Here is a 144,179-nt window from a genome sequence, read left to right as displayed (position 1 = left end):
TGGAGCCAGGAAGCCAGGGTTCAAGCTTTGGTTTTATTCCTTACTCTCTATATGATACCAGACAAGCACAGAACCTCCTTGAACCTTAGTTTCCTTGGTATAAAATGAGGGATACTAGTATTACCTACCTCACAAAAATGTTGTAAAGATTTAGTGAAATGTAAGCTGTACAAATGACCAATGCCTTTTAAAAAATACTCAACTTGTGTTTTTTTTTTTAAGTTTGGAAATCTTGAACACTTAATAGAAAAAAATTTGTAAGTGATGACTGAAATGAACCAAACTTTTTCTACAAACTTTAGCCTACAAAGCTCCCAGCACACACCTTAGCACAATCCTGCTCCTTCTGAATAGGTAACACTGAACACACCAAGAAGAAAGTCAGATGTCAAAGCCCTTTACCTTGTTCTTTCCTCTTCTCCCACCTTGGCCTCGCAGGTAATTTATTACAGAGATCTGGCAAGGCTTCACAGTGAATGAAGTCTGGTGGTGCTGCAGGGGGTGACAAAGGCAAACAGGATCCTGTATTTAAACAAAACTGAAGGAAGTGCAGAGAGCCTGCGTTTGGCTCCATGCGAGGTCTCCATATGCCGGCCCTCTCAGGCACACACTGGGGAGCATTGTTCACAGAGTTTCGCTGCAGCCTGCACTGAGTCTCCACCATCAGCTAAGAGGAACACTGGTCTTCCATACAGGAGCCAAGTCCAAGATCAATGCTTCCCAGCGAGCACTAGAAACCAAACATAACAACAACAAGAAATGACTTTCCAAACAGTCTTTACAGAGAAAAATAGAGAGTACAAACAATATTTTCATCATTAGAAGTTATAAAATATTCATGATGATCTAGGGAGATAAAAGGTAAGAACATCTCACCCCTCACCCATCCCTACCTACCTTGACCCATCCTTCCCAACCTCACCTGTAAGAGTTCAAATTGGACTTGTATAAATTCCCCCAAAGAGTGTACCTACTTCTGAAATACAGAGGAAGGAATGTTCTTCATTCTTGCCTTCTATTAAGGAGTTAAGAGAAGGTAGTTATATTTACTGAGTTCCTGGCATATGTCAAGACTTTTTCTTTTTTTCTGGTTGTTGTTGTTGTTGTTGTTGTTGAGAAAGGGTCTCCCTCTGTCACCCAGGCTGGAGTGCTGTGATGCAATCATAGCTCATTGCAGCCTACAACTCCTGGGCTCAAGTGATCTTCCTGCCTCAGCCTCCCATGCAGCTGGGACTACAGGTGCACCACCATGCCCAGCTAATTTTTTTTTTTTTTTTTTTGTAGAGACAAGATCATGCTATGTTGCCCAGGCTGCTCTCAATCTCCTGGCCTCAAGTGATCCTCCTGATTTGGCCTCCCAAAGTGCTGGGATTACAGACATGACACATTTTCACAGACAGTATTTAATCTTTATTATAACACACTGAGATAGGTATTCTTAGGCCTGTCGATGTGGAAACTGAGGGTCAGAAAGATTAAGAAACTTGTTCAGGGTCACATAGAAAACAACTGGTAAAAACAGCATTCTAACCCAAATCTGCCTCTTACTCTCTATTATCTTCTAAAACACAATGGAGAGAAGTATTAGTAGAAACTATCACTGCAGTTCTTTGCTTGGTGAAATAGCAAAACTATTGAGCTTATTTTAAAATAAATAATAAATAAATCCTGGGTATTTTCTCCTAAAAGGCAATGTTTACTAGTGGAAAAACCCTAAAACATGACGCCCTACTGATATTTGAAAATGACCAAGTTTATTCAATAGGTCTCAATGGGTCAAATTCTGATAGTCCATTGAAATCCTGGAGAAGGCAAGAAAACACTACCAAATCATGAGACCCATCAAGGGAGAAAGAAGAGGCTTTCATTATAAAGTGAACATTCTATCATTCTTGGCTCACAAACATGTAGGAAACTGTCGTGACCTGTGTCTTAAGCAATTTATTACCAATAACTGGAGCTAGGAAGTGATTATTCAAATATGATTGAGTGCTCAGTACATTTTCTACTCTTTTGTAAGTTTGAAAACTTTCATAATAAAAAGATTTTGATTTTGTTTATTTTTAATTTTCCTTATTTTTATTGAAGTATAATTTTTATATATTGAAATGACAGGTCTTTTTTTTTTTTTTTTTTTTTTAGGAGACAGAGTTTTGCTCTTGTTGACCAGGCTGGAGTGCAATAGCGTGATCTCAGCTCACTGCAACCTCCACCTCCCAGGTTCAAGCGATTCTTCTGCCTCAGCTCCCAAAGTAGATGGGATTACAGGCATGCGCCACCACACCCAGCTAATTTTTTGTATTTTATTAGAGAGGGGGGTTTCTCCATGTTGGTCAGGCTGGTCCTGAACTCCCAACCTCAGATGACCCACCCACCTCAGCCTCCCAAAGTGCTGGGGTTATAGGCGTGAACCACTGCATCCAGCCAACAGGTCTTAAATATACAGTTGGACGAGTTTCAACAGTTGCATACATCTGTATAACCCATGCCGCATTAAGATGTAGAATATTGCCATAACTCCCAAAATTTCCTTTGGGCCATCTCAGTCAATCTCTGTCCACTCCCTACCCCACTGGAAACCACTGTCTTGACTTCTTTTGCAATAGATTGGATATGCCTGTTTCAGAACTTCATACAAATGGAATCTTATGGTATGTACCCTTTTGTGCCCGGCTTACTTTCACTCAGTACAGCAATATTGAGGCCCATCCATGTTTTGTGTGTATCAGGAGCTACTGTATTTCTGTTATTGTTGAGCAGAACTCTGCAGCATGTAAATATTCATGTTATTTATTCATTCTCCTGATGGATGTTTGGGTTGTTTCTAGTTTGTTGCTATTTTTGTTGAGGCCAAGGCTAGGAAAAGAGACAAGAACAGTTTTTTGAAATCTGATTTTCTTCCTGGAGTATTCAGTATTATGAATAAAGCTGCTATGGACATTCATGTACAAGCCTTCTCTGTGTCCAAATGTTTTCATTTCTCCTGAGTAAATACCTAGAAGTGCCTTTGCCAGGTCATAGAGGAGGTGCATGTTTAACTTTATGAAAAACTGCCAGACCAATTTTCAAAGTGCTTGCACACTTCTGCATCCCCACCAGTAATGGATGAGAATGCTCATTGCTCCACAGCCTTGCCCGTATTTGTTGCTATGAGTAGTGATACCTCATTGTGCTTTAATTTTCATTTCCTTGATGTCTAGTGATGTTGAATGCTTTTCCATGTGTTTATTGGCACATCTTCCTTTGCAAAGTGCCTGTTCAACTCTTTTGCCCACTTTGTTTTTTAACTTAAAAATCATATAATCTCAACGTCCAGCAATAACCCTCATTAATGTTTTGGATTTTTTTTCCTGTGCATTTACTTATTTATGTAAATATATTTATTACAAAAAAGGGTTTATTTTCTAACTCTTTTTATTTAACAATTCAATTGATCATGAGCATCTTTCCCTATCAATAAATATTCTTCTATGCCATCATTTTTTAAAATATGAGTGTTCATTGCAGCTTTATCACAGTCACCCAAACTGTAAACAACCCAAATGCCTTTCGCTTGGTGAGTGGATAAAGAAAATGTAGTGTCTAGCTGCTGTACAATGGAATGCTACTTAGCAATGAAACGGAAACAAACTACTGATAAATGCAACATACATGCAAAACCATTCTGTCAAGTGAAAAAAGCCAGACATAAAAATATAAGTACAAATTATAGTAAGAATGCAAATACAGTCACAAAAAGCTTGGGGTTGAGGGTAGAGGGAGGGATGGACCAAGGACAGGCAAGATACTTTTGAGGTTGATGAAAATATTCATATATTGGTGGTAGCTGTAGTTTCACTTGCATTGCATGCCTTAGAACTCATGAAATTGTATATTTTGTTGTGTTTGGCTTTTTACATTAAAAAATGTATTACTAATATTACCTTTGATTGACAAATCCTAATTGTATACACTTACAGAGTGCAATATGATGTTTTGATGTATGTATACAACGTGGAATGATTAAATCAAGCCAAATAGGATATCCCTCACCGGCTGGGCACAGTGCCTCATATGTATAATCCCAGTACATTGGGAGGCCGAGGTGGGCAGATCACCTGAGGTCAGGAGTTCAAGACCAGCATGGCCAACATGGCAAAACCCCATCTCTACTAAAAATTACAAAAATTAGCTGCATGTGGTGGTGGATTCCTGTAATCCCAGCTACTCGGGAGGCTGAGGCAGGGTGAATCACTTGAACCCGGGAGGTGGAGGTTACAGTGAGCCGAGATTATGCCACTGTACTCCAGTCTGGGTGACAGGGCAAGACTCCGTCTCAAAAAAAAAAAAAAATATATATATATATATATATATATGTCCCTCACCTTGCTTACCTATCATTTTTTATGATGTAACATTTGAACAAATTATACATTTTAAGGGGCTGCATAATGCAAGCAAATTATAGTTCAATAAAAGTCATTTAAACAAAAAGCATCATTGAGGTGATACAATATAGGATACGGGTTGGGCACTAAAGTAAGTGAGGCAAGCATGGCTGATGCAATTAAAGACAAGACAAGAATCAAGTACTCAGAAGCATGGCAGGATAGAAAGTTCAGATAAGACAGTACATAGAGTTTAGATCTTAGAAAAAAGAGTTTTAAGTTGAATTAGAGCTCTCAGTTAAATCTAGTTAAAGTTATTTAGGCCAAAAAGGTGATTCATCAACTCATAGCAGGTTTTCTAAAAGGTTGAACAACTGAAATCAGAGAGTCAAGTAAGCCAGGACTTTTCCCCCAGCTCTCTGTTTTCTGACACTACCTTATGTGGGGATGGAGGAAGGGAAGATGGGTAGGGTGCCTCGTTATAACCTCACAAGGGTAGGATGTAGGGTCCCCAGCTGGTCTTTAGCAGGCGGGGATGGGGGTGAGGTCCAGATTATTCTGTGGTTTTTAGCTGGAGTAGAATCATTATTGTCTAACAGCTTTCTGTCTCCCTAGGCTGTTCCTTTCTGATTCTTTGGCAGGAGTGAGCAGGCTTTTTCTAGGCGATTGCGTGTGTGTGTGTGTACACGCCCATTGATATTTCCAGGTTGCTGGCTTCTCAAGCACCCAGTCTGGGATATATGAAGCAAAAAAGAAAGCCCAGGGAGCTCACCCCCTTGTTCCTTTGATCCTGAGGTCTACTGCTGGTCTACCTTCTTTTCACCTTTCAGTCTTCTTTTCTTTGTTTTATATAAAAGGTACAAGAGTTTTTTAGCTGTCCTTGGCAGAAAGAATAAGAGAAAAGTACATCTACTCAATTTTTCTGAAAGCAGAAATCTCCTTGATGGCTTTTTAAAAATTAGGTTGTTTGTCTTTTTGATTCTTGAGTCACAGGAGCTGTTTTATTCTGGATACAAGTCCTTTGTCAAATATATATGCTGTGAATATTTTTTCCCATCTGTAGCTTGCTTATTCAATTTTTAACAGTGTCTTTTGATGAACAGAAGTGTTAAATTTTGATGGAAGTTCATTTCTTCAATTTATTATAAAATTAGTGCTTTGTGTGTCCTGAAGAAGAAACATTTGCCTACCTGTAAGTTGTAAAAATAATCTCCTGTGTTTTTTTTTCTAGAAGCTTCATCGTTCTAGCTTTCATGTTTAGCACTGTGATTCGTCTCAAATCAATTTTTGTGTTTAGCGTGAGGTATTTCAAGTGTTTTCTTCTGTATAGACAGCTTGTGTTCCAACACCATTTGATAGAAGTGTTTCCTTTCCCCTTTTAGTTCATTTGATACCTTGGTCAAAAATCAATATATGTGGGACTATTCTTACATTGTATTCTTATCCAGTGATCGATTTGGTTGTCTTTACGTCAATACCACATTGTCTTGATTACCATGGCATTATAGCAATTTTGAAATTAATAAGAGTATACATTCTCCAACTTTAGTTTTTTGCTTTTGATTTTTTGTTTTTTGTCTTTTTTTGGAATTGCTTTACCTCTTTTAGGGCCTTCATATTTCTAGAAAAATGTTACAGTCCATTTGCCAATTTCTACAGAAAAGCCTTCTGCGATTCTACTTGGGTTTGTGTTCAATCTGTAGGCCAATTTTGGGACAACTGACATCTTAACAATAAATCATATGTCTTTCCTTTTGTTTTCTTTCTTTGATTGTTAGCAATATTTTATAGTTTTTCAAGTTATATGTCCTAGACAAATATTATTAAATGCATTCCTAATGTTTTGGGTTTTTAGTGTTATTCTAAATGGTGTTAAGTTCCAGTCTTCAAATATTCATTTGCTAACATATAGAAATACAGCTGAACTTTATATATTAACTTTATATCCTGCAATCTTCCTAAATTTACTTGTTAGCTCCAGTAGCTTATATTATTTAGAATTTTCTGTGTATATAATCATATCATCTTCAAATACAGTTTTACTCCTCTTTTATGATTTTGTGCCTCTTATTTATTTTTCTTGTCTTTTCGTGCTGTTGAAGACATCTTCACAGAGGTGTCTAAGACCTCTAATAGAAGTGGTGAAAGTGGAAATACAGGCCTTGATCTTAATCAAGGCTGGTACTTAGTGGGAAAACGTTTAAATCTTTCACCATTAATAGGTTGTCAGCTACAAATTTTTCATCGATGTTGTTTATCACAGAGCTCCAACCCCTAGGGCATGGGCTGGTACTGGTCCATGGCCTGTTAGGAACTGGGCCACACAGCAGGAGGTGAGTGGCAGGCAAGCAAGCCTCACTATCTGAACTCTGCTACCCATCAGATCAGCAGTGGCATTAGATTCTCATAGGAGTGGGAACCCTATTGTGAACTGCGCATGAGAGGGATCTAGGTTGCATGCTCTTTATGAGAATCTAACTAATGCTTGATGAAACCACCACTCCCTACGCCCCACCCCCGCCATGTCTGTGGAAATATTGTTTTCCATGAAACCACTCCCTGGTGCCAAAAAGGTTGGGACCACTGCTTTATCAGGTTGAGGAAGTTTTCTTCTGTGTTTGTTGACAGGTTTTTATCATCAATGATTGTTGAATTTTGTCAAAAGCTTTTCTACATCTATTGAGATGATCATATGATTTTTCTTCTTTATTCTATTAAATTGCATCAGTTTGTATTCAAACATTAATCTAACATTGCATTCCAGGTATAACCTCCATTTGACCATGATGAATTATTCTTTTTCTATATCACTGGGTTCAATTTGCTGAAATTTTAAAGGCTTTTGCATCTATGTCCATGACAATATTGGTCAGTTTTCTGTAATGTCTTTTTCTTGTTTTGATATCAAAATAGTTTTGGACTCATAAAATGATTTGTTGGCTGGATGCAACAGTTCATCCCTATAATCCCAACATTATGGGAGGCTGAGACAGGAGGATCACTTGAGACCAGGAGTTTAAGACCAGTTTGGGCAACATAGTGAGACCCTATCTGTACACACACAAAAACAAAATCAGCCAGGTGCAGTGACACCTGCCTGTAGTCCTAGCTGCTTGCTAGGATTGCTATTTGGAAGATTGCTTGAGCCCAGGAATTGGAGGTTACAGCAAGCCATGATTGTGTCAGTGTACTTCAGGCTGTATGACCAAGTGAGACTCTGTCTCAATTATTTTTAAGCTTTTAAGTGTTTTTAAAATCAGTGTTGTAGAATTATTATTTTTTTCCTTAAATGTTTGAGATAATTCATCGGTGAAGCCATTTTTTATGTATAGCTTACCTATTTCCTTTCTTTAAGAAATCACAGTCCTCCTTGACTGCCGTCCAGTGTCTTACCATAGTTATTTTATATATTATGTGTGGTTTTGTGGTTGTTGAGAGTGGAGGGATGTCGGGTACTAGTTACTCCACCATGGCTAGTCCAGAAGTCTCTAGTAAAACGTTTGTTTAAATTGATGTTATTTTTAGGGTAATTTTAGATTCAACAGATTCAATATTATCTCAATATTGAAACCACCTTAATAATTTATACTAATTGCATTTCTATTAAATCTACCCCCAAATTAAACATTGGTATAATTATATAATTCAGTATTAGCAAAGACTAGTACAATGAACTAGTCTTATACCTACCACTGAGATTCAAGTATTAATAAATAACATTACTTTTACTCATTTCAATTTTGATATGCTTTTTTGTATGGAATAAAAAGTAGTAAAGTTACAGATAGAGTTACTTTGTGTAACCCTGACATGCCCCAGGAGTACATTTTGCATCTCATCCACTATGCTTATTAACAACAGAGAAAACATTTGAAAGCCATTATTTAGAGACTTCATGTTTCAGAAAGGTTATCATTTAAATATACAAAACTTTTCTAACAAAAAACATGTGTATATATGATTCTGGCATTTTATCAGAAAAAAAGGTGTTTCTCAGTAGAGTGCACAAGAACTTTGCAATTACACTTGAATCTTCTGCATGGCTTTGTCCCTGCTGCTTCTCGTCATGGGATTAGACCCTATAGAAAACAATCGTTTTCTAAAATGATATATAATATTCAGGTTAAAGGGGAATTATTAGGCTCAAGACTCTCTGCATAAGGAACCATGCTGGAAATCTAATATTTTGCTTATCAGGCCTCCTCTGGGCCTAAATCTACTTTCTTAGACAAACAATGAAATACATTGCTTCAACTTCCTTTTTGGAATTAAGTGGGAATGTTAAACAAATGATAAAGTAAAATTTTAAACCACTGGACAGTTGTAGTTCTTGCCTTCACTTAAGTGAAACAATTTAGCCTCTACTCACTAAAGTACCCTGCCTCACCATTTGGACCACTTACGGTCTGAAGGCTGCATCCTACTCCTGGGTCCAAAAAGACAGGGGTCACAGCTAGGGTCTACCATGGTATACCAGTGGGAACTTTGAAGTAGGAGTAAACTTTAAAAGAAGGGCCTTACAGATTGTTATACTGACAGTCATTAAGGATAATGTTACATCCTCTGAAAAACCTTACAATACGGAGAATATGAGGGAACACAAAGAGTATGAGGGAACACGCTGCCTGAACAGCTAGTTCTAGGGAAACTTGTTTGTAAAAAATACATTAGAATATAATGTAACAATTAATATTTTCCTCTGTTGATGGCACTGGTGAATTCTGGCTTTTAGCTAGGATTGCTCCAGTCCTTTTCTTGCTGTCTGTCCCCAGTCAAAATTAACCACTAGTGCAACAGGAGTCAAAAGTCATGTTATGGTGAAACCCCGTCTCTACTAAAAATACAAAAAATTAGCTGGGCATGGTGGCGCGTGCCTGTAAACCCAGCTACTCAGGAGGCTGAGGCAGGAGAATTGCTTGAACCCAGGAGGCAGAGGTTGCGGTGAGCCGAGATCGCGCCATTGCATTCCAGCCTGGGTAACAAGAGCGAAACTCCGTCTCAAAAAAAAAAAAAAAAAAAAAAAAAAAGTCATGTTAATCTCTGCCAACAAATACACAGTCAAAACAGGTTAACAGTTTATTGCAAGCCCATGGTGTTTCAAAATCACCAGGAAGCCATAAAAACTTTAAGTGTCCACCCTCATTCCCAGATATCTGAATTTGATTGATCTGAGTGGAGACTAGGCATCAAAATTTTTTCATAGAATTTTCTTTTAATTTCACAGAATCTTGTTATGTTTTCTTCTAACAGTTTTATAGTTTTACCACTTAACATTTATGTCTCAGTGTATTTTGGGATAATTTTTATATATGGTATAAGGTCTAGGTCTAACTTTATTCTTTTGCATCTAGATCCTTTAATAGCCCCAATACTATTTGCTAAAAGGCTATTCTTTTCCTATTGAAGTGTCTTGAGACCCTTGTCAAAAATCAGTTGACCATAGACACATGGGCTTATTTCTGGACTCTTGATTCTATTCCATTGATCTATCTTTATCCTTATGCCAGAACCACACAGTCTAGATTATTGTAGCTTTGTAGTAAGCTCCAAATTGGGAAATGTGAGACTTACAACTTTGCTTTTTTTTTTGTTTTGTTTTGAGAGGAGTCTCCCTCTGTAGCCCAGGCTGGAGTGCAATGGCGTGATCTCAGCTCACTGCAACCTCCGCCTCCTCGGTTCAAGTGATTCTCCTGCCTCAGCCTCCTAAGTAGCTGGGGATTATAGGCATATGCCACCATGCCTCGCTAATTTTTGTATTTTTAGTAGAGACAGGGTTTCACCATGTTGGCCAGGCTGATCTTGAACACCTGACCTCCGGTGATTCACCCGTTTTGATCTCCCAAAGTGCTGGGATTACAGGCATGAGCCACCACGTCCGACCTGTTGTTCTTTTTCAAGATTATTTTGATTATTCTGGGCCACTGCATTTCCATATGAATTTTAGGATCAGGTTGTAAATTTCTACCGAAAAAAAAAAAATCCAGCCTGGAGTACAGAATTGTGTTGAATCTGTATATCAGTTTGGAAAGTATTGCCATTTTAACAATATTAAGCCTTCCAATTCATTAACATGACATGTTTCCATTTATTTAGGCCTTCTTTATTTTCTCTCAGTGATGTTTTATGGTTTTCAGTGCATAAGTCTTGCAGCATCAATTTTTTTCAAGCTTTTCAGGTGATTATCATATGCGGTCATTGTTGAGGATTATTGCTTAAGTTCCCAAAGATGAGGAGCCTTTCTCATTGTCCCCCAAAATCACAAATCTTTGGTAGTCTGTCCATGTGTGGTCCTGCTAAGGACAGGGAAATAGGGTTTATTTTGATTAGGAAGACCTACTTCTGAGAGATGTCCATTTCATGACATTTCATTAGAAAACTCTGGTACTAGTATTTAATTATACCCTGCAGATAATCCTGGAGTCACAAAATCTTGAGAGGCCTAAGAATTTATTTATTCTGCTCCAGAGAGGTGAGAGTCCACCTTATACTAATATCTGCTAAGAGCAAATGTTCTTTGAACAATCTCCATCTATAACCCATTCCCGTATTAACTAACTCTCCTCTGAAAATATCTTCACCCACCTTCCCCAACTCACTACCTCTGCTTTCCTACTTATAACTAGATTTTCAACCCCTGGGCTCTCCACTCCATCTGTACCAAATCCATGATCTTTCTAAATTCCTGTTATCGTAACTTCAGGCCATTTCTCAGTGAATCTAAGGAACATCTATTCACCATTTTGAGTATGAAGACTAGAAAGCTCCTGTTGTTTGTTTTGTTGTTGTTTGGTTGGTGGGTTTGATTTGGTTTCGATTGATTTTTTTTCCTCTGGCTCTTGATTTTTGCCTTTCTGACACATACTATTTTCTAGGTTTGGCAAAACTACTATGACATCTAAATGGAATGAAATGACCTCTCACCTTAATACCATGTTTTATGATCACATTAATGGCTAAGGTACACCATGAGTAGCTGGAGGTGTTGACTTAGGATGCTATCCTGACAAATTGCCAGTCTGTCTTCCAATAAGCTTTGATTAACGTCAACACATTGATCCATCTGTGGCCATAGTCTGCCCCTGATTCCACAGCTCTCCCTTTGAGACAGAGTCTTGCTCTGTCACCCAGGCTGGAGTGCAGTGGGGTAATCTCAACTCACTGCAACCTCTGCCTTCTGGGTTCAAGCAATTCTCATGCCTCAGCCTCTCGAGTAGTTGGGATTACGGGTGCACACCACCATGCCCAGCTAATTTTGTATTTTTAGTAAAGACAGGGTTTCACCATGTTGGCCAGGCTGGTCTCAAACTCCTGACCTCAAGTGATCAGCCCACCTCAGCCTCCCAAAATGCTGGCATTACAGGTATGAGTCACTGTGCCTAACCTCCCTTTCCATTCTTGACCTCCGGGCCTCTCTAGGTCTTGACATCATCAGCAACTCTGCAATTCTAGTCCATGTAAACTACCTGGAGCTGGAGATGCAGACTGGATTTCCTGAATATTGATGAAGAAATTACCTTTTCAGACGGGACTGAAAAATAGGCCTGAGGTGCTTGTCTTTTTCCTCCTCCAAATGCAAATGATGAATGATGCCACAAGCAACATGACATTCTTTCATGACCTATCCAGATACTGAAAACAATCTAGAAATGTTTTATAGAAAAAACAAGAAAATAGTACCCCAGATCTTTTCTCTTGATTTGGTGTTCATAAAAGCATTTTATCCATCATATCTGTCATTTAGAATTTCAAAAATTGCAAAACCAGGGTAAAACAAAGCGCCTGTCTAATTTTAAACTTTATTTAAAAATCACGACTAGTTGTTTTTCAGTACATTTCTCCACAGGTATATTAATCAGGCAAGGAAGTATTATGATTGAAGAATAAGTTTAGGTAAAACTTAATTTAATTATTTTAATGTGCCATCTGTTGAATTTTTAAGTAGTAGCAATAACATAATTAGCATTAGTGCAAATTTCATGTATATCATTGCTTTGGTTTACTAATAATGTGTATTGTTATTATTAATATAAGTGTTCACAGCATCATTCTTATTAATTAACCACTTATGTATCTTTTGCCTACTCCTTCATTCCTGCTATACATCTATCTACATTTCTCATTTAAAAGAAATGAGAAACTACAATGCATTACAATGATTTTCAATTTTTAAAATTATTAACAGTATCTCAATTTTTAAAATTATTAACAGTGAGGTCTTATTTGGGGCTTTGGAGAAAATTGGCCAAGATTCATGCTTATATTTTCCACTGAAGAAAGCAGACAAGCTATGTAAGAAGTGACAGTGATTCTATCAAAGGGATAATCTTGGATCTGCTCTGATTGTTTAAGATCCTAAACTGATACAGCATTTCCCTATTATCAATAAAATATTAATTACAACATGCTTCATAGTTAAAGGCTGAGGTTGAGATCCTCTGGTCTACACTAATGGTCTCCAATTTGTTCTTTATGTACCTCCATCATTTAAAAAAAATGCAAGCATACAAAAATGACATGTAGTTATTTTTAAAGTATATAGATGTATCATTGTTCTGATATATTCTGTACACAGAGAGAATAGAAAACATTAAGGGGTGACATAAAAATAAATATAAATTAAACTCTAAAATCTTGTTCCATCCATATGGATTGTATTGTACAGAGGTTGGTAAGTTTATTTTTTCCCCTCTAACTTCCAGCAAAAATGAAGCAGGGAGTTGTTTCAAGGTCTACCAGGGAATACAAAGTTTCTGCTCTCATATTTTGCTCTTTGGTAAGGAACTCAAAACTATTAAAGACCAGGTTAGTTGTTTGCTTATGCATGTAATCTATGTTACATGGGTGTTAGAGGGATTTTGGGTTCCCTCCAGAAGATCCCAGATTGGATTAATTTTGACCTCTCCTATGAACTCCAGAAAGAAGATAAAAATGAGTTGTTATAGAAGCTTCAGCTTTTTCTTTTATCTCCCCACTCTCTTTCCATGGACGAAATAGCACAGAATTTTATGCAGCTTTCATGGTCTTTTCCTTTTGACAAAAAACATCATAGTGACGGGCCTTTATGAATTGTCTATAAAAAAAGGTGTGTCATGAGATTCTTCATAGAAGTACCCATTAGACTTTTGATCTCTTCGGTGTTTTGTTGTTTCCTTTATTTTAGTCTCCAGAGTAAATTGTACGGAAATTGCAGTCAACCATGGAAAGGCTTTTATTTCATTCTCAAAGGAACTGAACCAATGGTGATTCATTTACGTTTTCCTTCCTTGCTTTTTTTTAAAAAACTGTTTTCTTCTAATTATAAAAGAAATACCTGTGATTATTAAAATTTTTGAAAAATACATAAAAGAACAAAATTAAAGCTATAATGCCATTAATTTAAGATAATACCAAGATAGTAAATTTTTCTATGAAAAATAAATGTTTTTCAAAATTAGGATCACATTCAATTTACCATTTTATTTCATCATTATTTGTTAATACCTAACCATAATGAGTATTTTTTCATGTCATAAATTTTTCAAAATACTAATTTCTATTTCATTTTTAAGTTCAGGGGTACATGTGCAAGTTTGTTATATAGGTAAACTTGTGTAATGGGGGGTTTGTTGTACAGATTATTTTGTCACCCAGGTATTAAGACTAGTGCCCATTAGTTATTTTTCCTGATCTTCTCCCTTATCCCACCCTCTGCCCTCAAGTAGACCGCAGCATTTGTTTTCCCTCTCTGTATGTCCATATGTTGGCTTATCATTTAGCTCCCGCTTAAGTGAGAACATGCAGTATTTGGTTTTCTGTTCCTGTGTTAGCTTGTTAAGGACAATGGCCTCCAGCTCCATCCATGTTCTTGCAAAGGACATGATCTTGTTATTTTTTGTGGCTGCATAGTATTCCACAGTATATATGTATGACATTATCTTTATCCAGTTTACCATTGATGGGCATTTATGTTGATTCCACATCTTTGCTATTGTGAATAGTGCTCCAGTGAACATATGCATGCGTCTTTATGATAGACCCATTTATATTTCTTTGGGCATATAATCAGTAATGGGATTTCTGGGTTGAATGGTAGTTCTGTTTTTAGGTCTTTGAGAAATCACCACCCTGCTTTCCAAAATGGCTGAACTAACTTACATTCCCACCAATAATGTATAAATGTTCCTTTTTCTTTGCAATCTCACCAGCATCTTTTATTTTTTGACTTCTTAATAATAGCCATTCTGACTGGTGTGCGATGGTATCTCATGTAGTTTTGATTTGCATTTCTCTAATGATTAGCAATGTTGAGCTTTTCTTCATATGTTTGTTGGTCACACGTATGTCTTCTTTTGAATAGTGCCTGTTTGTGTTCTTTGCCCACTTTTTAATTTTTTTTCCTGTAAATTTGCTTAAGTTCCTTATAGATGCTGGATATTAGACCTTTGTCAGATGCATAGTATGCAAATATTTTCTCCCATTCTGTAGGTCATCTGTTTGCTCTCTTGATAGTTTCTTTTGCTGTGCAGAAGCCCTTTAATTAATCCCATTGGTCAATTTTTGCTTTCATTGCAATTGCTTTTGGTGTCTTTGTCATGAAATCTTTGCCTATTCCTAAGTTCATAATGGTATTGCCTAGGTTGTCTTCCAGGGTGTTTATAGTTTTGGGTTTTACAATTAAGTCTTTAATCCATCTTGAATTAATTTTTGTCTATGTTAAAAGGATCCAGTTTCAATCTTCTGCATATGGCTGGCCAGTTATACCAACACCATTTATTAATGGGAGTTCTTTCTACATTGCTTGTTTTTAGCAAAAGCCTAATTTTTAATGACTGCAAACTATTTCATCAAATGACTTTTTTTTCTTTCTTTTTTTTTTTTGAAATAGAGTCTTGCTCTGTCTCCCAGGCTGTAGTGCAGAGATACAATCTCAGCTCACTGCAACCTCTGCCTCCCTGCCTCAGCCTCCTGAGTAGCTGGGATTACAGGCACATGCCATTGTACCTGGCTAACTTTTGTGTTTTTTGTAGAGATGAGTTTTCACCATGTTGGCCAGGCTAGTCTCGAACTCCTGACCTCAAGTGATCCACCTGCCTCAGCCTCCCAAAGTGCTAGGATTACAGGCACATGCCACTGTACCTGGCTAACTTTTGTATTTTTTGTAGAGATGAGTTTTCACCATGTTGGCCAGGCTAGTCTCGAACTCCTGACCTCAAGTGATCCACCTGCCTCAGCCTCCCAAAGTGCTGGGATTACAGGTGTGAGCCACTGCACCTGGCCAAGTGAATATATTTTAATCTAGGCATTCCCTCATGATAAATACTTAGGCTATTTCTAATTTTTTGGTACTGTTTTTGTGGTGGTAGGCATGCTTATATGTATATATTTTATTGCATCTCTGATTATTTGTTTAGGGTATATCCCAAGAAGTTTAATTCCTTAGTAAAGAATTTTTGTATAATTAATACTCTTAAAAATATTATTAAGTTGCTTTCCTGAAAGCTTCCACTAATTACACGTCAATTAATGATGTATGAAAAGTGCATGTCAAACAAATACTTAATATTTGACTGGAAAGGGGAATCAGAAATAATTCTACAGTCTTAGAAGTTTGGTTTCACTGTATTTGTGTGTATGTGTGTGAAAATTTATTGAATATTACATTTATTATTTTTGCCTTTTACTGTATGTGTACTATTTCTCAATATTTTTATATTTTAATTTTTGTATTTACCACTTTGATAGATGGGATTACTATAGCTTTTTTTTCCTTTCATCTTACCAACTGAGTCACTATGCCTAAGACAGAGATCACCAAATTTCTTTATTTGACCATCCATATATACATTTTTTAACAATTGGAATTTTGTACACTGATCATTGAGGGAAAGCCTTATTTGTTCTGTATCTATAAAACAACATTAAATCTCCTTGGTGGATATTATTTTTGAAAGGTGTAACTTATCTCCTCTCATCTTATTCATTGTTCACATGTTTTGTTATATTCTCCAGATAATGTATATTAAATAATTTTTAAGAGTATATGGCCAGGCACAGTGGCTCACGCCTATAATCCCAGCACTTTGGGAGGCCAAGGCAGGTGGATCATCAGGTCAAGAGATCAAGACCACCCTGGTCAACATGGTGAAACCCCGTTTCTACTAAAAATACAAAAAATTAGCTGGGCATGGTGGCACACGCTTGTAGTCCCAGCTACTCGGGAGGCTGAGGCAGGAGAATTGCTTAAACCCAGCAGGCGGAGGTTGTGGTGAGCCGAGATCAAGCCATTGCACTCCAGCCTGGGTAACAAGAGTAAAACTCCATCTCAAAAAATAAAAAAGTATATAAGCTCTGAAACTCTAAGTATCAAAGTTATTAGCATCTCAAACTTGAGTGCATGTACAAATCCTCCTAGGGTTCTTTCCTCTGTGTGTGGTAAAAAACACATGACATAAAAATTACCATCTTAATTGTTTTTATGAGTATAGTTCAGTGGTATTAAATACATTTACAGTGTTGTGCAACATATCACTAGAACTTTTTCATCTTGCAAAACCAAACTTCTATACTCCTTGAACAACAACTCTATATTTTCCCTTTCTGCAACCCCTGGCAACCACCATTTTACTTTCTGTTTCTATGGATTTGACAACTCCAGGTACCTCATATAAGTGGAATCATATCATATTTGTCTTTTTGTGACTGGTTTATTTCACTTAGCCTGTAGCATGAAGAAATATTTCCTTCTTTTGAAAGGCTGAATAATTTTCCATTGTAGGTATAGATCACTTTGTGTTTATCCATTCACTCTTTGATGGATATTTGGGTTGCTTTCACTTCTAGGGTATTGTGAATAATGCTGTGATGAACTTGGGTGTGCAAATATCTCTTTGAAATCCTCCTTGAAATTATTTTGGGTATACATACAGAAGCAGGATTGCTGAATCAGGCAGTAATTCTATTTTGAATTTTTTGAAGAACCTCCATACTGTTTTCCATAGCAGGTATACAATTTACAATCTTGCCAACAGCGCACAAAGGTTCCAACTTCTTCGCATCCTCACCAACACTTGTTATTTTGTTTTGTTTTGTTTGATAGTGGCCATCCTAATGGATGTCAGATATTAAGTTGATGCAAAATTAATTACGGTTTTTACCATTACTTTTAGTGGCAAAAACTGCAATTACTTTTGCAACAACCTAATAATATTTCACATGGTTTTGATTTGCATTTCTCTAATGATTAATGATGTTGAGTGTCTTATCATGTTTGTTGGCCATTTGTATATCTTCTTTGGAGAAGTATCTACTCAAGTACTTTGCCTATTTTAAAAAATGGATTATTTATTTTGTTACTGTTGAGTTACAGGAGTTCTTTATATCTTCTGGATATTAACCCCTTATCAGATACATGATTTACAAATATTTTCTTCTCTTCTGTAGGTTGCTTTTTCACTATGCTTATTGTTTCTTTTGATGCACAATAGTTTTCATGTTTGATATAGTCCTGTTTGTCTATTTTTGTTTTTGTTCCCTGTGTTTTGGGCATCATATTCAAGAAATGATTGCCAAATTCAACATTATTAAGTTTTCCCCTTATACTTTCTTCTAAGTATTTTACAGTTTTAAGTCTTTGAACAATTTTGACTTAATTTTTGTATATGGTATAAGGTAAGAGTCCAACTTCACTCTTTTGCAGGTGGCTATCCAATTTTCCCAACACCATTAGTTGAAAAGGCTGTTCTTTTCCCATTGTGTGATCTTGGCACCCTTGTCAAACATCACTTCGTCTCATATTCATGAGGGCTTACTTCTAGGTTCTCCATCCTGTTCTATTGGTCTAGATGTCTGTGTTTATGGCAGTATCACAATATTTCATAGTATACCACCACCTCCTATAGTATTTTTGGACGATAAATAAGATCAAACACTTTATTTTTAGAGACAAGGTCTCACCCTGTCAGCCAGGCTGGAATGCAATGGCATGATTATAGTTCACTGCAGCCTCCAACTCTTGGGCACAAGCCGTCCTCCAGCCTTAGCCCCTGGAGTAGCTAGGAGTACAGACACACATCAACGTCAGCTTTTTTTTTTTTTTTTTAATTTTTGAGACAGGATCTAACTATATCACCTAGGCTGTTCTCCAACTCCTGGCCTCAAGCAATCTTCCCGCATTGGGAGGCCCCATAAAAAGGCCTCCCAAGGTGCTGAGATTGCAGGCATGAGCCACCATTCCCAGCCTACTTTTTAAAATGTATTGAATAATTGTATTTCCTTTTTGGCAAATTATCTGTTCCTATCTTTTTCAATTTTAAGTTAGGGTTTGGCATTTTTAAAAATTGGACTGAAAGAGTTAATTTTATGTTGTAGTAGATGCCTACTGGCCTACCTGCCTAATATCCCTTATTAGGAATTGCCCTCCCCTCTATGGATGGTTGTAGCAGGGCAGCCATACGATCACAGTGAAATTCCCACCCCCCCCACCTTTGCCCTGACCAAAGTCAAGTGCTCCTGGATGGGCATCAGGCCAGACTGAGTCATTCACAGCCTCCCCAGGGACTTGGAGTGAGAATCAACAGAATTAGGTTATTCTTCCCCTGGGTAACTGGACCAGTTATGGTAAAGCTTGAATGCTGCTAGAGCCCTTTGTTCACCATGTGCTCTGAGAAACAGAGATGGGGTTCTATGTAGAGAGGCAAGTATGAAGCAGAAAACAGAGAAAGAGAACAACCTCAGGTGCTTATAACACTCCGGTCCTTGGTTTTATGGTCCAGCTCCCTCCCCACCCTGAGCCAATTTTAACTTTAGTTCAAATGGTACTCTGTTACTTGCAATAAAAGTACTAATTAATAAGTATATTTATTCAATCATTTAACAATAAATACTGAATACCATATGCAGGCACTGCCCTAGATGCTGGAAATATAGGAGTGATCAAAGTAGACTCTGTCCCAAACTTACATTCCAGAGTCAGGGAGACAGAAAACAGAGGAATGAGCAAACATATAGTGTCAGTGGCGATCAGCAGTATGAGGAAAAACAAAGCAAGTGCCAGGGGAGGGGCAGCGCTGCTGAAACAGCACCAGAGAGGGCTGAAGAAAGTGAAGAGAGCCTTGAGGCAGAAGGAGCAGCAAAAGCAAAGGCCCAGGAACAGGAGTGTGATGGGTTGCAGGTACAATGGCCAGCGTGGCTGCAGTGGAGTTGTTAAGAGAAAGTGTAGGAAGAGACGAGGTCGGAGAGGTAGCCATAAGGCTTTGAGGCCACTAGAAGGACTTCGGCTTCTACTTGGAGTGTGATGAAAGTCACTGAAAGGATCTGAATAGGGGAGGGAAATAATCTGCTGTGTGATAAATAACCACTCTGTCTGAATCTGTCATGTCTGATGAGGAAGAGCCTCTATTTAATTGGGATGATGCTGGGTTTTGATATACAGAAGCAAGACCTCATGTGGGGCTATGCCATTCTTCCCCTGCAATTGTATAACTCAGAAACCCTGTGAATGAGTTTTACTTTTCTCCATGCTCAAAATATAATCTTTTGGCCGGGTGCGGTGGCTCACGCCTGTAATCCCAGCACTTTGGGAGGCCGAGGCGGGTGGATCACGAGGTCAAGAGATTGAGACCATCCTGGTTAAAATGGTGAAACCCCGTCTCTACTAAAAATACAAAAAATTAGCTGGGCATGGTGGCGCATGCCTGTAATCCCAGCTACTCAGGCGGCTGAGGCAGGAGAATTGCCTGAACCCAGGAGGCGGAGGTTGCGGTGAGCCAAGATCGCGCCATTGCACTCCAGCCTGGGTAACAAGAGCGAAACTCTGTCTCAAAAAAAAAAAAAAATCTTTTCTTTTATGACCTCTTTCTTTGTTTATGCTTAGAATATTCCTCTCTATAAAAATTAACAATGTCTTAATCTACATTTGCAAATAAAACGTATATCTTAGGGCTGGGCGTGGTGGCTCACGCCTGTATCCCAGCACTTGGGAGGCTGAGGTGGGTGGATCACGAGGTCAAGAGATCAAGACCATTCTGGCCAACATGGTGAAACCCCGTCTCTACTAAAAATACAAAAATTAGCTGGGCGTGGTGACATCCACCTGTAGTCCCAGCTACTTGAGAGGCTGAGGCAGGAGAATTGCTTGAACCCGGGAGGTGGAGGTTGCAGTGAGCCGAGATCACGCCACTGCACTCCAGCCTGGCGCCTGGCGACAGAGCAAGACTTTGTCTCAAAAAAAAAAAAAAAAAAAGTATATCTTATGGTTATATGGAAATTTTTTTCTGAACTTCAATGGATACAAAGATGTCTGGAATTTGCGAAGTCAAAACACTGAAATTAAGTTTGGTTTAGTTGTTGTTTTACATAATCTTTTGTTTAAAAATATCATCTGTTGATAAACCTTTATTCCATCATTGGATTGTGATATTTTGTTCACATATAGAGAGATAGGTATACAGATAATGTTTTAGACTGTTTTATTCTTTTACATTAATTCCTGTTTTGACTCTCATATCGATACCACAAAATTTTTAAAATTGAGGCTGTGTGCTTCAATTTTATATACAGTTGTTCATTTTAACATATAGTGGAATAAGAAAAAAAATCTTAATTTTTCTCTTCAGTCTCTTCTTCCAAGTGAATTAGAATCATATTCTCAAATTCTAATAATGAAACAACACTTCACTGGAATTTTTGATTGGGATGGACTTAATTTATAAAATTAATTTATAAAATTAATTTGGAAATGATTTGTTTATCCTTTACAACAATTCGTTTTCTTACCAAGGAATATACACTCTCCATTAATCTCAATCTTCTTTTATATTTCTTAATAAAGTTGTGGTCATATAGATCCTGTACGTTCTGGGATGTTTCATTTTTCCGCTGTTATTAAAAACGTAGTTGTTTTCATCAAAGTCTTCTAATCAATAATTGCTTAGATATTGGAAAACTGGGCATAACTCCAGCCGGATATTTTACTCCACTTCATTTGAGGGGTGTCCTCTTATTTACTTTTTAATTATACTCATTAAGTACTTCCTAATAATAAAGCTTTTCATAAGAAAGTCTTCACAGTTTCATTTGGTTATCTGTTTTATAGTCTCAAAACATTAACAATGGAAGTTCTTCCTTGAGAAGTCAAAATTTCCTCTTTGAGATTTGTTTTCTCTTATATGAATCTGGCACATATCGAGGTGGGATCCTCATATTAGTAACCACGACACCTCTTTTTCTCAAGTTGTTACTACTATCTATTTGATAATTATTACTAATTTATAATTATGCAACTAATGCTTGAATACATCTCCTTGTAAAAACAATTGATACTTTGATATTTGATTTTTTGATATTGTCAAACTACATAATGTCCTGCAATTTACTTTTTTTACTCAAATGGATGATAAGACGAGCTGTCCATCTGGGTACTTATTAGTACCCATTAGTACTTCCTTTTTCTTGTTGCGTGATATTCTACAATATGACTACACTAGCTTATTAGCCATTCCCCATAAATTGAGGTTGTTTTCAATTTTTCCTGACCCCATGCAATGTTGTAGTAAACATTTGCATATTTGCTCCTTTGATCTAGATCGTAAGATGATAGAATAGAAATTCTCATTTTTCATTGAGTTCCTAACCTATTTTCAAGGTCGTAGACTTTAGATCTTCATTATTTTTTGCACTTTAAAATAGTATTGAGACCCAGAGTTATACTCTCAGATGTGAATGGGTTAACATGCAGATCTGGGCAGTTGTTTTCATTATTGGGCAGGGTGATTCCTGGAAACATCATGCGAGCAAGCTCTTGCTTGCTGTTTGTTTTTTACCCTGTGCCGTTTGTCTTGGAACATTTCTGAAGTTGTTCAGTTTCTGCACATCTAAATAAATGACTGTTTCTGGGTACAGGTCGGTTGGTGGTTTTAAAAATCTGGACATGGGCCTCTGTTTTTGGAGGACTCAGTTCTGTGTACTTGGTCAAACCATACAAGAGAGCCTTATGTAAGGAACCATTCATTACACCTCTCAAATGGGCCGTAGGAAAGAAGCAATTTCACTCCAACCCACTGGTTATTACTATAGGGCTTGGATTGAAGTTGAAGTTAGTGAGAGAAGCATTAGTCCTACTTATTTTGCATGGTTTAAATTCTGCTCTCCAATGTCTCAGCAATACAAATCACCCTAAAATACCTGGAGTATTCCTCCTTGATTTATTTCTTTATCCAGTGCTATGTGTATTTGTTTATACCTCCCACCCCGACAGAGTAGAGTAGCCTATACACCTAGAGTTAGGAGAAATGATGATGGAAGGGAGAGATCCTAAAATATTTCTGATTAATATAGAGTACATTTTAACTAAGCAATACCTTAAAATTATTTTTACTTTGAAGTCAGGCAGATCTAAGCTTAAGTCCCAGTTTTACTTGTTCATAATGAGCAAATATTTATAAACAATCTTAAGACCTCAAGGCAATCACATAATTGTTTGAGACTGGGTTTTCAAATCTGGAGAATGGGTATACTAATATATAACTCACATAAGTTAATATAAGAGCTTGTAGTGAGCATTCAACCAGTGGTACCTATTATTTTTAAGGCAAGAATTTGGTATGAAATACCACCAGGGGCCAGGTGTGGTGGCTCGCACCTGTAATCCCAGCACTTTGGGAGGCCAAGGCGGGTGGATCACGAGATCAGGAGCTCAAGACCAGCCTGGCCAATATAGCGAAACCCCATCTCTACTAAAAATACAAAAATTAACTGGGCATGGTGGTGCACGCCTGTAGTCCCAGCTACTCAGGAGGCTGAGGCAGGAGAATTGCTTGAACTCAAGAGGCAGAGCTGTAGTGAGCTAAGATCACGCCACTGACTCCAGCCTGGGCGACAGAGCTAGACTCTGTCTCAAAAAAAAGAAGTACCACTTACCACTAGGGGATATATTTATCATATGTTGATTTAGGCAAATCCTCCATACCATTCTTCTAAGACCCTACAAAAGCCTGAATTCTCAAAGAATGATTCAGTTGCATTTCTCATACTTTCAAGACTAATGCAGGGAAACTGCAGACATCTTAAGATCATTAATAATGATCCTGAAAAGCAAGGCTTTACTTTACTTTCCAAAACATCAATTCCTTGCCTCTTCATTTATCTGACAAACATTTATTAAACACATATTATATGTTGGGTACAGTGTGGATATTATGAGGCATGGATTAGCAAACTACTGCCTGTGGGTCAGCTCTGGCCATTATCTCTTTTTGTAAATAAGTTTTATCAGAACATGCCCATTTGTTTATCTATTTTCTATGGCTATGACAGAGACCACATGTGGCTTACAAAATTTAAATTTAACATTCACTCTCTAGCCCTTTACAGAAAAAAATTTGCTGGCTCCTGTAAAAAGATGTACGGAGATGGCTTCTATCTTAACATGATTTACAATTTTGTTGCAGATGTAAGTCATGCACACAAAGTTGGATGTCAATACAAGCCTCCATATGATTAATAGTTAGATGGCATTAGGAAAAAACAAAAATTGATGACTGTATGCTGGAGTGGTTAAAAGAGGCTTGATAGAGAATGTGACACTTGAACTGGAGATTGACAAGTGGGATAGATTTGTGTAAATGATGAGAAAAGAAAAAAGATTGACAGATATAGCAGTGATTTTCAGGACCAGGGTATGGTATTTGTTAGATGACAGCCAAATGTGGTCATGACACTCTGCTGCTCCAAACACCTTAGCCTTGCTTATGAGACCTTGAATGATGTGGCCTTGCTTCTCTCTTCAGCCTCTCCTCCTGAAATTGCCCTACCCTACACACACACATGCACACACACATGCACAGACACGGATACACACATGCCCACTCTTGTATTCCACATTCCATTCTGATTCAGATTTTTTCAGTTACTCCAATCCATTAGGTTCTCATCACCAGGCCATTAAATACACTGTTTTATTTTTTGGACTGGTACACAACTTGTTGCCTAACCCTACTCAATCTTTGTGTCTCACATGAGATATGAGATATCACTTTCTCTAAGAAAGTCCTCTAACTTCTCCAAGGCTGGATTAGGTGCAGTTTTATGGGTTCCTATCACATCTGTGCTTCATTACATCCAGTGTTTCTTCTGCCTTTGCCATGCTCAAGTCACTTGTCTGCATCTTTGAGTAAACAATAAGCTCTTTGAGTACAGAAACCATATACTATATTTTATCACAGCACCACCACATAGAAGGCATCCACTACATTCTTTTCTTTTCTTTCTTACTTTTTTTTTTTTTTTCTGAGACATAGTCTCACTCTGTTGCCCAGGCTGGAGTGCAGTGGCCCAATCTCGCCTCACTGCAACCTCTGCCTCCCAGGTTCAAGTGATTCTCATGCCTCAGTGTCCCAAATAGCTGGGATTACAGGTACATGCCACCATGCACCTGACTTATTTTTGTATTTTTAGTAGAGATGGGGTTTCACCATGTTGGCCAGGCTGGTCTTGAACTCCTGACCTCAAGTGATCTGCCCACCTCGGCCTCCCAAAGTGCTGGGATTATAGGCCTGAGCTACCATGCCCAGCCTCCAGTACCTTCCTGAATATACAAATGGACTGGAGTACAAAAAATGGAGGTGTATTTTTAGTGTAGTAATCTGACCAATTGGTCCAGGCAGAAAATTTATAATGGGGATTTACGGAAAGTAAATTCAGGAAATAAGGCTATTTCAGATTTTAGAAACTCTTGAACATTCAGGTTAAGAGATTGATCTTGATCCTGTGAGCAGTGAAGAGCTATTGAACATTTTAACTCCATGAAATGACATAATTAAAATGTTTGCTTCAGAATATTAGTTTGTCAGTAGAGTGCTTGATAGAGAAAATTAATAAGAGATTGCAGGAGGGAGATTACACTTGAAACTTCACTTTCTCCGGTGTGAGGAAAAAAACTTGAGAATAGAGCTGATAATTATGACACTGAGAGCTTTGCAAGCTTCCTAATTGGGAGACCAAGTCTTCTTACTCTTATTTCTATCCATTGCAACCAATATAATGGCTTGCATTTCACTGATGCTCTGTAGTAGTCACTAGGTGACTAAATGAGGTACATAAAAAAGGACAGATGCACAGAGTTTGAAAAGGAAAACTTGGTAAGACTTGACTGGTTGCCTTTGTAAGGTTGTCAAGTAGAAAATGTTTCTATTGCCAGAAATAAGGGAGATAGGAAGAGGATCCAATTTAGGAAAAAGGTAAGTCTAGGAATCCACATTTTACAATGTATCTTTTTTCTAAGAGGGGTGGACCAAAAGCAATTCATTCTCATAACGTCCATAAGGCTGAGAAGCAACTCATAATGTTACCCCTGTCCTTCTCACCTTTAATGGCTAGAGGAAAGTTGCCAGATAAAAACCAGGAAGGACTGTCCTAAGAACAGTAGTCTAAATCCCTTCTGGCATGATTATCCAAGACTAAGAACACACCGTCTCTATACTTGCACTAAAAAGCAAATCCTGTCTTTGAATAAGAGCATCATGACACTCTGGATGTATTACTCACTCTTCAACTTTTCAACTAGGTTGAAGGAGATGAAACTCTAATTGCCTGCCATCTAGGTAAACAGCAATAGTAAAAGGAAATAAAAACCATGCTGCTCTTAATAGAATTCTCAGGTTGGTTGTTTCCAAAGAATGCTTACTTGGGTAAAGAAGTGAAATGTGGCACAAATGGTTAGATGACACCAAAATAAAGGGGCTCCAGTGAAGCCTAGTGATATGTGTAGTACAACTTGGGGTTAAGTGAATAGTAATTATTATTACAGGTCACCTGTGGGTGCATTTGTGAGAGAAAGGAATTCTGGCAGACAGTCTGGCTGTGTAATGCCTGAGGCGAGTGCCATGGTTATTCATTCATACACAAATATTTATAGCGTGCCTACTCTCTGTATGACATCGTGCTAAATATTCTGGAGATAGGAAAAGATAATAAATACCAATATGAGTAAAGCATTTCCAGAGCTCAAAAAGAGCTTGCAATCTACCCTGGCAGACAAAGCACATCACTGGAGAAGGAAAACAATGTAAAATTGTAATGAAACATGCATCATAAGAAGTATCGCAAGATACTATACTACTATTTAACAGGATATGGAAAAATCCGGAGGTGATCTGAATTTGTAAGACAGAGAGAGCTCACTCTTTGTTGGAAGAAAGTTCTTATGAAGGAGAAGAGAGCTAGGCTGGATTATTTTGCTATTATCTAAACATGCCTTGAAGCTAAGCAAAAAGATGCCAAATGGTCACCAAGAGATAAAAGAATTAAACAACAGACTGCCTGGCTTGTACAACCCAACATCCAGTCTGAACTCTTTTCCTCTGAGTGGCCCAGTTGTTTTGATCGTGCATACCCTCAGTCTACCATTGTATCCTTTATAGTTTTAGGACCGTAAATTTACTGAATTTACTGTTTAACGACTGGTGTGGGCTGCACGATGGCTCACGCCTGCAATCCCAACATTTGGGCAAGAGAATCACTTAAGTTCAGGAGCTCAAGACCAATCTGGGCAACTTAGTGAGCTCTCGCCTCTATTTAAATAAAATTAAAAATAAAAAAAAATAAGGACTGGTGTGAACCTTTAGTTCATCATGACGAAGGGTTAGCTAAATCCCTGGATAATTAATCAGCAAATGAAAGCCATTTTACCTTAGAATTCTGGATTGTCAAATTACATCAGGCAGGATCCAACAGACAAACAAAACATGCTAGACCTGATGTGTGACCTCAGGGCTAAGACTCAGAGATCAGATAAGAGGTCAAAGGCTGCCAATTCCTCATCTGTGCAGAGCTCTGGTAGGCAGGAAGTACACTAGGGTAGGATACAGGGAAGTGTTCTCACCCCTTCCTTCCTGTAAGTGAAGAAAGACAATTTTGGGCACAGAACCACATAAAGTTGCTCATTTTCTATTCCAATCCAGAAACTATGAGAAATTTAAAATCCAATACAAGCTTTCTAACATCATGGTTCTTATAAAATCTAGGTGAGCAATTTTGAGGTTTTTCTACTTAAAGCATAGGAGAGTTAGCTGGGTGTGGTGGCTTATGCCTGTAATCCCAGCACTTTGAGAGGCGAAGGCTGGTGGATCACCTGAGGACAGGAGTTCAAGACCAGCCTGGTCAACATAATGAAACCCCCATCTCTACTAAAAGTACAAAAATTAGCCAGGCAGTCTGGTGGACTCCTGTAATCCCAGCTTATTGGGAGAGTAAGGCAGGAGAATCTCTCAACCTAGGAGGCGGAGATTGTAATGAGTGGAGTTCTCACCAATGGACTCCAGAAAGGGCTCCAGAAAGCCATCTAGACAATGTGATCTGAAATGAGCAGAGTAACAGGAGGAATTTGAGATGCAAAGGAAAAATCCTCAAAGACGGGCACCACCACGCCTCTCGTTCAAGCCTCCTCTGCTTGCAACGTCTTCCTGTGTCCCTTTAAACCACACTACCGTTCCCTGCTCAAACCTCTGTAATTGCACATCACCTTATAAGCAGTGAGTCATAACAGCAGAGTCCTTATGGGCTTATCACCTCTTAGAGGCCCCAATACTGTTACAATGGCAATTAAGTTTCCAACACAGACACTTCTGGGGGACACATTCACACCCCAGCATTCACTTACCCATGTGAAACCCTCCTTAGACAGTGAGTTCACAGAGGGGTAGAGACTGTTTTAATCACCTTTGTATTCTCAGTGCCTATTTCATCCCTGACACATCATAAGGATTAAATACAAGTTATGAAATGAATGAGTCATTGAGAACAACCATTGGCAATGTTGTGGCCTACAGATATGCCTCTCGAATGTGAATTTGCAGAGTCCTGGCGCTCCAGTGGGGTATCTTGGGGACCACCATAGGAATGTGAGGGAACAAGTTCCCGAGTGCCCTTCTCCTCCTGTAACTTTCGGATCCAAGTGGCTCTGCTTTAATCTGTTTTATATATTAGGGGTATATCACATCTAGCTTTGTTTGAAAACTGTTTGAAAAATACTATATGTAGAAGGAAGAACTGGCCATGCTATAATACTATGCCACATGGGATCAACTGGTACAATATCAGCAGGACACTGTTACAGGACGAAGAGGAGTCAGGAAGGTCCAAGCATGGTCACAGCCTCAAGACAGGCAGTCAGTCCAGTGGCCAGTGGAGAGAAGAACTGCAGGACAAGGAGAAAGCTGGCCAAGGGGGACTTCTATGTCACCTTTCAAGGCTTCCCTGTGGTCTAGACTCTGGGCCACACTCCTTAACATAGCAGCAAATAAGCCCCACTTCCTCTCTTGTTCTTCCCACTCTCAAACTCTATATTCCAGCAACTCTTCTGCCAAATACAGCATGATCTTGCCTCAGGATTCCCTCTGCTTGTCAAGCCAGTCCTTCTTCAAGTCTCCACTGAAATTTTCCTGACCCACATCTTATCTTCCTCAACCTGGACAATGATGGGGGTCTTTTACTCCCTGTATTTATTTAGCATGCTTATCACAATTGCAATAATCTATTTAATGTATCTCCCCCAGCTTTCTTGCAGCTTCTCATAAGAGCGGGATGTTTATCGCTATAGTCCCAACAGCCAGCAGTGTAAGGCAGCTAGGAGATGCCCAATAAATTCTTAACCCATGTGGCTGGCAACCTCTAGGATGACTCCCAGTAATCCCCAGCCTCTAGTCTGCATAGCCTTGTGTAATCGTCTTACCTTAAGCAACTTGCTTCTCAATGATAGAATATGATGATGTTGAGGGTATGCCACTTGCATTATTGGGTTACAAAAGATTGTAACTTCCATCCTGCTAGTTACCGTCTTGGCTTACATGCTTCAATGAGGCAAGCTGCTGTGTCGGCAAAACTTACTCGGCAAGAAACTGAGGGTGCCTTCAGGAGAAGCTGAAGCTCTCAGTCCAACCACCTGTAAGGAACTGAATTCTGCCAACAATCACATGAGCTTGGGAGCAGATCCTTTCCCAGTAAGCCTTCTGATGAGATCCCAACATGTTTATTACAACCTTGTAAGAGATCCCAAAGCAGAGGACTCAACTAAGCTGTTCCCAGATTCTTGACCCTCAGAAACTGAGAGGTAATAAATATGTGCAGTCAAGACAAGGTTGCCCTCTCTTACCACTCCTATTCAACATACTATTGGAAGTTCTGACAGGGCAAGCAGGCAAGAGAAAGATATAAGGGGTATTCAAATAGGAAGACAAGAAGCCAAACTGTCTCTGTTTGCAGATGACATGATTTCATATCTAGAAAACCCCATTGTCTCAGCCCAAAAGTTTTTTAAGCTGATAAGAAACTTCAACAAGTCTCAGGATACAAAATCAATGTGCAAAAATCACAAGCATTCTTTTATACAAATAATAAACAAGCAGAGAGCCAAATCACGAATGAACTCCCATTTACAATTGCTGCAAAAAGAATAAAATACCTAGAAATACAGCTAACAAGAGAAGTGAAGGGCCTCTTCAAGAGGAACTATAAGTGATTGTTCAAGGAAATCAGAGACGACAAAAACAAATGGAAAAAGATTCTCATGGATAGGAAGAATCAATATTATAAAAACGGTCATACTACCCAAAGTAATTTATAGATTCAATGTTATTCTCATTTAACTACCATTGACATTCTTCACAGAATTAGAAAAAACTACTTTAAAATTCATATGGATCTAAAAAAGAGCCTGTATACCCAAGACAACCCTAAGTCAAAAGAACAAAGCTGGAGGTATCATGCTACCAGAGTTCAAAGTATATTACAAGCTACAGTAACCAAAATAGCATGGTACTGGTACAAAAACAGACACATAGACCAATGGAACAGAATAGAGAACTCGAAGTAAGCTCATACATCTACAACCATCTGATCTTTGACAAACCTGACAAAATCAAGCAATGGGAGAAGAATTCCCTATTTAATAAATGGTGCTGAGAAAACTGGATAGCCATATGCAGAAAATTGAAACTGGACCCCTTCCTGATACCTTATACAAAAATTAACTCAAGATGAATTAAAGACTTAAATAAAACTCAAAACTATAAAAACTCTAGAAGAAAATCTAGGCAATATCATTCAGGACCTAGGCACAGGCAAAGATATCATGATGAAAACATCAAAAGCAATTGCAACAAAAGCAAAAATTGACAAATGGGATCTAATTAAACTAAAGAGCTTCTGCACAGCCAAGGAAACTGTCATCAGAGTGAAGAGACATCCTACAGAATGGGAGAAATTTTTGCAATCTATCCATCTGACAAAGGTCTAATATTCAGAATCTACAAGGAACTTAAACAAATTTACAAGAAACAAACAACCCCATTAAAAAGTACACAAAGGAAATGAAAAGAGATTTTCAAAAGAAGACATTTATGCAGCCAACAAACGTATGAAAAAAAGCTCATCATCACTGGTCATTACAGAACTGCAAATCAAAACCACGATGAGATACCATCTCATGCCAGTCTGAATGGTGATTATTAAAAAGTCAAAAGATAACAGATGCTGGCAAGATTGTGAAGAAAAAGAAATGCTTTCACACTGTTGGTGGGACTGTAAATTAGTTCAACCATTGTGAAAGACAGTGTGGGGTTCCTTCAAAGACCTAGGGACAGAAATGCCATTCGACCTGGCAATCTCATTACTGGTTATATACCCAAAGAAATATAAATCACTCTATTATAAAGATACATGCACGTGTGTATGCATTACATCACTATTCACAATAACGAAGACATGGAATCAACCCAAATGCCCATCAATGACAGACTGGATAAAGAAAATGTGGTACATATACACCATGGAATACTATGCAGCCATAAAAATGAATGAGATCATGTTCTTTGCAGGGATGCAGATGGATCTGGAAGCCATTATCCTCAGCAAACTAGCAGGAACAGAAACCCCAAATACCACATGCTCTCACTTGTAAGTGTGAGCTGAATAGTGAGAACACATGGACACATGGAAGGGAACAACATAAATGGGGGGCGGAGGAAGGGAGAGCATCAAGATAAATAGCTAATGCATGTGGGGCTTAATACTTAACTCGATGGGTTGATAGGTGCAGCAAACCACTATGGCACATATTTACCTATGTAACAAATCTGCAGGTCCTGGCACATGTGTCCTGGAATTTAAAATTAAATTAAAATGTAAAAATAAATAAATAGTAAAAACATTTTTAAACAAATAAATAAATAAATATATGCAGTTTTAAGCCCCTAAATCTTGGGGATAATTTGTTATATAGCAACAAATAAATAATACAATATACAAATGCATGTATCTATAAATGAATGAATAAAATGGAAGACCTCACTAAAAGAAGGGGAAATTAAGCCCTGGGGGAAATAAATAGAGGTGCTAAGACAAAGACAATTGTTAATTCTTCCTGTTTGAATATGTTTTCTCCAGCTATAGAATCTGAAGGTGGGATTTTAGAGAAAACTCTGTCACAGTTTTAGGAGTCAGAAATCCATCAGGTCCACGGACATTTTATATACCTGGGCAATGTCTGACTTTGCTATAAGAATTTATGTTTGCAGATGAATATCAAAGCTGTATCTCTTGAATCTTAAATTCAGCTGATTAGTTTTAAAAAGTATGTCCTTGATGATGCCACTTTAGATCCAATTCATAACTTGTCAAAATGCATATTTCTGGCTTGGCTGACCTTTATTTTAAATGATCTGTATTTTAAATCTTGATCTGAGTGACCCTCTCAGTGTGACTCTGTCTCACATGTATTTGGCTGCAAGAAGAGTCTCATGATATTTTAATCTATGACTCTGAGGATGGAAAAGCATTAGTAAATTGAAATAGGTTTGTGAGCTCTGACTGTGTTTATAGGCCAGATGTAAATATAAAAATCCTTGTAGAGCTATAAATACCAGCTTTGTCAATACCTCTCATAATTTACAATTTCTCAGTGCATTTCAAAATGCCAGCTCTCTCTTGCATTTTCCCTAGATTGATTTTCTTGCTTCAGAGTGATAAAAGGGTACAGAAAAATAATGATATACTAAAGGGTGCATTCATGTTCCAACATTCCATTTTAATGGATGTGTACAAAGAAGTTTCTTTTCTGCTTTCTTAGGTCTCATCTTTTTTCTGCCCAGTTACACATGGGAAATATAATTGCTGATGGAGTTTCTCTTGTTTGTTTCAATATGAACTACTAATTACTTTATCACCATGACATTGTAACCTGTCCTAACATTTAAAGTTTGTTTATTCCCAGATAAAGAGTATTTGTTCTTCCTGCTATTTATAAGCACTTTCTTAATCTTCTCCTGGCAGTAAAATTTCATTCTGATTGCTCATCATTAAAAGCTCATGTTTGCGTATGGAAATGCATAAACACATCTAACAGCCTAATGTACCTTTATGCGTACCCAAAAAGAAAGAGAAGAGACCCATTTGAAGTATGAAGAGTGACACTTTGGGAGGCTAAGGAGGGTGGACTGCTTGAGCTCAGGAGTTGGAAACCAGCTTGACCAACATGGCAAAACCCTCTCTCTCCTAAAAGTAGAAAAATTAGCCAGGCATGGTGGCACATGCCTGTAATCCCAGCTACTTGGGAAGCTGAGACATGAGAATCACTTGAGCCTGAGAGGTAGAGGTTGCAGTGAGCCGAGATTGCACCACTGTATTCCAGCCTTGGCAACAGATAGAGAGAAGGGAAGGAAAGGGAAGGGAGAAGGGAGAAGGGGGAGGAGAAGGGAAGGATGAAGGGTGAAATCCTGACCTGAAAGGTGAGTTATGGAATGCCTACTTTAGTTAGAAAACTTTTCTAAATCACTATTTGGAGAGGTATATATGCATTGCACTACTTCTTAAAATTTCCAGCTCTCACAGAAATTGCTAGACCAAAATTCTTATAGCTACACTATTAGGAGGCACTGTCAAGAGATAATAGCTCAGAAATTAAGGTAAAAAGTAGCTGTGAAGTTGTAATGAGACAATAGTGGGGCTATTAATTTACTCACATTATGCTCAAGAAGGCTGAGAAAACACAGCTCCTTTGGCCTGACTTTCTCACACGCCCTGGCCCACTGAATCATTTTAGTCTGCCGCAATAATATAAGCAGTACTTGAGGTAAGATGCTTAGTCTTCCCAATCTTACTACCTTCTCCTTTGCTTCCATAAAATGGGATTGGGGGAGAGGGGCGTGTTAACTAAATTATCGTAAGACTAAAGAGCTTCTGGAACCCAAGAAGTATCCAAGGATGCTCTAGTCCATCCCTCCCACAACCTACCGTGCCCCTGCCCACTGATCCCCAGCAGCTAGACTGGGCACTGCTCTTCCTGCTGACCCAGCTAAGTCAGTTGTAGGTTTGCTTCAACATCTGGTCTCTCAGCCAGGGTTTGGGGGTAGTTCATGGCTTCCTGGGTCTTCCTGGCCTCTTGCCAGGATTTAGTGTGAACTCCCTCTCAACCTTGGTCTTGGTCTAGTACCTGGTCTAGGGGGTTAGCCCATGTTCTCTGTTGCAGAGGCATCTCCGCTTGTCACAGTGGGCCACTCTCAACCCAGCTACTTTCTCTCCTCCCACTTCATGAGGGCACTGCTGGGCCCCCTCCATACCACATGGGAGCTGAGATAGTCACTGTGTCACCAAATTTACTTAGAAATGGCCATGTCCTAGGTTTGGTGCAAGGCAGGTTACAAGGCAATCTCTTCAAAGAGTGCAAGCCATAAATTGGAAAAACAAACAAAATGCCCCTACTTTTGGCATTTTTCTCCATGCCTACCCAGTTTCTCCCAAAATGGAGAGATGGAGAGCCACATTATTCACTTCATCATGTGACTCTAGCTCCTTTTCCCTCTGTCCATGCAGGTAAGAAGGGGAATGTTTCTTCCCCCCTCTTTTGAATAGCTGAGATTTTCATGCTGTCCTATCCTCCCCCTTACCAACTTTAGCCCTCAGGGTTGAGACTTAATGACTGACAGATAGCCACAGCATATGAGGAAGACACACCCATAAAGAAATGAAATCAGAGGTCATTCCAAAAATATTATACCTCTTTAGTACGTCCACAAAAAAATGTATAATCTGATTTAGGGTAAAAAATTCTACTTGATTCTCTAAATGCATTTAGAAATTTATTGGATACCAAATATAAGCCAGCCTTTAAACATGATGAGCTTTCTGCTAGGTACTGTATGGTTCCATTTATATGATATTCTGAAAAAGACAGAACTACAGGGTTAGAAAACAGATCTGTGGTTACCCAGGGCTAAGGGTGGGGAGAGGGTTTGATGACAAAGTGGCACCAAGGAGTTTTTTGAGACAATAGAACTGTTCTGTATCTTGATTGTGATGGTCACACGATTGTGTTTGTTAAAATTCACAGGGCTGTACACTAAAGGAAATGCATTTTATTTTACATAAAATGGACCTTCATAAACCTGACTTTTATTTTTAAAAAATGATGGGCTTTCACATATCCAACATTATACATGACACTTATTGAACACTTATGAAATAATGCACTGTTCTAACCACGCTGATGACATAATTTAATCCTCACAATAATTTTCTTTAGAAGGGACTATTATCATCACCTCTATCTTTTAGGTAAGAGAACTGAGGTCCGGAGAAGTTAAGCAAGTTGTCAAAGTCCACACAGCAAGTGCAGCTGGAATCTGAACCCAGATCTGTCTGATGCTAAAGCCTGTGAATTTAACCACTATATTATAAGACCTCTCAAGATAGGTAAACTGGTAACATTGGTGTTTGCATGTAACTTACCCTTCTGGGGTCTTTTTTAATTGGATTACGTCTACTCTCAGATCAGAAAATAAGTGGTACATTCTATCCCCCAAACATACACACCCCAGAACATATTTCTCCAATTGCCCCAATCTAACATCCTCGGTTAAGTTCAGAGACTCCTTCTTGTCAGCAGTCTTAAGTGGACTGCATCAGAGCTGGATGACTGTTGGTTTGGAAGGTCCCCTGAAGAGTTCTGGGGAGTATGTGACCCACCTTAGCTCAAGCTCCTGACAAGGTATCCAACCTGTACTCTAAACTGGGGTCTTGCCATGCTGACCCAGATACCCCTGCAGCCTAGCAAACCAAAGATGCCAGATTCTTCCCCTCAGTACAGAGGGCTCGCTTCTCGAGTTCATGCTGGCTTGACCTGGGTCTGAGAACTCCAGCTCATGCTGCTCTGACAGCAAATGAATGAAACATTGTTTTTATTAGCTGCTGATCCTAGCACACCCCAGAAGTCAGGATGTCCTGGAGTCTTCCCAGTTGCTTTTCTCTATGGCAGACTGTTTTCCATGATCAATCACAGAGTTTCACTGAAGGACAGTAGTAAGGCATGGTGGGCTTGTGGAGAACTCAGGGCTGGTTCTTGCCAAGGGAAATGGGTGTCTGAGCCCCACATCTGGTGTTCTGGTTCTTCCATATGATGCAGAGCCCCATTCCATTAGCAACGTGCTCAGGAAATGTACTTCATGATGACTGAGGCTTTGGAAATGTGCTAAATCAGCTACAGGGGAAATTTAATTGGTCAAGCCTCAGTTTACCCCGCCAGGGACCTTAGATCAGAAGGGGCCAATGCAAATCTGCCTAAATGCCAATGATCCACCTAGGCAAACATCACCTTGTGATTTCATCTTATCTGATTTAGTTTTGGAGCATTTTGACCCTCCCAAACTGCCAGTAAGTCACTGGCACCTTCAAGGCCTGAGGAAGGTGCACTGGAATGGAGGGATGCTCAACACTAGGCCACAGCCCAACTCATCTGCCATCAGCCTTTATCTGGCCCCTGGACAAAAGGGCAGGTCCACTTGCATTCAATTATTTAAAGGTGTCTTGTCTCAAAAATGTACTTACCACTGATCTCACTATTAAGGGGACTTATTGGTACATTTATGACAAAGATACTGAAAGCTGGGACGAGTTTGGAAGGTTTTGTTGGGATGGTGAGAGTGGGAGAGGTATGGTGGTTAGGGCAAGGTTGCAAATAGGGAGCCCTTCCCTAGTGAATAGAGAGCCTTGCGGGGTACTCCTAGACCCAGAGACATCCTACCACTGTAAACAAAGGATCAAAACCAGGCAAGGAGATACTTAGAAGAAAAATTTTGTCTGCTAGTTTGGCCTGAAACAGAACTTATCTATGCTACCCTAAACTGTTATCAGTTGTTTGTACCTCTGTATAAAGGAATTTCTCCTTTTTTTCTAAGAGGAAGCGGTGGAAATATTGAACACTGCGGGGAAGGGTCATGGTCGAGGGAATATAGGACCTAGAAGAATGAAGCCTGGAGACGAAGACAGCAAATGTTGCTTATATCTATTTTTGCAGCCCAGAGCATGAAGGACAAAGGTTACTCAAAACTAAGCAGGACAAGCAAAAAGGCAGCGGCAGACAGATCAGCTAAGATGGTAACAGAAGGTCAGTCTTCATTCCTGAACAGCAGGTAGAGGGACCTAAGAAGGAGTTTTATTTCCTCAAATTTTAGGAATTTTTATTTCTTCAAATATGAAAAGTCAGATGCTTGAAACCAGGACAGTCATCTTATGTGCATAAATATAAAAGCATACTGCCACTCCTGCAGTTGTCCCTTTTCTCCTGTTCCTTGTAGTCTGTTTTGTTATTTCAGTCCTCCGGAATCTTGTCACTTCAGTGTTCTTTTTTTTTTTCTTTTCAGTTTTACTTTAAGTTCTGGGATACATGAGCTGAACATGCAGGTTTGTTACATAAGTATACATGTGCCATGGTGGTTTGCTGCACCTATCAACCCGTCATCCAGGTTTTAAGCCCCGTATGCATTAGGTGTTTGTCCTAATGCTCTTCCTCCCCTTGCCTGCCACTGCCCAACAGGCCCCAGTGTGTGATGTTCTGCTCCCTGTGTCCACGTGTTCTAATGTTTCAACTCTCACTTATGAGTAAGAACACGTAGTGTTTAGTTTTCTGTTCCTGTGTTAGTTTGCTAAGGATGATGGTTTCTAGCTTCATCCATGTCCCTGCAAATAACATGAACTCATTCTTTTTTATGGCTGCATAGTATTCCATGGTACATATGTGCCACATTTTCTTTATCCAGTCTATCATTGATGGGCATTTGGTTGGTTCCAAGTCTTTGCTATGGTACATAGTGCTGCAATAAACAGACATCTGCGTGTGTCTTTATAATAGAATGATTTATAACCCTTTGGTTATATGCCCAGTAATAAAATTGCTGAGTCAAATGGTATTTCTGGTCCTAGATCCTTGAGGAATTGCCACACTGTCTTCTACAATAGTTGAACTAATTTATACTCCCACCAACAATGTAAAAGCATTCCTATTTCTCCACATCCTCTCCAGCATCTGTTTCCAGACTTTTTAATGATCATCATTCTAACCGGCGTGAGATGGTATCTTACTGTGGTTTTGATTTGTATTTCTCTAATAACCAGTGATGATGAGCTTTTCTTCATCTATTTATTGGCTGCATAAATTTCTTCTTTTGAGAAGTGTTTGTCCATATCCTTTGCCCACTTTTTTCTTTTCCTGTAAATTTCTTTAAGTTCCTTGTAGATTCTGGATATTAGATCTTTGTCAGATGGATACATGGCAAAAATTTTCTCCCATTCTGTAGGTTGCCTATTCACTCTGATAATAGTTTCTTTTGCTGAGCAGAAGCTCTTTAATTTAATTAGATCCCATTTGTCAATTTTTGCTTTTGTTTCAATTGCTTTTGGTGTTTTTAGCCATGAAGTCTTTGCCCATGCCTATGACCTGAATGGTATTGCCTAGGTTTTCTTTCAAATCTTGTTACTTCAATGTTCTTTTATCTTATCTAACAAATAGTTCCTGGGTGACTGGATATGCAAAGCCTACAGCTACTATGGGAAAGAGTGGTGATTTCCTAAAATTGCTCTGTGCTGTATGATCAGACTATCATAGAAAAAAAAGTATTCAAAAATTATATTTTCTAAATATTAAACATTGAGTACCTATTGTATGCAAAGCAATGTGCTGATAAGAGAGAACTGTGTTTACCCAAAGTTATACTGCACTACTGATTCTGAAGATTGGGAATCCCTTATTTAAATAAATAAATAAAAAATGCCATGGGATGGAAACTTGAGTTATGAAGATCTCATTTCCGTAATTAACACCAGCCTCCCCAGCCTCTTTCTTCCAACTTGCCTTTTCTCATCTATAAAATGCACAGATCACAGTTCATTGATTTAGGCAGTCTGCTCATTGATTTGTAAACATGGATCAAGATGCCAGACCATCAGTCATGCAAATTGGCCTTGTTCACAGACATAGAAACTAAAATAAATTAGACTTGGGCCAGCAAGCAGTCAGCATGACCTCAGGAGGCAGAGACTACGTGTCCCTCGCAGGCCTTCCCTGGCCTTCCTTCAGTGCCAAACAGTGATTCAACATGGTCCCGAGCTGACTAAGCTTGGAATCCTCAACATCAGAAGATTCTGAGTCTCCCCACACCTGCAAAAGTTCAGACATCTGCCCTTAGAAATGTTAAACATTCCATTCTGGTCTAGCTAGCACCAGGGAAAGAAAGGCCTTAAAACATACAAAATGTTTAAAGTTTAGCCTTCAAAAAATATAAAAACAATATAGGTTTATTTGTAGAAAGTTTGGGAAATGTAGAAAAACACAAAGAAATGAAAACATTTGCTATAACCACGCTTTCTAGTGATTTTTATGTACATCAGTCAAAGTCACTTTTAAGAATAAATTTCTAGACCAGGCACAGTGGCTCACGCCTGCAATCCCAGCACTTTGGGGGGCCAGGGCAGGAGGATCACTTGAGGTCAGGAGTTCAAGACCAGCCTGGCCAACATAATGAAACCCCGTCTCAGCTAAAAATACAAAAAAATTAGCTGTGTGTGGTGGCATAGGCCTGTAATCCTAGCTACTTGGGAGGCTGAAGCAGAAGAATCGCTTGCATCTGGGAGGCATAAGTTGTGGTGAGCTGAGATCATGCCACTGCACTCTGGCCTGGGCAAAAAAGCGAGACTTCATCTCAAAAAAAAAAAAAAAGTAAAAGGAATAAACTTATGAGCAAGAAAAGAGTTTTAATTGGTATTATGTAAGACACTTCCAGGGAATGCAATGTTCCTATTTCTGTTTTATTTTATGTTTTTGGTGGGGGGAGGTGAGTGTGGGTGCTAAGAAATGCACAGGACTATTTCTTAGTCCAGAGCTGTCTTCCTGTGGCAGAAGCATGTTGGAAACATAGACTGTGGGCCCGACTCCACACCTACTCATTCAGAATCTGCACTTTACAAGATTCCCACCCCTCGCCATTCAGTGCTTCCAAGCTGTGTACCTTAAGTTTGTGAAGCACTGGCCCAATGCAGCCTCTTTCTCACCTTCCTCAGGTGGTATTGATCGTCAGGATTTGTACGTAACTTTCACATCTACTTGATGTTGAAACTAGCAGTAAAAATCCCACCTCCATGGGAGTAAACACCTTTTGCTCAAGCCACAGTCGCACATGTTTTCGGAAAACCTCTAAATGTGTTACCTTCTAAATCCCCTGAGAGTTGTGGGGTGCTCCAAAGGGAAGTCCAAGAAAGAGGGCAACTCTTCCTTTTGCCTCCCTCTCAAAGTCCATTCCAGGGTGAGAGCTGTTGTGTGTGTGGCCCCTTCAGTCATAGTAAATCATTCACATAGTGGGGGACGACAGAGAGATTCACAAAAGACCTCTTCAAAGTCTGTGGGTAAAGATCCCCAATCCACTCCAGTACCATCCCAGCTCTTTCCTGCCTCAAACCATCCCTTTATCCTTTGATCATCCACCAGGGGGCGCCAGGAAGCACAGGCAGGGTGCACGAATTGGTGACGACCCCTAATCAGGCGAGCTGTGATCAAGGACTTCAGCGCCTGGAGGAAGAAAAAAGAAATGACAAAAGCCAAAACAGTCGTGCCTGTCTGAGCTGCCAGCCACAACCATGTGCGAGCATTGGAACGTATGTCAAGAGTCAGGCCGGCTGGTGCAAAGCCTGCCAAAGAGCTGCTTCGATTAGATCTTCACTTGAAATATTAAACCAGGCAGATGTTCCCAGGTAGCCATCTGAAGCCATCTAGGAGCGGCAGCATTCCCTTGTCCAGGAGTGGCTGCCTTTAGGTGGAGTGTCATTCGTCTCTCCCTTTGTTTTCTTTTTCCAAACTTGATAGCTGTTGCAAAGCCTGTGTGCCCAGGCGCCATGGCTCCCGCCGCATCCTGGCATTTGGTCCTCTACCTCTTTGACACCATCAAGTAAAGCTGCTGGTGCCAATTCTTGCCCAGGCCATCAAGAGTTCATCTGGTTCCTCTCCACTACTGAGCCTGGCTTCTTAAGCTCTCGGAACCTGATTTGCAAATCCTTCCATGGGAGCCTCTGGACCATCTATGGAGGTCCAGTGCCTGATGCACGGGAGAAGGATGAAGGCTGGATAAGAAGGGCTCTGACTGACCTTGGGGAACTTACAAAAATCACTCAATTTGTCCCAGCAAATGTTTATAAAGTAAACAACCATGGTGGTGTTTTTCTATCCAGTGGTTATAGAATATAAGTGGTTGAAAACATAGGTCCTGGGGTTGCAGAGATCTGCATTCAGAATCTGGCCTTCCCTGTCACTAGCCAGCTTTGCTTTCTGAATTTTCAGTCCTTAATTTGTCTCTTTTTAAACTGGGGAAAACAACACCTGCCTCACAGATTATTATGAGGATTAAATGAGATATAGTATGTAAAGCACTTAGTGAGTGCTCAGTAAAAGGTAGTGTTATTGTCATTATTATTATTATCACATAAAAATGGACAAGTCCATTTAGGTTATTCCTGATGACCTAATGAGTCAGTGTTGTAACCCAGGTGGCCTGTGTTTCAGTTCTGGATCTGCCATGAATTAGTCTTGTGATAGCCTGTGAGCCTCAGTTTCTTCATCTATAAAATCTAGATAACACTATCTGGACTTTTGTTCCTGTTTTAACTAATATTTATCAAACGCTAACTGTGTGGCAGGCATCACTGTAAATGTTTTTTATGTTAAATTGATTTAATCCCCTCATGGCCCTGTTTTGCAGATGAGGAAAGTGAGCCACAAGGATGATGTGCCCAAGGTCAAGCAGCTAGCCACAGATGGAGCTAGGATTCCAACCCAGGCAGTCTGACGCTAGAGCCTGTGTTCCTGATCTTATTTTGAAAAATCAAATGGCATAATGATTATGAAAGTGCTTTGGGAGTGGGAAGCATTATACAAACATGAGATTGTTACTATTCATCCAAATTTTTTGGTGTTTGGTCTTCGGCTGGGATCCTTAACCTTTCCTGGCAAGGCATGGAATGGGGAATATCTTTAGACTTTCCTGAAGTCTAAGGAATCACTAAATTTAATCACTAAACTAATGATTAAACTAAATCATTAGTTTAATCACTAAGCTGTTACAAGTTGAAGGGAGCTAAGTTTCCAGCATCCGTTCACCAGTGAATAACAAAAGTGGGACTGGTAATCAGGTTTTCTGACTCTTAGCCCTGTGATACTGTTCTCCAGCCTCACCAATCCTGAGGCTTATTTTTGCTTGGCACATACTCATACTTCCTGTGCCCCTAATTTCAAAACATTACATTCTGCTTTTTCTTTTTTTTTTTTTTTCTGAGACTTTTGACTGAAATACAGCATATACATACAGAAACGTGCACAGATCATAAATGGACAGCCCAGTATGTCCACATTGTGTAAGCAGCACCCAGACAAAGAATTAGTGCATTACCAGCACTCCTGGAGCCCTCCAGCCCCTCCCAACCACAACTGCCAACAAAGGGACCACTATCCTGACTTCTAACATCACAGATTGGTCTTGCCTGTTTTTGAGCTTGACATAACTGGGATTTCACAGTACTCTTTTGTGTCTGGCTTCTTTTGCTCCACATTATGTTTGTGAGATTTGTCTGTGTTTTGCATATTGAGTAGTTAATTATCACTGCAATAGAGTATTCCATAGTACTGGCCTTCTGAACCAAATCAAGAGGCACACACAGAGAGAGGTGTCCTGAAATACTTTGAGCTAGTCCAAAAAAAAAAAAAAAAAAAAAAAGTTAAAGCACTGAAATTGCTGAAACACCAAAAAATAAATAAATAAAAGTAATCTTTAAATATTAGATCAAATGTATTGGCCATCTATTAAAAGCCACTTTCCCAGATCAATCCCCTATCCCTCTCACCTCTTCTTTTCCCCTAGATGCCCATAGCCCCACATAGCTGTATCACCCAGCCTGAATGGAGAATAGGGGATGGAGGTTAACTAGCTGTGTTCTACTTGGGTGAACCCACCTTGAACTTAGAATAACTCAGAGCCTGGACTGTCTCCAAGTTGGCTAGTAGGGCTTCTGCATCTTCAGCAGCATCACAGCCACACTCACCCACAGTAAGAAAAACTGCCTCTCGTGTTTAAAATTTGGGAGCTATTCCCCTGGACCCCTATTAAACTGGCCTGAGTCTGCCTCAGGATACAGCTCCTGCAGCCCCAGGCGGGTGAGAGGCAGGATGGAGTCTGCAGAAAGGGGCCTGTCCTCTGCTGTAACCTTCCCTCCCTCTGCAACCACTCTTAGAATCCCTCCCACAGTTTTCTCAGGCTCCAGACTTCATTCCGAAGCACAGCTCGGCTGCACCCTCCTTCTCTTATCTTTGCCTTACCAAACCACAATTGGTCCTGATTTCTTCATTCTGACAACCTCTCCAGGGTCTCCCTTTTCTAGAAACAATGACCTAATCTCAAGATGCAATTTTAGGGGAGTCCTGATGCAAATCAGCGGGATCGTCTGTCCTGAGCTCGAGTCCATATATGGTATAATCCCTGAACCACGACAAGGATAGTGCTGACTGTAATGCAACACAGCTGATTCACCAGCTGTCCTTCTCTCCCTAAGCTGAGCCTGCCCACTCCAGTTTCCATTAAGATCAGCACTGCACCCAAAACAAAAGGTTAAGATCGCTGAAATGCAGGACTTCCACTCCTTTGGGAGGACGCAATTTAGTTTTTACTTCTTTCTAGGCTCTCTACTTCCTGGGAGGCTGTCCTTTCTGGAATGTAATAGAATAATATGACTGGTGCTTTTTCTTCAGTACTTCTCTTGTTATGGGTGTGGTCAGGAAGAGGCGAGGAGAGAAGACAGTTATAGCTCAGAGGCTTGCTCAAGCCCAATTGTAGAGGACGTTTTTCAACTGCAAGCGGTCATTGGGCCCCACCCTGACCCTGGGCAGAGTTCAATATTCAGGGCCCTTAGTTGGAGCTTTGGTTCTTCTTTGGTCTCCACCCTCAACTATTTTTTTTTAATTTGTTTGACCTGCTAAGTGAGAGAGGTAGAACTAAGAAAGTCTCAGATGTAGGAAAGAATACTGAAATCTTGGTTATCAGCTGCATTCAAAGCTCCTAAGTGGAGAATCATGTTCTTTTTATTAGCATCCTTACCACCATTCCACATCTATTAAAAGCAAAGTATTATGATAGACTGTAGCAGTGGTGAGCTGGAGCTGGCTCAAACCAGTTCATGAGTCTAACTGTTAAAGTTTTAGAAAATTTGTAAGCTGATTGTTAAATGTAATGATTATTAAAAATTAAACTAAATCACTGTTGAATAAATCAGATTTAAAACAAAGGTAATAAAGATACCAACTCATCATTTCTTATTTCCTTACATTTTACTGTTACCTATGTTCTCAAGGCTGCTCAGATGAATGATGTCTGTGTGGTGGAAATACCCTCTCAGGTGTGCTACCTTAAATCTCTTCCCTACCCCTTGTTCAATGACAGGTGTCATACTAGTAGCTCAGACTCAGCCAGATGGGAGTATTTACTCCACAGGACTAAGAAAACCTCTTGTAAATTAGAGCATCCCTCACGCTCTCCTCCAAGAGTCGATTGTTAACCATCTACAAGCACACCACTGACTCTAGTGGTCAATAATCAGACCTGCCCCCAGGGTGCTTATAATGCACTGAGGGAAATAAGTCCTTCAAGTCTTGGGTTATCTTATCTTTAAAATGCCAAACATGGGAATGAAAGGAAGTGAGTTTTGAAGTAAGAGATAGCTGCGTTACCATCCCAGTCTGGTCTGCCACTCTGTAACTGTATGACCCTAACTAAGTTAGCTAGTTTCTTTTAATCATCTGCAAAATGGAAATAATAGCACCTCCTCACAAGATTGTCATAAGGATTTAGTGGTAAAGATATGAATCTAGAAAGTGCATTTCTGGGCCGGGCGCGGTGGCTCACACCTGTAATCCCAGCACTTTGGGAGGCCGAGGTGGGTAGATCACAAGGTCAAGAGATTGAGACCATCCTGGTCAACATGGTGAAACCCTGTCTCTACTAAAAATATAAAAAATTAGCTGGGCATGGTGGCGCGTGCCTGTAACCCCAGCTACTCAGGAGGCTGAGGCAGGAGAATTGCCTGAACTCAGGAGGCGGAGGTTGCGGTGAGCCGAGATCGTGCCGTTGCACTCCAGCCTGGGTAACAAGAGCGAAACTCTGTCTCAACAAAAAAAAAAAAAAAAAAAAAAAGAAAGAAAGAAAGAAAGTGCATTTCTGATTGCAGGGCCAGCATGAGAAGTGGAGTAAAAGCATAGAAGTGAAAAGACTAGTCAAAGAATGGCCAATGGTATAGTATACCTGGATATTAAGACAGATCACTTGAGCCCATGAGTTTGAGACCAGCCTGGGCAATACAGTGAAACCCCATCTCTACAAAAAATGCCAGGCATGGTGGTGCATGCCTGTGGTCCCAGCTACTCAGGAGGCTTAGGCAGGAGAATTCACTTAAGCCTGGTAGGTTGAGGCTCCAGTGAGCCAAGATTGGGCCAGTATACTCCAGTCTGGGTGACAAACTGAGACCCTGTCTCAAAAAAAAAAAAAAAAAAAAAAAGGAGAGACAACAGAGATATCAAGATAAACAGAGTGTATTAGGATGTGATCCTGGAAACGCAGGATTAAACAGTGAAACTTGATGGGTCAGGGTTGGGGAGATGAAGCCACTGTGAAGCCACAGTCAGTTTTCCAAGTAATCATGTTTTAAAGGCAGCAAGATCAGGTATAATTCATACAATCATCTCAACTAGCAGGTACGATCTACAGGCAGTGTCATGAGCTGGGGAGATCTGTTCATCCAAGCCTAACCCCCAGCCATAATTGGAAATACAGGGGCCTTGCCTAGCCTCTAAAGAGGGTGCCAGGAGAAACTAGGCAGGAGGCCTCATGCCTGTAATCCCAGCTCTTTGGGAGACGGGTGGATCACTTGAGGTTAGGAGTTCAAGACAAGCCTAGCCAACATGGTGAATTCCTGTCTCTACTAAAAATACAAAAATTAGCCAGGTATGGTGTAACCTTAGCTACTCCAGAGGTTTAGGGAGGAGGTGGGTAGTATCAGCACTATAGTAGGACCAAGGTACTATTAATAGGTAGGACAAAGAAACTGCTAAGTAATAAATCAAGGTATTACTGAAATGGACCAATAATAAGGGTGTTAAATTTTATCTGGGATGACTTTAGCTACAAGTAACAGACTATTGGGATGATTTTAGCTGTAAGTAACAGAATATTTATCTAATAGTGGCTTAAGCAGTAAAGATAACAAAGTATCTCACAAGACCTCTGGAAGTAGGTGTTCTAGGATTGCTGGTGGCTAAACATTGTTTCAAAAGGCCAAGCTCTTTCTACTTTTTCACTTTGATACTCTTACTGCTGTTCTCAGTGTGTCTGCTTTTATTCTTGGCATTAGGGCCTTATGGTCATTAGATAGCTGCCACAGCTTACACCACCTCCATCAAAGTAGATAGGTGTGTGGCAGACCTACTTTATATCTCTATTCTTAATCAGACAGCAAAATCCTCCCTGCAAGCCTCAGCAGATTTCTCTCTACATTTCATTGGCAAGGACGGTTTACATACTGTAAGAGGCAGAATAATGCTGTCAAAGATGTTCAAATTCTAGTCCCCTGGAACCTGTGGCTACGTCACCTTACATGGCAAAAGGGACTTTGCAGATACGATTAAGGGCATGAATCTTGAGATGGGGAGGCTATGCCGGATTACGGGTGTGCCCCATCTAATCACATAAGCCCAGTGAAGTAAGGGAGATGGGAGGGTGGGAAGGATTTGGTTCTGAGATGTAGGAGGCAATGTGTAAGAACAGGAGAGAGATCCCTTAAATATGTAGAAATATGACTGGGTGCAGTGGCTCACGCCTGTAATCCCAGCATTTTGAGAGGCCAGGGCAGGCAGATTACCTGAGGTCAGGAGTTCGAGACCAGCCTGGCCAACATGGCAAAACCCCATCTCTACTAAAAATACAAAAAAGTTAGCCAGGTGTCATGGTCACTTGTAATCCCAGCTACTTAAGGGGCTGAGGCAAGAGAATCACTTGAACTCATGAGTCAGAGTTTGCAGTGAGCCGAGATTGCACCATTGCACTCCAGCCTGGGTGACAGAGCGGGACTCCATCCCCTACTCCAAAAAAGTACAAATGTAATTAATATAGCAATAAAAACAAACAAGTGCCACCAGTAACTACTGCTAATAGGAATGTATACTCAGGGCAACTTGTATCTATGTCCTTGGGTGGCCATCCTCAAGCTTTAGCCTCAAAAAAAACTCTATACTTAATCATAAAAAAAAAAAAAAAAGAGAGGCTGCTAAGAGCTAATAAAGACCCCCAGATGACAGCCAGAAAGGAAACAGGGACCTCAGTCCTGCAGCTGCAAGGAACTAAAATCAGCCAACAGCTGAGAGAGCAAGGAAACAGATTCTACCCCTAAGCCTCCAGAAAGGAACACAGCCCTGTGGACAACTTGATTTTCGCCCAGTGACACCTGAACCAGACTTCTGGCCTTTATCACTGTAAGAAAATAAATGTGTGTTGTTTCATAGTAATCTGTTACAACAACAATAGAAAACTAGTACACACACCCTCCCCTAAAGGAGCCTGGGGTAACCGTGCTTGACTCAGCTTGATTAGGGAATGTCTCCTGGGATTGGGTGACAGGCTGTGTGCCTTGAGTGTGTTGTCAAGTATCCATAAAATAAGGAACAAGCAAAGTTGAGAACCAACAAGTAAGGAGCATGGTAGTAGGCCTGCGGTTCAGCAGGTAAGATTCAGGATACACAAGCCAGTTGTTTTTGGTTGTCTTTTCTTCTAAGTGGTATGGTCATTTTTTTTTTTTTTTTTTTTTTAGACAGAGTCTCACTCTGTCACCCAGGCTGGAGCGTGGTAGCACAATCTCGGCTCACTGCAACCTCTACCTCCCACATTCAAGTGAGTCTCCTGCCTCAGCCTCCCGCGTAGCTGGGATTACAGGAACCTGCCACAATGCCTGGCTAATTTTTGTATTTTTAGCAGAGACAGAGTTTTACCATGTTGGCCGGGCTGGTCTTGAACTCATGACCTCAAATGATCTCCCTGCCTTGGCCTCTCAAAGTGTTGGGATTACAAGTGTGAGCCACTGCACCTGGCCTGGTATGATCATTAAACACTTTGAATATTACCCTTGGTTACAACTAGGGAGCCATGTAGGTTCCCAGAGATCACCCCAATACAGCAGGATCCAGTCCTAACTGGGAAAACAAACTTAAGAGTATAGGCACACAGGTTCTCGTTTTCTGGCTGAGCTTCTGGAGCTCAAATACTGTATGGAGAATGCTACTTCCAGTATTTCAGCAAATCCAAAAGGCCTTCTAGTCACGATGCACCATTATTTTACAAACCACTAAGAAAGAAAAAGTACCACAAAACGACATGTCATTGATTGTAACATCAAAGTTAAATGAGTAAGAAGTTAAAATGAGAAAAAGCATCCATCTTAGAGTCAACCAAATATGATGATACAAAACTTTTACCAATGCTAAGGGTTAACCCTTGACATGCTGCTGGCTGAGTCAAAATTGGTGGGGGAATGAGGGGGATGTGTACTCATGAGTGTTTAGGGAAGGCAGAGACCAAATGGGAAGGCGAGAGTTGCTCCTGGAGCTCCTTGAAGCCAAGCTAAGGGACATGGACTTCCTCTAGCAGGCAGTCACTGAACGTTTCCTGGCATGACAGTATGATGCTGGCGTCTCTGACTGTATGTTCCCTGGTATCTGAAACAGTATTTATGACTCCATCTCATGTCAAAGCATGAAGAATCACTCCCCTCTTGCCTAAGACAGTTGGAATGGAGCAGCTGTTGAGGTCATTTTTAACTAGCACGGGTCAGTGCATTTACCCCTGTCACAAGTGAGGAACACTCAAAAGACAGCTTTATTTTAGTAAGGAGCTCAGGTTTACTCATCCTGATGTGCAGGGCACGTGTGTCCTCTGCATCCTCAGGTTGATGGACAAGCCCTCTTTGCACCCTCCCCAAGACTTTGCCCTGAGGTCCCCAGAAGGCAGCAGGGATTACAAGGCTTATTCTGGACAGAGGAAAAGGTTGTACAGATAGAGCCTTTAGGTGTTACCAAAGATCAATGTTGCCCCCTACTTCTTCCCTTTGCTTAGGGCTGGCCCTGAGTCTAGAAAATTTGAAAAGCTTCCTGCATAGTTTTATCATTAGGAAAAAAAATGTCAGCATCATCATATGGAAATGGCTCTAAGAAATCACCTCAAATCCCATAATTTTTCTGATTAGAAAACAGAGACTTGGGAAATGAATGTGTCAGCCCTGAGGTAATCCACCTCAAAACAGCAGAGCTGGGCCGGGATCCAGGTTTCCTGCCATCCCCAGGGCATGCCAGGAAAGGCAGTGGGATGAGTACAGAAATCCCTTCCCCAGGCACACTCAGGGTCTGTCCCTTGCTAACCTGGAGCCTTGGAAGTCACTTAACATCTCTAGACTTCCATTTTCCTTTTCTTTTTTGAGATGGAGTCTGGCTCTTGTTGCCCAGGCTGGAGTGCAGTGGTACAATCTCAGCTGACTGCAACCTCCACCTCCCAGGTTCAAGCGATTCTCTCACCTCAGCCTCCCAAGTAGCTGGGATTACCAGCACCCACCACCACACCTGGCTAATTTTTGTATTTTTGGTAGAGACAGGTTTCACCATATTGGTCAGGCTGGTCTTGAACTCCTGACCTCAGGTGATCTGCCCACCTTGGCCTCCCAAAGTGCTGGGATTACAGGTGTAAGCCACCTTGCCAGGTCTTTTTTCTTTCTTCTTCTTCTTTTTTTTTTTTTTGAGATAGAGTCTTGCTCTGTTGCCCAGGCTGGAGTGCAGCGGTGCAATCTTGGCTCACTGCAACATCCGCCTCCTAGGTTCCAGTGATTCTTGTGCCTCAACCTCTGGAGTAGCTAGGGTTACACCACACCCGGCTAATTTTTGTATTTTTACTAGAGACAGGATTTCACCATGTTGGCTAGGCTGGTCTTGAACTCTTGACCTCAAGTGATCCACCCATCTCCAAAAGAACTGGAATTACAGGCATAAGGCACAGCACCCGGCCTTCCATTTTCTTGGCTACAAAATAGGGCTAGTAATAGTACCTACTTCAAAGCCTTGTTGGAAAGATTAAGGCTTAGCCCTTAGACCTGCCAGGGAGTAATTGCCTCCTACAGTGTCCTCGTCGTGCTGTTACTGTTTTATGAAATCCCAGGCTGCCTCCATCACCTTGTTCCTGCTATCAAGAGGAAGGTCTGCACTTTGAGACTTAGGGGCAGAGGCATCTATGGAATTTGCTCCCTTTGCTAATCTGCAAAGTCAACAAATCATGTCTGTTCAACCTGAGGGGAGCCTCTGGAGATGTTAGGTCATGGCATGGAGCAGTTTCATGTGAGAGGCATAGAGTGCTGGATGGAGGGAGAGTCAACAGCCCAGCTGGGGAAAGGAAGAGGCTTTCTAAGGGCTAGGAGAGGCCAGTTGAGTGTAGAAAGCAAGGGAAAGGGGTGCATGAGCCATAAGGGGGCATGGGTGAGTACACTTGGCATAGGACCAGAGTGTAGAAGGCCAGGAAGGGGGATGTGATGTGGGCATTTATGGCTAGAAAAAAAGGGGACTCAGTGCCTATGAAAAGAATCATTTTCTGTGGGGCTCAGGAAGGGCCTCTCACAGGGGATTTCCTATATGGGACTCCAGGACTTGGCCATCTTCCCAGGGAAAGGTGGTGTTTGCCATGGGGAACTTGCACACTGCATGGCTTCATTCAGAGACGAATGGCGCCCACTCCTGTCTCTGGCACCGATGGTCTCCCTGAGCCTTGTTCAGCTGGGAACAAACATGCTCTTTCCTTGAACCATACTCTTCGAATGTCTCAATGCAAGACATTGAGATCAGAAGTGGAATGGAGGGGCATGATAGCTATGAATAATGTTGGAGTAAGGGGAAGTGAGAGCCATGAGGGAACTATTTCAAAGGAATGGGCCCTTGGCACTGGGCTTTGGTGTGGCCCTGGGACTGCTGGCCAGCTCCAGACCACTGGTCGTGCAGACACGGCTACTCAACAAAGCTGGACGTAGTCTAAGGCAAGGCCCCCTTGGAGAGAAGACTTTCCAAATTAAAAACAAAACCAAAAGAAAGCACAATCAAACCTCTCTCCTCTTTTTCCCACCCCTCATCAATTAGTACAGTCTACACTGTTGAAAAATCACATCTTAGGAACAGCACACACTTTCTGACAGCATCTGCCAAGATTTCCGAGGAGGCTGATAGAAACATGTTCCATTTTCATGTTGGATAATGAGTAGATGGGAGTCCTTGCACATCTGTTCAGGCAAGATAATGATAATATTATTACCAGAGGCATTCTGCTGCAAATACAATCTATTTTTTGTCTCTCCCACCCCCGCCTATATCCTTCTCTTTCCTCTCTTCTCTTCTTACTGTTGTGTCTCCCTTTTTCTCAAATTTCCTTTCTTGCTCTCACCTTTCCCCTTCTCTTTTTACTTTTGTCCTCACCTAGGTGTCCTGCTCAGCTTGCAGTAACCCCAGGGACAAAGGGAGGAATTCCTTTCAAATCAGGAGCAGGGCTGCCAAGAAGGCACCGTGGGCAGGGGTTGGCTGCTGAGATCATGAGAGAGGGGAGACTTTGAGTCCTTCCTTGCAGGCTTGGTGATTCCTACTGTAAAGGACCCGCTCCTACTTGTCAGCAAAAGTCTTTCAGCCCAGTCTGAGAAACCAGACCTGCCCCATTCCCAACATCATCAGCAAAGAATCAAGAGACAGCAATGCAACCAACTAATTCCTGACAACAGATGCAAAGGGTTTAACGTTTTTAACACCTAAGACTGTTTTGCATAATAACAGAATACTTCTGGATACCTAACCAATTTATAAAGAAATATAATTTTAAAACTGTATAAGCACGAAGAATCAGAATGTGGGGTTGAACTTCAAGATCAGGGAGAGTCATCCTTTTGTTTCCCAAATCATTCATTCATTCATTTATTCATGTTCGTCAACAAATATTTACTCAGTACCTACTATGTGGCAGGCAATGATGGTTACTGTCTCATAGATGGAAAGCTATGGTCCCTGCCTTTCAGGGCCTTAAAGTCTACCCCAAGGTTAACTTCTACCAAATCTAAACATAACTTTGGCCCTGAATATATCTTTTACGTGGAAGCAGAATCCACTTGGGGCCTCTTCACTATGGAATTACCTTGGATATGAACATAAAGATGGAATGGTACAATTTTCTGTACTTCAGTCCACTAATCCATGCACCCAATCACCTTTCTATATAACCAACCATCCATTCAGCCATTAATCCATCTACCTTCCACCAATTGATCCACTCATCCACCCATACATCCATCCACCTACACATCCATCACTCATCCATTTGCCTATCCATCCATCTATCCTCTACTCACTCATCCATCATCCTCCCAAGCACATGGTAGGAGGTCATTTATTACTCAATCAGGGAACAGGGCATACATAACCAATTACTGTGGTAGAGAGCTGTGCAAAGACAGAATGCTGGTAGTTGCATGCAGTGTCTGTGCCTGATAATTCACAAGCGAATGGTTTCTGAACACTGGGCTGTAATCTGAGGAGCAGAGATGGGATGAATAGCAAGAACCAGTAACAAGGTTCATAGAGAGATCCCTAAATTTAATCAAGATAGTTTCTGAGTTTCTCTACAGCCTAGGAGATAGCTGCTCAAAGAAGGCAGGCATGGCAGTTGAGTAACAGGGGTTCATGAGTTGTGTTTTGGCTCATGAAAGTCTTCTTTCCACAGAGTTCTTTCTGTTGAACTTTTCCTCAGTATGACAGCATACTGCATCATAACAGTGTCCCTCTGATAATTATTGCTTTCTCTGTGTACATAGAAAAACTAAGGGCCAGTGCAGTGGCTGACACCTCTAACTCCAGCACTTTGGGAGGCTGAGGTGGGAGAATCGCTTGAGCCCGGGAGTTTGAGACCAGCCTGAGCAACATAGTGAGATCTGGTCTCTACGAAAATTTTTTAAAACTTAGCTGGGCATGGTGGCATGCACCTGTGGCTCCAGCTACTGGGAAGGCTGAGGTGGGAGAAACACTTGAGCCGGGGAGGTCAAGGCTGCAGTGAATCGTGATTGTGCCACTGCACTACAGCCTGCTCAACAGAGTTAGACACCATCTCAAAAAAAAAAAAAAAGAAAGAAAGAAAAGAAAAGAAAAGAAAAACTAAGGATAAACATATTCGTGGGCACCTTAAGTTTCTAACATTCTTTCCATCTAAACATGCCTCCCAAAGTAGGCTGGGCACAGTGGCTCGCACCTGTAATCCTAGCACTTTGGGAAGCTGAGGAGGGCAGGTCACCTGAGGTCAGGAAGTCAAGATCAGCCTTACCAACACGGCGAAACCCTGGCTCTACTAAAAAAATAAAAATTAGCTGAGCATGGTGCCAGATGCTTGTAATCTAGCTACTCAGGAGACTGAGACAGGAGAATCCCTTGAACCCGGGAGGCGGAGGCTGCAGTGAGTGAGATCGCACCACTGCACTCCAGCCTAGGTGACAGAGTTAGACTCTGTCTCAAACAAAACAAAACAAAAAACAAAGATGCCTTCCAAATTGGAGAAAAACAGTGCCTGAAATTGTTCCCTTGCTTCCCAAATGTTATATCCCAGTATTTTTCTGGTGGTGAGAATTCTGGCTGAAGTTTACTCATTTCTAGTGTCAAGTTGTTTCTCTCTCTTTTTCAAGTCTGTTTTTAATAATGCTCCCCTCTTCCCATCTGAAAGTCAGGTGGCACATTCATTAGTTGCCTGGAATTGATTTGTCTGTAGTTGAATGAGAGCTGCAAAGGGGAAACTTGGCGCAGCGGTCAGAGCCCTGGAGCTGTCAGGAGTCCTGGTTCCCATGCCTTACTCTGCCACTGAGTCACTAGTGGCCACTGGACCAGGAACTTGGTTTTTCTGAGTTATCGCCTGTCTGCTAAAGGAGAACAGGCATAGGGTTCAGAGGCAGTGCTGGGAGCAACAGACTGGGAGGGAAGAGGGCCTGTCCCTTAACCCTGCTCACAAAACCCTTACTAATGGCAGCAAGTTCTGAGCCTTCCTTTTTTTGCTTCTAAAGTTGGGAAGTGGACCTATAATGTTTAAGGTAATTTCTTATTTATATACATATTTTTTGAGAGATGAGGTCTCACTCTGTCACCCAGGCTGGAGTGCAGTGGCAAGATGTTGGCTCCCTGCACATCAACCTCCCAGATTCAAGCAATTCTCCTGCCTAAGCTTCCCAGGTAGCTGAGACTACAGGTGTGCACCACCATGCCCAGCTACTTTTTGTATTTTTAGTAGAGACTATATGTTGGCCAGGCTGGTCTTGAACCTCAGGTGATTTGCCTGCCTTGGCCTCCCAAAATGCTGAGATTACAGGTGTGAGTTACCACATTCGACCCTAAGACAGTTTCTAATACCTCGAAGCTTAATTCTACTCACTCTTTTTTTTTTTTTTTTTTTTTTTAAGACAGGGTTTCACCATGTTGGTTAGGCTGGTCTTGAACTCCCGACCTCAGGTGATCTGCACACCTTGGCCTCCAAAGTGCTTGGATTATAGGAGTGAGCCATCATGCCCAGCCTAATTCTACTCACTCTTAACACTGAGCATGTTTGATACCTGCAGCAGATCTTTTTTTCTTAAAAAAAAATTTTTTTTTATAGAGATGGGGGTTCCCCTATGTTGCCCAGGTGGGTCTCAAACTCCTGGGCTCAAGTGACCCTCCTTCCTTGGCCTTCCAAAGTGCTGGGATTACAGGCATAAGCCAATGCGCCCAGCCCTGGAGCAGATCACTTTTAACCCCTTGCTCCTCTCAATGAAAATGAAAAGAATTCCAGAAAAAATAATGCCGTGAAACAAATGATAGTATTGGCATTGTGCCCTCTATTTCACTATTTTAAGCTTTAAACACAAATAAAAGGTTCAAATGGTCATGTAGAATGACAGAATTAAAGTAACCAGTCCTGTTTCTTTGTCTTTAGAATCACCAAGCTATCACTTTTTCAAATTTTTAGTTGAAACACAAGAATCTGTAGTAACAGATTGGAGATATGAACTGTGCCCCAAACAAACTCAGATGATTCCAGTAGGGTATGAACAAATATATGCACCTGAGATGCACATATCAGGGACTGGTTGGGTTTATGAGTTTCTAGGATTCACTTGCATGCAGAATGCAATGTTTAATTTTTTTTTTAGTCTTTTGAGAAAGAGTCTCACTTTGTCACCCTGACTGGAGTGCAGTGATGCAGTGATGGCTCACTGTAGCCTCAACCACCTGGGTCAAGACATCCTCCTGCCTCAGCCCCCGAGTAGCTGGGACTACAGGTGCATGCCACTATGCCCAGCTAATTTTTTGTCTTTTTTTTTTTTTTAGTAGAGACGAGGTCTTGCTATGTTGCCCAGGTTGGTCTTGAATTCTTGAGCTCAAGCAAACCTCTGTCCTTGGTCTCCCAAAGTGCTGGGATTACAGGCATGACCCACTGCACTAAGCCTGCAAAGTTCAGTAAAAAATAATAAAAATACGCTAAGTTGAAATTTACATATATATTATTAATATTCAGCCGTATCTACAGCAATTGTTTAGATCTTAGACCAAAAGATTCGGAGGAGAGGAAGAAGTATTTTATTCCTAACATTGTTTAGCATGTGCAGCACATAGTAATAATAAAAAAGCAGGTCAATTCTCAGTCAATTTTAACATTAAATCTTTTTATTTTGAAATAATTTTAGATTTACAGGAGTTGCAGAAACAGTAGAGAGATTTCCCACATATCTTTCATCCTGCTTACATAACCATGATACATTTATCAAAACACAGAAATTAACATTGGTACAATACTATTAACCAAACTACAGAGTTCATTTGAATTTTACCAGTTTTTCCACTAATATCTTTTTTCTCTTTCAGGGCCAAGCCCAGGATAGTACCTTGCACTTAGAGCTGTATCATTGCTTTAAAATTCTTCACAGTTCACAATCCCTCATTGCCTTCCCCGGGGCTGACCACTCCCGGCTCCCTGACTCCACTTGCCTTGATATACCACTGATTCCACTGAACTTTTGTGGTATTGGGGTAAGAAGATTTAATGGCCTCAAGTTAGCAATAGTGTGTTAAATTAAAAAAAAAACAAAAAACAAAAGAAGATCTAATGGCTGTGAAGTCTCATGCTTTGGCGAAAGGAGCTGTTGAGCCTGATACAATATATTCAACTGCCAGAGCACCAACATTTGTACTTTGTCTGGCTGGAGATTCTTTAGCCAGATACTCCTTGATGGTGACTGTTAGGTAAGTGACATTTACAAGGCTTGTCTAGTGCATAGAAATCAGAAAGCAAGGCTTGTTTTAGGCAAATGTGCCACATATCTTGTGAGATAAAGAGACAAAAATATAACTGGTGAAATGCGCTGAAAAAAATCCTGGCTTAGACACTCCAGATGCCTGCTCCACATGAATTCTCCCTTTTTCTTGTCATCAGAATTCTTGTTTTGTTCAGGTAAAAGGTAGCCAGGCTCTTCAAAGGAGGTTGGACTTTTTCTCAGCCTCTCTGAGGATGCATTCTTCATGAAGCTAATCTAATCACATAAATTCCTCTCACTTTGCCAATGACTGGTTTAGGAATGGGCATGGAAACAATCTGGCCAGTAAGGCATGAGGAGAAGTCTGAGGTTTCTGGGAAAGTTTTCTTCGCTCTTCAAAAGTCCCTTTCCTTCTTGTCTGAATTTTGGGTCTTGTTGTTTGAGTTATTCTGTGTTAAAGGATAGAATGCCTGGAGCTGTTGCAGCCACTTTGTAACCATGAGGGGTAAGCTTGTGACAAAAGCAAACAAGTTTCAAAGTGAGAGGATAGTGAGATCCTGGTCTTGGATGCATTACTTATCTCCAGGAATGAACTAACTCTGGACTTCTTGTTATGTGAGAAAATACATTTTTCACTTTGAGGAAAGGATAGTTACTGGAAAGAATTCATCAACACAAAAGCATGCTGTGCTCCATGTAGTTGAGGCTGATGATAGTGGTCATTCTTACACAGGTTACAGCAACAACATCTCTCATTCAATCATGCATTCAACCAATAACTGATGAGAACATAAGATCTGAGACTCCTGTGCTTTATGCTGTTAGAATATGACATTATTCCATGGCAGGATTCATGCCATGAATCCTGAAGGATCGCACCATGTAATGAGGGGTAAAACTCACAGACAAACATACTGATTGCAGGACGACCTGGCGTTACCTGAGAGTTACACACACAAATTGCCGTGTTGATGCTACCAGACTAATGCCATGAAGCTTAGTGACAGAAGAGGTGCACACTCTTTATCTTGAAAGATGGTTAACATTGAGAGGTAAACAAAAAAAAACACAAAGACACAGAGATGGGAAACCACAAGTTCTGTTTTGTAAAGAGGGAGTAATCTAATTTAGTTAAGAGTTGAGGCCAATTGCAGTGGCCCATGCCTATAATCCCAGCACTTTGGGAGGCTGAGGCGGGCAGATCCCTTGATGCCAGGAATTCAAGACCAGCCTGGCCAACATGGCAAAACCCTGTCTCCATTAAAAATACAAAAATTAGCCAGGCATGGTGGCACATGCCTGTAATCCCAGGTACTTTTGAGAGACTTGAACCCAGGAGGCAGAGGCTGCAGTGAGCTGAGATTACTGCACTCCAGCCTGGGTGACAGAGCAAGGCTCTGTCTCAAAAAAAAAAAAAAAAATACTGATACAGTTGAATTCTTGGCAGCTATGGCTACAGAGGTAGAGAGGGACAGGAGGTAGTGCCTGCCTGACCTGACAGTTGTGTGCTTTAGGAAGCCTGAGTGGGCTGAAGTATGGTCGAGCAAAAGGAACCCTGTGCTGATAGCATGACTGGCGGGTCTGAGTCCAGCTTCAGCTACCCACTCATTATGTGGCCCTTGGTCATTCATGTCTCAGAACAGCTACAACAAAGGGTTGGTAATAACTGTCTTGCCTCCCTCACAGGGTGACTGGAAAGCGCAATATAAATGTAAGGGGTTATTTCCTCCACATCCAGATATAACTATATTCACCTACTTTTAGGTCCCTGACTCCATCTGAGGACAGTTTTCCCTTTTGTTCCTATTGCTGGAGCCACCCTCCAGTCTCCCGCCTTGGTTTCATCAATGATCTCCCATATCTCAAGTATTTTCAGTATTTCCCTAACTCTCTCCTGGGTTTTTCTTCTCTGTCTGTAATCTCAAAAATTAAATATAATTTAAAGGTCCTTCTGTAGATCTTCCACAGCACTCCAAACACCATTGATTTCTCTTTCTCTCACAAAACATTTTTTTAAAAAATAGAGCTTTTTCCCACCTCCTTTTCTCAAATTCTACCTACTGTTAAGCCCACTCCAATGTTCAATTAAGTGGTCTCTAAAAGCCATGACAGCTGAATCTGGGGGTTTCATCCCATTCTCGTCCTGCCTGATTTAACCTGTCCTTAATCAAATTCTTACCTCACGGCTTCTTCTACCCCACCTTTCCTTTTCCTCATCTTCCCCATTCTGAGTGTTGGGGTTCACTAGGATTCTGCCGACCTCAGACTTTTTCTTATGCTCTCAGGAACACTTATGTAACCTGATGACTTCAACAGTCCTACTGAAGACGAGCTGAAAATACTTTAGTTGTGATTTTCCCTCCCCAAATTCAATCCAAAAGTTTCCAACCAAGCTGTCAAAGTGTTCTGTGGCTCCTCAACCTCAGCTTGTTCAAAGTGGAGGCCATCTTCTCCTCCTCCCTTAAACATGCTATTTATCTGTTATTCCAAATAATTTTTTTTTGAGATGTTGTCTCACTCTGTCACCAGGCTGGAGTGCAATGGCGTGATCTCAGCTCACTGCAACCTCCACCTCCTGGGTTCAAGTAGCTGGGACTACAGGCACATGCCACCATGCCCAGCTAATTTTGCATTTTTAGTAGAGACAGGGTTTTACCATGTTGGCCAGGATGGTCTCAATCTCTTGACCTCGTGATCCGCCTGCCTCAGCCTCCCAAAGTGTTGGGATTACAGGCGTGAGCCACTGCACCGGACACCAAATACATTTTTTAATGGTCCCACCATCATTTATGTTATCCCAGATGCAAGTTCTGACTCATTCAACACCCATACATAATCTTATATTTAGGCAGTCACCAAACCTAACTAATCTTTGAAATGTTTCTGAAATAGTTCACCTCCCTTTTATTCTTATTGCTACTGTTCTTTGAGAAGTGCTGGCCAGACGCAGTGGATCATGCCTGTAATCCTAGCACTTTGGGAGGTAGAGGTGAGAGGATCACTTGAGCCCAGGAGTTCAAGATCAGCCTGGGCAACAAAGGGAGACCCTGTCTCTACAAGAAGTAAAAAAAAAAAATAGCGATGCACGGTGGTGTGCGCTTATAGTCCCAGCTACTTGGGAAGCTAAGGCAGGAAGATCACTTAAGTCCAGGAGGTTGGGGTTGCAGTGAGCCATGATTGCACCACTGCACTCCAGTCTGGGTGACAGAGACCCTGTCTCAGAAGAGAGAGAAGTATTCATTTCTTTACTGGACTGTTATAACAGTTTCCAAAGTGGTCTTCCTGTTTAAGTTAGGATGGTCTTCCATATTCCTGATAGTTCTCTTCTAAAGACAGATCTGGTCATGCTTAAAAACTTTCCATTCCTTCGCATTGTTTGTAGAATAAAGTTGCAATTCTTTATCACGGTATGCAAAACCTGCTACAATCCAGCTCCATCTTAATTCTCCAAATTTATCTCACACTTCTTTTCTGCATTCTCTATCAGTACAATCTGCCAGCTAAAGGTCCAGCCCAAATGACCTCCTCTTTATATCCCAGACAGAATTAAGTTACCTTTTCCTTGTACTCAGAGTGTGCCTATCTCAGGTTGTTCTTAGAGTCACCATCATCCCACTGAATTGTAATGATGTCTCCGTCTATTCTAAAAGATTGCAAGTTTTAGCAGTGTGTATTAGCTACCCCTTGCTGTATAACAAATTACAAAAAATTTAGTGGTTTAAAACAGAAAATATTTTTTCTCTCCCAGGTGCAGTGGGTCAGGAATTCATGAGGGGCTTACCTGGCTAGTTCTGTCTCATGGTCTCTCATGGGGTTGCAGTCAAGAGATCAGCGGGGGCTGACATCATCTGAAGGCTTGACTGGGGCTGGAAAATCTGCTTCCAGGGTGGCACAATCATATAGCTGGCAAGTCAGTGCTGGTTGCTGGCAGCAGGCCTCAGCCATATGGAGGATTTCCCTCCACAGGACTATGAGTATCTTCACAATGTGGCAGCTGGCTTCCTCCCGAGGGAGTGACCCTAGGGAAGGAATGCAGAAACCCCGAGTGCCTCTTATGGCCTATTCTTGGAAGTCACACACACTAACCCTAACCCTAACCTTAAGTCCAGCCCACACTCAAGGGGAGGGGAATGAATTGCCTCCTACCAAAGGGAGGAATGTCAAAAAACTAGAGGACAGATACTCATATACCATGTAATGATGTTCTGGTCAATGATAAACAACGAATATGAAAGTTGTTCCATAAGATTGTAATAGAGTTGAAAACTTCTATCAGCTAGTGATGTCAGAGCCACTGATACACTGTAGTGCAATGCCTTAACCATGTGTTTCTGGTGATACCGGTGTAAATAAACGTACTGTGCTGCCCCACAGTATAGTACAGTACAAAAGCATAGCACAAGGCTGGATGCAGTGGCCTGTAATCCCAGCACTTTGGGAGGCCAAGATGGGCAGATAACTGAAGGTCAGGAGTTTGGGACTAGCCTGGCCAACATGGTGAAACCCCATCTCTACTAAAATATAAAAATTAGCCAGGGGTGCTGGCGGGCACCTGTAATCTCAGCTACTGGGGATGCTGAGGCAGGAGAACTGCTTGAACCTGGGAGGAAGAGGTTGCAGTAAGCCAAGATGGCACCGCTGCACTCCAGCCTGGGCAACAGAAAATCCGTCTCAAAAAACGGCGGATCACTTGAGCTCAGGAGTTCAAGACCAGCCTGGCCAACATGGTGAAACCCTGTCTCTACTAAAAAATACAAAAATTAGCCTGGTGTGGTGGCACACACCTGTAGTCCCAGCTATGGGCTGAGGCATGAGAATCACTTGAACCCGGGAGGTGGAGGTCGCAGTGAGCCAAGATCTCTCCACTGCACTCCTGCCGAGTGACAGTTAGACTCTGTCTCAAAATAATAATAATAGTAGTGGAGATAACTGTTAAATTGAACCATCTGAAACACCGGTATTCCACAGGTTTTACCTATAAAGAAACAAGTTGTATAAAGTTCAACCTCAGAGATGTGGCTGCAAGTTGAAAAACTCAACACATCTTCACGGATGGAAAATCGAGGTGCTTCAGAGTTCTTGATCTTTCTGTTCCTCACAAGACTAAGGTTCAACTTTGAGACGGGTTAGTCATGAAGCGAAATGAGGTCTAGTCCAATCTAGGCGTGACTTTTTCATTTCCTTGAGAGTCAGATAAGGGAGTTACAGACCCAATACTAAGCCAGGGGTGCCGGCGGGCACCTGTAATCTTAGTATGCTAAGTAAGGTGGAGTGTAAATTGAGGAAGTAAAATTTCTCTAGGAACTCCATCCTGTCTCAATTTACATTTCACCCTCTGCCACTTTTAAGAAATCATATTTACTTAGAAGTGAAATAACCATGGACCTATTAAAAAATGGAATAGGAATAGCTCCTTGTTCATTATGTATTTCTGTACGTCTAGAAAGTAATTGACTCCTTCATTACTAGTAGGATTAAAACCAATATTTGCAAATGCAAATTAATTTATTTAAAACACCTTTTGTCCTTCCAGGAGTACTTATAAGACTTAAACAGAAATTTTCAATGAGAAAGTTCCTTTTTTGCTTTTTCTATTTTTCCACTTCTTCTGATTAATATTTAAGGTAGACTTTGGGTGAGATGTGTCTAATTAATTAATGATGGCGGGAGGGTCCCAAAAGTTATTAGGGCAAAACTGCATTCATCCACCCTCTCCCCGCATTGGAACGAAAGCTCCCCTCGGGCAGGGTCTTCCGGTTGTTGATCTGCGCATTCATACAACCTGAACCGTACCTAGCCCACTGCGAGTTCTCGATCAATACTTGAGTAATGTCCATTCATTGATCGTCCGTGTAGGGCGCCGTTGCCAGCGAGAAGGCCGGCCCGCGGCTTCCCTGCCTCCCTGCCTCCGCCGCACCCGCGCTGCCCTCAGCCTCCGGGGCCACAGCCCGCCGCCCGGGAGCATCCGGCTGCCCGGCCACCGCCGGGACGCTCGCGGCCTCCAGGGAGGAAGGCGCGGAGCGAGGAGTGGGAAACCTGGGCCCACTTCCTGTCCGGGCAGGCCCGGGCGCCCGCCTCCTCAGCGGCCTGCTCTCTCCGCCGTGAGCAGCCGAGCCCGGGGCCCAGAAAATGCGGCGGGGCGCGGCGCCGGCGCGGGGCGAGGAGGAAGCAGGCTCCGCTCGCCACCCCCGGCCGCCTCCGTCCCGGCCGCCCGCGCATGCCTCGCGGCGAGAAGGTTAAGCGCGCGGGGGGCGGGGCCGGGCGCGCCGAGTGCGGGCCGCGGGCGGGGCGGGGGCTGCGCTCGGGGGCGGTTCCGGGCGGCGGGGGCGGGGGCGGGCGGAGGAAGGGGGCGGGCCCCGAAGTTGTTCCGCGCTGGGCGGGCGGGCGGCTGTGGGAGAGCGGGCGGCGGGCCGGCGGGCGGACCGGGCCGGGGCTGGAGAAGTTTGCGCTGCGGTTCCTGAGCGCAGGGTGCGGGCCCCGCCGGCCGCTGCGCGCCCGCTGCCATGGCTTTCCGCAGGAGGACGAAAAGTTACCCGCTCTTCAGCCAGGAGTTCGTCATCCACAACCATGCGGACATCGGCTTCTGCCTGGTGCTCTGCGTCCTCATCGGGCTTATGTTCGAGGTGAGAGCCTGGGGAGGAGGGAGCCGGAGGGACAGTGCCCCCTGTCGTGCGCCGCCCGCACACCCCTGCAGGTCGGCGGACCCTCGGTCTGATCGCGGGCTTCTGGCTGCCGTGTACGTTATCGACACCCCGGCTTTGTGCACTGTACCCCGCCGGCCTGTACCCCGGCCAGCCCAGACAGCGCCCCCAGCTCCACGCCGTGCCAGCCATGCCATGCTCAGCCGCCCCTTGGGCACTCACCGTATCCTGCAGCTCTATCTGCAGCCCTGAAACCCCAGCCTGGCCTCGAACCAACCGCCGCGCTGCCACCCTGGCCCGACGCGTGGGGTTTCCTTTCTGGCGTCCGGGAGCCCAGCCCAGAGACTCCCAGACCTGCAGTCATTGCACAACCCCGCTTTCCCCAAGGGGTGGCCACTAGCTCTTCTGGGCTTTTCCAGTGGGAGGGACCCTGACCCTTTTCCACTTCCTATCTGATTTTCTGGGTGTTTTGCATCTCAGCTTTGGAACGTGCTCGGATGTTCACGTGTGGCCCTGGCCCCATCCCAGCGGTGGCCTTCTGCGCTCCTCTCGCTCCCACTTTTTTTGCTGTGCTCTAGAAGGCCAGTTTTTGATATCCTTTACCACTCCGTGGACTGCCCCTTTAGATCCAGCTGCTGCGACCCAGAGCTTCACCCCCTTTACAGGGACAAGAAGAGAGACAGACAGGGATACCCTCAACTTTTGGGGGAAAGGTGATTCTCTTAGAGTGTAGGAGTTGGGGGCAGAGGATGGGGATCCCACCCCTAACAGCAGTGCCCCGGTGTCCGCTTCTGAGACAGGGAGTTGTAGAAAGCCAGCAAGGGGTCAGAATCCACGAGACTGATGGGAAGGATTCCCTACTCTTGCAGAGCAAGAAAAATGTGATATTCAAAAGTGGGAAGAACTGGAGGAAGCTTGGCATGGGTTTGCTGCGGTGTATCTTGTGTCAGAAATGAAATATATGAGCGACATTCCCGTCACTCTCACCGTGGTCTCCTCTGGTTCCTGAGACTCCTTGTCAATTCCCTTCTGGGTCAGGTTGCTTATCTGCATTCTCACGGTTGGGTTAGGAAGCAGTGACCATTTACAAACTTCCTAGGAGTTACGGAGGCCTAGCCTGGCTAATTTTCCACCCTGTCCCTCTGTCTCCAGGTTCCCTGTATCTCTAGGAATGACAAGGGCCCTAATTGGCTGGCGAAGCTGCCCTCAAGCTGGGGACATTCTTGTGATGGCCAATTTAGGGTTGGATGAGCGAATGTGTCTGTGGCTGGGCTTTAGGGTCTCTAGGAAATAAATAGTGGGACTAGGATTGGGGTCTCCACTCTACTTTTTGGTAGTGCTGCTTTAGTTCAGCCCCTTTCTCCTTCCTCTCCCTCTCACAGCTCTCTCTAGTGGTATATTGGATTGGTCCTTGGTTCCACCTTGTTCTGGGTTCTCCCCTGGAAGTGTGTGGTGTCACACAGAGTCATATCCCTGTGTCTCAGTCCCTATTCTATGACTAGTCTGACTGAAAACTGACTGCAGCCTCAGTTTCTCCATCACTAAAGACGTTCATAAAACTGGTCTTCCTCACAGGATGATTGTAAGGTTTAACTGAGATCATGTCAGCAACAAAAGCCGTAACATCTCCTGCCAACATGAAAAAGTCTCTTGCACCTGGAGCCCTGTGATTATTTATTATAATAATAGCTTAACAAAATTAGAGAATTTCTCTAGCCCAGCGCATTGTCTCCTGTCTGTTTGCTGTCCTCCATTCTAAAAGGCCTCCAAGTGTGTGTCCCCAGCCTTGGAGGGTGTAGCTGGAAAGATACACGTGACAGCTGTAAACCTCAAAGCCACAGGCTCTGCAGCGGCCAAGTTTCTCGCATAGCCTGTGGCTCTCTCTGTCGTATTTCTAGCATTTGTTAGGGTTTGTGGCCTTACCTGCTTTATCTTTGCTCAGAAAGAGTTTGAGTTTGGTACCTACCTCCTTCCCCTGGTCTCTAGTCTTGTGGGAAGTCCTGTGTATTAAACTTGCCAGAAGTTGAAAGGAGCTAAGAACTTTTACTCCCAGTACCTAGTGGAAGAGAAAGGCCCAAGATGAGAAAAACAACAAACAAACAAAACTACTCTTATTCCCCCCCCCACCCCCACTCCTCCCACCCCCACTGCCCTTAGACTCCGATTGGGGAGCATAGTAAGGTCCTTGATTGAAATGCCTACAGGCCCCCTTTTCCTGCCATCCCCATCACTTCTTCCCATAGCACCTTGAACCTACAGGACCTACAGGGCAGGTGTGTCCTTTTGAAGGTACTTTGTGAGATCGGTCTGTGCTTTTCTGGGAGAAAGATGGCTTTGCCTTAAGCCTCCAGTAAGAAGGTCTTAGTGTTCTCTGTGCCGGGAACAAGGAGGGGTCTCACTGCCTTTACCCACCAACTAACTTTCCACAGAGATAAGTATTCCTGGGGGTGGGAAGGGGGAGTTTGGAACTGCTGCCTCTATCAAAGGAGAGCAGAAGCATCCTGGATACTGTAGGGACCACAGAAAAACAAATATGGGTATCTTCACACTCAGAGCAAAGCAGGGGGAGGCACCTCATAACCCAGCACAGGACTGGCTGGATATCACTTAGGATCATCTGGATTTTCCTCTGAAGTGTGCGGTATGCATGTGTGGGTATGTGTGGATGCATATGGTGGGTTAGTAGGAGCAACTGAGGACTCACCACCCTTTTCCCAGAAGTGATGATAGGAAGAGGTGCCAGGGGAATGGGAGGAGGGGGTGAGAGGACATAGGCTCTTGGGGTTCTGACTTGGCCCCAGCTAGGATTCCTTCATTCAGAAGCTGAGCCAGGAAAAACCTAATTATAATTCTTCCCACAGAGCGACTCTCCTGGCCACTCCTCCCTCTGGGGTCCTCTGCCCTGCCGCTGCCAGTGAGCTGGGTCCCTCTCCCCCTACCAGCCCACGCCCCGGGCAGCCACAGCCCTTGCGTCTACATTGCCTCCCCGCCTTGCTCTTTCCCCAACTCACTGGTCACCTCTTCTGCATTAGGGGACTTCTGTTTCCCTCTCAGGGACCCCAGGACTTTAGTTATCTGTCTCCAGGAAGACAATGACTCTAAATTATTTCCCCTGGGATCATTTCCTTTTGGGAACACACATGAAAGGCTGTCTCTTCCCTCACCGCCCACCCCTATCGCTACCCCAAATTTGGTTTAGTTTTGGGCCATCCTATTTCCAAGGCAGGGGGCAGCTTTTTCACCCTGCACCCAGGTTTTCTCCCAGTCCTACAGGCTGCTTGGAGTAGAGAAGCTGCTCTGTGCGGCCACAGCACTTGGCTAAAAAATGTCAGGAATGTGGAACTTTATTTTCCCCCTCCTTCCTTTCCACCGTCAAGTCCGCTTTCAGGAGAGGTGGCACAAGGGGGAGTTTTTTACTCTACTCTTTGGTCCTTCTGCCCTGTCGTAGGTGGAGTCTGGCCTGACCATCATCCACTGTGTAGACAGCTGGTTGGGGGGTATGTGTGTCAGATTTGAAAGTAACCTCCTCCCCCTCCCTTGTCTTCCCCTTCCAGTGTCCTGGTCTGTGCCACGTTTCAAATTGAAACAGGCAGGGGAAGAGGAAAAGTCTTTCATTAGCAAATGAAGAATGAGGATAAAGGGGGTGTACCGAAGAGAGAGGAAACAATTTATATACTACCTTTAAAATGTCATTTCAAGACTGAAGCTTTTTTTAAAAGCTCATTTGCAGGCTCTGGCAGCTGCAAGGAAATGTTTCTACACTTCTGAGCCTGTCATTTGTAAGTTTGGTTTCTTTTCGGTCTGTGATGACTTAAAGGTTTAGGGACCCAGAGGAGCTCTTGATGGTGGCTGGGTTTTGCCCTCTAGGTGTTTTGGAGGCAGATTTGGCAGATTTACCTTTTCTCCAGGAACCACCTTCTTTCCTGCTCCTGACACTGTGATTGACTTGTCAGGGTGAAATGTTTGCAGCATTTACAATGGGAGTCCATTACGTCACCACCTGCTAGTACATGGCTTCCATGGCACTGGTTCACATCCTCTCAGACATACCTGTATGCGTCATAACCTGAAATGCAGCTGCAGGTCCTGTCTCTGAATGTTAGCAGCATCATAAAACAATTCTGCTTCTATTGTGTTAATAGAAAGATGTATGTAAATGGCACACATATACATCTGTGGACATGGGTCATCGTTCTTTGATTAACTTCTTTTTTTTTTTTTTTTTTTTTGAGACGGAGTCTTGCCCTGTAGCCCAGGCTGGATGGAGTGCAATGGTGCAATATCAGCTCATTGTAACCTCCATCTCCCAGGTTCAAACAATTCTGCCTCAGCCTCCTGAGTAACTGGAATTACAGGCACCTGCCACCACACCCAGCTAATTTTTGTATTTTTAGTAGAGGTGGGTTTCACCATGTTGGCCAGGCTGGTCTCGAACTCTCGACCTCATGATCTGCCTGCCTTGGCCTCCCAAAGTGCTGGGATTACAGGCATGAGCCACTGCGCCCAGCCTCTTTGAAACTTCTAATGCACTGTTAAAGAAGTGCCTTTGTCAGCTTTTCTAGTTCCTGACTTCATGCATCTCCCTTTTAGCCTTTGGCTTACTCTATCCATGGTGTTCTAGAGAAGTTAAACAGGAAACCAAGGAGGGTCACTTATTCTCTTGAGTGCTCTTCTTCTGTGGTAGGATTTCTTTACGCATGCCTCTATGATATGAGCAGCAGAGCAGAATATTTGGAGCTAGATTTTCTACTGGTCAAGCCTTAAGTGTAATCCTATTCTATGGGATGTAAGGGCCTACTGATTATTCCCATTTCTTTCATTGGCACAAATGTGATATCTAGAAAAATGACATTGATCGGTTAATGACTTTTTAACCCTAACTGCCCAGTGAAGGCTGATATGTGTAAAAATACCCAGCAGTGTGCCTGGCCCATGGGCGCTTAATCAATGGTCTCAACAAGTACATGGATGACTATTGTTATTGGCTTCACTGGTGGGTCTGGGAGTCCATGTTTCATCCTCAGATGGCTCATTGAGCATCCTGGCTGTATTTCATTTTAGAGATGATGTGTTTTGAGATGGAGACCTTTCCCCCAAGTTCTGCACTGCTAGCCATCTACTCTCCAAACAGACCAATCTCTCTACCCCAGAACCTCTTTTCCCCAGGGAGCCCGCTGGTGCAGCTGCTCCACGGAGAACATCTGTTTTCTCTTTGACATCTATCTTTTTAGAACACAGGCCGTGGGTACTGGAGGGTCTTAGAGCTGCCACTATTAACTTTGTAGAGAAGTAAAAACCACAGGGAGACTGCCCTGCAAATTAGATAGGTACCACTTTTCTCTCTTGCCTGCTCTGTTGTCTGAACCCTCAGTCACTCATTTCTCGGGTGCACTGTCCGGACTGGTCACAACAGAGCGCCTCAGTCCCGACTGTTTGTAGAATAACATGTGTTGCTATGGTGAAAGCTTCACTCTGGCAGGCATGAGCTCCTTTTCGATCTGCTTCTTTATGGGCAGGGGCCCCAGAAATCACTCTGTGGCATAGCTGATGTACCTCTCATTCCCACCCTGATAAATGATGAAGCTGGAGGGTTGATAAGAGCGGATTAGAGTTCCCAAATGACAGAAGAGCTTTCTAATCAGCGAGAGCACTATTAGCAGGCTTTGGTGGGAAACTTTACTGATAGGATCTCTTAACCTCTTTATCCAGCTCTGTGTATCTGGTATCCATTGGTACCTAATGGTTAAAGAAAGTGGGGGGGGGGTGGGGCGGCGGGAAGAAACAGTAAAAGTATTAATATGGTTCCTGAACAGCCCTTCTTATTTCACAAACAGACCTTTATCTTTATGCATTCTATTACTTTGCCTTGGTAAACCTCTACTAGTAGTCTCAGATGTCCCACAGTAGAGGAGCACCATACCTAACTTGGTCGCAGCTGGTTAACACTGCGAGTTAACTGTGTGGTTTAAAGAGCTTTGCAGGTGACTTTTGCAAAAAGACCTTGCTTTTCAGCAGGGAAAATGGAGGCAGTTGTGCAGGGGAGGGCAGGGGGCATTGGGCCAGATCTCTAAGGCCTCTGCTGAGTTTGTAGGAGCCCAGGGTCAGGAGAGGGGCTGCTCTGTGACTCGCCAAGCCACGTTGCCTTGTGACAGCTTTCCTTGCTTGTCTGGAGGGGCTGGCAGCACTTTACATCTGTGAAATGCTTCACTCGCCTCACCCTGTAATCGGGATGGTTTATGGGGATTGCCATACCCATCCAGAGCCTGGCTTCTAGCAGAGACTTGGCCAAGGACCATCCACTCCAAGTTAGAGTCGGAGCCAAAATAAGAATTCAGCAACGTCTGGCTCACAGTTAGAGCTCAGCCCCAATGCTTCCACAAATGGGGCGTCTATGGAATGTAGCTACAGGCTGCTTTCTTTTTCTTTGTCTGAATGGAATCTGTTTATTACCTGGAAGCAATGTCTGTGGGTCTTTGTTCCACTTGGAGGCTTTTCTGCCTGGAACAATTATTGAAATTTGCATCTCCCCGAAAGAGACTACAGGGAGTGACCCAAATGTGTGTGTGTATCACGTGTGAACATAAGCGAACACACAGAAGCTTTACCTACTAGTAAAGTTACTGCCTGCTGCTACCCAGCATTTGTGTAAGAAAAGATGACTCCGGCTGTTACGTTTTTACTGCCCTTATCATCAAGTTAACGTTGTAGCTGTAGCTCAAGGGTACATCTTTGCTTTGTATTTTATAAGTTTAAGATCTTAGAGGGGAAACCTAAGAAGTCTGCTGTGATTACAGAAAAACAAAATAAGACCCTCATTGGCTGGGAGATTTGCCCAGGACAGTAGAGTGAATTTTTGGCAAGTTGGGGGCCTGAATCCAAGTCTTCTGACTCATCCATCTCTGGTGGTCTTCTACAGCTCTGCCCACTGGAATTCTAGACTCTACCTTTGAATGCCAGTATTTGTGTAGAAGTCTTGAAATTGCGTGCTGTGCTCATTTATTTAGCAGCTTTTTATTGGATGCTTGAGTGCCTGCTCTGGGACTGTGCTGAGCTCTGGGATGTAGAGATGAATAGGTAGGGTCCCTCTTCTCAAAGAGGTCTTAGTATAGTACCTTGAAGCTGATAGATTATATGTGGATAGGACTCAGGTCTTAAACTTGATGTGAGTGGCAGGTGCGTCCTCAGGTAGGTGTGGGTGTTCTGGTCTAGCACACAGTGGGTATTCAGTAAGTGTAGTCTACTAGAGGGGATGCTTTGGGAACATGGAGGGCAGTCAACCTTGAGCCACTGCTGTTGATGGAAGGGCTGGTTTATTAAATTAAGAACTAATGACCTGGGCATAGTGTGGTCAATATTCAAGGAGAAGCGTGGTGGTCACTTTTAGATACCTTGTGAGGCACAATTATACATACATTATTGCTTAACGGCAGTCTGTTTGGGCTACCATGACAAAAATGCCATAGATTCATAGATTTGGTATTTTAAACAATCTGCATTTCTTTTCTTTTTTCTTTTTTTTTTTTTTAGATGGGGTCTCGCTCTGTTGCCCAAGCTGGAGTGCAGTGGCGTGATCTTGGCTTGCTGCAACCTACCTCTGCCTCCTGGGTTCAAGCGATTCTCCCACCTTAGCCTCCCAAATAGCTGGGACTGCAGGTGCCTGTCACTATGCCTGGCTCATTTTTGTAGAGATGAGGTTTCGCTATTTTGGCCAGGCTGGTCTCAAACTCTTGACCTCAGGTAATCTGCCTGCCTCAGCCTCCCAAAGAGCTGGGATTATAGGCATAAGTCACTGCACCTGGCCCTGTATTTATTTCTCATCGTTCTGAAGGCTGGGCAAGTTCAAGATCAAGTTGCTGGCCTATATTGATTGAAAACCTGGCTGGAGTTTGGAGGACTCTTCCATATGATTTCTTAAGACTTTAAACATCAAACCCAAACGTGATCTGTAATGTCTTTTTTGGGTAGCGCTGAAGATTTTACCTCTGGCAGGAAGGACATAGCTCTCTAGCCTCAGTTGCCCTGCCTTTGAAATGGAAAAAGGACTTCTTAATAAAGCTCCTGCATTTTGAAAGGACAGAGTATTGTTAGTTAATCAGTTTGTTCCTTCATCTTTATTATGAAAGTATGGATATTCTCTCTTAGAGGGTATTTAATTTCTTTTTTTATAGAGAATTTTAAAAAGAGTCTGTTGAGGGACCCACCACTATTATGAAGACTTCTGTGGCTATTGGAGAGGGAGAAGGACGCACCTACATCAGGACAAAGGGTAGAGACAGGATTTATGCGATTATTTATCAGCTCCTTTCCTGAAGGTTAAGAGCAGTCTGGGAGCTCCTGACCTGGAGGAGCAATCCCAGGATAAACAGGCCTTCCCTCCAGCAATTCCTGGAGTCCTGCAGGAAATCACAGGGCCTGCTTCACAATGCCTGGTTTCCGGCTGGGAAGAATTCCTCAGAACTCAGAGCAGAATTGGAACTTTTCAGACCCACGCTTCTGGAGTTGAGACTGTGTTTTTAGTTTGTCGTCTGACTTTGTACTGGATCAACTTGTGACCTCAACGGGCAAGGAATAACTTGTTTGTATGGATTTTGTGACGTTTGGAGGAGGGATGTTGAAGTGGAAAGGAACGGGTGATAGTTATTTTTTTAAAAAATAGCAGTTTGGGCTCTGGTTTGGGCATGATGGCTGGAACATGTGCCCTTCTTCCAGGGTTCTTGAGGCATGAATTATGGCTGGTGCCACTGGAGGGCCTGCAGCAGGGAGGCATGCAGTAAAAGGGGCGAGGACAGGGGATTCTTCCGTTAAATAGCTTTGTGGCCCATGCAAGGCCCTTCACCTCTTTGGGCCTCACTTGCTTCTGGATGTGTCGAATGTCCGGTGGCCTGGTTGTGCCTTCTTAACATGGGCATGTAGACCAGGGCTGGAAAATGTGTATAAAACTCAAATTGCCAGTCAGAAATTAGGAGGAGAAGGAGAGAGGCACCTTCCCCCAAACCTGTAGATTTAGGAGTAGTAACTAGGGAAACATTGTGCCCCCGTTAGGTTAGTGGGCTCACCTCTAAGCTTGGCTTCATTTATTATTTGAGTTGAAACCAGGTTCTAGCACAGATTTGGGGTTGGCATGAAATATGGCTTAGCAGAATGGAAAAGGAGAAAATCCATATATTGGAAAGGAATCTGGGCTCGGCTTTGTGACCTTAAGATCTCCATCCATAATGAGCAATGCTGAAGTTTCAAAACTATATCTGTGGCAATATGGAGAATTTGGCTATCCAGACTGATTCATCTGCAGAAATTTCTGGAAAGCTACAGTTTTATAGCCCTGAAGAAAAAGCAAAGTTGGTCTGCTGTATAGTACATTTTATTACCCAAGAAATGTAAAAGAAACATTTCTGTCATTCTTTGCCCAGCCTTGGAATATCCACATTCAACACTATTCAACCATTTGGGCATTCGATTTTCTTCTATTTTTAATCATTCAGCAAATACACCTACTCTGTTCAAGACACTGAAATATAAAATGCAAGCCAGCTAACATATTTGTTGATACAACTCTCTAAAGTGTGCTCATTTTTAGAGCTTCAGAGAGAAGAGAATGTGATACTTCTTAGCTACTCTTGCCTGCATTTCCTGGGTCCAGATAACTCCAGGCATGACAACTATGGCCTCGCCAGATTTTCACGGACCACTTACCGTGCCTTTAGCCTGCAACTGTGGCATAACCAAGTGTAACTTGACCAATGTTGTGGTTTCTCAGCCTTACCAGTTGGGTTGCTGTTCAAGGGATGTGAGTCTGAACTGAGCTGATTTTGACCTCTTGCCCCTCGTTCTGCAAATGTTGATTAAGCAGTGCTTTGGTGTGAGCCCTCATTCTAGGTGCTGGGAACAGAGGAAAAGGACACATTGCCTAATCACAAGGAATTTACCATCTAGTAAGGGAGATAGGTAAAAGGAGACAAGTACAGTCATTTGATGATGACTACTCCAGCTGAGCTGCCATGTGGGTCTTCTGGTCTAGCACACAGTGGGTGCTCAGTAAGTGTAGTCTACTAGAGGGGATGCTTTGGGCACATGGAGGGCGGTCTCCTAGTTCAGAATAGGGGTAGGTGGATGCTGGATAAGGCCAGAGAAAGAAGGAGATATGGGAAGGCAATAGAACAGTTCATCCTATGTAGACAGAGGAGCTGGTCTGGAGCATTGGGGCACTCAGCACCCTGGTGTCATAGGATGCTTTGGAGGTGGGGCACGGGGACAAGGGACAAGAGTCGGGGAGGCAGATTACCTAGGGTCCCTTAGGTCTTGCCGTGGAGTTGAGACTGTCCTGAAGGTAATGGCAGCCTTTGAAGACTGTTAGGAAAGACAGCAGTGTGATCAGGTTGCTCTGGAGACTGCCAGATTGGTTTAGCGGATGAGATTAGAGACTTGAAGTCTGGTTAGGAGGCTGGGGCACTGGTCCACCTGAGAACTTCCACCTGGGGAAATTTCAGTCTCGATCCCCAACCAGGAAGCAAGCCCCAAAAGCAGCTGAACTGTCTCTGGTGTTGATTCAGAGACTTCAGAAACTGCAAGGCCGTTCTCAGCACTCTTTCCCATATGATTCATGTGACACAGGCACGCAGCAAGGCAGTGGTGGGGCGGGCAAGGACAGTGAAAGCTGAGAGAGAAATGGCTTTTCCCTAGACCTTCTTATAACCCTGAGGTGTGCAGTGATGCCGGTGGTGCTCCTGAATGTGCGTATCATCCTGTTTGACCGTCCTGCATTGCCTTCACATGGCTTTATCACTGAAGTGCCCTATGGACTTAGAATAAAACGGTATTTGTTTGCATCTCATGTAACTTCTAATTTCTTTTTTTTTTTTGAGACAGAGTTTCGCTCTTGTTACCCAGGCTGGAGTGCAATGGCGCGATCGGCTCACCGCAACCTCCGCCTCCTGGGTTCAGGCAATTCTCCTGCCTCAGCCTCCTGAGTAGCTGGGATTACAGGCACGCACCACCATGCCCAGCTAATGTTTTGTATTTTTAGTAGAGACGGGGTTTCGCCGTGTTGACCAGGATGGTCTCGATCTCTTGACCTCGTGATCCACCCGCCTCAGCCTCCCAAAGTGCTGGGATTACAGGCGTGAGCCACCGCGCCCGGCCCGTAACTTCTAATTTCTTAAAAGATAGGGACCCAGTGAGTTAGAACATCTTTCCCTCTACTTTTGTTAGCTAAATAAGCCATGAAGAAGCATGCATGCACGTACGGGCCTTACCTAAGGAAGCTGGTTTTGTTCTAGTGTTCAGCGGGGGCAGAGGGAATGGGAACTTCCTTTGTTGGAGGCTTTTCTAGAGCTAGTGGAGGTTGGGAGGGACATGGTATGTTCAGTGGACAGAGGAAGTAGGCATGGCCTGTACATAACATGTATTTAAAAAGTTACTTAGCATTCACTGTATACTGGCGTCTACTTATATTTTGCACCTGGAAGTTCCCAATGAAGGGGTCGGTAAGTAATTTTTGAAGTGTGTGTGATAACATGGAGAGGACTAGTTGACCCATTGTGTGCTGTTCATCTGTAAACTTTTGCCAGACCCCCAGAAACAGACGCAGTGAGATTTTTCTCTTCGTCTGATTTCTAGCAGACTAGTTGAGTATCTAGGGGTCTTCTTACCAAGGCCTGTTGGTGACACCACGATGTCATTAGCTCCCATACTGCCATCCTGATGCATGACTGTAGTTTGCTTGGTCTCTAGGAGAGGGAAATTCAACAAGTGTATACACCGGAACAGAAACCCGCAGCCGGCACTTGCCCTCCCTGACCTTGTTCCCAGTGTCTGTTCACTAAGTCCAGTGGTTTTACCTCCTGAATTGCCCCCAGGTCTCCTCTTGCCCTAAAGATCTTTGATTTGGCTCAGGCACTTGATATTCCTCACCTAAATGGCTATGGTGGGTTCTAACTTGGACCCCACTCTCTCATCTTTTCTGATCCTTTCTCCTCATAGCTATTGTGGGTTATCTTCAAACACAGAGCTGAGCATAGGTCTCCCTACTTAGATTGTTTCCAAGGTGCCCGCCCAAAGGCTGGGTGATTAGCTTGGCTTCAAAGCTTCCCCGCAATCTGATCAGCCTTTGTCCTGGACTCTGTACCTCCCTCAGGCTCATCCCTGCCCTGACCCTCATTGCAGACCAACATACCTAAACATTCCTTCATTCTTCTCTGCTTTTGTTCATGCACCTTGCCCTTCAAGTCACCTAATTCCCCATTTCATCCTATAGCTGCTGTTTCTTTTTTAAGGCCCCCCTCAGATATGGCAAAAACACCACCTGCTCAGAGGGCCGCTTTCCCAGCCCCTCTGCCCTGAGAGGGTTAATTCCTCCTTTCTCCCCACCTCTGTCTTTCTCTTATTGATTCATTCAGCCAGACTTGGACCGAGCATTTGCTCTCTGCCAAACCCTGTTCTTGGGGCTAGGGATAAAGGATGAAGAGGTGAAGATTCTGCCTCTACTGAGCCAAGAGTCCTTAGGGAGTGAAAATGTCACTGCTGTTTTTTGTCTGTAGTGGGTACAGTGTGTGTGTGTCAGGGAAGGGAGCATAACCCCTCTGGGAGGGGTAGGGACAGTTCATTTTAAAAAGGAGAAGTTTGGAGCCAGGCATAATGGCTCACCCCTGTAATCCCAGCACTTTGGGAGGCCAAGGGAGGCAGATCACGAGGTCAGAGATCGAGACCATCCTGGCCAACATGGTGAAATCCCGTCTCTATTAAAAATACAAAAATTAGCTTGGCATGGTGGCGTGTACCTGTAGTCCCAGCTACTCGGGAGGCTGAGGCAGGAGAATCGCTTGAACCCAGGAGGTGGAGGCTGCGGTGAGCCGAGATCGCGCCACTGCCCTTCAGCCTGTGTGCCAGAGCGAGACTGTCTCAAGAAAAAAAAAAAAAGAGAGAGAAGTTTGATCTGGTCCTTGAGGCTTAAGGGGCATGGGGCAGGCAGATGTGCTGGGGAGAGGGAGTTCCAGGCAGAGAGAAGGCATGGGGCTAGGGGGAGTATGGCAAGTGTCTCTCTGTTGCCAGAGTGGGCTGGGTAGGAGCCGGTTAAGGGCAGAAGTGGTGAAAGGTGACACTGGACTGGCAGGCAGGGTTCTGGCCATAGAGATGCTTTTTTAAAAATTTGGGTTTTGTCCTTAACTTGGGTAATAGGGGAACCATTGAAGATTTTTTAGCATGAGAGTGACTCCAGTGTGTCCTAGGAAGGTCACTGGCAGTTAGGGATGGGCATGGCTCCTTGTACTTGCTGTGAGCCATCCCTCCATGACCCAGGAAAGAGCCGTTTCACATTTTCTCAGTATACCCAGCACCTCTGTACCTACCACGTAGTCAGTATGGATTTGTCAGGTATGGTCCCATGTGCACACAGGATGGTGTGCGTCTGAATTGCCTTTCTTTTGCTTTTCTATCCATGCTGTCTCTTCTGGTTTCTCAGGTAACCAGCAAGAGATGCTTTTGAGCATATTAGGAATGCTAGCTACTTTAGTGTGTGCATACAGATAGAGAGCCTATAATCTTAGCCTTTTAAAGCTTAAAAAGATTTTTTTTTGGAATAGGTACCATTAGGAGATACATTCATGTGGCTCAAAAATAGAAAACATAAAAAGAAATTCATTGATAAGTGTCTTTCCCAACCTGTTCTCATCCAGTTCCCCCACCCCTAGGTAACCACTTTTTATATCCATCTGTCTGTCTATCTTCCTGTCTCTTTTCCTATACAAAATGAAGTGTATTATTTACACTTTTGCACCTTGCCTTTTCAATTAGCAAAATATCTGGGCAATCTTTCGATGTCAGTACACGGAGAATTTCCTCATTCATGTGGAAGGTTGCACAGTCTTCCATTGTGCAGGGTTAACTTAATTCATTTAACCAATCCCCTTTTGATGGACATTTGGGTCATTTCCAATGTTTTGCTCTTACAAACAATGCAGCAGTGAATATCTTGGTACATACGTCGTTTTGTACCTATACAGGCATATCTTGTTGGATATTTTCCCAGAAGTGGGATGATAGGGTCAAAGCATAACTGCATTTGTATTTTTGATAGTTATTGACAAAATGTACTTGTCCTTTTGAAATACATGTCCGGGTCAATGAATCAGTTAGCCACAGACTGTTTACCGTGTACCCATGAAAATGTATGGTTACGTACTAAAAGTTCTACCAGTGCCTGCATTGATCTTGTTCCCTGTTAAATTCTCAGCATCTAGAAAGTGCCTGATATATAACAGGAGGCAAAATACATGTCGGATTTTTAAAGTTTCTCTGTTGGGCACATTTGGATCGTGGGGCTCTTTACTATTGATTATATTTCAGCTCCTCTATGATGTTTCTGTTGCCTCTGGCACCTCAGACAAGTCACTCAGGACCTGCTACCTCTTTTCACTTGGCCAGATGTTCCTCATTCCTCAAGCTGCAGTCCACCTTTTCAGGAAAGCCCTCCTTTCTCCCTGTGCTTCCCTTATCATGGTTCTGATGACCCCCAAGTTTATCGTGTGCAGCCCATCATACTTCACAGCCTTGCTGTGTGTTCTTTGAGGCAGGAGGTATTGCTTACCATAGTATCTCTAGTATCCAGCACAGCACTTGACATTCTATTGGTTCTCATATTTTTTAGTATATGAGTGGTAAAGTGGAATTACCAGTTGATAACCCCTTTTTAAAGACTTTTTTTTTCCATTTTAAGTTGAGATAGAATTTACATACCATGAAATTTACCATTTTAAAGTGTACAATACTGTGGTTTTTAGTGTATTCACCATGCTTTACGACATCGCTATTATCTAATTCCAAAACATTTCCATCATCTTCAAAAGAACCTGTTTAGCCAGGCACGGTGGCTCACTCCTGTAATCCTAGCACTTTGGGAGGCCGAGGCGGGTGGATTGCCTGAACGCAGGAGTTTGAGATCAGCCTGGGCAACACGGTGAATCACCATTTCTACTAAAATACAAAGAAAATTAGCTGGGCATGGCGATGTGTGCCTGTAGCTACTTGGGAGGCTGAGGCTGGAGAATTGCTGGAACTCAGGAAGCGGAGGTTGCAGTGAACTGAGATCACGTCACCGCCCTCCAGCCTGGGCAACGGAGGGAGACTCCGTCTCAAAAACAAAACAAAACAAAACAAAACATGTTCACATTCATTTCCCATTGCTCCCCAATCCGACTCGCATCTCCACTCCTGTCTCCACCCCAGCAAGGACTGTCTACTTTGTGTCTCTGGACTCACAAATGGACATTTAATGTAAATGGAATCATACCATACCTGGTGTTTTGTACCTGGCATCTTTCGTGTAGCATGTTTTCAGGGTTCATCTATGTTGTAGCATGTATCAGTACTTCATTTCTTTTTGTGACTGAATCATATTCCATTTACAGCGAAATGCATTTTGTTTATCCATTTATCAGTTGATGGACATTTGTCTCTGTCTTTTGACAATTATGAACAATGCTGCTCTGAACATACATGTGCAAGTTTTTATGTGGATGTCATGTGTTCAGTTCTCTTGGATATATACCTGGGGGGTGGAATTGCCGGGGCATTAAATAATTTTAATATAGGCAAGGAGCCAGCATTGAAACAGTATTGAACAGCTTATCTTTTTGATCTGAGAGTGATAGCTCAGGGTCAGTATTATGAATATTGACCATTATTCTGGCTTGACCCAACAGTGCTGGTTATTGAGAGTTATATTTGTTAAACTATGAGCTAGTAATCCTCTGTGACTCAGAGCAAATGTTGTCAGAGTTCATACGACAGAGTTTACTGAATGTTTCCCATTTGTGCGCAACTCCATGGAGATACCAAAACACACAGGACACAGGGCGCAGCTCTCGCTCTAATGGCATAATTCATTTGAAGTAGCCCAAATATCCACCTACAATGAACCGATTTGGTAAATTAATTGTGGTATACCCATACAGTGGAATACTCTAGAGCTGTTTAAAAGAGGATGAGATCAATCTTCCTGTATTGACACAGATGATATCTGATAAAAAAAATAGTGATCTGTTTTAATAAAAAGAACCTTATGTTTATATATGCACAGGCAACACCTGGAAAGATCACACACAGCAGACTGTTAACATTGGTATCTCTCTAGGAGGTAGGTTATAGAAGACTGCAGCTTTCAACTTTATATTTCTGTCTCTCTCTCTCTCTCTTTTTTTTTATTTTTTGAGACAGAGTTTTGCCCTTGTCCCGCAGGCTGGAGTGCAGTGGTGCAATCTTGGTTTTCAGGTTTAAGCGATTCTTCTGCCTCACTCTCCCAAAATAGCTGGGATTACAGGCACCTGCCACCATGCCCAGCTAATTTTTTTTTTGTAATTTTAGTCGAGATGGGGTTTCACGATGTTGGCCAGGCTAGTTTTGAACTCCTGACCTCAGGTGATCCACCCGCCTCAGCCTCCCAAAGTGATGGGATTGCAGGCGTGAGCCACCACGCCCCACCTACATGTTTCTCTTTTAAAATTTTCTTACAGTAGGTGTGTATTTTAAATTCAATTAGGTTTTAAATTCAATTAACTTCCCATAATTCTGTTTTGGGAAAAAAAGAACTTGAGATAAGAATTATGTCTGAACCACTAGTTAGCAATGTAGGATACAATGCCACATACTGGCATATTACTCAATGCAAATACATTTGTGGTAAACCTAATAGTTTACAAATGGTGTAAGCCCAGATGTGAAAGACTGTTTAGGTTCTAGCAGTCAGGGAATCTTCATGGGACTTGGCTTGTGTCTTACAGGATAGGTAGCATTTATGGAGCACCTCACAGTTTATAGAATCAAAGATAACAAGTGTACCCTCTGTATTGACTGCCTGTTTTGTGCTCAGCCTTGTAAAAAAGCACTCTACAGGTACCTGTATTTTCTCATTCAGCCCCCACAATCAGCCTGTGTGGCAGATACTGTAGTGCCTCCCTTTTTACATATGAGTGAGCTACCGAGGTGTAGAAAAACTAAGTAATCCAGCCAGACTCTCATTGCTCATAAATGCCAGAGCCACAATTCAAGGTCCATGTGTCCGACTTCACAGCCTGAGTCCTTCACTGTATTTTAAAGAGAAGGAGATGGAGGCCAAGAGCATACAAGTCACTTGCCCAAGATGATGTAGCTCGTAAATTGATGAGTAAATCCTGAACTCAGGGCATTCCCAGTAATCCGGTTGTGTCTGTTACACTGATCTTTCCTAATGTGGAGTCCAAGCTGTTGAAAGCTCTGGGGGTGGCAGTAGGGGCTGGGGATTTTGGGCCAGAGAGAGATGCAGAACTCTTTCTACCATGCCCCCTTTCTTGGAGATTCACAGAGCATATAAACTTACTAAAGTAGGATCCACCATTTCTCAGTCTGTGTGACCATCTCTTTCTAAGTAGTGTAGAGTAACGTTCCACAGATCCCACTTTGCAGAATGCCATCTTTTTGTCCTATAAGGAAGGTACAGTTTCTTGAATAGCTTTCCATTTCTCTTTCTCTCTCTCTTAATAAATAAGAGTGCCAGCTCTAAGATCTGAGGCAGGAAGGGTGTGAGGAAAAAATATGTATTGGAATTAATGGAGTGTGATTTCTTGGATGGGTTTGGGGCCACATCTGTAGCACTTCTTCCTGAATCTTCCTTCTTTAGGACACACGGTAAAGTCTAATAGAGGGATCATATTTCCCTTCACTCTGTAACTTTTTGTTGCAGCAAATCATGATTCACGGTTTAATTAAATCCCCCATACTTCCTAAACTCAAATTATTCAACCTATACTCTACCAGATTTCATACAGTGAGTATTAGAAGTATCCAAGTGCCATTACCTTTTTTTTTTTTTTTTTGCTATAAAAGTGTTACTATTGTGTTTCCTTAAAAATTATGTAAAATTCATGTAACATTGAATCTGCCATCTTAACCATTTTTAAGTGTGCAGTTAAGTAATGTTAAGCACATCCACATTGTGCAACCAATCTCCAGAACGCTTCAGTTCATTCCACGTTTATTGAGCAGCTGCTTGCTCCGAGTTGATCAAGACACACTCCCTGTTCAGTCTAATGGGGAAGACAGATAGGAAAACCAGTGGTTACAGTTCATTATGGCCAGAGTGGTAAGGTGCTCCTTATGGGACTGGACCTGGGGGGCTTCTGGGTCTCAGGATGGGACCGTGTTCCCACCTGGTACTCCCCGGCTCCCTCTCTTCTGGCATCCTGTTTTGCTACTTGCTGATTGCAAGTAGTTTCTCACCCTGTCAATCCCCGGAGGAATTGCTCTGCTCTCCAGAGCCCCAGGGTGGCCAAGTCTGCAGGTTTTGCTTGTGCGAGAGCTGTGCTCTATAGCTGAGCCCACGTGGCCTCAGCCGGGGGAAGGGCAGGAGAAGGGCGCTGCTGCCAAAACCAGAACTTCACCAAACCCCAAATCAACAGTTTGCCCAAATATAGTATCCTAGACTTCACAGTCATCATATTTAAGCTAAATATACTGTCCTTCAGCTTGCAAGCTCAGCTTCCTCTAGGAATGACTTCTGTGATTATTCCTAAGTGTCTTTTCTTCACTTCATGTCTACAAAATGGCCATAGTGACGTGGCTAAAGTCCCAGATTAGGGGCATGTGTAAAACTAAACAGATCGGTGAGAACTGGCTCCAGGTCACATTTGATTTTGTTCATTTCCATGGAGACCTCTTGAAAGTGAAAGATAGTCATAGCAGTCTTATACAGTATATAGAGCTCCTTTTAGAAAAGATTTATTATGATGATTAAGTCACAGGCTCTCCTTCCCTGGAAAAATAGGCTGCAGATTTGAGACTCAGTTGTCTTCTCCATTGGGATATGCACCCTGATTCTCCATTTCACATTGTCACATCACACGGGGTTTATAAATACGGTCATATGTATGCACAGTGAGTGCAGGCTTTGATTTACATTGTCTGATTCTTTTTTTTTTTTTTTTTTTTTTTTTGAGACGGAGTTTCGCTCTTGTTACCCAGGCTGGAGTGCAATGGCGCGATCTCGGCTCACCGCAACCTCCACCTCCCAGGTTCAGGCAATTCTCCTGCCCCAGCCTCCTGAGTCGCTGGGATTACAGGCACGCACCACCATGCCCAGCTAATTTTTTGTATTTTAGTAGAGACGGGGTTTCACCATGTTGACCAGGATGGTCTCGATCTCTTGACCTCGTGATCCACCCGCCTCGGCCTCCCACAGTGCTGGGATTACAGGCTTGAGCCACCGCGCCCGGCCGTCTGATTCTTTTTTTTTCTTTTTGAGACAGAGTCTAGCTCTTTCACCAGGCGCCAGGCTGGAGTGCAGTGGCTCAATCTCGGCTCACTGCAACCTCTGCCTCCTGGGTTCAAGCAATTCTCCTGCCTCAGCCTCCCGAGTAGCTGGGACTATAGGCGCATGCTACCACACCCAGCTAATTTTTGTATTTTGGTAGAGACGGGGCTTCACTATATGGGCCAGGATGATCTCAATCTCTTGACTTCGTGATCTACCTGCCTTGGCCTCCCAAAGTACTCGGATTACGGGTGTGAGCCACCGTGCCCAGCCTATATTGTCTGATTCTTTACCGGCTACTTCACTTAACTGGGTAACATGATGAAGTTACTTAACTGTGCCCCAGCTTTCTTGTCAGTAAAATGGGGCTAAAAATTCTTGACCCTACTTCAGTGGGTTTTTCAGGACCAAATAAGTGAATAATGCATGCATGGCATGCTTATAGAACCTGATATACAATAAGGATGCAATATTATTTGTTGAGAATACCTGAATATTAATTAATTCCATGAATATTGCCCCTATTACTAAGCAGCCATTTTCTGTGCCTCTAATCTCCATATTATAGGTTTTATACGGTCTTTACATCCTGGTGCATCCATTTCCCACCATCCATTCCTCACTTTTTTTTTTTTTCCCTGAGACAGTGTTTCACTCTGTCACTCAGGCTGGAGTGCAGTGGTGCAGTCTTGGCTCACTGCAACCTCCACCTCTCAAGCTTACACGATTCTCCTGCCTCAGCCTCCTGAGTATTTGGGATTACAGGCACCCACCACCACGCCAGCTAACTTTTGTATCTTTAGTAGAGACAGGGTTTCTCCACATTGGCCAGGGTGGTGAATGCTCAAACTCCTGACCTCAGGTGATCTGCCCACCTCAGCTTCCCAACGTGTTTCTTTTTTTTTTTTTTTTTTTAAGATGGAGTTTTACTCTGTCACCTAGGCTGAAGTGCAGTAGCGAGATATCAGCTCACTGCAACTTCCATCTCCTGGTTTCAAGCAATTCCTCTGCCTCAGCCTCCCGAGTAGCTGGGACTATAGGCACACACCATCACACCCAGCTAATTTTTGTATTTTCAGTAGGGATGGGGTTTCGCCATGTTGGCCAGGCTGGTCTCAAACTCCTGACCTCCAGTGATCTTGCCTGTCTTAGCTTCCCAAAAAGCTGGGATTACAGGCACGAGGCACTGCGCCCAGCCTATACCTTTTACACTCAAACATTGCTGCCTGGGCCACCAAGACTGTTAAGAAATGTACAGATTGGGCTGGGTGCAGTGGCTCATGCCTGTAATCCCAGCACTTTGTGGGGGCTGAGGTGGGTGGATCACTTGAAGTCAGGGGTTTGAGACCAGGCTGGCCAACATGGTGAAACCCTATCTCTACTAAAAATACAAAAAATTAGCTGGGCGTGGTGGCACATGCCTGTAGCCCTGGGAAGCCTGGGACAGAAGAATCGCTTGAACCCAGGAGGCGGAGGTTTCAGCGAAGTGAGATTGTACTACTGCATTCCAGCCTGGGTGACAGAGCAAAACTTAGTCTCAAAAGAAAAAAGAGGGGTTGGGTACAGTGGCTCATGTCTGTAATCCCAGCACTTTGGGATGTCTGGGGGGTGGATTACCTGAGGTCAGGAGTTCGAGACCAGCCTGACAAAGATGGAGAAACTCTGTCTTGACAGAAGGAGAAAGAGAGAGAGAGAGAGAGAGAGGGAGAGGGAGCAAAGAAAGGAAGAAGGGAGGGAAGGAAGGAAGGAAGCTGCAGATTGACTGGGTTTGCTGAGGGCTTCTCAGTGACCTCTGAGCCCCGCTTCTCTTCCTGCGTGCCTGAGCCCCTAGCCCCGGGTCTGTCCATGAATGTCCTCCCCCAAGAACCACAAGCTCCAGAATTACCCCCTCACCTTGTCCCTTCTCAAAGATCATATGGCTTCAGCACTCCTTACTGCTGTCTCCCTCTCCCACTGGGAAGAAAACTATGAGGTTAAACTAAATGGAGATCAGCTGCTTGAAATATTTTATACTGAGGCATGACCTAACCATCATAACATTTAAAAAAATAATGGAAATTTTGCATTTTACATGTTGTTTTTGTTGAAGGACTTTTTTTTTTTTTTCTGTGTAAATACCACTTTTATAAGCAGATTTCCCATAGCTCTTCCACTTTACAAAATTGACTTAATTTTTACTCTGTTCTTATGTCCGGACACTATGATTTTTTTATGGTTGTAATAAAAATGCACAGGCTGAATTCCGATTTTTTTTCCACTCAATAGTATATCCAAATATTTTGAGATGTTAGCATTTTTTAAAGATGAGGTTGTCCTAAATACCTACCAGTAAGGGATTGGTTAGATCAATTTAAAATGGTGTGACATAAATCTGTATGCATCGTCATAGAATGATGTCCAAAACATATGGTTGTGGTTTTTTAAAAAGCAGCTTACAGAATGCCATATTGGTGTGGGCCTTTTTCTGTAAACGTTTGAATGTGTTTTATTTTTATAGAAAGATATCTATAAGGATGATCATCAAAACAGCACAAGTGTTTTTCTCTGTCATAGGATTTCAAGTAATTTTACTTTTTTCTCCATTTTTATATCTGTCTCCTCATATATATTTTATATATATATTTTTTTTAACAGGGTCTCGCTCTGTTGCCCAGGCTGCAGGGCAGTGGTGTGACCACAGCTCACCGCAGCCTCATGTATATATATATATATATACATATATATATATATATTTTGATGAGCAGAAAAAGGCAATGTTAAAGTGATTTCATTTTGGGAATGGAAAGATGGAAAGTTTGGATTAGTGACAGAGCTTGCTACTGGGGGAGAGGTGGCAGGTTGGGGGCAGAAGCCAGTGCCCAGGTGGAGGGTGGGGGTGAAGTGGGAGAGAACAGAGGGGCAGGAGGAGGGAGCTTGACAGCAGGGCAGCCAAGGGATGCTAGAAAGAGAAGCCCACACCCTAGATCTTACAGATGCCATTCCCATCTAATATAAATCAAAGCGTTACCTTTCAGAAGCCTTTTGAACAGTGGCTCAGAGGGTAAAAATGAGGGTATTAAACCAGTCATAGAAGGATACAAAAGCATCAAGAAAAACTCAAGTCAGGATCAACTAGGAAGTTGGCCAGGCGCAATGCCTCATGCCTGTTATCTTAGCACTTTGGGAGGCTAAGGCAGGAGGATCCCTTGAGGCCAGGAGTTTGAGACCAGCCTCGGCATGGTGGTGTGTACCTCAGTTACTGAAGAGGCTGAGGCAGGAGGATCATTTGAGCCTGGGGGATTGAGGCTGCGGTGAGCTGTGGTCACACCACTGCCCTGCAGCCTGGGCAACAGAGCGAGACCCTGTTAAAAAAAAAAAAAAAAAAATGACTCTAGAAGTGGAATGTAACTTCTTACTTCTAGACAAGCCACATGAATGAAATGGCCAAAATTTGAAAAATATAAACCCCAATACAGTAGTCCATTGCTGCCCAATTGAGAGGCTGCGGAAATGGGGCTACCCAGTCAGCTTTGGGTGAGATCTGTTCACTTTGGTTTTCTCTCCTCCTCCTCCTCCTCCTCCTCCTCTTCTTTCTTCTTTCTTCTTCTTCTTGAGTCTCACTCTGTTGCCCAGGCTGAGGGCAACGGCATGATCTCCACTCACTATACCCTCCGCCTCCTGGGTTCAAGCGAGTCTCCTGCCTCGGCCTCCTGAGTAACTGGGATTACAGACAGCCACCACTATGCTAGGCTAATTTTGTATTTTTAGTGGAGACAGGGTTTCACCATGTTGGCCAGGCTGTTCTCAGACTTGCTCATCGCGGCCTCCCAAAGTGCTGGGATTAGAGGCACGAGCCACCCAGCCTGGCCCACTTTGGTTTTCAAAACCAAAAGTGAGATGCTCTGCCTCTGCATCCCTTCCAGGGGTGTAGTAAGTAAACAGGTGCTTTACTACTTTGGTAGAAAAATACATTACTCATTAATACCATATGAAGGCTCTGACAAGTCCTGCAGTAAAAAAGCACCTACTGCCTAGCATTTCCCAAGGCAATCTGCCCCAGGAACCTTTGTGTAGCAATATACATAGTAGCCACTTTCTTTGATCCTCTGAATGTCCTTTACAGAGCATTGAGGGGCTTCTGTGAAGTTTTAGGATTTGATTGCCTGGAAGAGGCTCTTGCTCAGGACTGGCAGGCTGGGGCAGATGGTGTCCTCAAGTGGGTGGTGTGCTCAGGGCTGGTAGGTTGGTGTGTATTCCTGCTGTCCCATGGAAGATGGAACTGTTGATGCTGGTGGCCTTGTCAGCATGTGTATGTTAAGGGTGATTTATGTAAAGGATAGGGGCAGGAGAATCCACAAAATGATAAATGACAAAGCAATGATAAAAAAGAAGAGGAAAAATGTTACTTATTGAATACCTGTGATGTGCTAGGCCTTGTGCTAGATTTGACCATCTAATCCCACTAGTCCCCTCCGCAGTCCTCTTTATGCAGTCTATCTCTGTCTGCACCAAGCAACTGAACAACTCCGTTTCAGAGTTAGTGGGGGCAGAATTGGGATTTTGGTACAGGTCTTTCTGAATCCAAAATCTAGGCTCTTAACTATTGCGCTCTACTACCTGTCAACAAAGAGGTGCAGGCAGCGAGTGCTTCAGGCGTGAGGAGGAAGCAGCCAAGAGGACTGATGGCAGAATGGGGAGGAGGAAGGAGGAGGTGAGGCTGGAGCAGGCCCTCAAAGGAAAGCCAAGGCAGTGGAACAAATGGAACGCAGAACAGATGGCTGGAATGCAGGCAAAAAGGACATTCAGAGAATCAAAGAAAATAGTTACTATGTATACTGCTATACAAGGATTCCTGGGGCAGATTGCCTTGGGAAATGCTAGCCTGTGTATGTGTGTGTGTGTGTGTGTGTTTTTTTTTACTGCAGGACTTGTCAGAGCCTTCATATAGTATTAATGCATAACATATTTCTCTACCAAATATATTTGTTGATCTTGAAGAGTATCTAATGAAATAATATCTTTAATATATCCTTTAGGACATCCAGGACTATCATATTAGTTTGGAAAGATGTGTTAATCGAATGTGGAGAGGAAGGGAGGTTTAGGAACGCCAGATTAAAGAGTTAGACATTATCTTTTTAGCAGCAGAAGCCATGGAGGGACTATGGTGTTTGTGTGTATATGCCTGGCTGCTCTAGCTAGAGATAGTGGGAGGGGAGGAAGGGGGTTTGAGTCTTGAGGCTGAGAATACAGTTAGAAGTTTCTCCTACGGCTGGTGGCAAATGAGTGTATGAAGCTCTTAGCAGCACTGGGAGTAGAAATGATGGATTTAATAAAATGGTAAAGGAAAAAGCCAACAAGGGGCGATAAGGGAAGGTGGGGAGTCGTTGACTGCAGCATGGGCCATCAGCAAGTATAGAGCTCTCTCCTGGGCACCGGGTTTGGTATGCCGAATGGGAGTTAATGATGCACTATCTACGTAAAGATGCAGCCTCCCACCTCCCGCCCTTGGAAGAAAAATTCCAGCAGGAAAAGTAGATATGAGTGTCAGTGGAATAGAGTTGGCTGCTGTAGTAGAGATTTCCAAGAAAGCAAGAAGAGCCAAGGCTTGAACCGTGGGCCTGGAGGTGAAGCCATGTCCCAGAAGCATGGGGAAGAATCCGTGGATGCAAAGGGACTTCAGAAAACACCCTTAAAAAATGAGAAGACTGTGGCCCAGTGAGGTGGATGGGAGCAGGCGGAGGCAGCCCATCAGGTTTGCGGCTGAGCTGTCAGGAAACAGGTCTCTTGCCTCCTCACTGTACTTTTCTCCCCTCTGCTTCCTCTTAGTAATATATTATATGCACAGCCATTTGAGCATTCTCCATTTGCAGAGCTTCAGTAGAGCTGCAGGTGGCCTTCCTAGCAGGCGTGGCCACCAAGTACCCAACAGGTTTCAGTCTGTTCTTGCCCCTCTTGCCTCCGCAAGATAGTGAAAGGGCTGGGGAGCCTGTTGGTCTTGTGCAGGGGCTGTCCTCTCTGCATCCGTGCCCCCTGGGCTTTGCATGGGGGGAGCCTGGAGTCTCTCTCTTTAAGGCTAGAAGCCAGAATGGCTGCCTGGGACTGCTGGCTATCTGTGCCCTCCCCTCTTGCCCAGGCTCAGACTGGGGCAGAATGTGGCCCAGGGCCTGCTTGTCAGCACGTGGCTAGGGTTTCCGTGTTAACGTTCCCAAATTGGGATCTCAGAAGATCAAGTGTCCGTGTTGTCTGATCACGCTGAGCCTTCTCGAGCGGCCAGCTGCGAACCTTTCAAAGGGCTGTGTGTAATTGGCTTGGGAGATGCTGTGGGGGACTGAGAAGGGGACAAAGAAGTCAGTTTTTAAAAGGAAAAAAATAAATGAACATAACAGTCTTGGGCCAATTGGGTGGGGCATAGTGCTTGGGCACATTGAAACCCCTTCCTCTTCCCTTCCTATTTTTCCACTTCCAGAGCCCCCTTTGGCTAGTGCCAGACTGACCCCTGCAGACCCCCTCCATGTAAATACAGCCTCTGTCTCCCACCCCCTTCCTCATTATGCATTCCTTTAATCTGACCCATCTCCAGGTCGCCAGCTGGCAGAGACTCAGCAGATTCCAAACCCCAGCTGGTGCCAGAGTGTTTACACGGGCCAGGGAAGCTTGGCAGACAACCTGCCCCCAAGCTACTCAGCTGTAGGAAAAGGTAGAAAGACTCCCGGAGATAAGTGGCCCATTTGTTTGCAGACTTTCCCTCCTCCCTCATTCACCCTCCCCTGCATGCCCACCCTCACTCCAGTTGCTGCTCCATCCTGAAAACGTTAGAAAGAATCCCTTTGTGAAAGGAAGGTAAATGGCTAGGGACTAGCAGGGTAATCCCTTCATCCAAGTGACCCTGTGTGGCACCCTGAGCACATGAAGGGAAAGATCCTTTGCTTTCCTGACTGGAACAGATCAGATATTAATTAGGAGACAGTATTGGTTAATATAGAGCCAGTCCTCATTCATAATGGATCTGGTTTTCCAAAATAATAACAAAAGCTTTGTGACCGAGTGTTCATGAAGCCAGGACTTATATTTGTCACTGCGGCCTGAGGCCAGTGGTGCCCTCGAGATCCTGTATTCACCTCCTCCTTCCTCAGTAAAGGCCCTCTTGAAAAACTCAGGCAGGAAATCGTTCGGCCACAGCAGTGGTTTGTCTTGATCTGGGTTTGTGAGAAGCTGACCCAGGCTTCTCTTGCCTAAAGAAAACAATTTCTGACACTGTTTATCAATACTGTTGGTCCTTTGGAAATTAGGTGGCCCATAAAGAGTGACGATTTGTCTATCTCTCATGAGTTTCATGAGGGATAGTACCAGGTTGTGTGTGGAGGAGAATTTTGCTGATTTAAAGTGTCCTATTTGGCTGGGCATGGTGGCTGACACCTGTAATCCCAGCACTGTGGGAGGTCGAGGCAGGCGGATCTCTTGAAGCCAGGAGTTTGCGACCAGCCTGGCCAACACGGTGAAACCCCACTCTAAAATAGAAAAGTTAGCCAGGCATGGTGGTGCACATCTGTAATCCTAGGTACTCGGGAGGCTGAAGCAGGAGAATCACTGGAGCCCAGAAGGCAGAAGCTGCAGTGAGCTGAGATCTTGCCACTGCACTCCAGCCTGGACGATGGGAGTGAAACCCCATCTCAAAAAATAAAAATAAAAATAAAAAAGTGTTCCTTTGCTGGTGGTTATGTTGATGAGTTAACTATTATCATGTGGTGTTAGCATTAAGTCTTTTGTTTGAGGACCATATCTACATCAGTCAGGGTCCCAACAGGAAGCAGGTGGGGTAATCCAGGAACGGTTATGTAGGCACAGTTCACAAGGGCGTGGACTGGCTCAGGGGAATCAGATAAGGAACTGTAAAGCATTCCAAGGCTTGTGAATGTGGGGAGATATCCCTAGGCTTGAAGGGGCCAAGGATAGCATGGATCTAGAACTAAGAGGGAGGCGGGAGAGAGAGGGAATATCATTGAGAGCTGTGGTTGGAGGGGAGGGGGCTGGGGTTTTGGTAGAGGGCTGCAGTCACTGCCGGAACTGTCCAGCAGGAAGGGAGCCAGGTAATGAATACCCTCCTCATGCTCTCTGCTGTCCTGCAGATTCCACCAGAAGCCCACTGAAGTACTGCATAAAAGTGAAGCTGTCTGTTCTGGGACTCAGGGTAGGATGGAGCATTGTGCAGCCCAGTAGATATTACAGTTGCTATTCTGCCTCCTGTTTGAATCCTACCTCATATATGGCAACAGGCAATCAAATCAGAAAGCATGGCAAAGCTAAACTGATGTCCCTGAAACACTACCATCTCTGAGACTAGGACTTTTGAACAGACATTTTCTGATTATAAGTCAAATAGTGCAACACATCTAACTTTAAGCTACTTTCACCCTGATTTCTGGTGAGAATTAGAATCACCCTTGCTTCTTAAAGTGGTAGCACATTAAATGCGCCCACTTCCATCTTTTGGCTGGTTCAGGTAATACTCAAGTACCACTTAAACCCATTTCCTTCTCTTGCTCCATTGCTTTGCACACTAGCTCTCAGGGACCAAGAGCAGTTTCTGATGCAGCATAAATGGGATTCTAATCACTGTGTTTAACTACCATTAGTCTTTGAATATCTGTATCCAACAGGAAATGGCTTTCTTGACAGTGTCACATGCAGGAGCTTGGACTCATGTATCTATTAGGTAATTGATAAAATTTGTTGGTTAATTATGAAATATGAGATGGTTTTGTAGAGTATTGTGGCTGAAAAGAGTTTCAAATTTTATGTTACAATGTTGCCTCCTTTATACTTTGAGGGAAACAATCATTTCTTTATCTGGGCTTGAATCATTGTGGGAAACAAAGCTTTGAAATGCACGCCATGCTGGAATAGATGATGAATTCAAGAGACAGTTGACTTTGGGCAGCTTTTGGAAGGAAGGAAGAGAGGAAGGGAGGGAGGGAGGGCGTGAAAGAGGGAAGGAAGGAAAGGAAAGCTTAAGGTATCTGATGGCCAGATACCCTTTCTTCCATTTTAGACTAGTTCATTTGAAACAAATGGGCACAGCTGAGATCTGAAGTTGGGCCACACAGTGGGCCGCCCATGTAAAGCCGCCGTGACTATCCTAAGCTAAACCATTGTATCTCCAGGACTCCTCCAGTACTTTCCCAGTGCCATGATGATTCTGTTCTAACTCTCACCTGCCCCCCATTTATCCACTTTGTGTTCATCTTTCTAGGTCAGCTCACCCCCTCCCAGAAATCTTCTCAGAGGAGGTCCAGAAATCTCTAAACCCAGGGCATAACAGGTGTTTTTTGGTTCTCTCCTTTGTGCCAAGATCACTGGGGGCATGGAGATAAATAAAGACATGGTCTCTGCCTTGGAGAAAGCGAAGGAGCTTTCACTTGCCCTTTGCCTAACGCTGTCCTGATCTATGACATCTCTTGTCTTAGAGTGAACCCTTTATGCGTCAAGGTCTCATTTTGATCATTGGATCTTAGGCACATTGTTCAGGTAGCATGGTGATAAACAATCCAGATGTCACAGTCAGATGGATCTTGGGATCTAGTCCAGCTTCTGGGGCTTATTAACTGTGAGCCTTGGGACATGTTCCTTAAGCTTTTTGGGTCTCAGTTTTTCTGCACATTAGGGCCTCTGGGAGCCTGAAATGAGATCATTTCTATAAGCGTTCAGAGCAGTTCCTGGCAGATGGTAGAAGTTCAGTCAATAGTAGTAATGTACCAGTTCCTTATAGCATTGGAGGTTAGATGAGGTAATCCTGTTTGGCATTTAGCACAATGCGTGGCATTTCATAAGATCTCACACGTTAGATGTCATTGTCACTCCTTGCTGGGTTGCTGAGGATTGTTTGAGGTAACTGTGTGAAGTGCCTTTACCTTGCCTGGCTTGCAGTAAATGTTCAAAGAAGAGTAGTTGGTTGTATCATCTTTGTGATAAAGGAGTTGGACTAGATGTATAGCCTGGCTCTGTATTCTGGTCCTGAGCCTTTGAGGGAAGGAAGTGGGCCTTGTAATTTTTTTCATCTCCGGTAGCATTGTGCCCAGAGCCTGTGTTCCATATTTTGTGATTGAATAATTGATTTAAAAAAATTTTTAAATCTTGTTTTTGTAGGGACAGTGCTAAACAAAGACATGTTGCTAGGGTGTGAAACTACCTTAACAGCCAGCTTTGTGCACATGAACATGAGCACACAAACACACCATACTTCTAATGCTTTCCCTGACATATCTGTTTAGAAAACCTGGTGTGGCCATTGTCAGATCTGGAACTGCCCCATGGCTGTGGCAGCAGTCGCTGTGACTGTAGAACATGAACATGGACCCTGGCCCATGGCCAAGTGCTTATCTGCATGTCTGCGGGTTCTGATTCTGAACTCGATCAGTCCAGCCGATGCAGTAAAGGCTGACAGGCTGCGAGGAGACTGGAGGCCTCCCGGGGCCCTCCACCCCTTTGGCACCCTGACAGTTCTCCCTCTGGGAACCTGCAGAATAGTCATCCCTTGTAACTCCATCCAGGTGGCCCTGCCACTCCCTCTAGAGAAATGAATGAAAGTGAAGTCAGCTTCTGTGAGTGGCAGTGTAGCATCGGTTCAAAAGAATTGATTAAATAGAAAATTTCCCAGCCCCCTTGTGAATATAGTAGAGGGGTGTTGTTAATTTTATTTCTGCCTCTCTCCCCTCTACCTCTTCTGAAGTACATTAATTCAAGGAGCATTTATTGAACATCTTCTCCATAGCTATTGTGTGTATCAAGACAAGGTGTCCAAACTGCACAAGCAGCAGGGGTTTTAGGGAACTGAGAAAGGGCATGGTCTTAGCAAAAGCTGCTCAGGCCCAGTGCTCCCTCTTGGGCATCCCTCTCTGCAGTTCTGGATCTCAGTTCCTGAAGTAATACCCATTGGATAGGTGTAATTCTGAGGAGATCATCCTCTCCAGACCCCCTTGCTTTTCTGTATGTCCAACCACATTTCTCTCTATGGTCTTTCTCTTTACCACACATGGTCCAAGCTTCTCCTGTACCTCCCTGACAGTCCACTCCTGATCTCTTTGCTTTCCTTCAGAGTTGAGCTGCTAGACTGAGCGGTTCACACTTCTGTCTCCACACTCCCGCCCCATGCTCACCCACACACACCAGTTCTGCCCCCACTTTCCTCCAGCTTTGGCAGCATTTACCAGTGACCTCTGGTTTGTAAATCTGATGGACACATCATACATTCATTCCACAAATACTTATTAAGTCCCCACTATGTACCAAGCGCTGTTGTAGGCACTTGGGACCTATCAAAAAAAAAAACAAACCCCAAAAACCTCAGCTCATGTGCTGCTCACATTTCAGTCCTGGGTTGACTGGTCCTCCCTGGGGCATCTGCAGGTGTGTAGCTGACTCCTTGCAATGTTCTCTTCTATGGGTTGCTGGGCCCCTTCTGGTTTTCCTCTGGCCCCTCTGACAGTGTCTTCTCAGTGCGCTTCTCCCCTCTCACACCATCAGCCATCTACAACACCCTGTGAATATCTGTCATCACCCCTAGCACATTTTATTTAAATTGGACATTTGTGTGTCTGTTTCCTGAACAAGACCTGAGTACTGCTCTTGGCCATTCCCTCACCTTAATTAATTGTGCCATCGAGTCTTTTGCTAATTGCCTAGCACTGGCCCAGGTCTGTTGCCATTCCCTAAATCCAGGCCTGGATGATCTCGTCTTGCAGAAACCTAAGTCTCTGTGCTGCCTGGCTCACCTCCCATCTCCAGTCCTTTACACTGTGAGCAGAATGAGATTTCTGCAAAGGAAATTGCATGGGATTGTCCCCTGCTTAAAAAACATCAGTGGCTTCTTCTCACATATAGGATGAAGTTCAGTTTTGATACCTGCCGTAAAGGGTCCTTCATGGGACCTGCCTCCTCCAACCTTCCAGCCTCATTACCATCTATACACAGGCCCCTCATTTTCCCTGGGAGTCATATATCTCCCTTCTCTCTGCTTTAGTGCATGCGGTTCCCTCAGCCTGCAGCACCCTTCCTGCCTCCTGTTTGCCTCTTCAGCCCTGTAGAGTGCAGATCAGGCAGAACGTTGCTGGTGAAGTTTTCCCTGGAGTGGGGCAGCCTCAGTTCTCACAGTCAGGTGTGTCTCCTCTGCCCTCCTGAACTGCCTGTACCACCTATGAGAATGATGATTCTGTTGTGTTGTAAATGACTTGTTTGCATATTGATTTGTTGACTGGCTGTGCATTTGAGTGGTGGTGCCATTCCTACCTGGAATGGTGGTGTGGGGTGTGGGTTTGGAGCAAAGTTTTTGAGTCTGGGAGTTGAGGGGGCAAAACATGAAAAGCGGTAAGGTGGGGCCACCTGTGGAAGTCTTGGAATGTCAGCATGGGTCCTGATTATCTCCTGAGTAATAGGGAGCCACGGAGAACTGTGAAACAGGGCCTGTGGAATTTTAAGATGGATCTGTTGTCTCTCCCAGGGCTTGGTCAGAGGGAGATGGCAAAAACAGCACCTGGGGGTGGTTCTTGCAGCTGCCCTTGGCATGGCCATGGCCTTGGTTCCTGCTCAGGGTGTGTGTGTGCAGTGGGGCAGTGGGTGGTGTCATAGCAGTGATTGGACAGTGAAGGAAGAGAACCATGCTCCCCATTCTTCCCCTGCTCCTGCAAGGCCTTGACAGGAGAGCTTCTTTCTTCTTTCCTTCTCCTTGTGTGTGTCTGTGTCTGCCCTTTATGCTCTTACTCTGTGATTTTTTTGCAGAGAGATTATCTATGCTTGTTGGCAAGAGCTTAAGGTCATTCATGTCTCAAGCAGCTCCTGTCCCTTCTTGTAGCCCCCTGAAAAAGACTTGCTGAATGGGCCTGGGTGGGGGACACCTGGCCTCCTGGACCTTGCTCCAAGGCCTGGATTCAGCACCAAGTGGGGCTTTGCACACTGAGCCGTGGCCGAGGGGGTCTGATGCCTCCTGTCAACCTCTGAGATCCAGCTATGAGTTCAGATGAGAGTCCAGCCTCTCCCTGATTTTGGATTTTCTTCCTGGGCCACCTTTGCCCTGTGTAAAGTCACTATTAGATTCCTGGGATGCTGATAGTTTAGAATGGAGACTAGCCTTGCAGGACTGTGAAAAAAATCCCCAAGTCTTTTTAGAATTTAGTTAAAACCCACTTTCAAGTTAGTCTAACGAGATTTCACATGTATATAAAGTACGTGTGAGAGAGAGAAAAACCTTGGGATATGGTATTTAATCTAAATATTGACATTTGCCCAGGCTTTGTATATTTGGTTTAGGGGTATGCAGGGACTGGTTTGTGGTGAAGTATGGGGAGTGTTTACCTGAGGCCATGCCTTTGGTGTTAATTTGCATTTCCTGTTCATCTGTAGCACATTTTCCTGGGAACTCTTGCCTTTTATGTTGTTATTTTCCTTTTCCACTTTGAAGATGATTCTCATTATCCCTTTGCGACTAGTATTTGCTGACAAACAGAGATGTTTGAGTGCTGGATGTTTTTCATTAATGTTCTTGGCCTTGGATTAAGATGCTGGAATCAGATCATCCTCATGAAGTTCTGCTTATCAGGTTCCCTCATGTAGGTGGTCATTGGCCGGTCTTTGTAGACTCAAGCAAAATGGACTCAAACGCCAGTGCAGGATGTGTTATGACGCATTTCCCACGGGAGGGGGATGCACTGTTGTAACAGAGAGTGGTGGGAAACCAATGTGATTCAGAACCAAGACACACACAGCAGAGCTCCCCAGGCTGACCTTGACTTCTAAAGCTACTGGAATGGTACCATGCAACTCCATGGAACCCCTCATTGAAGCTCTTACTGACACGCTCAATGGAGTAGGGGTAGTATGGAAACTACGACAGCAGAGATCACACATCTAACATTAAAAAAAACTTGTATTTTCACCTTCCGGCCTCAGTTCGCTTAGTTTAATGATAGGCGGAGGTTGACACCCAGGGTCAAGGCCTGTCTTTATGTGCCCCTACACAAATACCCAGAGGAATTTGAAGGCTTCCTGTGAGAATTGGCCGGCAGCCCTGCTGACAAGCCTGGTTTATGGCCCCTGGAAATGGCTTCACCCTGCTCCATCACTATGTGAACTCGTGGCTCATTTTCTTAGCAGGCTTTAATCCATGTGCCTAGCTCTTCAGTCAAAATGTGGGGGTCAACATGCTCATGTTTTGAGCAGGAAACTTTCCGGATGGTAGAGAATAATTTAAATGGTCGCAGCAGATCACTGTCTGCCAACTCTTGCTTTCCCTAAGCAAACAAGCAAATGAAGGCAAATATACCTGAGTCCTGCCTGGTCCAGCTAACCTGGGTCTGTGGAGACCTTGAATAATCCTTTTATTTCCCTGAACACCAGGAAATGCCAGAAGTTCCTTGGGGATGAGTCTCTCTGGCACCCACTCTTTTTACTTGCTGAGGATTAGTGACAGACTGGATGTCGCAGACACATCTATACTGATTAGAATGACCCTCCTCTCTTTTTGCTTTCTGTCTTATGGAGCAAAATTATCTTTAAAACTACAGCTGAAATGACACTGTGCTATATCAGTGAGGGGTTCCTTTTCTGCAGTCAAGTCTAAAATATTACCTAATCTCAACTCTCCAAAAATCACTCGCAAGCTGAAATTCTGCACTCCATAATCTTCTTTTTTATGTTATGAATTTTAATGTATCAATGATACTGCATCAGAACAGGTGGCTTTTGGCCAAAAGTAAAAATATTTTCTTCTGACTGATGTGTGTATTACTAATATCCAAACACAGCCAGTAATATGAACTTTGCCCTGTGATGCAGCAGAAGTAAATATTAAGAATGTTGCTATTTTGAAAAATGATTTTGCCTGAGCATTTAAAAATTCTTATTTAGTTTTTAGCTTCCATAAGGAATGGTTTATGAGTATGCTATACTCTCCAGATAAGGGGAAAAGCTATTTGGTGGGGACAGGTAGGTGTGCGTGAGAGTGAAGTACATAATCAAGTGGTAAGTATTAGAAATACCCAGCCAGTGCTTCTATTTAGGGGAGGATGAGAATATATATATTAAGACTCTCAGAGAAGTAATACATTTATTTCAGACAAATGCGTATGTTTTACGTATGGCTATTTATAGGGCACATAGTAGGCCAAGTTCAAGCTATACAAGTATAAATTGCAGAAACATGCAGTCTCCTTAAAGTTATAATTAACTTGTGGATATAAAGACAGTGAGGAAGGCTTTCCCTAGGCCACCCTTTGTTTCTCAGTACCTGATTAACGTCCCAAATTGGGGATGTATATTATGGCAAGTCCAAGCTTTATACCTCTTCTCTTTTTTAAAAGCCCAACTTCAAAGATTTTTAAAACCCTTTATTGTGACTCTTTCTAAATTCCTCTGTATTCCAATGTAAAGTTAAGACTTTTAAATCTATGACTTATAACAAACCAAGTGATATAATTTTATCGTGGCTATTCAGATTACGAGTTTTTTTCATAAATACACAATGTCACTTTTAATCTAAAACTGCTATCAAAACTGTTAATAGTGAGTCTATTCAGCATTGTGATCACAGGCTTGTAGAGAATCTGTTGTGTGTGTGTTTGTTTAGCTTTGCCTGATTTTTGTATCAAGGCAGTTTTTCAGGTGAAAAACCAGAATCTCTAGGCGTTGCTAAAAGCCATACAGAAAGGTACTGTCAGAACTATGCCCCCTGCGATTCAGGCGCTCAGCCCTCGCAGACAGCCTCTGGCCCTTCAAAAGGGAGATTTTTCAAAAGGCACAAGTGAAAAGCTTCTTTGTTTCAGCTGTATCTGCCTTTTACCGAGCAGTAGAGGGGCCGCAAACCCAGTCCCGTCGCACCCTGGCTGCATACCTGCACATGCAGGTGATCAGTGGGCTTGGGACGTAAACACTCCAGGAAAAAAATGCTAAAAGACTCTTCTATTTAAAAAAACGAAACCCAAAAATCTCTTCCCCACTAATTGGGTATAACTTTCCAAGGTTTTCTTGTCTGCCTGAAATTTTCCTAACTTCCTCTGCAGAAGGATGCAAAATCAATCTAGAGAAAGCCTTAGTGAAGACCCTTTTGCTTCCAAAAACAGGCTGAGCTGGGAGAAGAAGGGAAGTTTTAGGTGCCTAATTTCCCAGACTCAGCAGGATCTGTTACTTGGCTTTATCCTGTGCTTCTGAGGAAGTAAAAACGAGCGTCCTCACTCTCTGTCATGGAATACATGTGTCTCTGTGTTTTGTCCATTAGGTGGGAGGGGCGGTGTCCGTGGGACCGAAGCCATTAAGAGTAGAGCTGCTCCTGTGAAAATAAGGCCTTCTGTACCCTGTCTGCCCCCAGGGGCTGGTCTGCCCACACAGCCCCTTCCAAGTGCCAATGCATGGATGTGTCTGCCAAGAACAAAACAGAATAAACTGAACCAAAGGATTTAATACTTAAAAGAGAAGCCATGAAACTGCTTTCATCACAGTTCTTTTCTTTTATCTTTGGTGACCAACTAGCAACTTGCAGTGAAAGGAGAACCTATCTAGGCATCTGGAAGCCGAGGTGTACCCAGTGCCCATGGCTGGCAGGCAGTGGATCAACCCCAGAGTCCTCATTTTCTCACTGTGTCAGACAAGGATGATACCCAGACTTTATCTTTACAAAGTGAAGAAGCAACAGTATATTTTAAACTTCTAGAAAGACCTCTTAGAAAGTTTGTCAGTGTAAAGTTGCATTTCGGGCTTTCAAAAGTAAGTAGAATCAGATAGAGTACGCCTTTTGGAGCTGAGGGTGAGGAGGACCTTTAAGGACATTTGTTCTGAGCTCCTCCTTCAGCTTTATCCTTTCCATGCTTATCTGTGAAATGGGGACATGATTAGTACCTCCCTTGTAGGGTGATTGTGAGAATGACATGAGATAGATTTATGTGAAGCCCTTGGTCTCATGTGTGGCACCGAATAAGCCCTTGGTAACATTAACTGTTGTGGTTGTTAGTGGATAAGTAAACTGGGGTCCAGAGAGACAAAATACCTTGCCCAAGGTCACTCAGTTGGCCCTCAGCAGACCTGGGACTGGAATCCACACCCACTATGCTTAGCTGGAAGCAGCTATTTCACCAGCATCCTTGGTCTAGTTACAGCCAAGAGCTCACATTCATGTGGCCCTAATACAGCATAGCATGTGAAACAGTTTTGGTTTGTTATGGCTACACGAGCATGCTCAAGGTCTTTGCCTTTGTGTTTGATGCCCTGTTTTAGTTAAAAATGTAATGTAACTTTCTCTCTTTCTCCCTCTCTCTTTCTCTCTGTATATGTGTGTGTGATGTGACCCTTCCTACATAATTTAGTGTTCTCCTTTTACTTTAGTGTATTAGCACGTTGTCACTTTTAACATTTTACCCACTGAGCTTAGCATTTAAAATGCTATTAAACTCAATAATGTTTCCTATAAACAGCCTTAGAGGGATGAGAAATAATTGTAGTGACATTTTTAATAGGCTCCTGTTTCTCAGCCCAGTGTGCTACAGGAACTCAGCTGGTGCCTACAGAGAGGGACTTGTTAGTGGTTTCATCCCCGGTCTGAGGTCAGGAGAGGGTCATGGTATGAAGATTTGGGGTACTAAAGGACCTTTTAAGGCACAGAAGACTGAAGAAGTAGGACTGCTCTTGACTAGTGATTTTTGCTTTTTTAATAGGCTCCTGGTTCTCAGCCCTGTGTGCTACAGGAACTCAGCTGGTGCTTACAGAGAGTTGGATGTGGTCAATCTAGGAGCTGATCATTCCTTCCTCCTTCAGGTGGCTGCGGAAAAGCTTGGAGCCAAATTTCTGGACACCTTTAGCCAAAGAGTAGGACTTCCTGGAGTGCATTTGTGTTGATCAGCCTCATTTCTTCTTCTTTTCTTTGCCTAAAATGTGTATTTTTGGTGTTCTTTCCTGCTTCCATTTTACATTACCCTTCTTTCTATGTGCAGTATTGTATCTCTCCTAAGTTTGTTTTTGGGACAAGTTTTTAAAAAATCAAGTTGAATGTGGCCCTTTCTGCTTGTATAGTTGTGAGGTCTCAGGAGGCTACTTTATCTCTCTGTGCCTCAAATTCATCTTTTTCATCTGTAAACCAGGGAAACTGACACCATCTTGCTGAGATATGGTAATGTGGGAGCAAGCATGGCTGTTTATAGTGAAAGATGCACTTTTTAGAATGGTTTCCGCTGCCACTACCAGGGAGGCTAGGGATGGAAAAACACTGGGATCTAGTATTTTTGTCATGATTAGGGTCCTAGATCCTGTTTTCTCAGAATCATGTTAAGAAAACATGTTAAGCATTCACCTGCAGTCACTAAATATTACAGCTGCTTACAGTATGAGTTTGTCAAATAAGAATTTATGAGAAATGTACTATTCACTCAGCTCTGGGACAGACCGAGGAAGAGAGAGGACATACGTAGAAGAATAATCGTGGACGGATGACAGGATAAGGGTCAGATAGCTGAGCACAGCACTGGCTCACTGCTGCTCAGTCGCTGTGTTCATTTTGGCATTTGCTGAGTCCTGCTGCGTTCTGGGGAGTTTGAAGCCGTCCGTGGTTGCGCGCCTCAAACAAGGCAAGTCAGATCATCGAGGCAGGTTAGATCCACACGCTCCTACAGCTTGTGTTTCCCCAACGAAGAGACAGTTTAAAAATAAAGATAAATGCTTTAGAGCTGTACACTTAAAATGGGCAAATTTTTTTTGTTGTATAAATTATACCTGAATATAGCTGTTAAAAAAGTAAAAAAAAATCTTGGCCCTCATGGTGCTGATGTTCAGGTTTGCCTTGATGAGTTTGATCCTTATTATTGTTGGATTCTGTTTTTGCAAATTCGGTTACTTGCTAAGATTTATTTGTATCCCCCAAATCAATGCTCAGCTTCCATGGTCATTCCCAGACGTGTGCAGAGCTACAAACACTTTTGAGTTGCCCAACCCTCACATTCCCAGTGGAGGCCAAACAAGGCAACACTCTGCCGTCCCGTTCCGGCTCTCATCCCTGCAGACAGATGTCCTTTTCGTAGTCTCTTTAGTGCCACATGTTTTGCATTTTTGTGCTGCTTCTTGGTGATTTCACTGTTTAAAAATGGCCCCTCACTGTCGTGCAGAAGTGCTGTCTAGCGTCCTCAGCGTAGGATGGCTGCTATGTGCCTCATGGAGATAGCATATGTGGTTAGAGAAGTTTTATTCAGGCATGTGTGACAGCACTGTTGGCCATGAATTCAATGTTAATGAATCAACAGTATATGTTAAATAAGGTGTCTTCAAACAGAAACACACGTAAAACAAAGTTATGAATTGATCTGTTGGCAAAAATAGGACCAGAGGCTTGTAGGAACCTAACCCTGTATTTCTCCCAGGAGCAATGTTTCAGTATTCACTAATTCAGTGTTTGCAGTGACTTGAGAGAACATAACTTGTGTGAATGATGACAGTTGACTGTACATGTTGGGCGAAGGCAAGAATATTTGTAGAACCCACATACCAAATGTCTGTCTTCCTCTTAAAAAAATGCAAAAGTTCTCAGACTTGGCAGTGCATTGGAATGCTCTGGGGAGTTTGACAAAATGCACATGCCCCAGAGAGTCTGGTTTAATTGGCTAAGGTGTGGCACAGGCAGAGAGATTTTAAAAGCTCTCCCAGAAAGTCTAATGTGCAGCTGGGGTTGAACACCAGTGCTCTTCACATTGAATGATAATGTGTCTTAGAAATGGACCCTGGCCAACTGAAGGAGGCTCTCTGGGGGCCAGCAGCACTTCCCGAGACCAGCCCAAGATCCAGAGCCCAGGTGTTCTTGGATTGGCTGGGCTCCTGCCCTGAGGAGAGGGTCTATCCCCTCCATCCTCCCACCCCCAGTAGTGACCCCACACACATCCTATGCCCACACACAGCTAGGGAGAGGTTTCCCTCAGGAAACCCTGGTGCCATTAAGAGAGGAAAATGGATGGCAGACAGCCCAAACCCCACAGAGGTCCACTCCATCCCGTGGTCTAAAAGACATGTGCATTTCCTGAATGAAATCAAGTGGGAGATTTGTGCCTAGGCAGGGTAAAGTGTTTGGTTAATGCCTACCTGCCTTTCTCCTGGCTTCTCCTTTCTCTCATTTTTTCCAGCTCCTCTGATCTTCCTTCACAGGGATTTCAGGCTGAGAAGATGAGGTTTATCATCAGAGGAGTCGTGTCAGACAATATGGAGTACTAGGTGGTTAGGCCAGGAATGACCCATACGAACGGAGTTCAGTGAGGGAGAGCCACCATGGCCGGTGTGGTCAGGAAGGGCTCTGTGGCGGAACTGGATTCAGGTGGCTTAGTGCCTGGACAGGTCTCACAGAGAAGGCCATTGATGACAGAGATCAGCCTGGATGATGACACTAGGGGCAGCTCCCACGACAGCAGGGGGATAAGGACAGCTGAGTGAAGCTGACTTGACTTTTGATTTTTCATCTTAAACAATGAGCCGTTACTGAGCACTTGCTGTGTGCATCTGGGCTTGTTACATGAGAGGACCTGTGAGGATAAATGGGACAGCACAGTCCCCGCCTTCAAGGAGGTGAGAGCCTGATGAGAACTATGAACAAGGGTATGGATGATAAAAACAGGAGAGTGTAACAGAGTGCATCCAGCAAGCAGAGATCATGCCCCGTGAACAGCTGGAGATGGCTTCACAGAGGTCACAGCTGGGGTGGGTCATGAAGGACGCGTGAGATTCTAATCAGAACTGTGTGTGTGTAGTGGTGGGTAAAGGAAAGGTAAGACACAAAATGAAAGGGGCTAAAATTCCCCAAAGGAAGCAGTGAGTAGGATGTATTGGCTGAAACCCAGCACATCTGTTTTAAAGAAAATACAGGCAGTTGGCCTGGAAGGTAGGTCGAGAACACTGAAAAAGGCCTTGACCAAAGGTAATAAGGTTTTAGGGTGGGATGAGGAAGACCTGTACATTTGGATAGGGCTTGGTGTTTTCTGTCACTCCTTCCCTTAGCTAATCTCATTTGGATTTTTTCCCTGCAAGCTTGATAGGACATGTCTAAGGCAGCAGCACAAAGACACAAGAAGGCTCGTCCTGCGTCTCTGTGTACAGAGTAAATGACACTCACTGAGTGGGATGGGTCTTGCTGACTCGGAGAGGGGGGAAATTTGCTCTTTAAAGGAGAGGGTTGTCTCTAAAGGTAGCTGAGGATAGTGACCCCTCGCTGGCATGTCTGGGCAACACAGGGCGTCTGTGATGCATCATTCACTTCTTTCCATGCTGCCTTTGCCACTGCCCAGTGTGTTTGTCCCCACCCTGTCCCTTCAAACCTCTGTTAGGGAAGAACCAGCACCCCTTTATTGACAGGTGTCTCCAGAGGGCCCTTGGGAAAGACCTGGTCCCGGGTTTCGTTCTCACCTGGCCTCGATGCAGGTTTCAGAACAGTGTGGTTGGTGGTTCTCAGGCCTAGTTGTCCATCTGAAACCTCTGGGGAGCTTTGAACAACATTTGCAGCTGGGCCACAGAGCCACGCTAGTCTGTAGTACCCAGACCAGCTGAGGTATTACAAACACCCCTGATTTTATGGACAAGCAGAGTGAGGCTCGTGGCATAAGATTACTTGCTGGTAGTTACACAGCAAGAAAATGGCAGAGCTGGCATTTGAACCCAGATAGTCGATTCTTGAGTCTGAGCTTCAAACCCCCAGGTTTTGTGATCTCTTCCCTGCTGGCTAAACTGTCACAATACTGATTTGGCCATGCATAACTAGGTGACAACCACCGTTTTTTTCACAGCACAACTAAGATTTTAAAGGCAGCTTTTGAAATAAACAAGCCAGCAGTGTGAGATGTTACGTCTGGCCCCACGCCTCTCAGTAAGGTAGATGTGAAATTAGCAGCTGGAATTCTCTGTTTCTGAAGCTCAGGTGTCGATTTTCAGAGCCGATCTCCAACGTATAGGCAGCCAAAGTGCTGGGGAAACCTCAGCGAGGCCCTAACCTTCTTGAAGGTTTTGACCTTATTTATTAGTTTCTGTCTTTCACACTGTTGACTGCACAGAACTAAATTGACAAGTACCTGAATGAATGAATGAATGAATGAACGAATGAATGGCTGACAGATTTGTACTATTCACTTGTGAGCTCCCATCCTGCCATGCACAGCTTGTTTCATCTCATCTGCAGTGAGTACCAGTGTAGATACCATCTGGGGCCCGGGGTATAGGTATTGACAGGTATGTCATTAAAGAAAAATAGAACAAAAACCAGTGCTAACTCTGCATTAGGCAGAACCCTTCATCCAAGAGGTTTGTGGCCCTAAGATGTAAAAGGGGTGGTTAGCAGCTTCCACCTGTTTCTTTTGATGTGGCCAAAAGCTAAACTGGAACTCTTTTTTTGTTTGTTTGTTTTACAGGTCACAGCCAAGACTGCCTTTCTATTTATTTTACCTCAGTATAACATTAGCATGCCTACAGCAGGTAAGAGTCTCTGGTTTCCAACTTCCCTGGCCTTATTAACCCTGAAGGACCTGGAAAGCTTCCTTTCCCCCATACAGATACAATCTTTTTAGGTATTTAAACCAGCCTCCAGCAGCCTCCACCACTGAGATTGCAGTGGGGAAGCATTACTAGCTAAGAACTTCCCTCTCTTCTGCTCTCTTCTTCATCAGAAGAGGACCTACCGCACCATGCAGTGCTTCATGCAGCTCCTACTCCTTTCTCCAAAGCATCTAGTGTTGACTTCTATTAGAGACGGGACATGAGCCATCATGACCATTGATCTGTTCTCCAGAGCATGGCTTCCTTTTAACATTTTCAGTGAGGAGAATTGTGCAGGATGTTGCATTTTGATAGTGCATGGAAGCATGGTTGGGGGGGGACAGAGTGCTGCACTCTGATTGGGTTGGGGTAAGGACTAAACCTCAGGCCCAGCCACGAGTCTTGTCGCAGGACTGTTGTTAAGGCCCACTGACCAGAGCTGCCGCATCACACACCTCCCCCATAGTGGCTGAGCATTTCCAAGTGCTTACAGGGAGCCCAGCCAGCATCATGCCAGGTACCACAGTGGCCTCACAGGCCGTTCTCAGTACAGTTGAGGGGCTACAGCTCAAGGAGCAGCAGGGCCAGGCAGGTAAATTGCTGAACTGGACAGGAGAGAGGGTCCATCTAAAGAAGCAGCTCACTTCCAGCCAGTTGTTGTCACATAGGAGTATAAACCTTGTGTGTCTAAGAACTTCCTTTCCCACCCCTTCCCTCAAGAGAATCCAAAGAAATCTCTTTTTAGGTAGAAATACTCTGATTTTTAAATGTTGCCAAGTAATTTAAAAATTCTGCAAACACCACGCAGTTCAATATTGTGTAAGCCAAAACAAAACATCTGAAGGCCAAGCCCAGCCCTCGGGTACAGGTCTGCAACTTTGGGGTTCTCAGATCCCGCCACCACCACCCGAGCACCAGTCCTTTCTCAGTGGCAAAGTCCTGGGTGGCCTCTTGATGAACAAAGAAAGGACTTTTATTTGCTGAACCTAGTTCTTTCCTCTTTATTCTTTTTTTTTTTTTGAGACGGAGTTTTGCTCTTGTTGCCCAGGCTGGAGTACAATGGTGATCTTGGCTCACTGCAACCTCTGCCTCCTGGGCTCAAGCAATTCTCCTGCCTCAGCCTCCCAAGTAGCTGGGACTACAGGCATATGCCACCACTCCTGGCTAATTTTTTGTATTTAGTAGAGATAGGGGTTTCACCATGTTAGTCAGGCTGGTCTTGAACTCCTGACCTCAGGTAATCTATCTGCCTCGGCCTCTGAAAGTGCTGGGATTACAGGCATGTGCCACCGTGCCCAGCCCTTTCCTCCTTGTCGTAGAGAGGTGACTTGTCTTGACTTTAAGGTAAGATTCTTTTCCTTGTCTTCTTCTGCCAACTACTAGCTGAAGGACTTTGGGGGCAAATTTCTGAACCTGTAGCTCATGGAAGATATAGTCTGAATCTTTCCTGGGCCCACCACCCCGTGTAGTCACTGTGGCCAGGCTTGGGAGGAAGCCATGCTTCTGGGGCAATCAAGTCAGTTTCTTGATCTGAGAGTGAAACTGAGGGACATTGTCAAGAGAGGAAGAAAACTCCATGCCATGAAAGAGACTCAAGAGCATCTCTGCCCTCAGTGGGCCAGGAAACATGGCCAGCACCAGTGGTCAGGAAGCAGGCAGATGCCCGCTCATCCCAGGACACACTCCAGTGCTGGGGGGCACGTGGATGATGTGGCTCAGTGCTATGTATTCTAAGTCAAATCCAGGCTTCTTTACTCTTGCCTTTTGAAAATCCTAATAAAAGAGACTTGGCTATACTCAAGATTTACTGATTTATTTTTTAATTTTAAAAAATTGTAAAGTATATGTAACATAGACTCTACCATCATAACCATTTTTAAGCATGTAACTTAGTGGCATTAAGCACATTCACATTGTTGTGCTACCATCACCACCATCCATCTCCAGAACTCTTTTCATCTTGCAGATTGAAACTCTGCCCACCAAACCCTAACTCCCCTTTCCCTACCCACCCCCCAGCCCCTGACAGCCCCCAACAGCCCTCATTCCATTTTCTGTCTCTGTGAATTTGACTACCCTTAGGTACCTCATATAAGTGAAATCACATGTAGTAGTTGAAATTTTGTGATTAGTTAAAATTTATTCTTAAACACTTTTTCAAAATATATTTATCTGAGTGATATGTAACTCTTAGAGAAAAATTATATACAGAAAGCCATAAGAAGATAAAAGTCACACTGGACACCATTACCCAGAAAAAACTAAAGTTCAAACATTTTGGAACATTGATTTATAATACAATTTTTTGCCACTGTAATATGATGAAGCTTTTACTGTGTCATTGATGATCATCCCATTTAAGCAGACATTCTGAAAAGCTGCAGGATGTTTCTTAATAGGGATTATCACAAATTATCCAATCAGCCCCATATGGATATTTAAGTTTCCCGTTTTTATTGTAAATAGTACTGCAGTGAACATTCTTGTAGCTAAATTTTACATTTATTTATGATTACTTAGGATAACTTCCTATTACTGGAATTTCTGGATTAAGTAGTATGTAAAGGTTTTATGTATGTATTGCCAAAACACCCTCTGTTATTTAATGCTTGTGACCCATAAACCCTGAATTTTAAAGTTGTTTTATAAATATAAAATGCACAGGATTAAAAAAAATCAGAATGCCAGTTTATAAATGTCTAAAGAGACAGCCAGTTATCAAACATCGTGCTGATGTTTTCATTACATTTCTCCCTGAAGTCAACTTACAGGGGATGCTGGATCATACCTCACATACCCAGAGCTGTGTTACTAATTTACCGTGAGAAAGAATTTTCCTGGAGACCACAAAAGTTGATGTGCATGTGATTGGGCATCCTTTTATTATAAGAAGGGCTTATTTGTGAAACCAGATCATGATCAGAGGGTTGATTTTTGAGTTTGAACCCTTCCCAGAGACATTGGCAGACAAGTGATATCCTCAAGCATTCTCCCAACAGCATGAGAGGCATAGACAACATGCTGTAGAGCTGAACTCAGAGCCTCTGGGCAGAAAAGGCTTCTCACTGTGTTTGAGTAAGGGGGAGTGGGGGTAGTAGAGTGCCACTGTGGATCATGTCATGCCTTCATTTGCTTAATTAATTAATTAATCAAGCTAGACAAATATTTGTTTGCCCATTGTGGGCCAGGCCCTGGGTATAAAATAATTTACAGAACCCATCTGATCTCTGATGTCATGAAGCTTATCATTTATTAGCGAGAGAGAGGTAATACACAAGTAAACAATGAATTAAATTATAGTCGTGATAGGGTGAGAAGGAAATATACAAGGTTCTGTGGTAAGGAAAAACAAAGGGGTGGGGACAGAAGATGTTTGTGAGTGTGGGGTTGCGTTGTGTTGTGAGTAGAGAGAGAGAGGTCGGAGCAGAAGAAAGCACTTTGGATACAGGGAGCAGCATGTGCAAAACCCCTCAAGTGAGGTGCAGACACCTTGAGTGGGGTGTTCTAGTAGCTGAACATAGGCCAGTGTAACTGGAGCCAGAGGAGTTTGGCATTTCCCCTGCGTAGGACTATTGAATTCTGCTTCTGAAATCCTCCAGAACAGGCCTGGGTAGAGGAAAAGTTAAGTACATGCTAAATGGAGGGAGTTTCAGTTACTTTAGAAAGAGAAGATAGAGTGTTGTTAAATAGCCTATCTTTTATTTAAATCTTGCCATTTGGGGCTATTGGAAATATGACAAGCAAATAATCAAGAGAGACAATGAAATCAGAATAGCCTGCTTAATTTTGTTTTGAGCTCCTTAATCACTAACCCAATACGGTAATGTTTGGTTTGTAAGAATTGGAGGTAAGCAAACTTCTCATGGGAAAAAACACTTTACGATAACAAGTCTGTTAAGGTTGTGATTTTTAAAACCCTCCTCAAAATCTCTTTAGATTGTTCTCCACTCTTAGAAATGTACCTTTTTTTTTTTTGAAGAGCCCGGGTAAATTCTGACTTCTTTTTAAATTTTATTTATTTATTTATTTAGAGACAGAGTCTTGCTCTGTTACCAGGCTGGAGTGCAGTGGCGCGATCTCAGCTCACTGCAACCTTCATCTCCTGAGTTCAAGGAATTCTCCTCAGCCTCTTGAGTAGCTGAAATTACAGGCACGCATTACCATGCCCAGCTAATTTTTGCATTTTTAGTAGTGACAGGTTTTCACCATGTTGGGCAGGCTGGTCTCGATCTCTTTACCTTGTGATCTGCCCACCTATGCTTCCCAAAGTGCTGGGATTATAGGTGTGAGCCACTGCGCCCAGCTGTAAATTCTGACTTCTAAGGTTTCTTCCTTAAGTAGTGTGTAACTTGGTCAACTTAACATTTAAAACTGAATTTTAGTAGAGCCAGTGACTGTTTTCATACAAGGGGGTCCATCATTTCCAAATCCCTGTGTCTTCCTCAGCTGACGTTTTTTCTAAGGAACAAAGCTAGTAATTAGTGTGGGTGATGCTTTTTCTTGACTGTTTTGTTTTGTCGTAACTCCCTCTTCTTCTATACTTCCTTCTCTTCTTCCCAACTGCTAGTATTAGTTTCCTAGGGCTAGTGTAACAAAAGTACCACAAACCAAGTGGCCGAAACAATAGAAATTTATCATCCCAGCCTTCTGGAGGCCTAAGCCCGAGCTGCCACCTTGGAAGGCTCTGGGAAGGACCTGGTCCAGGCTTCCCTCCTGGCTTCTGGAGGCCTCCCCTCCTTTGCGTGCGGCAGCGCAATGCCAGTCTTCACGTGTAATTCTCTCTGTGTGCATATCCGTCTGTGTGTCCAAATTTCTCTTTTTCATAAGGACACAGTCATATTGGATTAGAGGCCCAACCTACTCCACAGTGACCTCATCTTTACTAACTACATCTGCAGAGATCTTGTTTCTAAATAAGGTGACATTCTGAGGTGCTGGGAGTTAGGACATCAACATGAGTTTTGGTGGAGGTGGGAGAGACGCAATTTAGCTCATAACACCAGCTATAAATTTATGATTTTGTGCATTATAATCAGCTGGTTAAAAAAGTTAAGCTTCATGCAGAGAGATGCACATGGTAGTGGCAATGACACATCTTATGTATCCCAGGGGAGCCCCTGTCACCCTGGTGCCCTTGAGGTTTTCTTTAAGGTCAGCAATGATGAAGCAGGAAATATTCCTTTACCAGCTTTCTGCTATCCTCATTCCTACTTGCCATTCTATTAGCAAATAAAAATTCAGGACTGCCAGTTAAATTTTCAGATAAACAATAAATGCCTTTTAAAAAGTATAAGTACATCCCAAATTATGCACCGGATAGAATTATACTAGAAAATTAATCATTTATCTGAAATTCAAATTTAACTGGCTACAACCATTTACCCTGCTCAGCCCGTTCTGGCAAGGAATAAAATGTGAGTTTTCTGGTCTTACCTGTACACACTCTGAGTCTTCTTTCTGATTAAACTACCACAAAATATCTAGTGTGTGATTAGAAATATATAGACTGTAAAGGTCAGAAAAGACAAGTTCGATTCTTCCCACAGGCAGACTCCAGACCTGCTGGCTTCCTTTTTGATCTAGAACAGGTGAGCCCAAACGGGCTAAGCACTTAGCCATGAGGTTGTCTTGGCTTGTGCTACTAATTTGCTGAATTGTCTTGGGCAAAACACTTAATACCTGGGTCTCCATCGCCCATCTGGAAAATACAGAGTGATGATCACTGCCTCAACCCCAGTGGCTCTTGTAGACAGGAAGCCCTGGGAGTCCTCTTAAGGGCTTGCTACTCAGATTTTCCATAGACCAACACCATTGGCACCACCTGGGAACTTGTGAGAAACGCAGACTCAGGCCCCACCAGACCTGCTGCATCAAAACCTGTATTTTAACAAGAACCTCGGGAAATTCCTGTGCCCCATAAAGCCTGAGAAGCACGGCCTTAAGTGAGGGGGGTGAAAATTTCTAGTTAGGCTTTCAAATAGTCCTGCCCTTCTAACCTCAAAGGTAAGATAGGAAACCCCTAAACCAAGTAACTCATTTGCATCTTTCTGTCCTTTTCTAATTTTGGTTTTTCTATAAACATTTCATTCTGGTAAAGGTGAGGGGTGGTGGGGAGTATCACTGTTGGAGTTTGTTTCTAGCTGGGGCTACAGCTCCCTAAGAAGTCATGTACATGTTTGTAAAGCAGCGTGGGAAGGAGTCCTGGTAGCTTTGACGTTGTTCAGCCTGCCTGCTGCTACACACCTCGAACACCAAAGCTGGGGTTGAGGGAGCTCTTCCAGAGAAGGGTTTGTTTTGCAGTGATCAAAGGGGACAAGGATCCATCCCCGGGCCCTGTGGATCCCAACTGGCTTTATTACTACCATCTGCTCTGTTGTGTTTTGCAGCCAGAGATGAAAGGCCTGAGAACCTCTTACACCATAGCTTGGCCATTGTTCTCGCAGCCTCTTCTAGGATGAGACTCACTGCAGTCAAAACAACCTCAGACAGATGGTTTTAAAGCCTCATTCAGCCAAAGGCCTTTGTCCAGGACCCAAAATGATTCTTGTTCCCTTTGCTGGTTGGCAGAAATTAGTGCTGTCTTCTGCTTGTATCACACACTTGAAAGATTGGCATCACATATCAAGCTGTGCCCCCGTTTGTACGATGAGCTCATGGGGGTCAAGAAAGGAAAGAGACAGGTGGGCAGCCGTGGCTCTGGAGATGGAAACCATACTTGATTATGGATGAAAGCTGTCTAACCTGCGGCCCATACAGCTGGAGAAGACTTAAGACTCAGTGAGCCTGGCCTGCTCCTTTTACAGCCAAGGAAACTGAGGCTCAGATAATTGATTCGTGCTCCCAAGGATGCACCAGTAAGAGCCAAGGAGGGGCTGGGGTGCTCACACCTGTACAGCACCAGGGTTCGTGAAAGCTTTAGAAAAGCTGGGTTTGTCAAATGGGGCAGTGAGCATAGGCAGTCCCAACCAGGGAGGCAGAGACTTGGCTCTGTCCTGGCCCTGTTGAGCCAAACAGCCACAAAGATCTCTGACCCTGAGGTCCTATTTGTATGAATAAGAGAAAAACCGCGGCCCCCAGTGTCCCTGGCCTTATTGGTTGGCCATCTGACAAAGTGGGAAGCCTCTGACCCAGGACTTATGGCAAGCCCTGCACTTGATTTTTTCCCCCAATAACTAAAACTTATTAAGTGTAACAATTGTGCAGAAAGGTAGACAAATCATGTGTTCAGCTCAATGAATTTTCACACAGTGAACACCTCCCTGCAACCTAGAAGTGCCTTCTTCAGATGCAACTTGATTTTATCCAATTCCCTGTCACAGCTCTGATAATTTATCTCGTTTCGTGTGGAGCTTGTAGACGTTTAAATAAGCGGAGCCACTGAGTTGCTGTGGCTAATTGTTAACCAGCCTGAAGCCTGTGATCGGCAAGAATGGTGGCCAGAGCCTGCAGACCCACATCTTTGAACTGCTGCACTGAGCCCTGAAATGTCTCTTCTCCTAGTGAATCATCTTGCTCTTCCCCCACCCTGCCCAATTTCAGACCTGAACCCCACCTCACATTTTTACTTGAACTTCACTTTTCTATTTCTCCTGATCAAATCGTTTCTTCTCCTATCTAGGTAGGATAAATTTTCTTTCTTCCTTTTTTTTTTTTTTTTTTTTAAGATGGCATCTCTCTCTGTTGCCCAGGCTGGAGTGCAGTGGCATGATCTTGGCTCACTGCAATCTCCACCCTCTGGGTTCAAGAGATTCCCCTGCCTCAGCCTTCCGAGTAGCTAGGGCTACAGGCATGTGCCACCACACCTGGCTAATTTTGTATTTTTAGTAGAGATGGGGTTTCACCATGTTGGCCAGGTTGGTCTGGAACTCCTGACCTCAAGTGATCCACCGCCTTGGCCTCTCAAAGTGCTGGTTACAGGCGTGAGCAACAACACACAGCCAGATAATTGTTTTCCTAATCAGTTGTTTTTAGTGAAACAATTTTTATCAGTTTAACAATGGGTTAGTTGAAATTGTTTTTTTTTCAGGTAAGTTTTTTTAAAAACCCTAATTAAAAAAATTTTTTAATGTGATTCTTCAGAGACTATATATTTTTTTATAGCTGTCAATGAATGTTAAAAAGTTTGCATCTTCCCCCAGCTGTAAGCATTCTTCACTTGAGGCAGCCTACAGAATGTGTGTGTCATGCCCAGGGCATGTTGTATGCAGAAGCCATGGAACTGCGAAGTACAGTGGAGTCTGTAGTATGTGCCTAGCACCTAGACATCTTTGTATATTTCTTTCTGGAAAGCTATAGGGAGAGTTACAGCCTTATAAAAAGGAATGGTGCATCAAGAAAGCAGTGCAGGCTGGGCGCAGTGGCTCATGCTTGTAATCCCAGCACTTTGGGAGGCCAAGGCAGGGGGATCACTTGAAGTCAGGAGGTCAAGATCAGCCTGGCCAACATAGTAAAACCCAGTCTCTATTAAAAATGCAAAAAAAAGGAGAAGAAGAATTAGCCAGGTGTGGTGGTGCATGCCTATAATTCCAGCTACTCGGGAGGCTGAGAATCCCTTGAGCCTGGGAGGCAGAGATTGCAGTGAGTTGAGATGGTGCACTCCAGCCTGGGCCAAAAGCCCAAGATCTTATCAACTTCTCTTCAATCCTTCATTCATCTTTGCTACATTGTTTTATGTCATGGAAGTATCCTTTCTTTATCTTCCTTCCTTACTATAAAATTGGAGAAAATATATTTCAAAGCATGCAGTGTGGGGTTAAAATGGTTACTTTGAAGATCTGTCAGACCTTTAATTCTCTGGCATCTGTGTGTATTTCCCAGGACGGCCATAACAAAGTATCACAAACGGAGTGGCTTAAACAACAGAAATGTATTGTCACACAGTTCTGGAGGCCAGAAGTCTGAAATGAAGAGGGTGGCAGGATTGATTCCTTCTGAGGGCTGTGAGGGAAGGTTCTGTTCTAGGACTTTCTTGGCTTGTAAATGACCATCTTCTCCCTGTGTCTCTTGTCATCATCTATCCACTGTTTGTGTCTGTCTCTGTCTAAATTTCTCCCTTTTTAGAAGACCACCAGTCATATTGAAACAGGTCCCACCCTAATGACCTCATTTTAATTTATCTCTGTAAACACTCTATTTGAATTAGGATTTCAAATACTTTTTAATGGAGGCACAATTCAACCCATAACAGCCTCTATATGTGTGTGTCTGTGCTCATGTGTCAGAACTGTGGTGATATGGTGATGCTTGTAGTTAAAACACTGCTGGTCACATCTTCCAGGTTGGAAGGCCATAGAGGGAATGCGCCAGCAGCCTGGAGAGAGGGGAGGGGTGGAGGTCAGAATGCTGCCCTTGGAGGCTGCATGCACCATACCTGTCTTAAGCTCCTCTTTTTTCCCTGCCACCTGGGGGAGTGGGGCAAACCTCCAGGGTTTAACGAGTACACCCTCTGTGTGATTTGAAGGGGTGTCAGGAGGCAGAGAGGCCTGGTGGGGAGCTAACGGGTTTGGCCCTGTCATCAGCAGCACAGTGGAGTCCTGGCTCCTCACTCCTGCCCAGCTGCAGGTCCTGGGGACACAGTGACGGCTCACCTCTGCGTCTTAGCTGCCATTTCAGTAAATGGAAATAATACCTGGGGTTACTCTTAAGAGTAAAGGTCACCATGAGATGTGCTCAGTACCGTGGATGGCACAGAGCAAGTGACTTTTCCGTTCCTTTAGCTTCTGATTCTTTCTGTTGGAAATAGGCATAATGATTTCATCTATTCACATAGCGCCTTATGATGTATAAGTCACTTATCTGTTCTTATAGCTCTGTGAGAAAAGGTAGATGGTTTTATCCCATTGTTCAGAAGGAGTAACTGAGACATCCTGGATCATATGACAGACAAGTGGCGGCTCCAGAAGTGAGCTTCAGGTCTTTTCATGCCTCGTCTGGGTCCCTATGGAAAAAAACAAAATAGAGCAACAAGGTAGAGAAGACATTACTTTATTTGTACAAAGCAGAAAGAATTTGAAGACTTATTTACTTAAAAATTATTTTTTGAAAAAAAAATACATTCACACGGTTCAAGTACAATTCTGTATTAAAACACTTTTTTCTGTACAGGTCTAACATAGGTCAAGGTTTTTTGTACCAATTGCACCTAGACCAAGTAAGATTATTTCTTACTTCCTAGCTTCCTTGCGCCCCATCCAGTCCATACTACAGAGGGAATGTCTTGTTCCCACCCTGCTCTCCCTTTCTTTATCACCCCCACACCCTGTGGGCAGTCACTGTTGTGTCCTGAGTACCCTTCCAGAATTTCTTAACTGGCCATCCAGTGTTGCTTTATGCAAATACAAATGCATACTTTTCTTTCCTGCCCTTTCTTACGTAAAAGGTGGAATACTATATGCTGCTTCTGTACCTAGCTTTTTTTCTCCACCAAATAATGTATCCTAGATATCATTTCATATCAATATGTAGAGAGCATCATCAGCTTTCTAAAAATTTGTTTTGAGATATAATGCACGCAGCCAAGTGCCCATGTTGATGAATTTTTATGTATGTATACACCCATGCAGCTCTAGCCTAGATCAAGATACAGCACTCCAGCTTCCTCCTGCCCATTCCAGTCAGCACCCCCTCCCATAGTAACCACTATTCTGATTCGTAAATTCCCTGGTTACAGTTTACCTGTTCTTGATTTCATTTCTCTCTGATGTTTTTAAATAGCTCCATTGCTTACGTAAATATTTTTTAAAAATTTTTCTGGGTCAGCATCACCTGGAGGTGTAGTTAAATATGGATTCCTACTTCCAGTTTCTGAACCAGTAGATCTGGGGTAGGGCCCAACAATGTGCATTTCTAAGCTCACAGGTGTTACTGATGCTTTTGGCCCACAGCCACATGTTGAGTAACCCTGGTGTATTATAACTATAATTTATCTACCAGTTCCTGATAGATAAAACAATATGAGTTGTTTCCATTCATTTACCATTAAAGACAGTGCTGTGGCATATAACCTTGAACACATGTCATTTTGACTGTAGCAGGTACCAGCTGCAGGATAAATTTCCAGAAGTAGAATTGCTGCATCAAAGGATTGATGTGTTTGCAATCTCAATAGAAATTGCCAACTTGCCCTCCAAAGAGGTGGTACTGTTTTACATTCCTGCTGGCAGTGCGTAAGAAAGAGCCTGTTTCCCCACAGCCTTAGCAAGAATATATTGTCAAGCTCTGGATTTTTGCCAATCTGATAGGTATGAAATGGTATCGTAGTATAGTTATAATTTGCATATCTCTTCTGTGTAAGGCTGAGCAACTTTTTAAATGTATAAGGGCCATCTTTTCTGTGTTTCTTTTTTCTGTGACTTGTCTGTTTATATCCTTTGTCCATTTCTAGTAGATTTAAAAATATCCTTTTATTGTGAAATCAGAGCAACTTTCTACATATTAGCAAGATTAGCCTTTTGTCTCTGATCTGAATTGTAAATATTTTCCCCAGGTGATCATTTGCCTCTTGATTTTGTTTGTGGTGGTGTTTCCATATCTAAGTTCTAGATTTATATATAGTGTAAAAGATTCAAAATAATACGAAAACAGAGTTGGCTCTTAGCACAGAAACCAATAGAAGAAAATTTTACAGATCCAGATTTGCAGGGCTTAGGAAAGAAACTGGGAGTACAGTGATGCTCTTTAAACAACTAGCTTTCAGACAAAAGAAGCAGAAGATGCCTGCCCAGGCTCTAATGAGTTCTCAAAAGCAGATGGGATGGCAGTAATAAGTGGACACCAGCTCAGGTAGTGCAGAGGAGGTCAGAAACCACACAGAGGGATCCAGACAGGATTGGGATATGTAAAGGCAAACAGGAGAAGCCACTTGCAGGTGACATCAGAAGGAAACAGGAAAATATCTATTAGTCATAGGAAATAGTGCAGGAGGTCAAGCAGAATGTGACTCCCCAAAAGGGACAGCTGCTCACAGACGTGGTCAAAACAGCCAAGATTCTGATCATTTCAGATATCTTTTAAACTGTAATCAAAGATAACCATCACTTTTGATGGGAGGTGGGATAATCCACTATGGTGGGAAGGTCATTATTGAAGGTGCTTTTTTCTAAAGCTAGATTCATTCCTACAGTAGAGCATATCGGCGTACTCCACAGGGTTATATAGGAAAAAGGCTCATAGAGTATTGGTGTTGGAAAAGTACCCGGGGTCATGAAGGTTGGAGGTTACAAATCTGTAGCCTGTAGTCAGAGTTGGCCTACAGATGTGTTTTCTTTGGCCAGCTTGGTGTTGGCCCATACAGTGTTTTTAAAAATTTTGAATTAGTCACCAGCACTTTAAAATCAGATGATTTCATGTAAAGATTTTTCTTTGCTTTTGAAATATTGGGAATCCGGCCACTGGGTTGTGCCTCTCCTGTAGCCACAGTGGCTGAGACACAGCTTCGCGACTGCATCCCTCACCCCTACAGGACACAGTATGGGGTGTGCCCCTCTTCTGTAGTGTGTCCCTGACACCGAGGCTGCCTGTCACTACCGTTGATCTTAGTTTTAACTTGTATTTATTTTAGTGGGGTTAAAAGGTCAGTGGATATCTCTTAAACTTGTTTCTCTCTCAAAGTGGAGATGTGAAAGATAGACCAAGAGGGTGATACATTTAAAGAAAAACAGTGGAAAGCATATTTCTCTGTGGAAGTGAAGAATATCACCTGCTTCATGCGGTGGGCCTCTGTATTGAAAGCAGCTATCTAAGATACCTGGACTACCTGGCTCATTTGTGCTCCTCCTGGTTCCTGTAGGCATTTTGTTTTGATCCAAAGTCAGAGTCACCTCTCTGGCCTCATAGCCTAGAGATGTTCTGGACTTACCCATCTAAAAAAATCAATAGATTGTTGCCAAAGGATTGCTATTCTTTTTGAGAGCTCATGCAAGACAGGGGCAGTCTAAAAGAAGTGGGAGCTCTATCTTGGGTAGTGTGAGGGTTTTTATAATAACGAGTATCAACCAAAATTAAAAAAGAAAAAAAATCAAAAACATCAGTTTGTTTATAGGCACCTGGAAGGCCACAAAGGTCTAACCAACCTCTATAGCTCTGCCAAAATGGAAAGGGCCAAGCCAATTTATTATTACTTTTGCATCAACCTTAATGCTTTCCTCCTCTGATCAAAAGTAGGAAGATAAGACTGGGTGTGGTGGCCCACACCTGTAATCCCAGCACTTTGGGAGGCCGAGGCTTGTGGGTCACCGGAGGTTAGGAGTTCGAAACCAGCCTGGCCAACATGGCAAAACCCTGTCTCTATTAAAAATACAAAAAAAAAAAATTAGACGGGCATGGTGGCCCATGGCTGTAATCTCAGCTACTTGAGAGGCTGAGGCAAGAGAATCACTTGAACCCAGGAGGCGGAGGTTGCAATGAGCCGAGATTTCGCCACTGCATTCCAGCCTGGGTAACAGAGCAAGACCCTGTCTCAAAAACAAAACAAAACAAAAAGTAGGAAGATAGCAGATAAGGAGGGAAGCCATGGAGATAATTTGTGTGAATATAGCTTTTGAGTATTTGTGTATGAAGCTGTTTCTTATGATTGTAGGAATAAGAGGTCAGAAGAATGGCATATTACCAGAAATTGAGCTGTGATGGAGTGGGATGGGGGGCTGTGTTGACCTTGAGGTGGCATTTGATAACTGGACTAGGATTCTAGGAAGGAGGAAACCCAAGAAATGGACTGCGTCTCTTAACTCTGTGAACGCTGTTTGCTCATTCACTTCCCTTATCTCATGAGATAGTTACAATGATCAGAAAAGACAATGCATGTTGCAGAATTTTAAAACCATGAAAGAGGCTACAGAATATAGATACTGTCCCAGAAGGAACTTGAGAATCAATCCTCATAGCCAGCCTGTTAGCTGGTTCTTTCTATTCCATTCTTTCTATTCCATCACAGAATCTATCTGGCGCACTAGTCTTCCCCCATTGCTCCGCCTGGGATTCCCATGGGCGCCTCCTGACTGCTCTCCTGGCTTCCAGCCTTGCCACTCTAACCCATTCTCCCTGTGGCTGGAAGAGAGGTCTCTATGAACATGTGACTCGAATCCTCCAGTAGCTTTCATTCCATTAGGGTACAATCCACATGTCTTGCCCTGACCTCTAAGGGGTCCTTCCTGATCTCCCACCTCTGCAGGTCCCCAGCCTTCTGCTCCACACCCCCAGCCTTCAGTCCACTTCAGAGCATTGACACACCTGGCTACAAGGTTTTTGTTGTTGTTTTTTAAATTGTAAAATAACATAAAACATATCATCTTAACCACTTTTAAGTGTACAATTCAATAGTGTTAAGTACATTCACTTTGTTGTACAACCAATCTTCAGAACTCTTTTCATCTTGCAAAGCAAACTCTGTGCCCATTAAATAGCCCTCCCATTCCTCTCACTCCCAGCCACTGGTAACCACCATTCTACTTTCTGTGTCTGAATTTGACTAGTCTAGGTAACTCCTATGTTAGTCAAATCATGCAGTATTTGTTCTTTTGTGACTGACTTATTTAACTTAGTCTCATGTCCTTGAGGTCCATCTATGTTGTAGCATGTGTCAAAATTTCCTGTTTTTTAAAGGCTGAATCATCTTCTGTGTGTGTACAGCACATGTTGTTTATTCATTCATCAATCAATGGACACCTGCGTTGCTTCCACCCTTTTGACTATTGTACTTAATGCTGCTATGGACATGGATGTACAAATATTTTATTGAAATCCGGCCTTCAATTACCCCAACACCCAGACGTGGACTTGCTGAATTATGTGGTAATTCTATTTGTAACGTTCTGAAGAATCATTATATTGTTTTCTGTAGTGGCTGTACCATTTTACATTCACACCAACAATGTACAAGGTTTCTAATTTCTCCACATCCTCACCAACACTTGTTGGTTTCTGTTTTTTCCCCCCTATTTTTGTTGCCAAACTAATGGGTGTGAGGAGATATTTCCCTAATGATGAGTGGCATTGAGTATCTTTTATGTCCTTATTGGCCATTTGTATTTCTTCTTTGGAGAAATGTTACTTTAAGAACTTTGCCCATTTTTTAATTTGTTTGTTTTTTGTGGTTGAGTTACAGTTCTTTGGCTGCTGGTGTTTAAGTGTATGAGGATTTGGTGTGTCCCCACTAAGCTCCAGGAGGGCAGTGGCTATGCCCATGTGGCTCACTGCCATCTCCCAGTGCCCAGCATGGAGCCCTGTGTGTGGTTTTTCAGCCAATGAAGATGCATGTCTGCAGCTCTCAATGGCAGGGGAACACAAGTCTGTGTTTATTTCTACATTCATTCTAGTTTCAAGAAGGATTTCGGACTATGGTCACATCTCTTTGGAACCCTAGTATTTGGGATCAAGAATGGCAGGTGACCCTCTTAAAGGGCTTTAAAATGGATACTCTAAGGTCTTGTCAGGCACTGTTTCACTGATTTTTGGACTGTGCTTGTTTGGTTGAGTATAAATCCAATTTTGCCCAGTAAGGAGGATCTTGATGATGAAACTGTGTTTAGTTATTTTATAATTTCAAAATATGTGGCCACCTAATTGGTCTCTTTATGAAGAAGGCAAGGAAAATGTAATCCTGGCTTCACACGTGGTAGAGCAGAAAGGCTGGGCTGTGAGTCTCCTCTCCCTCATCTTCATGTCTTCTCCTCGGATCTTCAGTGCCTGACGCCCCATCCTGGATCCCAGCCCTTTGGTCTTCGGTTGCCAAGCCTCATCAGTTCTCTCTCCCTGACAGCCCTCCTTCTTCCTTCCTCTCTCTTCTCCTGCCTTGATTCAGGACCTGTGGTTTCTTACCTGGATCACAGGAACAACTTTCTAACTGGTGTTCTTACCTCCAGGCATGTTCACTGCTGCCAGAGTAAATGTTCCAAAATGCAAATGTCATCATTTTCCTGTTTAATTTGAATTCTTCGATGTTTCCACGTTGGCTTCAGGATAAAGTCCACACCCTTTCACATGGCACACAGGCCATGCACAGCAGCCCGCCACTTGCCACGGTGACCTCCCCTCTGCCCCTAGCACTCCAGCCACAGTCCCTGCATTCTTTGTAAATGCTGCTTTCTCTGGCCAGGATGCCCCCCACCAGCCTTCCCTGCCTGTCCCCGAGTTCCAATGCTGTTCTGTTCACTCTGACCATTGAGCAGTTACCCACCTCCTCCATCGTAGCCAGAGTGGGGCCCTTGCCTACTGTGGCTCACCGTGTCTGCCTCTTGGGAGCGCTGCCTGTCTGTAGGGTACATCTGTCTGTCAGTCTCCCTGCTGTACTGTATGTTTTGCAACCAGGAGTGGTGTCTTTTATCTCTATGTTTCAACAGTTAGCTTAGTGCCTCTCATAGAGTAGGTCTTTGTGGAAAGGAAGAGGGAGAGGAAAAAGGAAAGTTTGTCTGATTTCAAAGATCATGTTCTCTCTGTTCTCGCCACCTACCCCCACCCCCTCACCACTGTCCACTGTTATATTCTGCCAGCCCAGGGTGGCTGAGGTTAGGGTGGACTCCCAGAGTGACCCAATCAGCTTGACTGTGTTCCCTGGCCACCCTGAAACAAACTGAGCCTGGCCTACCTTCTGGTAAATGCATCCCAGCAGTGAGATGACTCATGTGTGTGTGACTCAGAGCGAACGCAGCACAGCTGGAGAGCAGCCATTTGCCTGCGGGGGGGGTGGGGGTTGTAGAGAGCAGCCCAGACCCAGGCACATGGCCACCAGGCTTACAGCCACCAGGCTCACAGCCCTGCAGCCTGCTGCCCACTGACTGGAGCAAGGATGCAGATTCTCCTCTGTCCCTAGGCAGCAATAGCAGAGTTTCACTAGATTTCTATACCTGGGATGCTATCTAATTTATTACTATTAAATCATATTTTAATAGGCCACCATTTATTGCAGACTTACTGTAAATTGTTGGCACTGTTGTCAGCAAATTATCTCATTTGATCCTTACAATAGCCCAACAACAAAAATAATAGCAAGTGCATATATGGCACTTACTATGTGCCAGACACTGTTCTGAGCACTTCACATTTATTAATTCATTTAATTCTCACAATAACCCTACTATGCAGGAAATGTTACGCTCACTTTTCAGATGAGAAAACTGAGGCACGGAAAGGTCACACATGGAGATACCTGTGGGTCACATAGGACAGATACAAACTCAGCAGCCCAACTTCTGAGTCCACATTTAGCCCCATGCTGTGCTTTCTTGGAAAGCATTAACCATAGTCCCATTTTACAGCCGAGGAAATTGAGGCTTAAAGAGGTTAGTCCTTTATCCACAGCCACACAGGGAGTGATAGAGGCAGTGATGGAGATTGGTGGTCTCCAACCCTGGATCCTAACCACTGTGCTCCGATGCTCAGACTCAGGAGATACTATTACCATGATATAGCCATGTACTTGGTTCTCCTTAGCTGCCTCCATTGGTGCTTCCAAGGGCTAAGACCAGAGGGTGGGTAGGATTCTAGGGCAGAAACCTCCTTCCGAGTCTGGAGCTATAGCAAATGGGTAGCATTTGATGGCACATTTTGCTTCCCATCTCCTTTCAGTTTTGGGTCCTGGAGTATTTCCTTCCCTCAGGGATGCTGATGGGACTTTTATTACCTCCACAGACAGTGAGACCGTGCACTACCACTATGGCCCTAAGGACCTGGTCACAATCTTGTTCTACATCTTCATCACCATCATCTTGCATGCTGTGGTTCAGGAGTACATTTTAGATGTAAGTGACATGTCTGGATTCTGAAATCAGAAGCTAGGGAGGTGCCTTGGGGTGGAGGACCTGGCCTTGGAGAAACCGCAGCTCTGCACCTGTTCGTCCTTCAACTTCCTTACACTGCTTGGGTCTATTGCCCGGGCTTCCATCACCGCACTTTGGTTTCTGTTCCCTCTCATAGCATCCTTTAATCAGCATATGGGACAGCAGTGTTTATTACACAGAGAAAAAGCTGTGTGGAGATGGTGTCCTTATGGGTCTGTCGCACATAGAGTAATCGGGGATGTTTTCTTTACACGTAGACTGGAGACACTCATCTTGGCACTTTCTAAAAATGCTTACCTTAGACCAGGCACTGTATGCACACAGTAGGCTTACACCAGATAACTTGGATTATGGCCAGCTGCAGACTTCTAACGATGTTCAACCCTTTTGTGGGAAGAAAACAGGAGTTTGAAAACTGCCCAATATGGATACATTTGTATGTTAATATGAGGGGTTTTCTTTATTCTTTAGAAAATCAGCAAACGGCTTCATCTCTCCAAGGTCAAACACAGCAAGTTCAATGAATCTGGACAGCTGGTCGTCTTTCATCTCACCTCAGTGATTTGGTGCTTCTACGTGGTGGTGACGGTGAGCTTTTCTCAGGACTGCTGCAGGGGGAGAGCTCAGACCAAGGGGCGGTTCCAGCTCTGGGATTGCTCATCAAATGACTGCAAAGGACCCCTTACTCCTTTTCTTTTTCTGTTAAGGGGAGCAAATTTCTTAGAACCTTCTTTGCTTCTTAGAACTGAAACTGTGTCTGCATCCTCATGGTGTTGCAGAGAGAGACGATGCCATTTTATAGCTGGAGAGAGTCATCTTGTTCAGTCACCACTTGTTATAGTTATTATACAATATTACGGTAATGATACCATGGAACTATGTAACACTGTATTGTTTTACAAGGCCCTTCTACAAACACTGTCCCATACATGTTCATTCTGATGCCCATGTTATAGATTGAAGAGTTCCAAGCTCAAATTTTGCAATATGCTTGTGGTTCTGTGGTTTTGAAGCAGCAAGGATAGCTTGGAGTTGGAGGTAGAGTTCCAAGCCCAGCTTACCCTTTGTGTTACTATGTTGGCCTTCTATAAATGAGGCCAGCCTCACCCTGTCAGCTCATCAAATGCTGTGAGAGTCAATGCTGTTGCAACAAAATGCCTGTAGGACAGACAATTTATCCACCCCTCCTTTCTACATAATAGGACTCTTATTTCAAGTGACCTTTGATACAGCAAATTCCCTCATAGAAAGGAATGTGGAGGCTCCTTTGGAGTTTGCTGTAACAAGACCCTGACTGTCCTGCTAGGAGGTGTTGGGTTGGTACCCACCACCACCTGGAGCTCTACCTTCCTGTAACCTGGCCCCCGGAGAAATCCATGCCTGGGTCTTGGAAAATTCAGCAACTCTGTGACCTCTGTAAGATTTCCTTCCCGGCCTTCCCCAGATCCCTCACCTTCTTCCTCTTTTCTCAGTGACAGTGATGGGACCTGCCATCACGAGGAACTCTGTCTCTGGAGCTGAATGTTGAATTCCTATTCTCAAAGCTGGGGTCAACATGTCCTTTTTCTACATTGTTTTTATTCCTATTATCATTTCGTCACAGAACAGCTTTCCTAAGCAGAACACTAGGAATTTTAAATGAGGGGCCCAAGACTTCTGTCCTCTCTGGCAAGGCTACTGTGTTTCACAGTCCCTGGGGCAGATGGACACTGAATTGTACATCCCTGCTGTTGTGCTGTGCACGTAAGTCCCTATACTTCTGGGTTTCAGACCACACCCAGTCCCTTGACGTTCAGTTCATGCCCACCCCTAGAGACCTAAGCTGCTTTGAAGCAGAGAAGCCTCAAAATACCCAAGATGTTTAACCACTGGTCAGGGGAAGCGTTGCCTCATCTCTGAATCACTTTTATCCTTTCAACTTCGCCCCCAGACATTACACCCTCGCTGTGACACGTGGGGACCAGATTTGGAGGCTGGAGCCAAGTTGCTTAACACTCCTTCCAGGGTGTGAAAGGCTCAACCGCTCTATCTTTGCTGTTCTTCAAGGACTTGAACATGATGCTAATTAGTTTGAGAGCACATAGGTTTTCTTGGGAGGCACATGGCAGTCTTTTATTCTGGGGAGAGCCAGTTCCCCACTCAACATATTCAATAGGCATGGAGACCAGGGGACCATGGAAAGCTCCGGTGACCCCCAACTGGACTCTTCCTAACAGCAGTCAACTCCTTGCCCTCCTCCATCGGAACCCTGCTTCCGGGTAGGAACATGGTTGAAGAAGAAGAGAGGTAGTTCTGTAAAAGCCATGAAAACAGCTTGTTTTTTTAAATCATATTTTTCTGTTATTATGCAAATTTTTCGTGACTCTTCTTTCTGTCACTCTTATTTCATTGGCAGTTCCTGCCAGCACTGCCTCCCAACTGCACATTTGGCAATCTGCTACTGGTGTCTAGTGGGCAAAGGCCAGGATGCTGTGGTATAGCCTTTAATGGATGGGACAGCCTCCACAGGAAAGAATTATCTGGCCCTCAGTGTCCATAGTGCCAAGGCTGAGAAACCTTGATGTGTATAGTCCAAGCCACCGTCATCTCTTGCCTGGACACTGAATATCTTTTTTTCTAGAAGGAGACTGTTTCTACTCTTGTACCTTCCCATCCCAATCCATTTCCTGATCAGCCAGATCGATCTTTTTTTTTTTTTTTTTGATATGGAGTTTTGCTCTTTCACCCAGGCTGGAGTACAGTGGTATGATCTCGGCTCACTGTAGCCTCCGCCTTCCAGTTTCAAGCGATTCTCCTGCCTCAGCCTTCCAAGTAGCTGGGATTACAGGTGCATGCCAACTCACCTGACTAATTTTGTTTTTTTAGTAGAGATGGGGGTTTCACCATGTTGGCCAGGCTGGTCTGGAACTCCTGACCTCGTGATCCACCCGCCTTAGCCTCCCAAAGTGCTGGGATTACAGGCGTGAGCCACTGCACCTGACCTGGATCTTTTAAAACAGGAATAAAACCATATATTCCCGTCAGTGAAATCATTTTTTCCTCCCCACTCATGTGATCTGGGCCCTGTCAGCCTTGCTGGTCTCATCTCACTGTCTACAACCCCATTTTCATCTCCTCTGCCCTAACATTCCTGGCTGTTCTGCCTCCTGGGTTTTGCACTGGTGGTTTCTCTGCTCAAGGGCTCCATCCCCTGCCATCCTATGGCCAACTCCTTCTTCCCATCCAAGTCTCTGCCTAAATACCATCTCCTTAGAGAACCCCCCATCAATTTGCATTTTCTGCACTGTGCTGGTGCTTTTCTTGTTGGTGTATTCTCTGTCTGTTTCTCCCTCTGCATTCTGAGCTGCTTGCTAGCAGGCACCATGCTGACTACTGTATCCCTGGTACGGTGCTTAGGACGTACTAAGTGCCCACTAAATGTTGGCTGTGAGAATGAGTGAATGAGCTGCAAATGCATCTTCTCTCTCCAGCCTTCAACATTTTTAAAGTAATGAATTGGTTGTTTTAATAAATACCATAAATGATTATTTTTAAAAAGTGAACAATATAGAGAAGTTCACAAAAGCAAATTCTTCCCACCAGAAATAACAGTATTATTTTGGTGTTTGATTGAAACATTTCTCTCGCATATACAGAGGTAGAATAGTGGGAGTGTGGCTGGACCACCAATAATTTTACAGGAATGTCAGCCTCCAACTTTTAATCTACCTTTGCTTGACTATTCATTGTTCAGGGAAAAAGAAAATAGCACTCCAATGGAGAAAGCAGAATGGGTGGGTGTTGGGTGGATGTTTGGTCTTCCCTGTCTGACTTCTTGCCATATCTGACTTCATATTAGACTTAGCAGAGGGAACGTTCTTAACACTGGTGCTTGCACCAGGACTGGTTTCTACGAACAGACTAGTTGCTTTAGAGCAGATTTTTAGTGCACAGTTGTTCAGATGGTCAAATAGTATGAGATATGTCTGAATCTGCATAGCACTTGCCTGTGCTGTGTATGAATTCTGCTGTTTTTGTGGTTCTGTTTGTTTATCTCCCAAAAGGAAGGCTGCTGGGGAAACAGGAGGGATTGCTCCACCTTGTTGAGGCCTTGCTTAGCTCATGAGTGGACTTGTAGAATCAAAAGAGAACAAAGGATTTCAAAAGCCTCTCCAAACCATCCACTGAGGCCTATCCATGGATGGGATTTGGGGTGGGTTTCAGGGGCTTGTTGGGTCACACTTAGCCCCCTGTGGACTCAGGTGCTTTGCGTGACTAAGCTCAGAGGGTGCCCTAGCCCCAGTCCTCCCTCAGACAGCTGCCTGGAGAGAGGTCTGGAAAAGGCTGTTCTCAGAGCAGTGAGTCATTTTTCCTCTGGCTCCCCCTGCTCTCCTCCCTCCACCCCTTTCTTCCTCTAGTCCCAGTGGACTGGACATTCACCAGCAGGCAACATTTTTCTGGGGAGTTTCTTTGCTTGTCGGCTTCAAAGTTCTGACCTCTTTATCTCTAAGTAAGAGGCCAAGCCAAGGAGTGTTCCTGTTTAAAATCACGAGATTGTCTGGGCTTTACATTGCTCTCAGTGCTGCTTTTCTTGGCGAGTGCTTTTTTTTTTTTTTTTTTTTTTTTTGGCAAAACTTTCTCTCCCACCTCAGTTTCAGAAGTACTGTTTTTCCTGTTAAGTACATTGCTGCTTTCTTTAGGAAGAGACATTCTCACCTCTCTGATGTCACTGGAATGAGGTAGCCTGGGGCAGGTATGTGCTGACGAAGGCAGGTGTGTGCGTGACAGAGAGGGTGGGTGGAGATGATAGAGGCAGTGTATTTGAAAGAGCTCACAACTGTCACCACCTCACAACTGTCACTCACACGGCACACCTGAGTACCTCGATTCTTCCACTTGTATTCCTAAATCTGCGCATGATCCAGGGAGGAGACAGGAGGGCAGTGGTTGTGAGAAGTGAGGCCATGCAGGTTCGAGGTAAGACAGTTTCCTTCTAATCCAGGTGACAGTGACTACAGTAGTATACATGTATCTGATTGGACCTATCAATTAGGTTATTGTGCTCATGGAGGCCCAAGTTTATGGGATTAGGGCTGTGGACTTTACCTGAAGGGCATACTGATAGATCAAAGGGCATTCACTGACTCAAAAGTGATTGGATCAGCCCTCACTTGGAAATACAACTGAAGATCCTAATGGACAATAACCTAGAATGCTTGTTACTCAACCCTATTGGCCTCATTCTGAACACTGCACAACCTCTGCCCTTAATCCCAGTGTGAACATTTGAGATTCCCAGCCTTCTCATCAAAACTACCAGCTCAGTTTATTTTCTGATTTACTGAAACAACCTAGCCTGAAGTTACTAGACCAGAAGGTTCGTGGCCCAACTCAGATTTCAGCTGTGCTACTGAAAAACTCTCTCATTTCAGGAGATCTGTCCTATCTGTTTCTTCATTTTCCTATTTCTAAAATGAGGTCATCCTAATGTAACCTGCTCTGCCTTCTCTGAGTGACAAATAAGAGCCCTTTCTTCAGAAGAGAGAAATTGCCTAAAGCATTCATCATTTGTTCAACCAGCTGCACTACTGTAGTGTCAACTGACTCGTGCTTGTGGTAGATTGTTTCTTCATGCATTTTGTAATCTTCAATTACAAATTCATCTTTACCAAGGTTTTATCTTTGGGAATCCTGAGATCCTTGGATGAGGGTATGTCCCTAGGGTATCGCTGGCCCACCACACTATTAATACTAATTTCTTAGCTTGGTGGATTTTGGATCACACAGGTGGTATATCTCAACTCCAAACTCAGAGTGAGCCTGAGGTTGCAGATTTTTAGAATAAATGATTTTGTTTTCACCTTGAGTATGGGCTGAGCAGACATCTTCATTTCCCTGTGTTGGTCAGCAAACACTTTCTAGTCTTTCCTTTCTCTGAGGTTGTGGTCTTACAGAGGGCCTGATCTTATACAAGGGTCTCAGGTTCCACCTCCTAAAGCACCATCTTCTGTTCTCACATGGGCATAAAAACCCTGGCCCTGTGAGTAGTGCCTTCTGGGCTGCTACAGTGTCACCTTACTGCTCTACCTTTTAACCTCCTTCTCCCTTTGGGTCCCAGAGGGTTTCCCTTTCTTATTGTGAGCTCAGCTTTGCATTTTAAAGAATATTCATTAGATTTCATCTAGCATTTCTAGATGTTTTGTGATGGGATGGTATTCATGTTACCTCCTCCACCCCATATAAGGTGCTGGGCTAGATGTTAGAATTCTAAAGGTGGGCAAGAAAAGGCCCTAGTGTGAAGGGGCTTGCAAGAGTAATGGAAACAACTGGCAGTAGTGACAGTGTGGTGGATGTCAGAGGTCAGCTGCGTGGTGAGACCTGCAGGGTCCTGCCATGCTTTTTATTCAGTGGGATGTGAAAAGCCCAAGTAGACTCTTCATGTTTCCCATGGATGGTGATTCTGGAGTTCATTGGCTTATTCATTATAGCAACATTTTCTAAGCGCCTGCATGCCAGGCACAGGGCTAGACCCTGGCACATAAACTATCCCATTCATTTCCAACAATAACTTTATGAGGGTGGATATTTCTATTTCATTTTGCAGATGAGCCAGCTGTGATGTAGGGAGACTAATTAGCTTGCTCAGAGGAGCTAGACTAATTAGCTTGTCAGACTCATCTTCAGATGCAGGTCTTTAGACCTCAGAACACAGCCCTTCCTACTCCAGCTTCAACAACAAAGAAACCAGCCAAGCACCAGGGGTCCCACACAGAGAAGTTCTCTGTTTTCACATTTCCTGTTCCTTCCTCTTTCTGTCAGGTGGGGGCTGGATGCATCCCCGACCCCTGGACCAGTCCCAGGGCCCCAGCAGATCTCACGTCCACATCTCTAAATGGTATCTCTTCTCACCCACTGCAGGAAGGCTACTTAACAAACCCAAGAAGCCTCTGGGAGGACTACCCGCATGTGCACCTCCCGTGAGTATTCTCGTAACTCAGCCCCAGGGAGGAGTGAGCAGGTCCACTGCCTTCCCGTCCCAGAGTGTGGCCAGAACACCATAGGCCCCGCTGACCTGACGAGCAGATCATGCCCTGAGCCTATTGTGGATGATAGACTTGTTTGGAAGCCACTGCTTCTCAGCATGCTTGACCGGAGAATCCCAGATGAAAGGTCATTTGTGCTGGCTCCCATCACGGAGGTGTCTCAACTACACGAGACAGATAGAAAGGTGGAACATCTCCCTCCATAACGTCCCCTGACATCCACAGAGCGTCTTTCCTTGCGGCCTGCCATGGCTGGTGCTCCAACAGAGCCAGCGTCCTCTGCCTCTTAAAATGCTTCCAAGAGAGCAGTTTACCCCAAGGGCAATACCTGGGCCCTCAGGAGGCTATCCTTTGCCTTTCCTGAGATCTTTGTTTTTTGTTTGTTTTTGAGACAGAATTTTGCTCCTGTTGCCCAGGCTGGAGTGCAGTGGTGCAATCTCAGCTCACTGCAACCTCCCCTTCCCGGGTTCAAGCTGTTCTCCTGCTTCAGCCTCCCAAGTAGCTGGGACTATAGTCAAGTGCCACCATGCCCAGCTAAATTTTGTATTTTTAGCAGAGACAGCGTTTCCCCGTGTTGGCCAGGCTGGTCTCAAACTCCTGACTTCAGGTGGTCTACCCGCCTCGGCCTCCCGAAGTGCCAGGATTACAGGCATGAGCCACCATGCCCAGCTGCCTTTCCCGAGACCTTTAAGAGCAACAATAGCAAAGGACGTAGGGCCGAGTTAGAACTTTCCCTTGCTACTTAGGGCCATTCGTTGTTCAGTGTATTTGTTGGTCCTCATCTCCATCAACAGTGCTCTGTAATCTGCTCCCTTTTCAAGGCTGAAGGATTCCTCCTTCTCTACACTCTTTTAATCATGTTTGTTTCTTTCTGTGGACTTTCCGTGTCCCTTTAAGTGGTCTTGTATGTGGAACAAGGGCGCGGGCCAGCAGAGAAGCCAGGGTCCCAGGCTCGGGGGCTGCGGTCACCGGCCTTACTCCCTTGCTCCTGGACCAGCTCCTCACAGGCAGAATCTCGGCCCATGCTTTTCCCTCCCATGCCTGGCCAGCGCCTGCAGGGATACTTTTCTCAGTCCTGCCCGTGTGACTTGCCCCCTTGTCTCCAGCTTCCAGGTGAAGTTTTTCTACCTATGCCAGCTGGCCTACTGGCTGCACGCACTTCCTGAGCTATACTTCCAGAAGGTACGGAAGGTGAGTGCTCGCTTCTCCCCCTTCTTGGAGACCATTCATTCACCACTCCTCTCCTGCTGTTCCCATTGGTGCCTCCCTTCCTTTCCTCCAGAAGCGTGGAGTGTTGGGTGGTGATAGGAATATGTTGGGGGTTGAGCAGCATGCTGAGTCAGCTCTTGGAGAAGCGCCATGTAGGCCCCCATGGGTGTTGGCCACCAGTGTCAGTTTCTTGCCTGCCACTTCCACCAGACATACGGCTTTGGAGGAAACCTAACTCTGATCTTCTAGATGTCAAAGGAGAGGTCTTTGCCATTTCTGTGTTTTTATTTTTGCTTTTTATAATTTCCTTCTGAATTATTTCCAAGAGCCTTCTTCCCCAGTCCCTGTCTCTTCTTTCTCAATCCAAACCTTGCCTTCTGACACTAGACCCAAGGCTGCTGAAATTGGGAATGGACCTGACTACCCTTGGAATTTCAGCAGCCTGATGCAGTGGGACTGTGGGACTCATGGGACAGGTTGGACATGAGAGTGTGTGTTAAAGTAGCCAGAGGGACCTGGCCCTCTCTCATCCCCCTTGCACTCCCCTTGCTCATTTTTTTCAATCTTTAGTTGGGGAATTAGCAAATTTACGATATGCTTCTCTTGTTTCCAGGAGGAAATTCCCCGCCAGCTCCAGTATATCTGCCTGTACCTGGTGCACATAGCTGGAGCATACCTCTTAAAGTGAGTGAGACCATGGAGCCAGCCAGATTGCCTTGCCTTTTATGTCCATGCATCTATCCACACAGTCATATAATTATCAGGCCTTTATCGACACCCTCTGTGTGCCTAGCAGCATGCTAAGACTTGGCAATACAAAGATGATCATGGAAGATTCTTTATCTTCAGTGATTCATTCTAGCCTGAAGAGACAGTCATAGACATAGATAAGGACAGTTTAGTGTGATGAGCCCCACAACACGGTATGTATCATCTGCTCTGCAACCCAGAATAAGACCCTCAACAGAGAAAGCCAGAAGACTTCCAATGGATGTTGGCCTTAGAACCATGGCTTTGCCGCTTGAAGGCCTCCCAAAGCTGGGCTCTTGGGTCACGCATCCGGTGCAAACACTGCTGGAGCGCGCAGCCCTGGAATTCCCTTCCCTTTGATTTGTAATGAGATGGAGACTAGGTCTCCATTGGTTGTTCTAGAAGCAGAAAGAGTTGCTATAATGTTTTCGAGAGCTTCTTTTATCAAAAGAATGATATTGATGTTATTAAGCTATGTCATTGACAATTTGGACGTTTGCTGAGCTTTATCCATGCAGTAAAGGAGAACGCCCTGCACTTTCTCTAGGCTGGCACTTAGAGTGGCACTCAGACAGCTCACTGCGTGGAACTTTTTGCAGAGGTGCCTGGAAATCCCGAGGCGCGTTGTCTCCTAGGTCCTTGCAGCAGGCATCCTGTGCGAATGACTGACTTGGATTAGTAAGATTCAGGCAGGGAGGGAGCTCTCAAATTCTGTCTCCTGTCTCTGGAGGCCTGTAGCAGCATCTTTTCCTGGATGGGTCTTTGAGGGCTGAAGGCTGTATGGTGGTGCCAGCTCTGCCCTGGTGTTGGATGCTCATGTGTCACATGCATAGTGGGTCTGAGAAGTCAGTCTGCACTGTCACCGTAGCAGTAGCAAAGAGCGGGGAGAATGTACAAACAGAACCACACAGAAGGAGCACTTTCTGCTTCTTTATGTATCTTGGAGCTGTGAAGACTTGGACAACGGAAAGTCAGACAAGAACACTTTATATTTCTATACTCAGAGCTCAGCAAATGTGTCCTGAGCACCTTTTATGTACTTGGTTCCAGCCTAGGGGATGAGTGCAAGGTGCTGAGCACTGTGAAGGGCTGTGCCAGGGTTGCTGTGGGAGCAGGCAAGGGCGTCTGACCAAGACAGGACAGCTGAAAGGCCAGGGGGTCGGTATTAGGAAAAACGTCTTAAAGGTGTGACAGCTGAACTGAATCCTAAAGGATGGGGCAGAGCTACCCAGGGAAAGTGGGAGTGAGTGGAAAACAGAGCCCAGCCAGGCACGGGACAGCCTGAGCCAAGATGCGACAGCCTCTGCTCCATGCGGCATCTTGGAGGGAATGTAAGACTAGTCTTTTTCCCCCCAGCCTGAGCCGCCTGGGTCTGATCTTGCTGCTGCTGCAGTACTCAACTGAGTTCCTCTTCCACATGGCTCGACTCTTCTACTTTGCAGATGAAAACAATGAGAAACTGTAAGTGGGGCTGCTGGAGGCTGGTCTGCTCAGAGGCCTGAGCAGGGCTTCCCCCTGAGGCCTGGATGGGTGGAGGGTCCCTCCCTGGGTGCACACTGCCCGCTTACCTGCAGGCGGTGCCCTCATGTTTTTTTTCTAGAACATCTGACTTTAGATACCTCATTCCTCAAGCACTTTCCCCAGCCACCCTTGAATCCTCTTTCCACTTGGGGTCTCTTCTGGAGAAGAGAGTAAATGTTCCTTCAAGGGCTCTAAAGACTGACATCCCTCTTCTGCCTCTGTGAGCAGGTTCAGTGCCTGGGCTGCTGTTTTTGGGGTTACCCGCCTCTTCATCCTCACCCTTGCCGTGCTGGCCATCGGCTTTGGATTGGCTCGCATGGAAAACCAGGCATTTGACCCTGAGAAAGGGAACTTCAACACTTTGTTTTGCAGGTGAGTCGGGCAGAAGTCCAAGGTGATAAGCCAGGGCTTCCTGGGTACCACAAGGGGCCTGCTGAACTTGACACAGCCTCTGCAGAAGGTCTGGAGGCAGCAGACCCTTTAGTCTCCCACATGTTATTTAGCTGGAAATCTCTGGATATCAGGCCTGAGGGAAGAAGAGATAGTAGCTTCTGTTTCCATCCAAACCATCTTCACCCCCTGGCCCTGGTTTGCTGAGACTGCAGTCCAAATAGGAATCCCTCACACTTGTCTGGCACTTCGTGCCACATAGAGGCATCACACCCAGTCTCTCAGTTGATATCATTCTCCCCTTCTTCTGTGTGGGTGCTAAAACCATGTGCTCAATGGCTTGGCCAGTGGCCTTCAGTACCCGTGAGAAGGCAGTGAGGAAGCCACTGTTTCTCAGATCTCCTAGGCCCAGGAGATTGATTTGTCCAGAGTTGCTCCACTTTTAAGTAACATGCTAAATGAGAAGCCACTCTTCAGAAATTCATTTGAATTCTACCAATATTTGTGGAGCTTACATTAGTCATGTTCTGTGTGATGGGTGCAAAAGAGACACACGGAGCCCTCCCTCAGCATGTGAGTAGCATGATTGTAGAACTGGCTGTATGTCCATCACCACTTCCTTCCCTTCTCCCTGACACGTGTGACATGTGCTGGATCAGAGACTGACTGAAGCACGCACTCTTCCTGGTGATAGTAGCAGTATTGGAGAGGGCCGAGATAAAGGTGGAGGTGATGAGCCATGGGAACTGCAGGGCCCCCATCCCCGGTTCTCCCCGGCACTACCCAGCCCCAAGGCTGTGAGCCCAAGCCCCAGCCTAAGCCCACCCCTCTGCCCCGCTGCAGGCTCTGCGTGCTGCTGCTGGTGTGTGCCGCCCAGGCCTGGCTCATGTGGCGCTTCATCCACTCCCAGCTGCGGCACTGGCGGGAATACTGGAATGAGCAGAGTACAAAACGGAGAGTCCCAGCTACACCCAGACTACCAGCCAGGCTCATCAAGAGGGAATCTGGTGAGTGCCAGGGCCCTTGGCAGAGAACGGAGCCAGGGAAGTCTGTCTGGGATGGGTAGGAGGAGCCAAGGCGATGGGCTTCTTGGGCGCTCCCCAGACCAGACCTGCCAGCTTCTCCTTCCTCAGGGCTGGGGCTCCTAGCTCCCGGACTAGCACGTGGCTGGGCTTGGGCCAGGGACAGACTGTGGATGGGGCTGGCCCTAACTAGGCTGGGAGCCCTGGCCACTGTGGGGCAGGGCAGTGGCTGGGTGGGGAACTCTGGCAGGAAGCGTGTCCTCAGGGTGGCTTCTGGACCCCAGCCAAGTGCTGCTGCTGCCGCCGCCCATTCTCGGTGCCGGACGGCGGCTATGTCCTCACCTGCCCTTTTGCTCTACATCTCAGCCTGCCCTTGCCTCCCAGCTTGCTGGAGCCTCCTGTCTCCAGCAGTGACTCACAGTGACACAGTGCTAGGTGGGGGGCAGGGGTGGGACACCCCCCTCTCCTTTGGCCCTGCACGCACTCCAGTCATCACCCACGTTCAGCAGGTCTCCAGGCCCTGCCAGCCATGCACGTTCTGCCCAGCCTGGGGGCCTGTCTGCACCAGGCGCTGCTTTCTGACTCACCTGCTTTTCTCCAGGCGGCCACCTGCTTGGCAAAGGTTCATGTGTTTGAACCAGACACGCGCGCAGCTGGGTGTGTCACAGAGTCAGGCCTGGCTGGCGGGGGAGGCATGGAGCATAAGACTGCAGCTAGTACCTCTGACTTTGAGCAGGCACATAGAGGTATTTTGAACAACAATAGAAAGAGCAGTTTTTCTGCCAGAGCAGTGTCAGGCATCCTCCCGAGGCCTTATTCCTGCAGCCTCTCGTCTCCCTCCCTTCACTTGCCACTGCTCCTTGGAGTTCTTGCGGAATTGGAAATGGGCTGACACCTTGCAGGGGCCTGAGAGGAACTGAGGACAGTGGGACTGGGACAGCATCTAAGTGATTCCGGCGCATATCTAGCCCTGGTCTCAGGCTTGGGCTGGCTGGCCTCTTGCTGTTGCTGTGTTACCGTGTGTCATCCCAGGCCCCTCTTGCTAAAGGGCAGTCATCAGAGACCAAGCCTCTCAAACAGGGCCCTGGGGAAGACAGGACCCCCCTGGGAGCTGTCTGCTGTGTGCGGCTGCAGCCCGCACCCCTTTGGTGCATCCACATGTAGCAGCAGGGCTACCCGGTCCCCTTTCTTGGCCTGGCCCCACCCTCCCCTCTCCTACCTTAGTTCCAGCAGAAACACCATGTACGCTTGTCTCTCTCCACTTCCCAGGTTACCATGAAAATGGAGTGGTGAAGGCAGAGAACGGAACCTCCCCACGGACTAAGAAACTCAAGTCTCCCTAAGGCCAAAGTGCTAAGAACAGGAATCCTCTTGGTGGGGGCCCAGCAGGGCATGAGGAGCCCAGGCCCCTCCCTCCCTCCTCCTTCCTGCCTGTGATGCTCCGTCTCAAACAGCCAAAACCTGTCTTTCAATGGGGGGGTTTTCTCTTTTTTTCTTCTTGGCTTTCTCTTCTGCCACAAACCATTCTCAATAAAGCCAAAAAACTTTCTCTTTCTCCCCTCAGGCCACCTCCTATCTTCACCCCTGTCCCGTGCTGGCTTTTCCAGAAGCCCAGGTTCTCATGGCTGTCATCTTTCTGCTTGCCTCTGTCTCTGCCCTCACGGCTGCTTTTTCTTTTTACCTCCTAATTTCACCTTATCTTGCCATTTTTCTGTCTGATTTTTACAATGGGAGGGGAGCTAAGATTGCAGTCCTGTTTGTCGGTCCCCCAGGGCCTGCCGGTCAGAAGCCCAGGGCCAGTAGCAGGCCCTCGGTGGTCCGCGTGTGGATGGGCAAGAAGCAGTGAGCGCGGCCCTCTCGGATCATAGTCTCCTTGGTGCTGATTAACTGACGAGAGAGCTGATTCCAGCCCTGCACGCACCATCTTGAGGCACAGCAGCCACTGCTCGTTGTATGTGCCAAGGCATTTGGCTTTGGGACGTGACAACTCAATCCAGAAGGATGGTGTGAACTCAGTTGGGTCCCGTGACTCAAGCGCTTACCAGTGGCTGACTGCGGATGGGAAGCCAGCCTGCTGTCACTGTGTGGGGGAGGTGCCGAAGGAGGATGAGTCTTCCCACTGCTTAGAGCCAGAGCAGAGCAAACTGCGCAGCAGGCTCTTCCAGAAAGGTAATGGTGGCAGAACCCATGGAGGAGTCGACCCAGGCCTTTTTCCAGCAGTCCCAGCCGCCGTTGCTTTTTCAGCCATTCACAAGCATTCAAAACCAAACCAAACAGCAGTTCACAAACCTGCCTGAGATATGCTGGTCCTCACCTGCAGAGCCAGCCAGCCCTGTCAGGGGCCAAACTTACTACCTTGACTTCATCTCTAGCTGCAGAAACACTAAGCCTCAAGGGCTTCAGCCCCATGCTGGTCACTTAGACCACTGTCCATCTGGCCGCCCTTGTTGAGTGTTCTTTGGAATTGTCGTTTGTTGAGCACAGCTACAGCATTTTAGACTGCATGAAACCATGACTGACTGAGAATCACTCTCTGGGTAGATAATAGGTGCCTTTCTGGCCCCTTCTCCCACAGATTCTTTCCTCTCCCTTCCACCTACAGACAAGGCCTCCAAGTCCTTATGGTGCCTTGTGAGGACTTTTAGAAGGGGCGTTCAGCTTTAAAATGGTCCCAGTTAAGGCCAGGCGTGGTGGCTCATGCCTGTAATCCCAGCACTTTGGGAGGCTAAGGCAGGTGGATCACTGAGGTCAGGAGTTCAAGACCAGCCTGACCAACATGATGAAACCCTGTCTCTACTAAAAATACAAAAAATTAGCCAGGCATGGTGGTGGACATCTGTAATCCCAGCTACTCAGGAGGCTGAGGCAGGAGAATTACTTGAACCTGAGAGGTGGATGTTGCAGTGAGCGGAGATCGCACCATTGCACTCCAGCCTGAGCAACAAGAGTGAAACTCCATCTAAAACAAAACAAAACAAAACAAAACAAAACAAAACAAAAAGGTCCTAATTAAGAACCTCTGAACTCTGTCATGAGATGAAGTGCAGTAGTTTTTTGTAGGTGCAGGAATAGTAGTGTCATTTGGTATACTGATCCTTTCTGACCTTACAGTAGAAACCAAACCTTGGATTTTATTCAGAAAAGGAGAAATGGGTCTTTTCATCAAGGCAACTCCCTCTTCTCCAAGTCATTTACATCACAGATAAATTTTAACCTCCCAGTAACTGAAGGATTTGTTTCCTACCATCATTGGAGACCTTCATCTCTCTCCACGATAAGGTTGCAGAAATGGGAAGAACTACCTATGGTTGCTTTTGATTTCCCTTAGGAAGTGAGACAGTGTGTTTGAAAATACGCATTTTCCCCATTTCTCTGTCTCCTTTCCTGACATTTCTCTGGGCTGCACAGCAGAACCATTGGTAAAAGGGCGGTTTGGTATCAACACAGCAGACTGATCTGGGATCCCTTAACCATTTCAGTCAAACAGCCCTGATCTAGGCTGTAGTTGAGTTCAGGCTCCCCACCTTTCCTGGGAACTGCAAATGGAGTGTTCAGCCAGCAGCCTCCTAAACCCACCTTCTTCCCCCATTAGCCTAGAACACCCATTCTGCGTGCTCTCCAGGCTGTGTCATTGGAAGGGCTTCACATGCAGGAGGCCTCCCTCAGGCGAGCCCAGGTTAAACTGTTGAGTTGTGCCTTCAACAAATATGTATGGCGTGCTTGGATGTGCCAGGTGCCTGCATTGTGCCAGATGCTGGTGAGGTAGTGAGGAGCAGGGCAGCTGAAGTCTTAACATCAAGCAGCCTTCATTCTCATGCATGCAGGTTTCCGTTGCTCTATCCCAAACACTTGTGTGCCAGAGACGCCACAACTTCATGTCCCCTGTCTCTTGGAAGCTCCCCATGCTCCCAGTGCTCCCAGTGTTTCATACCTTGGATGTGGTACCACCAGCCCAGTGGCCGTGGTCAACTTAGGCTCTCTTCCTCAGTGGACAAGGGTGTGTTTAGGGTTTATTTTATGTAAAACAAAAAAACTCTGAGACCATGAGTGGGGCTGGCTTCTTGCCAGCCTGGGCTTCAGGGATGTTTGCTGGGGGGCTGATTAGAGGGTAGTTGTAGGGTACTTTGTCACCCCCTCCCCACCAGCCTCCCTGCCGTGTTTATTTCATAGCAGAGCCAAGTCTTTGGCAGATTGACACAAACTGTGTTGCCAGAGCTGAAATAATTCCACTTCATCCTATGAGCTTGTTGGGCTAGCTTGTTCTAATTTTGGCCACTTTGGCTTTTTTCTTCAGTTTTATGCATTCTCTCCTGACCCAAAGTGCCAAGCCATTTGTGAAGGCTCTGCCAGACACCTCCAAGCTTCAGAGCGCAGCACCATGCACTAAGAACAGGAGAAAAGACATAACCTACCTCAGCAATTGTGGCCTCTCAACAGCCCTGGCTAGCTTGTATTTGTGGGGAAGCCAACAGACGCAGTGGGAGGGCAGGGAGGTGGCGCTGGTGGACCAAGGATCCGTGCTGCCAGTTCCCCCTCCTTGCAGGTGCAGTGATGGGAGTTATTTTTACCATCTGGGCTCTGATAGCTACACTATTAATAAATTGCATGTGCTCCTTTTGAAGGTAGGGGATGGTTCTGGGCGAAAGGGGAGCAGACTGAACCAGGAGGGGAGCTGCCCCTCCTCCCTTTTGAGTCAATTCTAATCCTATGTGTGTCTGGACCCAGACCAAAATGGTTGCTGAGACACTTGTCTGTCCATGTCCCAAGGCATAATTTCCCAACATTTAAGAAACTCCGGTAGACACCTCTTCCCTGGCCACCTTCACAGATGCTTCTCTTGACCGGAAACCCTGGGACCCTAAGAATTCCTGAAGCTTGGGGTGGGTGTGTGCTTCTGGGGTCTCTTTCAGGACCTCCTTCCCTAGTACCCCTTGACCTTTTTTCCTAAGCAGCTAATAAGGGGTTGGGTGATAGAATCCCAAGATTCCACATTGAAAATCTTCCATGGATGCTTTAATCGAAAGTGGGTTGCCGACCCCCTTGTTCCTAAAGGCTTCGGCTTGGGTTTCCTTTGTATGCTTCAGCCTTCCTAGTTGGTTTTTCCTAGGCCCAACATGAGAGGTAGGGAGGTCTGCACGTAATTAATTATCTTGCCTAAGGGCCTCTGGCACAAATGGACAGACTTCAATTCTTGATGTTCTAAAGCCTTTGTCCTCTAACAGAGGGAGCGCTGAAAGCTTGTGAGTGAAGTCGGTGGAGTGGTCTTCCTCTGCCTTCCGAGCTAATGGCTCTTTTCCTCAGGAATAGACTTTAGGGATTATTGCAGGATTAGTCGTTGTCAGATGACTGGAAAACCTAAATAAGATCCCTCTCCAGCCCAAGGTTGCCCCAGTGAGGAAGACTACCAACTTCTCACTACCCCACTTCTCCCATGAGTGTTAGCTTCACCTCACAAAGGCTGAAGACCAGTTCCCCCAGTGAGAGCTGCCTCACTCTTACTGAGTTCCCTGGATGAGCAGAGCCATGAAGAAGAGGGCTGGGATTTGCACCCTCCAGGTAGCCTTCCGTGCTCAGCAACCCTGAAGAGTTTTGGTCCCAAGCAGATAGTGAGTGAGTGAGTGAGTCTGTGTGTGTGTGTGTGTGTGTGTGAATAAGTGCCTTACTTTGCTATGTGGTTTTCACTTGTACTCTGTGGCCAGCCCCTAGCTGCCAGGGCTCTAGGGCTGTTTGTCACAAGCAGCCAAGGACACCATACCTCAGTAGAGTTAAATATAAAAGGGACACAGATTGTGACAGTTTTGCCTCATTTGTTTCAAACTTGCTGCCCAGCATTAGGGTCTGTGGTGTGTTCTCTGTTTTGTTTTGGTTTCTCCCTTGTGTCAGTTCTCTTCTGGCCCAGCTGGGTGACTGTGGAAGTCAGTGAGGTGGCCCAACCACAAGCATACCTATTAAGGGAAGCCCAGAGCTTCCAGCTCCCACCTTGAAAACTTCCCTCTGGCCCCACATAGCAAGCCCTGCCTCTCCGCATCTCCATTATTTTCTCCACCCCTAGATTTTTTTTTAAAGGCACGCTTACCATAACCTCCTGGTCTGTTTCACTTCCCATTCAATCCAAAGTTTATATGATAAAGGTGTTTACTTTTACTTCCCAGTCTCAAGTGCTAACACATACATGTCTATTGCAGAACTGTTCGAGCTCTTAATTCAGTGTTACCTTGTGTTAGTCGCAGCAACCCTCTTGCCTGCCCACCTTTTTCTCGCTCTTCCGGGTTGTGCAATAACTCTCCCCGCCAGTGGTCCTTTCCACAGCCTTTCTGTCCCTTAAAACGCCCTGCAACTGGGGGAGAAATGGGACCCGTGGGAGGGGTAGTCATCATCCCTTATAGAAGAAATAGTAGTCGCTTTCCTTTTGTTGCCGTCATTCTCGTGGTCCCGGGTGGGTTTCTGTGGCACTCTCGTGGAACATGTAGCATCATCTTAGAAGTCTATTATTAAAAAAATCTGTTGAAGAGGAAAAAACCATCCTCATGATGGGGCTCAAGTCATTGTCCAGGAATAAGATCTGTTGTGGTGCCCATGACATCACCGTCACTCTGCCTTAAAGCATTCCAGAGCTTCTTGTTCATGGGGAGAGGAAGGATATTTTGCCAAGCAGCAGCCACAGGTGAGTAGCCCTGTTCACCTGATAGGCTCTGGCTGTGACAGTAAATACAATACCACCGTTTCCTTGGGTGCAGATTTGAGTGTTCATGTGATGAGACTGTAAACCTCACTTTTCAGTTCCTCTGTTTAAAAAAAACATCTGAAAGATGAACTAAGGCTGCTGGTGCCCTGAGCAACTGATAATGCAAATGTGGATAAACTGTCTCTCATTTTCTACTCTAGCCTGTTCATATGGACCAAATTTCAGCAAGGAACTCAAGGAAAATTTGTACCTGGCGTATTTATGCTTTCATGTAAAAGGGTTGGGGGGAGGGGTGTCTTTTTACTTTTGGTGAACTTTTTTTCAAAATCATTTTTCCACTGTTTCTGCCTGGTTTTAAAACAAATTACAGTTTTGTATGGATTTTTTTAATGTACATTTTGAAACAAATGATCAAATATTTTCTGAAATAACTGAATAAAAGGCAGAGAATTATCAGAATAATTGTCTCATAATTTCATTGACGTGTTTTTATAGTGATGCTTTTATGTGAATGTTGACATTTGCTTAAATGAGTTTGTACGAGTTTTGGCCCTTATGTCTAATATTTTTCACTATGTTAATCATTTCTTATATGGCTTGACCCATATTTGTCCATTGTGGTGATATGAATTAGGGAATTAGAATTAAGAATGGAGAGAAAGTGTTATATCAAGTGCTGGATAGTAAGAAGCATCATTTTTATTTGAATCCGTAATAGTAAAACGTGGAAAAGGTGTTTCCTTAACATGGGGTTTATGGGTAGGAAGCTCCAGAAACAAGCATATTGTCCTTGACGCCTACTATACTATGATGTTATTTAGCTTGGAGGAAATGGGGTTTCGTTTGTGTAAAAGCCAACAGGTATGTTGGTGCTGACCAGAAGATATCCAAGTATTGGTAATAATGGCGGGCAGTGGGGATCACTAGTGTCACTTACATGGCTGCTGCTGCCTGTAGCTGCCTGCTGTGTTTACCGTCTCTGGAGAGATTTCAAAAGATGAGTGCAGTTACAGATGGCAGTTAGCTGAGGACACCCATGGGATGTGAGAATTAAAGAAGAAATGTTTGCTTGAGGTGCAGGTGAGTGGTTCTGCTGCATGGCAAGCTTCCTTGCAGACTTGGGTCCTGCTCTGCCATGAGAAGCTAGGTGAACTCAAGCAGTTAACATTTCTGAGTCTTTTTGCTCATCTGTATCAAAAGGGTTTCATGTTTTGTGGAGAACGGTGGTGAGAGATTTAGAGATACTGAATGCTAAGTTCATTGTATATATAAAGCACTCAAATTGGCTTTTTAAAATGAACTTATGTGCCAGCAGCATACTCAGGAGTCACTTACCCAAGTGACCCTTGATTCTCTGGAGACAATTCGTCCCAAATACCCTCAAAGCCTATAGATATGGATTTGATACACTTTAATTCGATGGTATCTTCAAGGCCCCCTGGTGGTGCAGACAAGGTACAGACCCAGGTTTCTGAGTGGTGGCTAACTCACAGCCCATGCTTACCCACAAAGCAGAGTTTTCTTATAAGCAGTCTTAGACAAAGCCTTCAGTTAGACTTGATAGCTTCAGCTACCAGTGCTAATCTTAATTCTCTTTGTGTGTGTGTGTGTGTGTGTGTGTGTATTAGAATCTTTCAACTCCCTGGTGGCCAATCTGAAGCGATCATCTTTCTGCTTCCTACAATATTGCTTGCTACAGGTTAATGCTCAGCTCTCTTCCATCACCGGAGCCTGACACTCCAGATGCCTGCCAGCTGTGACTGTGGCACAAGGTTATTAGTGACATCTAATGGCTGCACTGCCATTCAGGATTTTAGAAGGAAAAGTGATTTGCTCTGACATTTGTGGTTCCTACACTTGCTGCTTTGTATAAACTAACCAGGTGAGCAGTGAGTGTGGGGACACCACAGAAATGACCTGCTGGCTTTGGTCTTTCATGAAATCGCTTTTATACCTTGTGATGGTGCTGTTAGATCTCAGCTTCTCAATCTTAAGTAAACGAAAGGAGATGCCACACAAGAAGTGGACAGCAAACTTAAGGGGTGTATGTGGATAGTGCCAACTTTATTGAAGACAATTCCCTCTGAGGCACTTTTTTTTTTTTTTTTTTGAGGGAGTCTCGCTATGTTGCCCAGGCCGGGGTGCAATGGTATGATTTTAGCTCACTGCAACCTCCACCTCCCAAGTTCAAGCGATTCTTCTGCCTCAGCCTCCTGAGTAGCTAGGATTACAGGCATGTGCCACCATGCCCAGCTAATTTTTGTATCTTTAGTAGAGATGGGGTTTCACCATATTGGCCAGGCTGGTCTCAAACTCCTGACCTCATGATCTGCCTGCCTGTCTCCCAAAGTGTTGGAATTACAAGTGTGAGCCACTGTGCCCAGCCCTTCTGAGACACTTCTAACAGATAACTGTGGGGCTATTTTAATACTGGGCCTCATTATATTCAATAGAATGATAATCTATTTATTTTACCTAGTGGATAAGACATTAAAAGAAGAGATGGGTGGTCAGAACTGAGGGTAAATGAGCACTGGGATTTCAATGGCTGGGCAGAGTGGCTCATGCCTATAATCACAGCACTTTCAGAGGCCAAGGATGGAGGATCACTTGAGAGCTGGAGATCAGGACCAGCCTGGGCAACATAGCAGGACTCCTCTACAAAAAAATTTTTTTAAATTATTAAGGGCCTGGAGGCCTGGCTCTCAGAAGGCTGAGGCAGGAGGATTGCTTGAGCCCAGGAGTTTGAGGCTCCAGTGAGCTACGGTCACACCACTGCGTTCCAGTCTGGCAAGAGAGTAAGACCCTATCTCTAAAAAACACAAAAACAAAACAACCAAAAGCAGGCTAGAGGATGCTAAATGAGACTTTCCTAAATCTCTAGTTTGGCTGAGACCCAAAGCTGAGGACAAAAATTGGCAAGTATTTCCATATGTTGCAGATTTGCTGCAGATCCATGAATGATTTGCCGAGGAGGAGCCCAAAGCTCTTCTACCACAGGAGGCAAGAGTGATGGGGAAAATATCAGAAAGCGCAAGCTTCTTGAAAGGGGCTGTCAGAATGCCTTGGGTCTGCAAGCTAATTGAGGGGGTACTTTAAAAGACTCAGGGTTTGACATGTGTCTGTACCCTGGAGTTTGGAGAGCACAAGATTTGGGGTGCCTGTTTCTCCCCTGAAACAGTCTAAAGGAAAGGTATTCAGCTGCCGAACTACACAGCCAAGAGAGCCATCTGGGTGAGAACACGGCGAGAGTGCACACCCTGAAGATGTGTCAGCCTGAAAGGCACCCCCGCCGGGAAGAACAGAAGGAGCCTTAG

At 44.0% G+C, this 144,179-nt stretch overlaps 1 protein-coding gene and 1 long non-coding RNA gene across 3 annotated transcripts; one reads left to right on the top strand and one right to left on the bottom strand.

Moving 5' to 3' along the window:
* Nucleotides 1-55,460: 55,460 nt before the first annotated feature.
* LOC116565827 lies at nt 55,461-63,096 on the bottom strand. Of its 2 annotated transcripts, none has more exons than XR_004275603.1 (3): nt 62,933-63,096; nt 59,851-60,088; nt 55,461-56,579 (listed from the first exon to the last, which is right to left on the bottom strand). It is a non-coding gene; the product is annotated as an uncharacterized LOC116565827 (long non-coding RNA). The 2 variants fall into 2 exon arrangements; XR_004275604.1 differs by lacking the exon at nt 62,933-63,096 and adding an exon at nt 61,863-62,279.
* On the top strand, nt 62,395-135,819 carry TRAM2 (translocation associated membrane protein 2). The gene is made up of 11 exons (XM_032299680.1): nt 62,395-62,692; nt 104,369-104,432; nt 122,115-122,224; nt 122,735-122,851; nt 129,161-129,219; nt 130,392-130,476; nt 131,108-131,178; nt 132,601-132,705; nt 132,994-133,137; nt 133,999-134,162; nt 135,447-135,819. Exons 1-11 carry the CDS (start codon nt 62,573-62,575, stop codon nt 135,518-135,520), a joined length of 1,113 nt encoding a protein of 370 aa, XP_032155571.1. The 5' UTR covers nt 62,395-62,572; the 3' UTR covers nt 135,521-135,819.
* The last annotated feature ends 8,360 nt before the right edge of the window (nt 135,820-144,179 follow it).

This window comes from Sapajus apella, unplaced genomic scaffold (genome assembly GCF_009761245.1).
Source record: "Sapajus apella isolate SASKATOON/1434 unplaced genomic scaffold, GSC_monkey_1.0 scaffold41, whole genome shotgun sequence".
Classification (NCBI taxonomy): Eukaryota; Metazoa; Chordata; class Mammalia; order Primates; family Cebidae; genus Sapajus; species Sapajus apella.
This window is presented reverse-complemented; position numbering and strand designations above follow the sequence as displayed.

Coding starts and splice junctions, on each gene's coding strand:
- TRAM2 (XM_032299680.1), top strand. CDS start 62,573: ATGGCTTTCCGCAGGAGGACGAAAAGTTACCCGCTCTTCAGCCAGGAG. Junction 104,433..122,114: donor CATTAGCATGCCTACAGCAG/GTAAGAGTCTCT, acceptor TTACCTCCACAG/ACAGTGAGACCGTGCACTAC. Junction 122,852..129,160: donor GCTTCTACGTGGTGGTGACG/GTGAGCTTTTCT, acceptor CACCCACTGCAG/GAAGGCTACTTAACAAACCC.